This window comes from Patagioenas fasciata, chromosome 5 (assembly GCF_037038585.1).
Source record: "Patagioenas fasciata isolate bPatFas1 chromosome 5, bPatFas1.hap1, whole genome shotgun sequence".
Classification (NCBI taxonomy): domain Eukaryota; kingdom Metazoa; phylum Chordata; class Aves; order Columbiformes; family Columbidae; genus Patagioenas; species Patagioenas fasciata.
The window spans coordinates 54671539-54810033 of record NC_092524.1 but is presented as its reverse complement, the minus strand read 5'-3'; the positions used below and the strand labels follow the sequence as shown (position 1 = coordinate 54810033).

General features: G+C 39.5%; 1 protein-coding gene across 16 annotated transcripts; it reads right to left on the bottom strand.

The window, feature by feature from the left end:
• Positions 1–24786: 24786 nt before the first annotated feature.
• On the bottom strand, positions 24787–135557 carry UNC79 (unc-79 homolog, NALCN channel complex subunit). Of its 16 annotated transcripts, none has more exons than XM_065840026.2 (52): positions 135424–135557; positions 130929–131049; positions 124855–125159; positions 121436–121606; positions 117968–118060; positions 116623–116678; positions 115847–115976; positions 114216–114280; positions 112640–112728; positions 111382–111422; positions 110182–110210; positions 108905–109134; positions 108403–108574; positions 106290–106520; positions 104138–104328; positions 102710–102833; positions 101338–101478; positions 99743–99964; positions 98897–99124; positions 97354–97495; positions 96961–97040; positions 96728–96876; positions 95522–95679; positions 94987–95168; positions 93480–93681; positions 91467–91646; positions 90379–90444; positions 87075–87361; positions 83357–83539; positions 82356–82518; positions 79371–79523; positions 76646–77866; positions 74173–74280; positions 70013–70129; positions 67874–67957; positions 65427–65529; positions 63484–63624; positions 59469–59507; positions 58393–58505; positions 58222–58307; positions 57109–57282; positions 55368–55436; positions 54653–54763; positions 48849–48953; positions 43657–43734; positions 41031–41120; positions 37123–37298; positions 35089–35275; positions 33480–33677; positions 31251–31328; positions 26484–26525; positions 24787–25957 (listed from the first exon to the last, which is right to left on the bottom strand). In XM_065840026.2, exons 1-52 carry the CDS (start codon positions 135443–135445, stop codon positions 25757–25759), a joined length of 8127 nt encoding a protein of 2708 aa, XP_065696098.1. In that variant the 5' UTR covers positions 135446–135557; the 3' UTR covers positions 24787–25756. The 16 variants fall into 16 exon arrangements, with proteins under 16 accessions (XP_065696098.1, XP_071665677.1, XP_071665683.1 ...); XM_071809576.1 differs by having other exon boundaries at positions 79371–79520; XM_071809582.1 differs by having other exon boundaries at positions 124855–125000.
• Positions 135558–138495: the final 2938 nt, after the last annotated feature.

Genomic DNA, 138495 nt, shown 5'->3' with positions numbered 1-138495 from the left:
CGTTCCCTTTAAATGAGTTTTAACTTCCCAAGATGAGTCTTACAATGAAATCCCATTTGGTATTTCTACTGTTCTGGCTGTTGCCTAAATCTGGTAAGAGACCTTCTCTGCCCAGCACCATGTAAACTGGACAGGCTCACCTTCTGCAGTCAGGACCTTAAGGGATATCAATAATACTGCAGTTTCATTTGTCATCTAGGAGAAGAGGTTTATTCTCAACACCTATGATTTATGAAGCCTGACTTTGCAAAGCCACTGAATACCTGAAGCAGGATTCCTCTCACCTAATTGAAATGAAACTAAAAATGTGGGGTTTCATGTATCTAAATTATCAAGAATCTTGTCATCAATTGAGAAAGATGGCACCTCCAGATGGCAACCCATCTTACCCTGACAGAAGTACCTATGTCTGGGGGACTGAACAGCCCCAACCTGTTTGGTTGCACAGGAACAGCTGCTGTAACCTGGGAAGTGGCTCCCAGAGTCTGAATTTACTAATGTAGGTAGAGCAGATGCTGCTGCATGACGGCATTTCATGAAATCCATTGATGTCAGATGCCCATCCTAGTGGGAAATAATGTAAAATTAAGTAATAATAATAATAATAATAATAATAATAATAATAATAATAATAATAATAATAAATCAGAGTGGGAACAGTCCATCCAGAAGTGAACATATTCATATAAACTTGTACAGAAAATCCAACCTCATTCTGGAAAATGGAGTAGATTAATTAATACAAACCAATAATTTAGAAAAGTTGAAGAAAAACATCGTGTACATGTGTGCACAGGCAGGTATGTGCACATATGTATGCAAATTAATTTAGCCTGACAACAGAAATGTTATTCTGAAAATAAGAATTCTTGGGCAGAGAATACCTTTGATGTCACTTGTGCAACCTGGTCAGGCATCCACAGACCAGGCACACCTGAAAAGCCTGCAATGCATCTTCCTGGCACCTGGTTAGCAGCAGAACACGCAGCTTCCGCAGCAGCTATGGGGTCCTGGCAGCTCAGAGGCTCAGCTTCCCTCTCTGGTGATAGAAACCCAAACTGGGGCCTTGTGGGGTCTGGAGAACACAGAGCAGAGCAGCCCAGGGTGCTTTCTGGCAAGGCCACCTCTCCAGTGCGGAAGTGAAAATGAAAATGCAGGTTACAAACATATTAAAATGTGAAGCTCCCTGCCCTACAACTCATTTTCTTTTTTAGATTAACAAAAACTGTGGGAGCCATAGGGCACCTCCTTCAAATCTGTTTTTCCTCCTGGTTTTGAGCAGTTTTTTATATCAGGGAAAACTACTGAGATGCAAAGTGAGGAAGCTAATGCCCTTTGATCTGACTCGCCCCCAGGGCGAGGGGCTGCGTCGGCTGTCCAAGCTGGCTGGTCACACGCCGTCAACAAGAATGACCAGGGGTGCCTGAAAAGCCACGTCATCCTTTCTGATGGCTGCGGTCTGTCACCATCGCCTGCGTTCAGCACGCGCTGCACAGACATGCCCTTTCTCCAAGGGAACCCAGCAGCTGAAAGCAACATGACACTCCATCAGCTTAGGAAAGTTTAAAAACAATCAGCACTGAGTTTGTTTATGGGTTTTCAGGGATTTTCTGCTTTGACTTACATTTAATCAGCAGCAATAAGAAAAAAAAAAAAAAACTGAAAAAAAGATAATCTAAATTATACCAACCACCAACCCACCTTTCCCAAACATTTCAAGTTCTCAAGCCATGTTTACTGCAGGAAAACATGCCTTTATTCCAGGAATGTTCCTGGTGATTTTATTTGTAGCATGAACAGAATTTTTAAAAATAGCTGTTTCGCAATTGTTTTTCAAACCTGGTAACCGCTTTCCTGTTTACACAAACAAATTGTCTATACAGGGCGAGATCTGCTTCAGTACAATTTGTCTCAGTCAGATGATGCATCAGTACCTCTAGGGTTTGTCGGGAAAACTATCATAATTCAAAATTTGCATTACTCTGTATTAATTTTCAACCATAGCTGAATTAAGACAATGACCTCCAAATAATTTGTATGAATGAGACAGATCATCAGCTGAGGCTGCAGACCCTTGATGACAGATTGGAGAAGGGGACCACAGCTACCGAAGGCATTGAAGAGAGCATGGTGCCCAGCAGATGAACCTGGCTACTAATGACTAAAGATCTGCTGATGTTATCAGACCTGAAGAACTGAGGGGAAGCAGAGCTGTGTGGTTAATGTCTTTTATAGGGTGGTGCACGGCATGCACTGATTTCAGTGGGCCTGGCTGGTGTAGGGTCTGGCTGCTGGTGGGTTCGTGTTCAGGCTTTCAAGACCCAAGAGAGTGCTGTTATATTTCATGCGTGGTTCTGGGGGTTGAAGTAGATAAGAGAATGTTTGTTGAAACCAAAGTATAAAAGATTAGTCTGAAATTACCTTTTCCAGAAAGGAACATATTTTAAAATTACACTGGAACTAAAAACAGCTATTCCATATTATGTTCTGCACATTTTTATCCCATGGTTAATGTGGCAGGAGACAGTCAGACTAAGGACATGCACAAGTGACGAGATTCTTATTTGCAGGAGCAGAAAAAAAAAACCTTCAGTAATCAAGACAGAATTCATCCATGTATCATATGATTGCAATAACCAAACTAATATAAATTAGATGTGACATTTAGATGCTAAAGAATAACCTACATTCCATATTTGTTGTGGTGATTCATAGCAATGAACTTGACCCCAAAAAATGCTACATAAGTGTTCAATGTTATTAATAATAATCATTATTCAGAGAATTCCCAGATGGGTTAATTCTACTTCCTTTCTGCAACAGCTCCACTCTCCTTTTATTCAGCAGGTTAATTTTATTCCCTTCTAATTAAATGTGATTTTTCTCAGCAGATGCCATTATATTTTTTATTCCAATATTTGACTCAGCAGAGCTGAGCAATGGGCGTCCCATCCCATTCGCTGCGTTAGCATTCCAGCTCTGCCTCGCAGCGCCGTGCATCACATGCAGTTGTCCTCGGAGGATGTCACAGCTCTGGAAATGCACTGAAGGGAAAAGCTGTCACATTTCAATCAGGCCCATGGTGCAGATCATGTCCTCCTCTCTGGATTGATGTCAAACGATAATCACAAGGCCAGCCTGTGCATTTTTGGTAAAACTTTTAGAGAATCTATCTTATTGGCATAATAAATTAAACAAGTTTGGGGTCCTTGAAAACATGATCTGAAACTATTCTAGAAAAAGATGGGTTTGTTTCTCATTCTTCACCCTCTTGATTCAAAATAATTCAACAAAAAGACAGATTTTTAGCGAAAAGCCATGTTTTCAAGCCAAATTTAAAACCCACCTGCCTTCTTTTACAAATGTAAATGTCCATCAATGGATCCCACCTGCATCCACAAACCAGCTGTGGAGATCGCCCAGTAGGTCCAAGACCATCACCAGCTGTATGGAAAGTGAATTTACAAAATTAGGGACTGTGGCAAGAGCTCTTCCCCGTAACCCTGGCACGCTGGGGGGGCCTGTCTGAGGCTGCTCCTGTACCTTCCTGGTGGCAGAAGAGGCTGTGGACAATGTCAGGCTCTGATGGGGTGCAGCTACCCAGACACCCATCTCCAAGTGCTACTCTGCTAGGAGCATTTGGTGGTTCCTCACTGGTTGCCTACCTAGATCTCATCTCATAGACAGCTTTTTTATTTTAAAAAAAAAAAAAAAAAAAAAAAGGATAAATGCTTTCTTGATTTAGCTTGTACTTTAAAATTTTGGAAAAAAGAAGAAGGAAAGCCTTGGTTTCTCCCTGTACCATGTGGGTGAAAGAGGCAATAGGCAGATGACCCCACACTGAGTTTCTATCAGCCTTCAAGGCTCACAGAGCGTGACTGGTCTCTCTCTTAGCCAGCATCAGGGAACATAGTCTCGAAGTTGATGTAAACCGAGGGAAATAATTTGGAAACATCAAAGCAGGGCCTGCATAAAGCATATGCTAGAATCAGGAGTATATCTTTCCAGTGCCCTGTGGAGATAATTATTTCCATATGCACCCGTCACCTCCCTGAAGGCAAATTTAGTTTCTCAGATAGAGCCCCTTCAACTCCCCAATGGGGACATATACTCTGTGTTTACCAGCAATGGGTGCTGTAGAAGAAGATAAACTAGGCAAAAAGGTTATTCATCTGATCCCATTTCCCAGTCACTAAGTTCAAATTATGGAGGTAACAGAATTGACAGCACTCTTCAAATTTTTTTTCTCTTTTGTTTTCTCTTTTCTCTCTTTTGTTCAATATTTTGACTGTTTACTCATTAATTCTGTTTTCGTGAGTGGGGGTTTTCTCCCCATTACATGATTTTTGCTAATCTCCTGGATACTACCATGATTCATAGCATTTGTTTTTCATCATAAAAACCAAGATACTAAAAGCAATAATTGTTTTATGGGTAAATTATCAATTTCTGATAAAGAAGAGCCACCCAAGAACATACGTTATATACAGTCTTGCCCCACTAATGATCGCATGATGAAGTCTGTCCCTCACATAGAATTACACTTTTTCATGTGAAATAGAGCAGCTGCCATAAATCTGTGTTTTCATAGAAATGGGCTGAGAGCTTCACCCAGTAAATAGTCATGCAGTCTCACTGGAGTCAAGGAACTTCAATTTTACCAAAAGCAAAGATTCATCCCCCTTGTACCTTCACCAAGGTGCCAGGAGAAAAAGGTGGTCCTGTTGTGAGACAACATCTACCTTATTTACTCTCCTCATTTGTGTTGACTGTGGTTGCCCCTGCCTGGGACTGTGCCTTCCACCTGAAGCTCAAGGCTTCCAGCCTCCCAGAGCTTTTCATTACCTTATCTCCAGTATTTAGACAAATGCAGAACACTTCTCCAGACAGGTTGCAGGGCGCCAGTTTATCGGCATTAATATAATCATGAGCCTTTATACACAGTATCCAGACTCTCCTTAAAAATCAATCACTGCCTGATCAATGTTCTGTAAATAGGGGGATCTCCATGCTGCAATACTGGATGTACTGCCCTCCTCACTTGATCCTGCTCAAATGTGTTTCACTACTCTGCTTCTCGTTTTGCTCTTCTGATGTCACTTGGCCGCATGCCTCTTAATGTTTATTGTTAAATAACCAGTTTGAAGAACATTCATGATCTGTTTAATGGAGCCTGTGTCACGCATTCAAAGGAGTTTAGATTTAATGCATTTACCCTGCTTGACAGGGACAAAGGGTAGCCAAGGTGTCCTGAAGCTGTGACACATTTTATCTCTGTCTTTCCCACAAAATCTCACCAGGGTCAAGATGTCCCAGGGCTAAGCATGATATCATGTAATTACATGAAAAGAGTAAGCCTGTAACATTTATTTTATCATGGAAACTATATGAAGCTATACTGTAGCAAACCATGCAAGTGATACAGAGCTTTAGGGGTGACAAACTTATTTTATATGGGTTTTTTTTAGGATCACTTATTTATTTAAATGCCAGATTATTAAAAAAAAAAAAAAAAAAAAAAAAACACCACAAAAAACAAACACTATCAGAAAAAGACAAATCTGTACATTTTCCTCATGTTCTGGCTTCCTATAATTTTATGAATTATAAGAGGGCCTCACAGAAGCATAACCCTATAAACATAGCCATGTGTGCAAATAGCATTTCAAACACTTTCTGGGGGCTCTAGCTGTGCTGCTTCAGACAAAATATACCTTTTACGTGATCTAGAAACCTTGGCAAGAAGTAGAAAAGGACATTGTCTTTAAAAAGTGTGGCAGGTCACCATGTTGCACTTGAAACAGATAAGATATACAAATCTAATATAGATAGTGAAGTAAAATAGAATGGCTTCTTTTGGAGAAAAAGGCAGGGAAGAAGACTTAAAAGAGCCCATCCCAATTTTATGGAAAAGAAGTTTGATTCATTGCAGAAGGATAATTATCTTCTTGTGGTTCCATGTATCAATTTCCATATAAGTGTGGACTCTGCCTCATCACAGGTGGACATATCATGAGAGAGGCCCGGTTATGCTGGGCACTGTGTGTACATATAACGAGACGTATTCCCTCCGAAGAACTGAAGGCGTGGCAAAACCTAGAAGAAACTGAGAAATTTTACTCCCTTTTGAAAGTGGGAGAATTGTGGGACACAGTGACCTGCACGAAAAGGAAAGCTCGCAGGCCCACGCTACTTGGGATACCCGTAGCATCCAATGAGGTGGGGGGGTCTCAGCAAGAGTCCGTGAAGCTGCGTCTGTGTGCAGGGTCTGATCATCTCAGTAACCACCTTTGATGACAGTCACACTCTGTGACACAACAACCCATGTTCTGTCACTGTCTGTAGTGGAAATTACCGTCATTTGATGCTGCTTTTTCCTTGGCGTTTTTCCTTTTGGAAGAAATGCATTTTTCTTTCAATGGAGAAAGCAGCTCAAAGGCAGGGTACCTTTCCCTAACTTTCCTATAGAAAAAAAGGAGGTCACATATGCTGGCATTTTCTCATAACCACTTTTAACATCTGCAGACCTTCATGGTTTGCTTGTCCAAACCAGTTAGGACTGGAAGGTTTCTATTTTTCTTTCTAACTGGGGAGGAAGTTCATAAAACAAAAGGAACAGGCCTCAGAGCAGCATTTCAAACAGAAAATTATCTACCCTGAAGATATGAAAACCCATTTTGCTATATTTATCATTTTCGTAGCAGAGAAAGGTCAAAATGTGAACTTATCCAGCAAAATCTGTAAAGTCTCTTAGGCTTCCACTGTTCTGCTGGCATAACACTAAAACTCTGTCTTGTGGTTGAATGTTGGCAGGTCTTGGTTTTTTGTTGTATATTAAAATATTCTATAGAAGGTTTGGCATATTGAGACAACAGAGGGTCAGAAAAATCAGATTAAAATTCATAGTCCACAACTGTGGAATTAAAAACAAAATAACAACAAAAAACACCACCAAAAATTGTGCAGAACCGCTTCTACTCTAGAGAGAGAGGCAAATCCATTAAGCTAATGAATTAAGCAGCTGATGTTCTGATGTGACATTTTTTCTTCATTTGGGATCTTTCATTCTTCATGTAAGAAGATCTCTCATTATTTCTTATCTAAACAAACCATAATACAGGGGCATTCTTCTGCAAACAGTTTGCTGAGAGAATTTTCCTCTAAACAGTCACAATCTGAAATTTGAACAGTGTGACCTATGTAACCTATTGCATAAATTCTATTTTCTCTTCTCTTGTGAGCCAGTGACCTAGACTTTATAAACAACTCCCTTTATCCCTCAATAATTAGTTTCACTCCAAAATAAGTTTCCTTTTATCATTTTTGTTTTTAAAAAACTACAGGGAGATGGAAGACAGGACACTTTAATGTAAATCCCTGTTCTGTCACGTACTTCTCGTAAGACACGGACGTGACTAACAAAGCCAGATCTCCAGAAGACATCTGACAGAGCAATCCAAAGGCAGGGCTTTGAAGAGCCTCTTCAGCTGCTACCTGGCTTGAGAGGGGCTTAAATTTGCAGGCTGCTGGGATCCCCTCAGCTCCGTTCTGGGCGTGTACATGGTTCCACCCCTCCAAGCAGCACTGAGTGCCAAAACTCGTCAGGAATCACAAACTCGTCATTTCTTCTGCCCTGATCTGACTGGGATGTGCAGGGACACTCTGGCTTTACAGCCTGGGGCCAGGGGACTGACCAGGGAGGAGGGGGTCATAATCAATGCCCTGGTCTGGCCAACATTGGCAAAGTGGGGAGAGAGGGAAGAAAAGAAAGAAGTGCCTTCCCAAAAACACTGGGAAAGGCCACAGACCAGAGGTAAGAGCCAGATTCAAACCTCACTATAAATCAAATCAACAAAGTAGCTGCTTTATCTGCCAGAGAAGAGGGAAACTTTGCATCTCTCCATGCCCCACCATGGTGGCTGTACTGCATGCAAGTAGAACTAAAATGAGTTAGACGTTTAACTAAAATGAGCTAGGTGTTTAAATACAGTTTTCACAAATTTTAACTCTTCACCAAGGAACGCAGACACCTCCAGGAATCATTTAGGCACTGAAACCCCTAAGCCAGACCAGCAGTGACCAGTCATTTCTGTTTTGTGGGCTCCTGTGGAAAGCCCTCTCTAGAAAGGCCTCTCTAGAAATGTCAAACACAAAGATTACTACAGCTATATACAAGCTTGCTCATCTTCATCAACTTCCACAGCTTCCCAAGAAGTGGTCCATAGGCTCCCAGAGGCCTAGTGTGTTGAAAAGCATTAAGTTAGAGACTGAAGACATGTCTGCTCTCTGCAGCAGTATACAGAGGTACCTTAGCTACCACTGAGTGAACCATCATTTTCATGGCAGACTGTGAGTGGGCACACAGGGGAGCTCACGCACCTTGACTCCATTCCCTTGCAATAACTCATTCATGCTTCCATATTTTGTATAAATATCCATATCTTGCAATAGTACATCCATTATCCTTCTTTTCTGTCCCGTATAAAGGGCCATCATTGAAGCCAAAGGATACTAACCCACTTTATATGGCATCAAGGAAACAAATAGCTGTCTGTCGGGGTGGCTCATATTGCAGCAAGCAAGCGAATGAGGCAGGCCCACACTGAGCACCAGGAACACACACCTTCATCCCCAAAAGAATGAAAAGAAAGCTGAGGAACAGGGCAGGCCAGCAGACTGCAGCAGGGTGGCACAATGTCCACCCCTGAGACCATTGCTGTGCCAGACCTTGAAAGGCTTTGCTGCCTCTTCAGTGCATTTCCGCTCCCTCCCCCAGGGAAGTCTCTGAGATTAAAAGCTTTAAAAGTCTTCTAGCCTTGGTAGGAAAAGCTAATGCATTTCACAGCATCCCCTTAGCTTCCATGTCAGAATCAGAGGAAACTGCTCATGTTCATTCCCGAGTTTCCCTCAGATGAAACACAGAGCATCCTCAGCACAGTTTCTGGGATGAGTAAGTAAATTGTTCCAGCACGGGGTCCCACACCTCCTGGGGCCAGTGCAGAGGGAATTCAGCAGGAAACCAGGACCATGACAGGGAGCAGGTCTTCAGAGTCCAGAAAATTTGTTTTCTCATGCTTTTCCTACTGCATCACGTTCTTCAGAAAATGAATGACCAAGCTTGACTTCTAACAATTTAATTTTCTGAGTGTGTTCCATCATCGATCAAGAAGGTGCCTGTGTGGGATTTTAAGTGATTTGTCTCTGAATTGTTACTCTCTATACATGCCTGCAGTGAGGCACCCTGTGACATTTTTGCTAAGCTAATCAGTTCCTGCCACTGAAGCTTAATAAATGTCACTCCTCTGCCATGCAAGGTCTGAGGATGTTTTATTAAGGAAAACAGCGGTAAAAATTGAATCTGAGGAGGAAAAGTTTCCTGCAGGATCAGAATTTGATATAAGCTTTAACCCTTGAATATTTCTTACTAGAATACCTCATCAAAACTAACAAAATGAAAATATCTACTTTTGTAAGCAGCAATTTTTTAAAAATCATTTGCATATATACCTGGAGAAAATGCAGACTGGATTGCTATTCTGTGACAGATTCTGCCATCCCTCCTACCTCGAGCCTACTCTATTACCAACTCAATGTTTTATTGTCATTACTGGTAATTGTAAAAGGATAACACGAGATTTTGGTCAAGTTTTTGGAAACTTCCCTCTTTTCAGTTTTTTGGGGTGTTTGATGACTACATTTCAAGCCTTTGAAGGAAGAGCACATGATCGCCCTACCAGCAAATCGGCACATACTTCTTCTCTGGAGGAAGATGGACTACAGCTCCCTTGCGCAGAAGCAACTATTTACCACTCCTCTTACATCACAGGTAGATGTCCTACATACACCAAGGAGCTACTTTAGGGATATAAATTCCTCTAAAGAGATCAGATGTGTACTGTGTCATGTATGCCTGTTGGCAGCTCAGGCTCCAAAGCTTTAATGCTACAAATCACTGAAGGGATCAGACATTTTGAAAATTAAGAGACATCTCTCTAGAAAAAATACAAACTATTCCAACAGCCTGTCATCCTATTGCTCATCTCTTCCACCTTCTGCCTTTTTATTGAAAAGGCCTTTTTTCCCAGTTTTCCCCTTTGTTTAAATTTAAGAATGTCTCTTTTCTTCATAACAGGAAGAAATATTTCATCCCAGAAATGTTTATGGGTCGCTGACAATGATCCATAATTTGTGTTTTGCTCATTAAGGACTTCCCAGTCAAACTTCAGTCAAACTCTTTCCTGTCTATTGCTTCAATTAATCTTCCATTTGCATTTGCCTGCCTATTTAGCACTAATGAAATATTGTTATTAAAACATATCAAGTTGCCCATCTTAGACTATAATCAGTCTTTCTGGCATGAAGTACAGTCAGGTTCAATCTGGACTTCAAGTTCACTTCAAAATTTCAAAACTTGATGCAATCTGTAAACGTTCAAGAAATCACACTCTCTTTCTGCTCTGTTTGCTTTGTGAGCTAATCTACTTTTTAATTTTGGTATGCTCTCAAAACTAGGTACTACGTTCAGAAAAAAATAGCATCTGAAATGTTTATTGAGTAGGTAATTTCCACTCTATGAGTATCGGAATATGAGAACTATCAAATTAAATTTTGGTTTGGCTTTATGTTTTTGCCTACAGGTCAATTTGGAATTTCCTCCACTGGCCCATTGAGACCCCATAGTTACCACAGATCTGCATCTCTTGGGCCTTTCAAGTTCCTTTTGAAGCTGCTCATCATCTATTGTGCATGGAAGATCTTTACACAGAGACACTGAAGGTAGGCAAGCTCCTTCGGTACTTCTCAGAGGGCTTCACAAATATAAACATGATTTTCATCAAACTGAGGGAGGCCAGTCTTACCTCCCCCGCAGTATGGTGAAGGAATTGAGACACAGATGCTTTGTCTAAGGCTGGCCCCACTCTGGAACCAAGAGGATGGAAGCCAGACCTCTCTTCTTTATGTCCATTCCCAGTGCATTTCTGTACAGGCTCATTTGATGGCTGACAATTACTCATGTCAATGTAATCACTGTATCTCACTTAATGAATGCCACAGAATAAAGAAGAGTTCTTTTTTTTTCTTATATGTATGTTATGTAGCAGATCTATACAAACCCCAGATTTAGTTTGTCTCACAAAAGCACCTGTTTCAGTGCTTAAGGGGCAATTTAAACCCGTATGTGCTAAAATTGAATGTAGTATCAAAGTATATGCATTTGAAAACACAACTCTCGACTCTCCGTGATGGCAAAGAAGATCAGATCATTTGAGGACAGACAAATTTAACTATGTAAATATTATTTATTTTATTCCAAATGTGTTCTTTTTTTTCCTAAACATTAATTTAGAGGGGATTTCAGCTTGGCTAATCCAATAAAGAGCAACGACTTGGAATAAAAACAGCAACAATTACTTCAAGTCCTCTGCTTTCTCTTGTAGCAAGCAGCCTATCCCACCATTAGCTTTTCAGCTTTCAGACACATCCTTTCCCTTTCACCCACTGCTGACACTTCCCAAATGAGCCACTCCATGGACAGCAGTGTTTCAGTAAACAGTCATCCTCTCCTGCCACAGGATACCTTACAGGTGTCTTATCCAGGGAACCTAATCAACCTGCTGGGGAGAGCTGAATTATTACAGATGTAGCACTGATTGAAATTAGTGATTCCCTCCACTTAATCCCAGTGTGAGAAAACAGGCCTTTGCAAGTATAAATTACCAAGTTATCTCAAGCAGGTATGCAGCAATAATGACCCAAAATACCTGTCTTGTTCTGTCAGTACTGCATGAATTACTGGAATATTTGGTAAACCAGTTGAATGCTGTTTCCAAGTTTGTTTCAGATTGTCATCCTGGGTAGAGCTTTCTATATGAATGAGTCATAACAATTACAGCTTATTAGATTTCTTAGGGAAGATCTCAAGGCTTTAGCTTCAACCATCTGCATCTCATAGGAAGAAGTCTTAAATAAGCCTTTGCAGATCTAGCCAAGAGCCTTTTATATCTTTGTGACTGCAGCTGATGCTGAAAGACAAGCTTCCAGGGGCAAAGGCATCACAGATTCCCAGCCTTGGACATGGCACCCTGGATCAGGAAAAGAAAAAGGAAAAGGAAAGTAATCTCAGTTCGAAGTAACCTATAATAATCTAGTCCAACTGCCTAATCACTTCAGGGCTGATCACAAGTTAAAGCATATGTTTGCCATGACAAAAAGAAAAGTACCATGGAAGTCAAGGCAGACTGCTGGACTTGAGAACAAGTCTGACACCATCGTATCAGTCAGGGATGGAAACTGCTCAACCTGTCTGAATGAACAGCTCCAATCTTTGGGGAGGGAGAAATGAGACTTCACCAAAAGGACCTCTTAGTCTAAAATCGTTCTGCTGAAGCAGTACTAGTGCTGACCTCAGGTGCCTCAATGTACAGGTCCCACTATTCACAAAGCTTATTTCCCTTCCCCCATGGGATGAACAACCCCTGTGAATGAGCCCACGCCAGTACAGGTTGGATGTGGCTCGCTGCTGCAGCCTGGCAAGCCCACAGATGTCCATAGGATGTGAGATGATGGTCACAGCCAGTGTCCTAGCCACTACAGAGATGCTACTGTTTACAAGAGCCAAGTCCTCTGGAAGTACTGTGTATATTCAGCACATACCTTTTTTTTTTTTTCATCACAAAGACCTTGCTTTTTTTCCATGGATTCATTCTCAGAAAATACTCCTCCTTATGGTTTCTATCCCCCATAGGCCAGATGGTGAAACTCTGCTTCTGAGAGGGTTTTCTGAATCATGAAACCAGTGGAGGACCATACACCTATCACTCTGTTTGCTCCAAGCAGTGCCTTAGATCACAAGACACTGTAATGAAGTCAGTCATTAGGCCTAGTGAGGGAGAAAAGAGCTATTTAAAGTAGATCTAGCACCAGAACTGGACTGAAGTGGAATTTTCCATTTTATGCATCTGAAAGATAAGACTATGACCATGCCACACTGCTGCAGAATATGCCATGGAACCAGTTATGGCTCTTTTCCCTTCAGATTTGTAAAGCTCTCTTTCTGAATCAGTAGTCAGCAATAAAGCAGTCGGTGTTCATCTAAAATGCTTATAGTGCTTCCCTCTCCCTTGTGCTCTTTTTGTCAGTTTGTCCTTAGACTGCAAGAAAATATATTGGTTATCCATGCTGGATCATTTCCCACATATCTAGGGAAGATCTTCATACGTAGCAGCTGCTGCTTTTAATGAGTGAGGCTTTTAACTTTCATAACTATGTTGTCACTACCAGCAGTGCTATTCGCTGCATGCTGTGTTTAAGGGTAAAAAAACCCAACCAACCAACCACACACATAAAAAAAACCACAACCAAACAAAACCACACACAAAACAAACCAGAAAAACAGAACAAACCAAAGAAAAACACCATAACACTAACAGGAGTGTCAGCTCAGCACACGGCCTCTCCCTTCCCTGGGCTATCACAGAGCATGAGCCCTCTGAAGGTTATTTCTCTGCCAGTTTCAAATATTCACCTTGATGTCTTGTCCTTTACAATATTCTTTAAAATCCATCATCTGCAAACTAAGTTTGAGTCAGAAAACCTAATTAGTAGCAGAGACAATGAATAACAAGCTTAAGGGGAGGGAGAAGAGAACCTCTTGCAGGTGGCCAGCTCTTAAATGAATAATTATCTGTGCAATGGTCATGCTTCAAAAATTTAATTCTCTGTAATTTCATTGAGGATGGGGAAAACAAAATAAAATGAACAAAGTGATACAGGATTTCATTTATATTCTGACAGGTATATTCATCTAAAGTCTACCTATAATACCTGCAGTCTCTGTACCTTTCCTACAAAGCATTTAATGGTGTGAAACAAGTGGCAATAAAACAAAAAAAATACAGGACCTACTTGGCATTGCTATTTGCTATTTTTATACTAAAAAAAGAAGTCTCCCTACTGTCAGGCTGATTGTATTAATCTGAGTCCTTCAGACTTGATTGCTTTTTGATTCTTGCTTAGTAGAAGAGGTAATAAAGAAGCTGAAATCATAATTTCTATTTAGAAGGTAAAGGGGAGACCACTTCAATTCTGTGGTGAGTGGCACATTTTGTTGCTTTAATTAAAAAGTTTTTCTGAGAAGCTTAACTGCTTCTGCAGTATTCAGAGCACAAAAAGGATGGTATTTACAGAGACACTTTGGGGATCACCCTTGCAATTTTTCTGAGCTATGTTGATGTGGTTGCTTAAGCGCACTAAAGTAGAGAAGCAGTCGTTAAATTTGGAATATTAAAAAAAAAAAAAAAAACCAACCAAAAAACAACACCATCAATCTTCTCAATGATAGAAATATATTTTCCTTCATGCACTTCATAGCGTGCTATCCATCTCTACTAAGACTCCTAATGGGAGATTTTGAGCAACAGAACACCCTCTAGAAACAAAAGAGACTAAAGTATCAGGCAGTAATTGAAGGCCCTTAGCCCAGAACTGCAATGATTTTCAAGTGCCAGCTCCCTTTGAGATGAATGCTCAGAAACCTCTGAGGGTCAAGTCTTTATTCCCTGAGAGTGAACCAGAAGTGAGCACCACTGTACAACCCTGAGCTACCATTCTTTTCTGGAGACAGCCATGGCTGATGGATTCACCAGTCTATTACACAATCCTACAAGGTAGGCAGACTCCCTTGAGACTCAATTCACACTTTAAAGAAAAAAAAAAATCTATAAACTTCACTGGTACTTTCAGCTTTCCATATGACAACAGTATCGAGAATTAATGTTTTCCTGAGATTAATAACAGTTGACTAAGGTGGCCAAGTAAGATCTGTATCCACTTTAGAATCACAGGACAGCTCAGATAAGATTCTGTTCCCTTAGAAACATTAAGTTGAATCATATCTAAGTTTTTTATTTGATAATGCTAGGATCCTTCATGTTGTCTGGGACTATAAAATCAACCATTCCTTTTGCACTAGGATTATGACAAAGCCCCTACTAGCTTTAGATGTAAGGTCAACCCAGACTACACAGATGTATTTGAGTTGCCTACTATGGCTTCCTCTGCTCTAGGTACTCACAGAAATATCTCTGCCACATTATACAAAAATCAGCTGCAAAGGTTAACAAAGGATGTAAACATCCCATCATCCAAGGTTCAGTTCCTAACCTCTGAAACTATCCACCAAGTTGCAAGTTAAACTTGTTCTCCCACAAATATTTTGCTACAGGTCAGAGTTACCCAAACCTTGTTTTCACCTGCTGATCAGGGAAGGAAAAACCTCAGCCCCAGTCAGTTCTCCCAGTAAGATCCTCAGGTCCATCTCCTTAAATAAAAGGCCAGGGGGAAGTCAGAATCTGTCCTTCTGTCTGCAGGTGGCACCTGAGAAGAGAGTACAGCTGAAGTGACTTCAGTTACTCAAAGATAATTACCTAACAAGAGAGATAATTGCTTTGTAGAAGTAACACCCTTAGGCCTGGCAAAAATCAACATGCAGCATACGCAGATCTTCCCTGAACAAAGCAGGTGATGCCTTCCAAAGGAAGACCTTCAATTTGAAAGCTCCATCCTTGTTACTTGATAATCTACAAGCTGCATCCTTGTTACTGAAGATGGACCCAGCTCTCAAGCAATCCAGACAGTGTCTTCAGGAGAGACCCAGATGCCCCCATTCTGTCAGGTTTATTTGCTCCCCAGTGTCCAGCAATACCACTAGCTCTGCCCTCTACCTTTACACGGATATTGGTGGTAACTAACAGTGGGTAAATGGGACAGCCTGGGGTCTTCCTGTGAGGGATCTAAGCATCAGCTGCCACAGAGACAGCAAGGACTTGATTCAGGCTGCCTGGAAGTACCACAGAGGCTGTGCCTTGACATGCTCTGGTCTCGGGCCGCTGTGGCCTTGGTTTGGCTGGGACAGAATTAATTTTCACAGGAAGCTGGGACACAGCCAGGACAGCTGACTCAAACTAGCCAAAGGGATATTCAACACCGTATGATGTCATGCTTAGGATATAATTGGGGGAGGCTGGCTGTGAAAGGGCTGTGCTGGGGACCAGGCTAGGCATTGGTTTTCTGGGTTGGTGAGTGATTGTATTGTGTATCCCTTGCTCTGTATGTTCTTTGATTATCTTTTCTTTTTTTATTGTTCTTGTTTTCCTGTTAAACTGGTGTTTATCATAACCCAAGAGTTTTTGTTGTTGTTGGCGTGTGTGTGTGTGTGATTCTCCCCCTATCCCACTAGAAGTGGGGAAGGAGTGAGCAGTGTGTGGTACTGAGTTGTTAGCTGGGCTGAGGCTAAATCCATGACACCATTGGAGAAGTCAGCTCGGACACAACTCAGAGGTGTGCTGCTACTTCCTCCTGCTCACAATACATTACATACAAGGCCAGGCACCTTGGCTGTTGTAAGGATTGGAGCAAACACCTGTGGTGTGAGGCAATGCCCTTCTAGTTATGAACCAAGATTTATTTTGAAGTGTTTCCCAGCCTCCTCAAATGCCGGTTGATCTAGGAAAAGCTGACCTTGTGCTGGTTATATTATGCTGGTTATGTTATCTATGTTGTTTGTCTTTAGCTTTTGCTTTAAAATTCTCTTGTAATACCTCCACTGCTTTTAAATACCCCAAGCTGCTATCACTTCTCTTAAAAATAACCTCTGGCTAAAATTTAAGATTCAGGTTTCTTAATAAACGACCAGTTAGAGAAGTTGCTCAAGGAAGCCTCAAACTGACACAGATCTACCTGCATATCCCAAAGCATGTAGTTGTGACCTCTTACACCTGGAACAGGGCAGGAACTTCCTTGGGTCTCTGAGTCTTCACAGGCCATGCTCCATGCATTCATGAAGAGATAAGGCAAAGCAAAGTCTCACCAAATCCCCTCTTGTTTTGCTGTGTGGTGAGGGAGTAGCGTTATGCCACACCTGGTGTAGATTCATCAATGGATGGCAAAAGGGGAACCAGTCGTCTGTCCCTCTCTCCTTTATACATCCAAACTGGCACAAACTTACTATGAAGCCCAGGAGAGATGCCACAGTACACAGGAAAACACTCATGGGCTGGGACCAAGCAGAGACTTGAAAACCTACTGTAGATTTAACTTCCCAGTCTTGCTCCACTTGTGACACTTGAGGCAATATTATTAATTCCCTACTTCTAATACCCTCATTTGAAGCAAAGGATCTTCATCGACCCTAATGTTTCATTTCAGCCTCCCAGCTGGGGAAAACTAGCAGCCGTTTTGTGATTCAAAAGGAACAGAACAATAACCCACTGAGGCTACTTCTCCTTTATGTGGATGGGTGAGTCAGATGAATAATTGGACAATGCAGATCAGTTACGCCTAATTCAGTTAAGAGAATTAATCTGTAAATTAGCACACATTAGGTGAATCAGCTGCAATTAATTTTTGACAGAAATGTTAAAAAATATTAAAGTAGTTATAGTGAAACAGAGATAAATATTGCTGCTGAAAAGGTTCTGAAAAAGGCAGCCACAATATGGAAGTTTTTGTCTATGAAAGCTGAGGATGCATTTAAGTTTCAGAAAGCCTTGGGGTGTGAAGTATATTTTCTTCCTGGCTTGTATGGCTTTCATCACCCTGACAACTCTCAATGGATCATAAATAATCATTAGAGACTGGCTGAGAAAGTTCTGATTGAGATCCGGGCATAGATTTTGTTGGGACTGAGGTATGGCTGTCTGCTGCAAGCAGAAGGAAGGAAATGGTTTTAAATTTGAAAGCTGGCTTAAGAATATCTGTTGGTAAGATGATCTATCTGGGCCTCTCACACTCCTCCTGAGAAAGCTTGGAAACATGTTGGGGCTATTGTGACTAAGTGACACTTAGAGCAGATGAGCATCAGCTCCATGTCTTCAGGGAAGCAAACACTGGGAGGGAAACACCACTAGTATTTTAGAAGTTACTGGAAGGCTGAACAATGTTTTGCCCAGGTGGAGTTTGCCTTTTCAAGCAATTGCTAGGGGAAATCCCATGGGCAAGACTGCTTGAAGGAAAAGGGGCCCAAGAGAGCTGGATTGCATTCAGAGATTGCTTCTTCCATGCTCAGGGTCAAAGCATCCCCACACGTAGGAAGTCAAGGAAGGGAGCCAGGAGGCCTGTGTGGTTGAATAGGGATCTGTTGGGTATGTTCAAGCAGAAGAGGAGAGTTTACAGGTCATGGAAGCAGGGGCTGGCCACTCGGGAGGAATATAAGGCTGCTGTTAGAGGATGTAAGAAGGCAGCTAGGGTAGCCAAGGCCTCCTTAGAATTACAGCTGGTGAGAGGGGTCAAGGACAGCAAAAAGAACTTTTTCAAATACATAGCAGATAAAACTAATACCAGAGGCAATGTAGGCCCACTGATGAATGGGGTGGGTGCCCTGGTGACAGAAGATACAGAGAAGGCAGAATTACTGAATGCCTTCTTTGTCTCTGTCTACTCTGCTGGAGGCTGTCCTGGGGAGCCCTGTACCCGTGAGACCCTGGATGAAGCCAGGTCAATGGAGGAGTTTGCTTTAGTCGATGAGGACAGGGTTAGGGAGCAATTAAATAGTCTGGATATCCATAAATCCATGGGTTCAGATGGGATGCATCCGCGGGTGCTGAGGGAGCTGGCTGAAGTCATTGCTGGACCGCTCTCCATTGTCTTTGCCAAGTCTTGGGAAACGGGAGAGGTGCCCGAGGATTGGAGGAAAGCAAATGTCACTCCAGTCTTCAAAAGAGCAAGAAGGAGGACCCAGGTAATTATAGACCGGTCAGCCTCACCTCTGTCCCTGGGAAAGTAATGGAACAGCTTATCCTTGGTGCCATCTCAAGGCATATCAAGGATAAGAGGGTAATTAGGGGCAGTCAGCATGGCTTTACCAAGGGTAGGTCATGCTTGACCAACCTCATAGCCTTTTATGAGAATGTAACAAGGTGGATGGATGATGGCAGAGCGGTGGATGTGGTCTACCTTGACTTCAGTAAAGCCTTTGACACAGTCTCCCACAGCATCCTCACAGCTAAATTGAGGAGGTGTGGTCTAGACAATAGAGTAGTGAGGTGGGTTGCAAACTGGCTTAAGGAGAGAAGCCAGAGAGTGGTGGTCAATGGTGTGGAGTCCAGTTGGAGGCCAGTATCTAGTGGAGTGCCTCAGGGGTCAGTACTGGGGCCAGTATTATTCAATATATTCATCAATTACTTGGACGAGGGAATTGAGTGTACTATCAGCAAGTTTGCTGATGACACCAAGCTGGGAGGAGTGGCTGACACGCCAGAAGGCTGTGCTGCCATCCAGCGGGACCTGGACAGGCTGGAGAGTTGGGCGGGGAATAACCTGATGAAATTTAACAAGGGCAAGTGTAGAGTCCTGCATCTGGGCAGGAACAACCCCAGGTTCCAATATAGGTTGGGAAATTACATATTAGAGAGCAGTGTAGGGGAAAGGGACCTGGAGGTCCTGGTGGACAACAGGATGACCATGAGCCAGCACTGTGCCCTTCTGGCCATGAAGCCCAATGGCATCCTTGGGTGTATTAGAAGGGGGGTGGTCAGTAGATCGAGAGAGGTCCTCCTTCCCCTCTACTCTGCCCTGGTGAGACCACACCTGGAATATTGTGTCCAGTTCTGGGCCCCTCAGTTCAAGAAGGACAGGGAACTGCTGGAGAGGGTCCAGCGTAGGGCAACAAAGATGATTAAAGGAGTGGAGCACCTCCCTTATGAAGAAAGGCTGAGGGAGCTGGGTCTCTTTAGTTTGGAGAAGAGGAGACTGAGGGGTGACCTTATGAATGTTTATAAATATATAAAGGGTGAGTGCCACGAGGATGGAGCCAGGCTCTTCTCGGTGGCAAACAATGATAGGACAAGGGGTAATGGGATCAAGCTGGAACACAAGATGTTCCACTTAAATTTGAGAAAAAACTTCTCAGTGAGGATGACAGAGCACTGGAACAGGCTGCCCAGGGAGGTTGTGGAGTCTCCTACTCTGGAGACATTCAAAGCCCGCCTGGGGGATTGGACTAGATGATCTTTTGAGGTCCCTTCCAATCCCAAACATACTGTGATACTGTGAGTTAATAGAATGTCCTGAGCAAAAGTAGAGCTGCAGCTACCAGAGCACTAAGATGATTTAGGAAGATGCTGAGCTCTGAGTTGTGTCTGATCAGAGCAAATTGCAGAGGCAAGATGAACCCATGAGAACAAATGTCACACCAACCCCTGCCATGACAAAGGAGAAAACTGCCATTGTTGGCTTGATTGTGAAATTATGGCAAAATCTGGTGTTAAATAAACATATCTCTAGGAAGAAAATCAAATCATGGCTGCATCAGTTTACCAGTTAAATCTGACACATCCCTGGAACCAACTAGCACCAGAGCCTCATGTTGCTGTGGGGCTCAATTGCTTCACAATATCAATTCTTGTTCCTTCTGAGCTATAGCTATGGGGTTTGATCCTTAACGGGTGTAAGTCGTGCCTCTCTGTAGATTTCAGTACATGTCTGGCAGTTTGCATTTGCTTTGGATCTCACTAATCAGCACCATGTACACAGGATTTCCTCAGTCGTGCAAAATGGGTGACAGTTTTAATGAATTACTTATTTCTTTTAGTGATAGTCCTTTATATTCTGTTTTACTGACACTTTCCTGCATGACAAGGATTCACAGGTTTAGAAAAGCTTTTGTAAAGAACTTTACTGCAATCAATTCAACTTCACATGAAAACCATGGAGCTGCCAGAAAAGCTAACCTGCCTAAAGAAAGGATTACGTATAAAATTTTTATTCTGTTTGTAAAGCTTCACAGACATGCTCTTATGCCTTTCTGAATGGAGTTAAAGTAGTAAAACAGCCATAGCAGTTATGTTGCCCAGCTGCTGAATAATAAATCGAGAAAATTGACCTTGCATTATGTGGTGTCCATCAAATTTGGAGCCTCCCAGCTCACAGTCATGGCTTGTCAGGTTTGATGGGGAGCTGGTTAAGTGCAGTGTCAGAGCAGGTTACCTGGGGTGGTGCACAGAAGGCTGCTTGCCAGTCAGCTGGCAGCTCTGTGGTATCTGTCCAATCCAGCAAAATACTGGAAAGTAATTCATAATGTAGATGTCCAGTGATTGAGTTGTGGGTTCTGCTTTTCCATGTTAATGCTTCATAACTATGAATGAGAAATGAGCCACCCTTCCCAAGCGCTGCCAACTCTTCACAGCCTCCTTGTACACATATTACGATATGCAAACCCCACACGACAGTAGCTGAAAGCCCCCAGTTCCCAGCTGCAGGAGTTGCTGACAGCCCTCATGCAATGAAGATTCAGATCTAGCTAAAATAATATAGGCTTTGGCCTTGATGAAGAATCACGATAAGATGTAACAAGAAAGGCTGTGGATGAAGCTCTTTCAGAGGAGTGTGCAGCAGGGGGAACAGCACAGGAACCTTCACTGCAGAGCTCTTTTCCAGGACACGCCAGCAAAGATTAAACAGCCCTGGGCTCTGGTAATCTTCATCCAGCTTGAAAGGAGACTGTGCAGGCCAGAGTTCAGAGAGATCTTCAGGCCCAGAATGTTCATCAGTCCTAGAGCACATCAAGTCCTGTCACAGCACGAAAAACAGAGCCAGAAAATCAACTGTGTTTTTAGGGCTTTTGACCTGCCATGGGTCTAACAAGCTGTCACAGAAACATTACATATAAGATAAGGCACGTATGTGGATAGTAACCAGTGTGCTGCAAAAACCTTTTGCTTGTGTGATCCTGCATGTAGCTTTCTCGCTAGCTGGCAGGAGGGCACTCTGAGGTGCCCAGTGCAGATGTTAACCTCCCTTTCAGGACACTGAGTTCCATAATTCAGCATCACAACATGCCACGGATGGTGTGGCACTTTAACCATCGATTCAGCCAAAGTGCTACGATCTGTTGAAAATTTCACAGTTCAGCAGACAGCAAATTGATTCTTTTACTAGGTCAGACCTGGTAACAAGCATTGATTTAAGCAGCTTATCACAACAGGTGACTAAATGCTGTTCCTAAATGACACCTCTCTATGATCAGCCAGAGGATGGATTCTGCTCCTGGTGACACATTCCCAGAAAAACAGCCATGCTGGGAGGGTGGCAGAGCAGGAAGATTGGCCTTTGCTATTTGGTAGCATTTTCAGGGAACACCAAATGTTGTTTACTTCCTAATCTTCCTACAGAATATAAAGAATTGCTGCTCTGGGCTATTTCAGAGAGATAATGCGAGTGACTCACTTGAGTTGTATATTGACCTCAGGCACTGTAAAGATAGATTTTACAACACTTTTTAAAACAATTAATGCAGATTTCTGTACTTCTGAAGATGCCTAGAGTGCACTTAGATTTTCATGAGGTGTTAAACCCTGCACATCTGGCCAAGCCCCATGTTATTTGGTGTTATTAGTTAACCTATCCCAAATCATCAGTCACACCGTCTTCCAGGCTGTATTCTCCATGCGAAAGCAGCTTCTCGACTCGTATGTACAGTCTTCATTTGTCTATGTATAACAGCTCTATAAGAACCATAATAATTATGATCAGTTACATCCATACTACACTGTATGTTCAGACATGGAAGTGTGACCAGCTCCCATCTCTAACCCCTGAGCTGAAATCAGACCTAAATTCCCACAATATTTTGAAGTATTAGTTATGGACTTGGATTCAGAAGTTCTGGTTTTGGCTTGTGTTTAATTTTAATAACTTCCCACCACAATATTCGCATTCTTTTTGTGTTTTGGCAGTCTGAATACTAGATGCTTTGAGGCAGAGATTTTGCTGGGCAGGGAAAGCGCTTGTGCCATGTTACCACTGAGTGAGATGCCTGATTATGGTTTCTACTTTCTAGAAGTGACTTTTAAAGATAAACTTTCTCAGGCTCTGCTCTTCACCCCAGATCATCTGTCTGCATCCTTTAAGTTTCCACATTTCCCTTTATAACCATCTGAGTTCACCCACCTCACACACAAGGACCTCATATTCCCTCCCTCTCGTTGCCTTTCTGTTGTTTTTCAGATTCATCAGACCACAGCAGATCAAAACACAGGAACCTCTCACTCCTACATGTCCCACTTTCAGGGGCCCAACAGCACTTCCATTTCTCTGGGATGAGCCCAGACCCCACCATGAGTGAACCTGAGCCTTATTTATGTGGTCACCCAGCAAAGCTATCATCTGATTGCAAACACAAGAGTGAAGAAGACACAGCTCAGGAACAGAAGCAGTCAGTCCCATTGAAAACACAGTCCACAGCTCCTTTTTGCCTGAAGGCCAGAGTTGCCACTGCCTACCACTTAGTTTTGAACTGCAGCACTGTGAGGGTGTGGCAAACAGGTTTGATGAAAAACAGGGCCTGAGGTGATGTGAAGGAAGGGATCACAAAATGGCGCTCAACTGAGATCACCACCAGCATTTTGCATGTGAGCAAGGAAGTGCCTACAGGGCACCATTATTGGGAAATCCTCAAATGCTTTCCGGGAAATCAGTGTGCTGGGAGGCCTCTCTCAAGTACCTGTACATAATGCACACAGTGTGGGGAATGAGTGAGAGATGTGTGTGCAGCTGCAGGACTACAGTCTCATTGGGATCAGACATGTGGTGGGATGGTTCCCATGACTGGAGTGTTGCAACGGAGAGATATGAGCTCTTAAGGAAGGAAAGCCCAATCAGTATCTCTCCACTGAAAACACAGAGAGGGGCATCTTTTAAGCAAGCTAGTACATGCTTCACTGCCTTCTGTTTGGCTTGTTAGGTCTGGGGGGTGTCCTGGCTTTGTTACACTAAAAGATAAACTTTTTTTTTATTTTCCTTTCAGCTAAAGTCGTCTTAGTAACTGCACTTTTCTAAAACAGGATACATGTTTTGGTAGACATACAATGGAATGCAAGGTTGCTGATAAGGAAGCACATCCCGCGAGAGGTGCAACCAGGAGGTGACTAAAACTGACCAACTAAGTATTCCATCCCGTTCACGTGATACATCATATAAAAGTGGGAGATCATGAGGATCTCGTCCCTTTTCCCTGCAGCCAACATTAGGAGAAGACCTTCCGAGTTGTCCCTGCGAACTGAGGCCTAGTGGCAGACTGAATCCAGTTCAGGTTGGCTGCAGAGTCCAGTCCAGGAATTCTGGGTGCAAGCTCTGCTATTGCTGGAGCCGTGCTGATCTCTGCCAGGACTTCCACAGTATCCCAGTATTTCAAGATTGGTTTTGTATATTTTGTATTATTTTCTCTATTTTATCAGTAGCATTAGAAAAACGTTTTTTCCAACTCTCTCTCTCTGTCCTTCTTTGCTTTCAAATCGCCTGTAATTAGTGGGGAGGGGGGGTGCTAAGGGAGGGCTAAAAGGGAGGCTGGGGGGCAGAGGGGGTTAACAAAGTATCTGACGCGGTTTATTGTCACCCTGCAATTAAACCTTGACAGGGGGGTTGGATATTTTTAAGTGTATTTTAATGGCATACCTGCAAACATTTCCACTTTGGTAAATGCACTGAGGTAAGACTGACCATCCACAAAACTGCAGTGTATTCAGGCAGTTCTTTACAGGTATGACCTTCCACTTCCATGCTACCAGGAAGAAAAAATTATTCTGAGAGTAGTAATCAAGACTAGGAATTTAATAGCATTCTAAAACACAACTTAAATGTGTGTTTGTTATTCATCTAATCAGCACGTTTCAGGAATACAACTGCGATTGCACAGATTTAGGTATTAATTACTAGAGGTGGTAAATCATGGTGCTCTCAAGACTTCATGGAAAATCCACTGAATTAATTGAGGCTCCTTAGATTCCCCTGGGGTTTGGCTGAGTCATTTAATGATATTAAAATCCATCTGTTATTAAACATTACGTTTAATACAACAGTATGCAAATATTCAAGTCCAATCATGCTTCTCTAAGTCTGCAAGATAATTTCTGTAGACATCAATAAGAATAGCTTTGGGATATTCATATTTAATTGCACTGTATACAAGTATTGACAGAAAAATACAACACAGTAGTCACAAAATCAAAGAGGCTTCTATGAAACCTACAAAGAAGAGTACCACAGAATCAATGAAGAAGAAGCAGTATTTCAAAAAATAATAAATCAGACTTGGTAGTTTTGGAAAACAGTATTGAAGAAAAAGACAAAACAATTGGCACATTTTAACAACCTAAGTGCACTTTATGATAGCTCTCCTTACAAGCTGCTGTTTTCCCAGAAGATGATGACAAAAAGCCTCATTAGAACATCACTGTTTTATAGTGATGGGTTTTATTGCATTGCCAGCTGTGAATCTAAAAAAAAAAAAAACCAACTCCTATAAAGGTTCCTAAAAACACTGTTTGCTTTTGTTATCATCAAAAAATAGCAACATACCACTTCCATATGTATGTGAATACTCACAATTCTATTTAAAAAAAAAAAAAGTTAAAGAAAAGTGATTTTTGTCTTAGCTTCAAAAACAATGTAAATAAACATTTAAGAACAAGATATTTCAGTGATCAGAGAGATATGTGCAATGTGATAGATTTGAGTCCAAACCTGCAAATACTTGTTCACGAATGCAGACTTGAGAGCCTGTTGATCCTGAGTAAGTGTAATTAAAGACTGGCAGGATCAGGCTATTTGTTTCGCCCATTATTAGCTTTTCCACAATCTGTCCTAGGCTAAAAAGTATAGATAAATTATATACTCTTTATACTGATTTATACAAAAGGTCTTTTACAGCTCTAATCCGGTTATTGCTAGGCTAAAAATGAACATTTGGAACAAATTACATGAATCATAAAGGATAAAATTGAGATGCAGCTTCTGATGACTGTATTTCCACTTGAGCCATTTTAAATTGGGTACATTGTAGCCATTTGCGGAGCACGGACGAGCTGTTGTTCATCTGTCCTGACCCCTGTAACATCCTTAGGCTGTGATGGTTGACATTGCTCTGGATGGCTTGGAGACGTAGCTGGAGTCCAGCAGATAAATGCTGTTGAAATAACATAAAACATTCAGTTTCCTCCCTTTAATACATACATTCATATATATGTATTTCATATGTATATATATGCTAATATATATATAGCGTTGCCTTGAAAGGCCAATGTGATTGCAGAAACAACTCCATACTGAGACCAATTTCAACACTTCCATTCCCACTACCAAAATTCTTTTGACTGGCAAACCACAGTGATCCACTTTGCTCTCTCTTACAAATGGCACCAGCCAGCACAGCTTTACCCAAGTAAGCAGGCCTGCAATATCTGCCATGGAACCAAAAATCCATCTCCTCAGCCAAAAATCCCAATCCTGATTTGTCAGGGGACTCTCTAGCCTAAGACATCAAGAAAACCATAGCTCAGGGAATAACCAACCTCAGTAAACGGGGAGGAAAGGCGCTGCTGCAGAACCTGGTTAGAGGATCTATTTTCAGTGAGTCTAGTGATCTTATTTCCAGAATTTACAGTAATGTATAATACTAAGAATAAAGGGATAAGATACTAGAAAGGACTTACCTTTAGATTTGACTGTATCATTGGCAACCACATTGGTATGAGCTGTAAAAAGAGGGGAATATTTCGTTATTATACAAGTGACAGTAAACATGGTCCGGTTACTATGAGACAGAGAAGGGTGTATCTAACACATTTAGCTGTCCAAATGGACACAGCCTGAACCACAAATCTGAAAATGTTATTTTTAAATGATGCATATATTTTGGGGCAGGTAACTCTCAGAGGCAAAGAAGTCAGCTTCTCTTGTTTGTAGCATGATGAATCACCAGTCACAATTACTGATATCCTGTTTAAGGCAACAATGAGAGTACAGAATAAAAACTTTTTAAAGGAAAATCACTTCTTATGTTCCTTGTGAGGGTGTTTCTGTATGTGCATATGGGTACTACTGGAATAAATACAGCATTCTGCATGGCAAGGTATATGTCAAGAACTGAAAAAACATGCAGCAGAAGTTCCTAATAACAGGCCAGATATTTAAACAGTAAACAGCATTTTATAAGCCACTAGTCACATCAGTGCTTCACTGCAGGATGTGACCTGTAGGCCTGGGAGCAGAGGTAAAAATTCAAACTATCCAGGACAAGGCCAGATCTGTGAATCTGTCACCCATGATTGGATCAATACGTATTTCACTCTCCTGCTCTTCAGAGAACTTTTATTTCTGAGTAAGTACAACATGACAAGCTTATGGAAGACAGAGAGGCATTTCTAGCAAAAGTATTCATGTTCTCCAATATTAATTTAACCACTGAAGATATTATTCTAAAATGTTCCTCCAAATGGCATTAAAATTGCAATTTGCCAATTATGCTACCAAGAGCTGCAAGTTAAACCTAATCACTATTGACAACATTAGATAAAGTGCTGTTTCCCTTGTGCAAGGAATGATAATTGTTTCAATTTCAGTGCTGTTTTGCTGGAGAATCATAGGCAGATCTGTCAGGACTGATTACTTAGTCTACCAGATGAAGAACCATTTTCAAACCTCAGCATTTACCAAGAGATGAACTCTAAAACAGCTGGAATGCAGCCAGATGCAACAGACACGTGAGTTCTTTATATCCTTCCATGGGCTCTCACACTAATTAAGGTCTTAATAAGATCCAGTGACCACAAGTCCTGATGTGTTTTTTGGAGAGGAGGGAACAGGTAAGCACACTGAGAGGCCATGCTCTGTGCCTCACTGCCCACAACAAAATGTCACTGAAAATTTCATCAGCACTAACGAAGTTCCTCCAGAGCTAGCCCGTGGTGACAGGACTACTGTCAGAAGTATGTCAAGCAAGGAGGGAAGCCAGGCAGAAAACTCAGGGTACCCTCTGCATCTGAACCAATTCACTGGACATCATTCACAGTCAGCTCAGAGAATCAAGCACTTCTCACATCCAGTTCATCTCATCCTAAAGCAGGTATCTAAAATAGATCAAGATGAGTCATGTCCAAAAATACCTGTTTATCTCCACTGACTATAAAGGGCAGTCAGTGAAACTGGCTCATGTTGATATCTGTGCTGTAGCGGTCTAAGGTTAGATACAGATCATTGTCCTCCAGCGCCACTTCTGACTTCCAAGGTCTGGACACATTTAGGGAAATGAAACATTCTGCTGCAGGCACAAGCAAGCAAACCCTCCACTCCTACAGCTGCCAGTTAGATAAATGAGACAAGATGACGTTTTTATTGAAGTACTTGAGTTTTATTACCTAATCCCTAGCCAGCCTTTTCTTCACAAAGGAAGAATACATAAAGCTAGTTAGAAAGAACAGCTGGAAGAACAGACTGCTGTCAGGCACTGTGAATTTTTTTGGAGTTTACATTTTCAAAAGAATTATGTTGATTCCAGTGCAAGTTTTGATGGAAACCAGGCTGGAGAACAGGCTGGTCACTGTACTTTTCTGGCTCCTCAACTCTGCTGTCTACCCAGCAGCTGCTGGAGCTGCTTAAAACCCCTGGCTCTCTGGAGAAGACATTGTGGTTTGCTGAGCTGCTCCCTTTGCTTCCCAAACTCCTCAGACATACATCTGATGATCAGACAGAGAGCTGTGATCAGCAGGGAGCTGGTGTCCATCATCAGTGGCTTTCCTTGGAAGGCCAGTTTCCCAGTTCCACTGACACAAAAAAACAGGAGGAAACCTGAACACTGTCATTTCAGCCCTCCTAAAGCAGAATGCTTCCCCTCAGAGCAAAATCTAATGAATTATATATATATGTATGTGTGCATCTTCATATATGTGCATGTATAGATACATATATTTCATCCAACTTAAAAAGAAAAATAAATACACAGGAGTTGGAATGTTTTCGCAGGACAGAAACTTTGTTTTCCTCACCAGATTGGTAAAGATAATCTAACATAAGATCCAAAAAATATCCTCTGAGAATGCAGGGAACGGCTCAAAGACCACAGGAAGCAATCAAGACATGACCCAATGCTGTCAGTGTGAGTTTAATTTAATAGCAAAGGACAACACAACACCAGGAAAAGGAAACCTCACAGCACCAGCACAAGAAGGAGATGAAGGAATGCTTATCTCAGGCATAAATAAAGCTCTTCTTTCAGCGCTGAACCGTTCACATCTTCTCTTTTTGTTTTAGGACATATTTTCTCTTGTCGTACTGACAATGGCCACCTAAGACAGCTATCACATAAATCACCTATATCACATGACATGCACGAATTTTCTCATTGTGGTGCATTAAAAATAAATGTGTTGAATCATGCAATGACCTCATTAACAAATTAAGTTTTTGCAGCACCTGATTCCTTAGATGGAATAAAAGGCACTGCAGTAAATAATACAAATGGATAAATGGTCAGGATTTATCAGTGCTACTATGCTCAGTTCCAAGAGAAAGTCATTGAGATTAATTTTGCTGAATGAATCTCCAAAAGAGCGTTGAGAATGTTCTGTTTAAAAACCCAGGCTCTTTCACTACACTGTGTCCTTTCCTTCAGTGAAAACTAAACCTTGTTTGAAAGGCTTATATCTGAAATAAAAGACAAAAAAAAAAAAAAAGCTTTAAAGCACAAGATAAAATTGTTTCATTATCAAAGGTAGGACAATAAAAGATTGCTAGAATAAAATAAGTTACCAAAAAACGCCCAGTCAACTAATATTCAAAGAATTGTCATCTTTGCCAACTTCTGAAGTTGGAGTAACAAAGTTCAGATCTTCTCCACAGCCTCTGAAAAAGAGACAGTCTCAAAGCTGATATTTTTTTTAAATTATAAAGATGCCACTCACTTCCTGGTCCCCATGTGAATAAGCTCTACACTTCCGCTTCTTTGAAGGAATCCTGACATACAGTAAGTCTTTCCCCAAACCATGACACTTACTTTCAGATCTACAATAAATATTTTTACAATTATTTAATTTTGAAAAAAAATTGATAACCCGGGACTAGGAATCCTACAATACTATTATGTACGTATTTTGTTCCTGCAGGAGTTCACTTTCAGGCTAAGTAAAGGGGGTATGGTCACCCAGACTCTTCCATCTCACATCCACTGAACATGAAAGAAAGCCTAGCACCTTAACTCTGAATTTCACAGGTTTATGAGCTTAATTTTGTAGCACCAACAATGCTCTTCTAATCTGATTTAGCATATTATGGATATATAGTTTCAAATATAACTCCTTGAAAGTATTTATTTGAATTGTGAGATGAATTTGGCCCTATATGCCTCTCTTTTCACAGCTTTAAAGCCAATCTTCATCCTTGTCAAATTCTGGACATCCTGGACTGGCTGGAAGAGGAACCCTTACTTCTTCCAGGGACAGCCATGATCACTTTAACATCCCATAGTGGCAGAGTTTCTCTAGCAAATCAAGTCATTACTGACTATAAATCTGTATTTTCATGCCAGTTGACATCAAGACCTTCAATTTCAGCTACTTTATTTTCAATTCCTGCTTGGCCATTAAAGTATAGAGTAAAACAACAGTCAGAATTTTCCTTTATGGCAACAGAAGAACTACATAAACCAGCATATTTCAGTTAGATTCAGAGTGCATTTAACTACTTGATTTATTGATATTTTATGTGAAAACTCCCTTCAGAATAATGCAATGGGAAAACACGTAAAAAAGGCCAGTAAAATCAATTTATGCTTGTGAGGCTACCCTGGTGCTTCGGGAATCTGTTCTGAAAACAATGTGGTGACCCACATGAGACTGACCACTGATTTCCAAAAAAAAAAGAATTTTACATGAATGAAGCATGCAGGATTTGATTCTCTAACCAATGAATACTCTGTTACACATCCTTGAGGAAGACGGTTCACTATCAAGTAATATTTGACATAGGCATATAAGAACAAGAAAATCACTGTGGGATTAAGTTATTGTTATCAATCTAAAAGAATGTGATGAGCAGAACAGTGACATGATCTGCAAAGGACATAGGATGATTAAAAGCTACAGAACAGCTGAAAATTCAGATGGTACTTACAGGTTCTCAAAGTCAGTGACATCAGTTGAGTTTGTTAGACCATTGCAATAATAGAGGAGGAAACAGATCAGAAGTTCATTTAAAAAAAAAAAAATCAGGAGAACTTGGATTTGAGATTATGGTTTGGCCTTACTTCTTACCAGAGATTTTATTTTTTGTTATGCTCTACTAGTTCTATTTCTGCATTAGCATTCAACCTCAGCTTATTCCACTTTCTTTTTTTGAGTGGGAGGGAAAGCAGAGGACAGTATGTCTAGAAATCACAACAGACAGGCAACATCATTAACTAACTATTCGTGGTGTGGTTTGCCTACCTTTACAAAGATAGTAGAGTTGCATTCCTGTAAAGCCTCCATTAAACTAATCACATGCAGGCACACCATTTCCACCATCTGGAAAAAAAAGAAGCATAAAACCAATTAGAGTCCAGCATAACAGTGTTGTAAACCAACCCAATAGTCTCTAGAAAGAATCTTCCTGTGTTTGCTTGGCAGTTACGCTGAAACACTAGATGTGTATTTATTAACCATTGACACATAAAACTAAATATTACATAGGCACATAAGGGACGTTTTTGTTTATTTAGTTTTCCCCTGATGAGGCAACACCTATCTGTCAAATATTTCAAAGTGCTTGATGGATTTTAATTCATATCCTACATCAAAACAAGTTGCCTTCAGCTTTGTTCTTTTCAGACCTCATAAAACCTTTTACATGCCTTTGCTGTGTAGTTCTCACCAATCAGTGTGTCAGGAATTGATATTGTTATTTACTGAATCTTTGAAAATTAACATACTGACAAAAAAATCTTTTTTTCTCCCCTCTCAAAAGACAATTTATTGTTCCGAACTGGCAGCTGGTCCATAATTCTTCCATTTTGCACCATGAATTATGACAAATGCAAATATCAGTGGTAGACAGCCTTTTATGTTTTATATTGTGTAAATTCACAGGTACAAGACAAATACCCTGAGCCAGCAGTGAGTATTTACAGTGCCTGTCTGAACTATGTGTAAATTCCCATCAATAATAAACTTAGCTTTACTGTAGTGCTTTTTAATCTCCAAAACACTTTACAAACACTAACTAATTAACCTCAGAACACCCCTGTGAGACGGGCAAGTATTAATATCTCCATTTCACAGAGCAATAGCTGAGGCAGAGAGATAATAACTTGCACTAGAGCCACATGGTGAGATATTTTCAGAATAAGGATTGGAACTTGGGACTTCCAGGTCATATTCTTGTCCTAAGGCCTGACAAGAAGCCTCTGTGTCTGATTAAACCACTGGCTAGTTAGAAGTGTTATACACATTTCCCCTTCATTTGAATGGAGCTTCATGAACTACTGTTTGCAATAGTGGTTTGTTGACCACAGAGACCTCACTAGATGTCAAAGGCTAAAATATCATTTAAAGACAGCTGTAGGTGGTCCTTGCCTGATATGAACAAGACACAAGGGAATAGTAACCAGTTCAAAGATATTCAAGTGCAGTCCATGCAATTACAATTGAAAGGGCAAAGGCCCATACCTGCCTGGGATGGAAGATGTTTCACACGAGGAAAGGGGAATTACATAAAATAATTTCCATACAGGTAAGAGATCTCCATTTAAAAAAGAAAAAGCACCAAAAAAACCCAAAGAATTAAAACCCAAAGAATTAAATTAAAGCACCTGACTTAGTAGACTGGGTCATGTATAAAGAATCTTTCTCACTCAAAGCTAATACCAGGTTCTCCAGAGCCAGAGCGACTAATTACCATCTCAGTTAAAAAGTTTTGACAAGTCATGACAGACTTGTCATGACTTTCTGGGAAGTGGGAAACACAATACATCTTGCCCATCAGAAACAAGCTCCAACCCTGCAGGCACAGAGAATCATTAATCAAAGGGAAGCAAAGGTAGCACCTATGAGAAGGCTGCTGGAACCCCTTTGGGTTCTTACTGTACAAAGCTGTTCTAACAGCAGTGAGTAGTTGAGATAAATAAACACTTAAAAGTTTTTCCAAGAAATGGCCTGGATGATTTCTGGACAGAGCAAACATTTCCCTTTCAAACTGTATCTTTAGAGATACCTCCTTCAAGTAATTCATTACTCAAAAATGTTTCCAGAGATATTTATGTAAATTATTTCTGATGAATAACCAATGGGTTATCAGTAGCCAAGTGTCAGCATTTGTGTATTTCTTTACCATCATGTGGTAAAAAATATTCAAATGGATATCTACAAAATTATCCTAAAACACTTAGTTGCTCCTGTAAGGCAGAGTCAGATGAAAGAACAGGATCCCTGTGAAAAGCAGGGAGAATATAAAATGAGACCCGATGCAGGGAGCCGTTAATCCAACAAGCAGTGACTGTGCCTCTTGATTCTGTTCCAGGGAGATCCTGTTTCAGGCCCACTGTGAGGTTAAACCACTACTTTCGCTTTAATTTCTCTAAAGCATCGAAGCTATTTTATGATGTTATCCATAGACTGATGTATTCCATTGAAACAAAGCCAAACCCTCCAAGTTTAATCTGTACAGAGCACCTGACTCACCACTTTGTTATGTGCCATTAGCTGTAGGATGCTTGGTGTCACCCGGCTCCAGAACTCCAGCGCTGTCAGGATTGCTGTAAAGCTAAATTCGTTCTGGTTCTGGACTGTCGGAGCTACTGCTGTTTGTTCACAATACACTGTCCAGAGCTGAGCAAATATAAATGCATGGAACAGGGAACACATGTGCAGAACAGATGTCTGTATAAACAGAAAACGGAGGAAAATATTTATTTAAATAAGTGTATTGGGATACAGTGCAGAGGCTTTCAAAGTACCCCTCTGTCATGCGTCCCACTGTGCAATCTTGGCCCTCACCTTCCCACATTTCCCTCCCATAAGGAACTAGTAAGTCAAGTATGCTTGATAGCATCTCCTTCATGTTTAAAAACTGGTTTTACATTTACAGACTAAAAACTGCATTTGCAAACACACAGTCCCACGCAATCTTGGTGTATAGCATTAAGGTCAATCCCTTTAAAGAGATAATCAGTTCTGCAGAACAGCTACTCAGGACTAGTTCTGAGGCTTTCTTGATGGAAAACTCCACTGCAACCTGTGGAAGGTCTGGAGGCTCCAGCACATATTACTTCATTTCAAAAATGCTGCTGGGGTAAGTCATTCAGATCCTGATCACCTGAAAGGAAGGCTATTGTACAAAATACATCATTTTACATCTGTTCTGTTAACCTGTCATCCATTTCCACCTTGCTGGGGCAGAACTGCTCACAGTTAAGGAAAGAGTTTTGAAAAGCTAACAGAGAATTCATTTGGCATACTCAGGCATGGCTCTTTGCTAATGTGTGTTACATATTACAGTGTCTGAGCTCACAGTAGTGCTGGACATTAACTGTCTCACTATAAGAGGGATGTTTCTGATCAGAGATGCTTTCTCAGCCTGCAAGTGCAACAGTGATTCATGCTCTGTGGCAGCACTACTGCACCAAATATTGCAATGGTTGCTTGGTAACTGGAAAAAGGTATTTGAAAGAGCAAATAAAGGCTAAAGAAATGAATGGAAAGCATCAGTGTCTTTGCCAGGTGAGGGGAAAGAAAGGGGGATTTTACATGCAAGATAAATGTATTCTGCTTCTATTGCTAATAAAAACCTGGTTGGTGTCAAAAAGTGCTGTTATATCTGTGCTAACCTACTGTCACAAATTATTTAGAATTTGCCATAACTCTTTTTGTCCAGAGAACCTTAATAAAAAAAGTTGTACTTAAACCATTGCTGTTTGTAACTAACTTTTGATCATAACATCATGTATAGGCTATCCAATTCTACTATACAGAATAAATAACTTTGTAGAGATTTGCTACAGAGATGGTCATTGCCAAAGCTTCCATTTGGAATTCAGTTCTTCCTTCCTCGCTCCCGTGCTGAGATATTTTGAAAAAGTTGAATCTCGAACTTAACTGTAGTGATTTCATCACCAGTTTTCTACGCATGAAGAGGCAGCTATGCAAGAAAAACTACAGAGATCTATTTCCATAGATCCCAGGTTTTAATAAGGTTTTACCTACCCCTCCTTTTTTCTTACAAATAAATAAATGTTTTCAATACTAAGGCCAATATATAACACATCTCCACCCAAAACACAGAATCCCTTACCTTTGATTGCTCTGGAAACCCAATCAGAATAACAATAAGGTGGTCAGCAATTTGTGAACCCGCATCCAGTGGAATAGGCATGCAAGATGATGGAGAATTTGGACAGACAACATTGTGTGTCAGAGACCCCAGAAGTAGCCAGGACAGCAAACGAATGTGTGAGACACATTCTATGAACTCTTTGGGCCTGTTAAGAAAGAGTGGATTTTACAACAATGCTAATTTTTCTGGTTTCCCCCAAAATATGGAGTCTCCTTATGCACACTAGGCAGAATGCGCGTCAGTGTGCTGGAGGCACAGACCATTGGTACAGCTTATAGGAAGACTAGAACCACACAGAATTTGGTGGGCTTGATGTACCATTAACAACTCCAACAGAACATATTTGGTGGGTCTAAGAAACAGTCTCTATAAAGGGCTAAAACATTCACTGATTCCATATGCAGGGATTTTTTTACACAGCAATCATGAGACAGGAAGGGTTGTTCAAGTGGAAATGTTCCTCTCGGCTCCCCTGGACAGCACAAGGCTGAAGGGGCGATGGCAGGAAATTCTTCATTCCACAGTGAGCTCCAAGGCAGGAGCCATGCCTGACTGCCACTGTGTTCCACTTCTCCGTCAGTAAAGTGGAGTTAATTTCTCTTTTCCTTAGCCTCTCCTTGGACATTTGGACTGCATGACTTTGAGGGCAGCGACTATGCTTTTTTGTGACACTTCAGTGATCATCCACCATCTACTGCAATGTCTAATTGTAAAGCAACCTCCTTATGTAATCTAAAAATGGCTAACACTTTTCTGGTATCCTCTTGTCTGTCCCTTTGCTGCTACGAAGTTCAGATTACATACTCATTTGAATTCATAGGCACAGCGAAAAAAAAATAAAAAGTTTTTCAATCAATAAATTACTACTTATTAGGCCTGGGTTTAATTTCTAACTTGATGTCATTGTCAAGGACTCATAGCACCAAAAAGGCATTCATTAGTGTTTTGTTTTGGTTTTTTTTAATAGACTCTAACAGGATGCTCTTCGAATTCACTACCTTCAACTCAGAACACATACTCCTTTTTTTACGTGTAAGAAACTAAGGCACAAGGAGATGACAACTGCATATTTCCAAAACTAGACATGTTCTACATGAAAGTACATGCAGTCACATCTACAGCTTAGTCCCCAGAATCCTGGGGCAGGTAGTTTGAGAGAAAGCTGGGAGAAGAATACAGGTTTGTTGAAACACAGTCCGATGGTCTACACTCAGAGCATCTTGTTTGCTGTCATTGTAAGGTAAGGGACAGTATATCCCTTCGTTCTGAAAATAACACACTGCAGATTAGGATTTCTCACAATGAAAAGGGATTAAAAAAAAAAAGTCTTGAAGAGCAGGATTTCTCTCATCTAACTTTAACCAGATGAAGTTAGTATTTTTATGATTATATAAATAGCTTTACAGTTCTTGTTCATTTGTACTCCATAATCATAGAATGGTTTGGGTTGGAAGAGACCTTAAAGATCATCTAGTTCCAGTCCTCCAGCCTTGGACAGGGGAACCTTCCACTAGACCAGGTTGCCCAAAGCCCCATCCAACCTGGCCTTGAACACTTCCAGGGATGGGGCAGCCACAGCTTCTCTGGGCAACCTGCTCCTGTGCCTCACCACTCTCATGGGGAAGAATTTCAAAGGACATTTCCCATTGTATTCTCTGTAGTTCCCAAAATGTTTTCTATAATTCTAGGACTGATCAAGTACCCCTGTGTTTTTCACTGTCTGTGTCTAGACTGAGAATCAAGCGATTTCCCAGGTAACTCCAGTCAAGCCAATGAAGTTACATCAACTGTCCTTTTGGCATTGATGATTAAATACTGCATTGATTAACTCCTCAGTTAAGGACCAGGGATCTTCTCACCAGTGGTTTCAATGTCCCATGGTTGCCATGCCCTACTGAGGGTCTTATCTGTGAAATTTGGCAATAAACATGGAATATTGTGAAGATTTCTAACCCATTTTAGTATTCCTTTTTGCGGAAAAAGCATTCTCACCCTTGTTGCATTGCAGAAGGAGGATGGTAAAGCCAAGGCAAGTATCGGATCACAGCTTTGTTGTCTCTGTGGTTTCCTCGTGTGATTTCCATAGCAGCAATCTGAGCTAAACCAACTTTCAGATGTCCACCAAATGTGTCTTCGTGCAGTGGCTGAGAACAAGTCTTCATGTGACTCTGCAAGGCAAAGAACTGATTTCCTACCTGAAAAGAGTATTTCACTTGAACTACATTCTTCCAAGCAATGGCATATTCTATTTCATTTTGCTTGAATTCCTTTCTCAGGGTCTCTAATTGTGTCTACAAAATTACAGAACAAAACTCAGAAATAGATTTTAAAAACCTCTCCAGTCCCTAAGTTAGTGACAGCTTTATGATGCAGATCTTTCCACGGAGGGCCACATTTTCAAGAGCCCACACAAATTATGAATTGTGCAAAATGCATAGACACCTTTTGTATCAGCAAAGTTAACAGCTGATGAATAAAAAACTAATGATTGCACATCTATACAGTTTAAGATGAAAGAATCTAACCATTTAGCAAGACAGCATCTGGGCAGGAAATGTCTTCCCTGTGCAATATTCTATTCACATCTACAGGACTCAGCTGTCACTCATTCACTTGCAATAAGACCATGTCACACCATTCAGCTGCTACAAATGCCTTTTAGTCCTGGAAATAAAAAGGGCTAAACTTTTTACAAGAAACCTGCAAATATTTATGCCTGGAAAGATAATTTATTATCCTGCTTTGTCAGCTCAAAGGAATCTTTCACTGGTGCTTTTTTGAGATATTTCTGTATTTCTAATTAAGCTAACTTTGCATTACCTTCTGTTACTAGACTATCAAAACACATGCTGAGACCATTTGGTTGCTTAAAGGAGAGCCATATGCTTTGCACAAGAAAATCCAGGTCATCAGTTATTAAATAATTATAACAGGATACAAATCGGTGGACCAATAGTATTTTACAACAGATAAGTACCTGACCCCTGCAACATACAGGTTGTGAATTTGTTTAAAGTTCTGACTATTTGTAAACTCAGAAATGCTTACAAGTATTTCCCAACTATGTTGCAACCACAGGATAAGCTTATGTGGCCCAGTTTAATAAGAACTGCCTTTTCATTTTCCAAAGACAGCCAAAGCTTGTTCTTTATGACACCTAAAAATATGGTAATATTTGACTTTCCTTTCATGTTAATCTTGTTCTCAGATTCCTGCATTACATAGCTAAATCAAAACAACATGCCATTTTAGACCATTTCATTCTGATTTAGTTTTAAATTGCCAGAATACACATTTGTTTAGTTTCAAAATATAAAAGAACTGGGTTAAGTTTTAGTTCATGTCCTACCTATATCCATGTATAAAAACGTAATACATAGTCCTACTGAGCATAAGAAATTATCATGTTATCAGACTTAAGCATTGTAAGAGCATTTCTGAAAATCAGAATACAGTGCAAGGGAGAAGGGGCAGAAGGAAAAACTGCAAATGGCAGAGAACTTTCTACAGAAACATTTTATACAGGAGAGAACATATCTGCAAGTATTTATAAATAAATTTTCCCCATTCCTAGTTTCAGGTAAGTTCATGTTTTTCTATGGAACTGGTAAACCAGATGCATCTCTTCCTCATTTATGACTCATTTGCCTACCTATTCTGCAAGCAGTTCTGAACTGTAAGAGAAATGGGTGAATACCTTTAAAGGACAAAATGAGAAGGCAATCCAGCTCAGCTGAAAATGATTAATTAGTTTGTGCTTTGAAGAAAATTTCTGCTCCAGCACAAAAGGCTGCTTCCCTTATTAGAGTATTTTTTTAAACTCAACGGGATTCAAGGCATATGGCCGACAGGGTAAGAACTTAACAGAAGGGAAATTTTGTCCAGTAAAGCAAGGTTTCTGCGAGTTTTAAGAGATGAATTTTAGTTCAGTTTGGATTCCTTTGTGGTAAGTATGACTAATTTGCAATAAGGCAGCCCCTCTGGGGCATAAGGTGGGGCAGAGGAGGCAGGGGGACAGTGAGCAAGTGTGTGTGCTAGAAACTAGTAGGGTAGAATAAACTGCAGTATCCAAAGCCACTACAGGTTATCATTTATTCTGTCTTGCCTGCCACAGAACACTTGCATGAACTTGGGGCATGAAACTTTTCTATTCATTTCCAGTAACTTTCAGCAGAGGTCTGGGGCAACAGTAGACGGGCCCTTACAGTAAACACTATATTGATTTATCAGGAAAACTGGCCATCACCAGCCTTCATTAGCAGATGCACTCTGTGCTATAGAAGCACAGTGGCTCTTGAGGTTAGAAACAAACACAAGAGCTTGGTTTGAAGAACCTCCCTAGAAGACCACATGTGCCACAGCCCAGGCACATAGGTAATGGCAATACAATTCATATCAGCTAGAACAGGACAGCAGTGTTTTTCTGTATCTGTCAACTGAGCTTTAGATCTCATAAAAGCAACTTGGCAGCTACTTGTTTGTGCCCAGTGATGAAACAACCTCTTTCAGTTGTCAAGCTTCCCCTTGGATCACTGAGTTGGAGGTGTACAAGCACTAAAAACACTGCTGCCAGATTTCAGAGTTGACTGCATCTTTGACACCAGAGTCTCTCCTCTGTATCTGTAATGGTCCCTGTGCTGCACTCCCAGACCACCCATTTGTCTTGCCAGCTTTGCAGCATCAAGGCCCAGTCACACCCCTGCCTTCGTTTTACGCACTGAAGGAAATCCACCCTTATGCAGGGTACCAGTACACAGCTCAAAAGATGATGCTCTAACTTTGCCTGATACTGAGAAGTGACAGATGATTCCACTATAAGATCAATGTTTTCACTCTATGAAAATCACCAAAGTTTCACCCCCAGCTCAGTGCTTATTTAGTACTCAGCTTCAGATGGTACAATAAACCTACCTAATGGGATAGTCTTGTGCTAAACTGAATAAATTTTTCCCCCTCCACAGCATGATGACTATTAACGATATATTAGCCGAAATATTAAATTCTTTATTTAAGCTATTAATAAAAGATGCTACTTTGCTAGCAATTCTAACAGCTACAGTTCTATTATTTCCTGAGATACAGCAGCAATGTTACTCAGTCTAGTTCTTCTCTAAAACATCTTAAAGAATTTCCATTTTGTAGGAAATTTCATAGATACTGGCTTCCTCCATAAAATAAGAATTCCAGGTTTTAACCACCTAATTATTACTAGGATGTTTTAAAGAAATTCATTCCTAAATAAAATATTTTATGGTGACAGAAGTATTTCCCTATCACTCCGCTTACAATCTGGCATCAATCTAATGTACAGAAATTAAAAAGCAGTTTGGACTACACTGGTAAGAACTTCTTGGTTTTCCCTCCCTCAACAGAATATAACCTGACAATGAGAACAACGGCATTCATCAGAAAAAGGATCCCCCCCCCACCTGTTGGTTTATTTTTTTAGGTCAATCATTGCATTTCAATAACTTCTGAACTTACAGTAAATCTAAATGTCTTTCTATGTTTACAACAGACACAGGATTCCTCCAGAAGAGCGTAATTAGTTGTACAGGCAAAGAGTTTTATGTTTCCATGGTTCCATCACTTCTCACAGTGATTTTGGTGTGACATTAGCTTACCATCAACATTTCAGAAAAATCAAGCCTGCATTTATAGCGTGTGCCCACTGTATTCGAATCAGCCTCCATTTCAGCACTGCATAAGCTGCTTTTTACTGATCCCACAGAAGTGTCTTATCTATAACAGTACTCATGTTTTTTAAGAAAGAAAGAAAAAGAAACAGTCAGTCATCCTCGAAGACTTCCAACCATTTCTCCAAGGCAGATTCATTACAGAAAACATATTTTTGTTCAAAAAGCACATACACTTTAGATCAATGTATGTCCAGAACCAACCTTTAATTTGGTTAAGGTATGCATATCTGCAATGAAATCCAGCACTTCCCCAACATATTGCCTCATGCATTCCATTGCTGCTGTTCCACACTAGAACATAAAAGAAGTAAGTTTAAGTACCAGGTTTTGAATATGTCCATGTTTCTGTCTTTGTTTCTTGTTCATCAGAATACAACTTCTGTCTTAAATCTTTTACTTTTTAGTTAGATTAATTTCATTAGGAATAGGTATTCTTTGATGTTTTTCTTCTCACTGTAATATGTCCTTTTACCTGATGATAGTATAAAAAGATAGCCCAGTCACTGCAGCTTTTCCATGCATCATAAAATACGCTTATCCATGACAAGCAATAAAAGATTAACTGATAAAACTTTCAAGAATACCCTCCTGAAATTTACAGTGGTCCAGAATCAAAGCCTTAAAAAGTCGAAGAGAGTTTAACAACTCAGCTCTTCAAGCAGCTGAGCATTTCTGCAAGTGGAACCAATCAGGTACAATCCCAGAAAACAAAATTCAATCACAGGCACAGATGCCCTTATGCTCACATTAATCATGATGGAAAAACAGTTTAAACGACTGGCTTCAGGTATTTTATGTGTAAACATCACTAAAATCAATGGCACTGAAATTTGCACTTTTTTTAAAAATAACTTTTTTTGAGCTAACAAATGTTTCAGGGACATTCCTGAAGCAAAATCATTCAAAATACAGCATTCCAATGGCACTTAAGCTCATTGCAGTTTTCAAGAGGGCAGGCAAGGACTGTAAGGGATCAATGAAATCCCTCATGAACTGCTCCAGTTTGACCATAAAGGTGTAAGCATTGAGAAGGGACCCATACCAGCGCAAGAATGACCTGAAAGGGAAAACAAAAGGACTAAATGAGGCGCTTGTTGTATTCCCACTGTACAAATTTTCATAATCCTTTCCTAGAACACAGTGAGCAATGCAAATCTGGCCTTCAGCTAGTACAAGATGTGCTCAAGGTGCACAAAGCAGTCAACAGAACAAAGCTGTCAGATTAGATAAACACTTCAAGCAGACTCCCAAACCCTGGAGAGAAGCTTTCAGAAGGTGATACAACAGAACCACTAGGTATCATATAAACTCCTGTTTACATGTTAATAGTCTGAGGTGAAGATAATGCTAGCTGAATTCAAGGGGAACTATGCATTCATCATTCTCAGGGGCTAAGTAAAAGCAATGCTTAACTTTTCAGGCTAAATGATGAAATTATCAAATCAGGTATCTTTTTGAAGTCACCAAAAACTACTGTATCCAAAATCTTAGGCTCAGGGGAAAAAATTGCAGTGAAATTTACAAGGGAAAACTAGTCTTCTTTGACCTCTGTTTAATTACCTACACTTTGAAGCACAGAAGCTGATTACCCTATTTGGGTATAAAAATGAACCAGATTTAATTTTGATCACAAAATTATTAAGCCATAATTGAGTTTTAGTGGCTGAAATTTGAAAAACTGCTAGCATTCCTTTTTTAAGCAGCTGACCTGGGCACCTCTCAACTTTGCGTGTTAATATCAATCTACATAGTGCTGAACTGTATCACCTTCTGGCTTTCCAAATGCTATGCCTGTCAGTTCCCTTGACAGAATAACAAACAGTAAAATAAGGTCACTGGCAGCCCTGTCAGCATATCCCCCATCCAGTTGATGTGGACTAATGATTCCTCATGGTTTCTAAAATACTGAATAATAGGATTATAAAAGATGCTATACTGAGACCTCTGAAAATAATTCTCAGTTGCAAAAGACTTCTCTCCAATCATCTATTCTGTTTCATTCAAGCAGCAGGCAGCCTGATTCTTTATGATTTCTTCTGAAATGATGGTTTTCCTATCATATCTTGTAATACCAATGTTAGTCTATCTATTTAAAGCAAGTAAAAATTAAAATATTCTGTTGGGAGAAAAGGTGTTATTAAAGATTTGCATTAAAAGAAAAAAAATCACACACTTCAGAAGATATACAGGAAAGATCCTACTAGTTGACAGCAATACACATTTAGAGAAAATAATTTTCCTCAGCCTGTGAAGCAGAGCTGGGCTGACCCTCATCCATCTCTTTGGGTATTCACTCAGTCACATGTGTGACTGACTGAACAGGACCTCCAACTGTGCTACTTCCTCGTGTATTCATCAGCCGCATATTCAGAGCCTAGGCAATTATGAGTACTGGTACTTTAACTATACTCAGCAGCAGGATATAGATGAATGCCTTATACATTACCAGAAAAATACCATTAACTCCCTTTCTGTAACCAGATAACCTTCTGTGAGAATGGAGGCAATGACTCGTAGCTTTCCTCACTGCTACCGTTTTTTAAGGCATTCAGCTGGTCTGTTCCTCACATTGTCCTCTTGAGCACAAGCTCCAGCTAAAGTCAGCTACATGACTAAAGATTATCAGTCAAAGCAAGAGAAGCAACTTGAACTTCAGAACTTTTCCAACATTATTAAAAAGCAAGAAGCTTCTCAGCCTCTGCCTGTGATACACCTTGTCAATCAGAAGATAAATGAAAAGGAAACAACATTAAAATGAAGCAAAATGAGCTGAATAAGATACATTTTTTAAAAAAACAAAAGAGATGGAGTTTGATTCAGTACTTACTCCTGGCATGGAGGCAATCATCTGTTTATGCAAGATTGTTGACTCAGCTAGTTTAGTTCCAGCATCTGCACAAACAAACTAAGAAGAAATAAAGACAAGTTATTTTTTAATTATTTTTGAGGAACCTGAAGACACTAATGACTTTATTAAAATCAGTTCAGATTCTTGCTTTTATTCACAGTAATTTGCCTTTAGACCTCTCTTTCTTTATAAACAATCTAGTCAACTTAATTAACACGTATATGCTGTACAGAACGAATTTGAAGAATATTATATAATAAATCAGACTTTCTGAACAAAAATATGTATCTTTGTCATGCCTTGCATATATTAAATGTTCCACTTTCATTATAGAGTAAATCATGATAGAGAATATAGCAGCATGACACATTCTTCACTGTGATATTAAAACACTTTCACTGAAGTTCTACAATGATGAATTATATGAAAAAAGTTGAAGGTGAGAACATACTGGTATGGTGTGGTATAACTTCTGCATGATACGGGCCACAATACTTCAAGCTATTTCTGAGAGAAGGTCAATATCATTCTGTTATAGCAGAATATCTCTAATTGCTTTTCTTACGCTTATATTTTCCTTGCTTTTTTTTATTCTCTTTATTTCCAGATTCCTTGACCCAAAATCTCTGCTGTCCACATCATTCATACATTAGACCTGATAATACTGTTATGAAATCATAAGCATCAATAACGCATTGGACACCCTGCTTGTTCCTAAAACTTGTCCTAATACTGTATTTGCACTCAAGCAATTTATGTTCATAGTGATTCAATGCAAGTTTCTACAAAAGAGCAGAGAGAAAAGAACTGTCAAACTAAGGCCTAAGCCTTAATTTTCTTTCTTGAAAATGAATACCATGGTACCTTCACAAACTGAGACAATATATTTTACAAATGTCTGATGCCTGTGTGTCAGCGGTATTCTCAATGACTGACTGCTCTTCTTGAAAACATGCCCAAATATCCCTTACAAACCTAGAATTTACTCTTACTCTTCCATGAGCTTTGCCTTTCAGTGATGATTGATAGCTTTAATCTTAACTCAGACTTCCCACCAACACCTGGAAACTACTCCACCTATGTCTTGATGAAGAGTCTGTTATTTGAGATAAATACCAGAAAGACAATCCTGAGTTTAGATTAATAGTCTAATTAGGTAGCCTCAGACACAGGTCAGGCTCCAGTGGACTCTCCTTCTGGTCAGAATTTATTTTACAACAGAATAAACCAAACAGAAATAAAACAACAATCTCACCCACATTTCCGTTGAGAGACAGCCTAGTGCTTTTCTGTACCACAGTTCAAATCATCACATGGGAAGCAAAAAAAAAAGCCTTAGGGTTATGGGCTGTATCAATCCAGCAAAGACAGCTCAGTCTTAGTTCAAACAGCAACCATGACTCTCCCCTTCTCCTTAAAAAGAAGGACCATTAATGGACTTATGCAAATAGACGACAGGTTTTCTCCTAATGCATCCTATCTGAAAAAGAACGATGTTGACGATGGGTCCGCTGGACAACAGCTATGTTGTTTTCCTGTGCAAAGGATTTCTCAGTCAACCATTTGTGTGTAGATTAGGGTTCCCTTGTACTACATCAGCTGCCAAAAAGGACCATAATTCCCTGCAGAATCTGGCTATATTTAGCATCCAACAGTGTGATCAGTGCACTGCTACAGACATTGCACAGCACTCACTTTATAAGTTAACAAAAACCTTTGCCAAAGACAAATGTAATATATTTCAGACAACATTTTCTTTTAAGAACAATAATAAGCAGCAACCAAAGCAACCTCTACTGGTCTCCTGTAAACTTTCTATAGCTTTTGCACAGCAGAGTTTGGGTTAAACAATATATTAATTCATATGTGAAAAATAGCTGGTAAACCTCATTCCATTTCTAATGAATAATTAGGTCTTGTTTAGCTTATCTTTCTCATCATCAGACTGCCAGTCCCAAGAACCCTTCCTAAAGTTGCAATGCAGTCAAAAGAAGATGGGAAAACCAAACTCAAAAGAAAAATTTCTTACATTTCCAGTCCAATTAACTGTCATTTATGTTGTGTCCCTCTATAAATGCTATAAGACATTAAGATGGCATGGCAAGAGATTTAATGCCAGCTATACGTAAAGAAAAAAGGAAAGAAAAATGCTTCCATACTGCAAAAAGATAAGAAATGGGCAAACAATTGCCATGCCTCTTACTAGCATTGTCTGCTGAGATACAGCTGCAGAATAATGTCTAAATGGGAATGTCTGCTGACTGTAGTGAATTATGTATATACTATAGTCTATCTGTATTATGCTTCCATTCACAATCAAGGTTTTAAAAATATATATTCTTATAAATGTATTATATGTAACTTCAAATCCTTACATTCAGTAATTAGTAGCCCAGATCTTCAAAGAAACAAATGAATCACTAGATACAGACCGATTTACCTTAGCTGAAGGTCCAGCTCAAAATAGGCATCATTGAAACAAAACAGATCAGATGGTACACTGAACCTTAGAGCCTGACTGAACAAGCAAATCCTAATGAGACACTAACATAATTTGAAGTCAATGGAAATTCTGAACATGTGTGGTGGTGAAATGTGAGCAGGAGAAAAGTACTGTGAAAAAAAATGCCATGTGGGGACACAGTTCCTATGGAAACCCGTGGAATAGCAGCATGTACATGATAGTTTTCATTTGCTAGGACAAATCCAGGGGACAGACTTTCTGTACCCTTGATTATCCAGGATATCTGTACAATGATTGTGGTGATTTGGTTAAAATTCTCATTCTTTGTGAAGTGCGATAAAGTTAACTCTCATCTTCACACCGACGCCACCAGTGACACTGATGGCATCATGTAATCTGGATGTATGTGGGTGTCAAATGTATGTTCCTAGGAATTCCTTTGTTAATCAGCCCACAACTGATCCATCATTACATTGAAGCGCTCCTAGCTTCCTTGTTATCTCAAAAATTTTGACTGAATCTCCGTAATCTGTCTGCATGTCTGTATAGAATCTTGCATACAGGCTCACATGTCCATGGGGACATGACTATTTTGGAAATTAAAACCATTTTCGTTTGGTGCTGTGTTAACTCTGCTACTAGTTTTATGGATTCAAAACTATGCAATTTGAATTAATGTTGTAGGGGCTTTGTGTGGTAAAGAGGTGAACCAATCCCCTTAATTATATTAATGACACAAAAGTACATTAAAATAATCATATACATACATGTGTATTTACTAGTAGATTTCTTAAATTACAATGGTGCTTAAGATTGGCTTAGTGGTTACGATGGTATTTAAATTGAAGAGGCTGTTGAATGATTCAGACCACATACTACCGAGGGTTGCCAATTTACACAGTCAATGAAGAAGCAGTCATCATGCCTCCAGTAGGCATCTATGGCAGATGGTCTGAATAAACCCCTATTCTTTACCACTGACTGCATAAAAACAGAAGCCGCCTGCTTTGGAGAGCAGGAAATATTAATCACTTCATCAGCCTCTGAAAGAGAGACATCATAAAAGACATTTATATCCACATTGTTGTGTAAGGTATGAATACATCCCAAAGTGAATACAGCATATGGGAACAGCGCTAGGAGGAAAATCCAGGCAATTATCATTTTATCTTTATGAGATGAAAATGCTGTAAGAGAGAGTTTTGCTTACTGTGCCTATCAGGTGATTGACTCAATGCGAAGGCCAAGTGTTTACTAGTGAAATCCCACAGCTAAAACTGACGTGGCACGTTTGCATGCTCAAATGACAAATTCAGGATTGACTAGACTGTGGGATTGCCACCCTGTGGGGTGGCCATAGGACTGAGCTATACAATGGAGCAACACAGAAAAATGGCTTTATTCTATAATATGGGAAAAGTCAGTTCAAGTCAACAAACACCAATGCACAAGGTATCAAGCTGTATCACTGCACTTGTAAGACAGAAAGAGGTTGGTGGTTTTTAAGTTATTTGATTTTGCTGGGACCAAAAGTAGAAGTCAGGGCTTAAAAAAAAAACAAAACAAAACAAAACAAAACAAAACAAAAAAAAAAAAAAAAAACCAAAAAAAAAATGGTACTATCAAAAGAGAAAATCCCAAGTGTTGTTTTTCCCCATCCCAACTTCTTCCCCTAACACCGACGGTATAATAATTGTTTTCAGAGTTATCCTACCTGCTATATAATTTCGCTTGTCAGTATTATTTCTCTGTCAACTAGCAACCAATTACTTACTATGAGTAATGTACCAGTGCTCAAAAGAAACAAGCCCATAGTAAGCTATATGAAGCTTTGACCCTATAATGAGAGGAGAAGGAGTGAATGGAGCTGTGATACTGAGAGCATTATGAATGACCCACATAACTAACATCTTGCTTGAACCTTATGGAGTGCTTTATGCTGGTGTCCTCTCATCTAAAGGTACTGAACACAGATAATGGTTAGCATAAAAAATGAGAGCTCACTATCTGTGGTTAAAATTGATGAGTTTCAGGAAAATGTTTTTGCTGGACAGGCTTGTGGTGCCAAACAGTGTCACGGTTGTCATTTTGGAGGCAGAAAGATTTTTCACGAGTTTGTATCTCACTTCCTCAGATTTTCTTAAGGAAAAGCTATCTTAACTCCTATCTCAGCAATCCACAGAATGAAAGGAACAGAAATATTGCCTAAATATTATTTGCTGGAAAATTACACATCAAAAGAGAGCGGCCTTCAGCGACTGGGGCCAGCTTACTGCCTGCCTGCACAGACAGAACCTAAGTTCTGGCCTGTGATCACCTTGCAGCCCTTCCAACACAAACCGCTCACAGGCTGTGGGGCCACAATATGAAGACAAGGTAGCAGCTAGGGCAGCAGCCCCATTGGGACATGGTATGAAGCTCAATGGACTCAATCCTAAGGTGTCCCTTCCAAACTGAGATGCATTCTGCAATCCTCAACAGATCAGCAATGAGGCACAGGTCAGTATCATCCTGGGAAATGTGGATTCCCAATTTTGTTTCTTAAATTTTAATGTGGCAGTCAAAATGTATGCACCTTTGGTTACTTGCTTCCCCTGACATTACTGGTACTTTCTGTAACTATGCTGGCCTTGCTTCCTCCCCCACCATGCCTGAAATTTAGGCCGAGACAGGATCAGTACGAGAATTAAACAATAATCTCCTGTACCTGCACCAACAGCAGCAGATTCATGTCTGGTAAGGGTGACTTTAACTTGAGGGCCTGAAGTAACTCCAATATGACACTGCGCGTCAAGTAGAATTTGTCCCTTTCCTACAACAGAAAAACACAAAAGAATACCTTCAAATTCAATGACACCCACTAGTAAATTATAAAAATACTTTTTATCTATGTTTGAGAATAAAAAAGCTAAAAAGCATACTAGTTTCTCCTGTCTTACAAAAAAGCAGACATCATTCATCATTTATGTAATTCTGAACACTTGATTGAGTAGACATCAATGAGAGTGATGTTGTATCAGGCACTATATCCAAGATTTTAATATTTCACATGTGAAATATAGATCGATTTCATAAAACAGTTACAAAGCCCAGGCATGCAGTGCAGCTTTCATGAAGTACTTCCATAAAAAGGGAAAAGGCGAAAGCAGTAAGGATTGACAGAGGAGAACAAAATTAGCAATAGTGTTAAGCATTATTCTTTCATTAAACCTGCCAGAAATGGTCTGGATTTTACCATACTTTATTTTTTTTTTTCTGTTGTCATGCCCTTTAAAATAAGGACGCCTGCACTAAGGCAACTTGGACATCTATTTTCATTCATTTGACTAGTGGTACTTTTCCACTTAAACAATAAAAACCATTTTGGCTATGGCTGCTACAACAAATGTTTCAAAACATAGGGGAAAATCAGCCATGGGAGATTAGAACATGGAAGCCTAAGAATAGAGTTGTAGAGCTGAGACAGCAAGGAGGTACAAGAGATAAGATGAGCCTGTTATACACCTTACTTTGACATTCTCTGACTTTGGACGAAAAGATAAAAATGTGGAACAAATCTATAACCTGCTACTGACCACAGCAACTCAAGAATTCTGATCAGCAGGAAGACTTACACTGCTCTCTTTGAAATGACCATTAGAGATGAAATAATGTCTAATAAAGAGAGTATATCCAAAGTATGCTTAAGATTTAAAACCTAGTATCTTCCATCTTGTAAATCTCATGTGGCTGCCTGCTCACTTAAGTTAAATGTGCAGAACTTTTTACTCAGTCAGGGCCTTGGTTCCTCTGTGACATCTGTAAAATGGGATAATCACATTTGTCTCTTCCTCAGAGAAGCATTGCGTGGTTTAGTTAGTGAGGGTCAGCTTGAAGGCCACATCCACCTGCACAGAGTACCAAGTGCAGCTAAAAGAGAAGGAGTTGGAAGAGATGAATATCTGAAAGTGAGAGTGAGCTTTGATTGCAGCAGACCAAGAAGCCAGTCACCAGCATTCCTCCTGGGAAAGCTGAAGTCACCACATTTTATCTGCAAGGCTTACTGCCAAACTGAGCTTACAGCAACAGCGCATGCCTCCCACAGCACCCACATACCTTCTAATGAAAACAGAGTTTAAATATCAGCCCCTGATTTGGGAGAAGGTGCCAAAAAAACAGAATGGCATGTCTTTCATGATGCTAGTCTGTGAATCAAGAGACCTTACTTCAAGCTTGTAGTTTGATCTTCAGTTACATGGAGTGTGCAGACAGATTACACATTTAGATGATGGAATGGGCCCCAAACCGCAGTGGTCCTTGTCTGACCATATTCCTGCACTCTAAGCTGCTAAACTCACAAGAAGCTAACATTCCAAAATAAAAATCAATCCATCAATCAATATTTTTTTAAAAAATCATTCCCTTATGGGAGCAGCAAACACTGGATGAGTTCAGCTGTTTTATGAAACCGTTACTTGAGGGGACAAGTACTCAAAGGTCGCACATCCCACGTGCGTGAGTTGTGCTCTGACAAGAGTAATATAAGAATAACCAGGAGAGGTCAGGCCACAATAAATGTCCTCAGTTACTTATCTCCAACAGGGCCATACACAGATGCAAAAGGAAGAATATAAACAAGTCAAGCACGTATAATTCGCACTACTACTCTCCTAAGCCACCAGCTATTGTCAGCTGAGGGAATTTCTGAGCTCAGTTTGGATTCTGTATAATTCATAACTCTCAGTGGATTTCTCTTCCACATATGTGTCCATTGACCTCTTGGACACATGCCAACTTCTAGCACCGACAGTACTTTGCAAGGAGTCACACACTGTTGAAGAACCACTTCTCTTTACTTGTTTTCACATCGGTTCCTGCAAACTTAATATGTTCTTGTACTGGAAAGTCATGAAATTATCCATCCTTGTCTGGGTCACTTGCGACCTTACAGACCTCTCACATTCCCATCAGTTGTTGCTTTTTCAGGTTGAAGAGCCATTACTCTGTATGTGGAACTGATCGCACTGTTTGATCATTCTTGTTAGCATTATCTGCACTTCCTCTGACTCTACTATATTCTGATTGAAAATGTGGAACCAGAATAATGCACAATACTCCAAGTCCAAATAACCCCTGATAACTTGCTAGAATTCACCAGCAAGAGTGACCCATCCCACCATCACATGTCTTCAGAGCCATGCTCAGACAGCTGGCAATTACATCCCCCAAAACACCAGACGGATGTTCCCATCAGTAACCCAGCCTGCACATTCTGGAAGAGAGGTGAAATTCTTTCAAAAGCATTCAGCTGTTTTAAGACTAACACCTCTGCTACACAGGATATAACTGGGCCACAATGAATCACTTTGTCAAAAGCACAGGCTCCAAGAATCGTGGCTTTCTTTGGCTCTAAGAACAATAAAACAGTGAGTTAGCTCTTTCTCAAGGAAGTTTCATATCACACAGTCTAAACTCGATGCTTGGTAAGCACATGTAGCACAGAGAGATGGAGCAAAACCAAGCAAAATGTGTTTTTTTGACATCTGACCTCTTGCTTCCTGCACTGTAAATCAGGAGTGATGACACTGAAGTCAATAATCCAGAGTACCCTTCCTCTCAAAGCCTACTTACTCCTATCATTCTGCTGGTGATAAATACGCATAAACCATATTTATATTTGAACTTTATATACTGCCACAGAGTTGTAAAAGCGTATTAGTTCCATAAGAATGATGCCCAGGGGAGTCACATGTGTAAACCTGTTATCAGAGTGAAGAACACAATCCTTTTAGTTTCTGTTCAGCCAAATTAACCCTCTCGAATGTCTACGCATCCCTATTAAAAAAAAATCCCTTGCAACCTTCAAACTGTGACTTGCCAGAGGTCTATGTGTGGAATGTGAAACTACTGAAGTTTGCTTCTAACAGTATCTCAGGGCCCAAACTTAGTAATAAGAATAGTAAATCTGGTTCTTTAATGGAGTCGTATGCTATCCTCCAAGTAAGCCTGTATAAAGCAAATTTCTTTATCTCTGTTGCTACTACAGTATTTACAAATACTGAAGATTGGTCACTTTGATATTCTTTAAAAAAATTCAGTAGCAAAATCATGTCACGTCCAATTGAGTCGCATTCTGCATTTACTTAATAAGGGTCAACAGAATGCTAACTAAATGTTAAATTTGAGTTTGAGCTTCTGCAGCTGTAAGAGATAAGAAAGCCAAGAAGTGTCTATTTAGGACCTTAAGATAATTGAAGGGAAAACTAAAGACGAGAAGATTACAATCCACAGAAGAGATACTCAACAGAGTTCCAAAGGCACTGAAAAAATCAAAATGCTGACCTGGAACAGAAACTCAGACAAGGAAATATCAGATTGACATGAGTCTTCAGGCTCCAAGACAAGAGAAACTGAGATATTCTTGCCACAAGGTATCAGGAAAATATTGGAGATAAAAAAAGATTGGGAGAAGTTGTACAGCACTGACCCCTACAAAGTGCACATCAGAATGGCTTGGTCTTTGAAAAAACAAGAAACCTCCATAGCTTAGCTGAAAGTTGGTGTTTTGTTCCAGCCAGCACATTCAAAATGGAAAAACAAGTAATTAAATCTAAATAGTTTTGATGTTCACAATTTATATTCCTTCTGGAATTCGCTTCTATGTGGTATTCTATCTCAAACAACATCCTTACCTGGCTACGGTGATTTCCACTGTAGAGAAACACAGATATTGCAATTCTTTTTGGTTGGTTGGTTGGTTTTGTTGGTTGGTTGGTTGGTTTTGTGTTTTGTTTTGGTTTGTGTTGGGTTTGTTTTGTTTTGTTTTCTCTTTCTCACAGCCGTGAGAAATATTTCTAATATTTCTAATGCAAAACCATGGTAAGCTTTCAGAAATAACAAAGATAATGTAGTATGGAGTTCCACTACATTAAAGAGACCATTCACTAATTACTCCATTTATGGGTCACCAGGTTGCATTAAGCTAAATCAAGAAGGAGATTTTACCAAGCACTATAATCCAAGGTTCCTGTGTGCAATTAAGTACTCAATGTATTAATAGAAGCATGCAGGAAAAGCATGGACTTTTTTAATGCCATGGTTTTAATAAGATATTATTTAAATAACCAAAACTGTTGAGCATGAGAGGAGTGAAATATTTCCTGTATTTCACAATTTGCTTTAGCAGGTACACATGAAATATTCTTATCAAACCACAAATGCAAGAGGAATGTCTGCTTCAGTTTTAAATTGGCCTTTTTTTGTTTCAATGAAAAAAACCCACTGTTGGTCTTCAAGTTAATATTTTTTTCACTTTGCATTGCCCAAAGCCTTAACTACAGAACTAACTCAAATTACTTCCAAAAGCTGGACAGTCTCTCTTCTGTATTCAGGTTTTCTTTCATAAGCTCTTCTCTTTCAAATGAGACAAAAAAGGTAGCATTTGCTTGCTGTAATTAAACATACTGTTAGTTTCTATTTAATGGTTCAAACCATTATATCTGGGAAAAATTATCATTATTTTCTTTTAGTCTAACTTTTCTGTGAGACTTTCATTGCATTTATCATGCCACCTTCACTGTTTGTCCAGTGGTGTTTTTAAGACTTATCAAAACTGAAGCCAAGACTGAAGCAGTGTGTGTCCCAGTTGTAGATTATCAATATAGAAAATCATGTAACTACTTATAAGAGAATGTTTCCTAATGATTAATTACTGTTTTGACAAACCTATCAAGGATGGAAAACTGTGCACCTAGTGCATGAAGCAACATTTTTGCTCAGAACCTTAACAATCTACACAGTGGATCATATAGGGCCTTAGTAAAAGGTTCAATTGGGTTTTGTGGATTTTGTTGCTGTTCAACTTCTCACCAATAGTTACAAAACTGAACTTGAGTAACAACCAAGTGTTGTAACTGGGTGTTATTTGTACACTATAGCTTTCATCCAGGAATCTTAACAACTTTTTAAAGGTGCATACATTATGTTCTCTTTTCTACGTAGCTTTCAGCCATGCATGCCTAAGTGAGATACCAAATACAGAATGAAACAGGATCTAAGTTGGGAAGCTCCTAACTTGGACTCTTCCACTTAACTTAGCTATCCGTTGCCGCCCCTCACAGCTGTGCTCTCAAAAGGCCCTACCAGGAATATTTTTTACTGCACAAGGTACATGACTAAACTTGTGCACCAGGAAAGATGTGATGTCCAGACATTTTAAGTCATGCATCAGATATCACCTCTACAAGAGAAAAAAATTTCCAAGTCATGAAATTACACCAAAATATTTTTTTTGATCAATGCTTTTGGGAAGTTCCCTTTATCTGTGTATACACTGGGAATGTGAAATTCAGTATTATTAAGTCACTGAATCATGATCACTACCTGATTAGCCAAACTACATTAAAGCCATTGACATGTCTGACACTTGACACTGATTTCATCTTTACTTACAAACATACTACTTGAGGGAAGCAGGACTTTATCCTCCTTTAGGAACAACGGAAAATAACACAGACATAATCTCATTGTTACCTTAGTGAAGGCTCGGTAGCACAAACCACACAGTTCCACCAGGTAGGCCAGAGTGAAGACAGCATTCTGAATTACAAAGCTTAGTAATTTTGAAAAAGGCTCCAGAAGACTCTGCAATGACATGATTTAGAGAAATCAATAACTGGTTACTCAGCAAAATAAAAAGCATTCCAACTCTGAAACGCCTGAATGGAACAGCGTTATTTTTAGCTCAGAGGCTATCTTGATGGCATTTACAATGTTTCAGTCGAATGGCTACTCTATCTATCATTTGCCTTCATGCTTGTATGAGAAATAGAAGCAAAAAGTTATAAAATAGTTTCACCTCTGAAACAGTGCTTATGAGATACAAAAGATTCTGTAGTGTTCATGTGGAAAGACCTCACTGGCCTCAGTGGAATTGTACTGCAGAACTTCTAAGGAAGTTCATTACCGTCTCTTTTTTTTTTTTTTTTAGAAAAAAAAAGGCGGGGGGTGGAAGAGAACATCAAATCTTTAAGAAGATATACATTCACACCCACATGGGAATGTAATCTCACCCACTCTTTACTGTAACCTAGATTTGAAAGCTCTTTTCATTCTCTGAAGAGTATCGGACTGCACAATTTTATGCTTATATATAATATTTTTCTAGCTAGGGTATAAGAACACATTCTTGGAATAGCACAGGCTGGCTAAATCCGAGGCAACAGAATTTTGTCCTCTTGGAACTTACCCTGGTGGCACTAGTGGTAGGTATCTTCAACAAGCAAATCATGATTCTTAAACTAGAATCTAAAGAACACTGTGAACATATTTCAAGGCAGGAAAGAAAAAGAAAAAAAAAATATGGTCAGTACTCTTCTGTGCACGTCTTGCTTTTAAACCACAGGTGAAGTCCAAAGAATGATCCCTGATGACTGACCTTACTTACTTTGCCTAAACTGGCTTATTCCTGAACACACAATCATACCCCCTCAGTGGTAACATAGCAGAGCATGGGCCTTGAGATGAGAAAATTTCACTAGAAGGCTAGTTTGGAAGAGTTAACTTTACCCCTTTTATGACAAAAATTCCCTAGAAATATATTTCCACTGTAATAAAAACGGATTGGACAAAAAATAAAAAAGCCTGGGCTAGCAGGAGGTAGGATGCATGCACCATCTACCTCGTGCTATATGTCAGTGGTTGCCCTGGGATATGACATTTTCCCCCATACCCCATAACATCAGAATGTGTCCTGTTGTTCCTTATGGTGTAATTGATTTTTTTTCTGCATAAATCGGAGAGGTTGCAGCAGTGAATGGGACTTTTCAGGGTCTATGCATTGTCTTGCCTCATCCCTGCTGCAAGCATGTACAACTGCAAAGAGTCAGTTACGACCCTAGAGGAGGGAACAGGAGATGGCCAGTTCAGGAACAAGCAATTGTTTCATATATATCACTAAAGATTCCTCCCATGAATATAAGGGAAAACGGAGTAAATACTCTATCTAAATGTTCTGTGAATTGCAGATACGCAGTTGGAACTGTTAGGATCAAATTAATTTCTTTTTATTTATTTCAGTTAGAAAAGATGCAATGGATTGGCATGGCTAGTACACAAAGGAAATGGTTATCACCTGTTTGGCTTAGTAAGTGCTGCAGGATAGCGTCTCATTTACCAAAACCTAAAGAGGTTTCAAGACCTGACTATCGCATCATGGTGTCAAGGAATTTAGTATCATTCATGGAATTTGGTTGTGACACACAGCTTAAAGACATTTTATAAGTCACAAAGTTAGATTTTATATCCCTCAGCTGATACTGAGCAACACTGTGTTGCACATAATTACCACTGGGAAATAAAGTCAGAATAAGGGCATCAGAATCCCATGTTTACTGGAGAGATTCAGAAAAGTGTTTACTGTGTTTACTGAAAATACATCTGGAAACATACACACCAGTAGATAAGTTTCCTCTGTGAGGACTCAGAAATCAGAGCCCAAAGCTTCTAGATTCAGTTGCTGCAGCTATATTCTGATGACAGCCAGAACTACAGCCTGGTCAGCTGAACAGGCTAGGCTCAGTTCCCAGCAGTCTCATTTCTCTCTGCCTGTCTGACTTAGCAAATGAATTAGGTACTGCTGCTCTTCCTGAGAGTTTTACTTTGTTTTAACAGTTAAAATTAGAGGATTTTTTTTCTTTTTTTGCTAAAATGCTGATCCTCTCAATTGCAGGGCATGGAAAACATAGAGGAAAAAAGCCAACAAAGAGGTGAATAGTAGCCTGGTCAGAGTTGTTAGTGTTATCCACAGAAAATATAAATAAAGGGATGGATCAGACATACAATAAATCCAGTCCTCTGGACACATTAGTTGAATCATTAGAAAATATTCACAACAACCCGTTGTGACTTCTCATCCACAGCTTTCCCCCTGTTTCGGTATACTCTGACCAATGGCAATATAGCTAGTTTCCAATGTCCGTATATCATACCTTCAGTGGCAAAACACAAGGGAGTTTTGTAAGGAACGTCTGAAACTGATTACTAATTGTGGTCCAGAGGTTGCTGGGCGAATCCATCGGCAAGGCTTCCATAAATGTAGCAATATTTTCCAAACAGCGTAGCATTGCACCCCCTGCTGGTAGATTCTTTTTGTTGTTTAAACCCTGGGAAATGAAACAAGAATTGTAAACAAATGTACAGGTGCAGAAACAGTATTTGGAACTTAAACAGTATTTGGAAATGCTGTGGTTAGTTCAGACCAAATACTACTTATCTCTTCTATAATGCTAATGATACAATGTTGTGCAGGGAATTTGAAATGTGTATACATGACAGTTAAGTCTAGTTCAGCTCCTAAAGTATTGACCAAAAGATTTTGAGCCACAATGTTATAAGCAGAGTCCTAACTCATGATCTGCTTAGACTGGTATGGCAGTAAAAAAGCAGAACTCAAAGGATTCACCAGTGGATTGCCCATGTTTTCATTTGGAGAGTTTTAAACAAGACATGTTCATTAATGTTCAGTAGACCACATATGCTTTTTTGGCTTCTGTACTAAGGTCAGGCCTGGAAAGACATAAGCAGTTCTAAAGTGATGCCAAAATCTTCATATGAAGCAACTGTCACATTCTTGCAAGAGCAGGATACATGGAAGTGACTAGTGCTAGTGGGAGGGTAAAAGTTACAGCAGAAAAAAGACAAGTGTACAAAGGGTAGACAGTGAAAGGCAGGCAGTAGATGTTCGGACTACTTAGAGAAATGGCCATCAGATACAGAGGAGAGGGAGAAGTGAGATATATGAGCAGAAATGTTCCTGAAAAACAGAAATAGTGCTAGGGGAAGTGATGGCCCACACTACCAATGTGTAGGGCACTTCCAGGAGCTGATGTGGGGAAAACAAACAAACAAAAATCCATGAGAGTAAAAACCAGAAGGCAAATGGTGAGGACAGCCTGATCCTGCATCTAGGGAGGACACAACAAAAATTCTCTTTGCTTTTGGTGATGCAAGTTCGAGCTTTTAGTGAATGAGGAGGAATGATCCAATATGCCTGACAATGCTAATAAAACTAGCAACACTAACAGAGCTGATTGCCAACATACCTCTAACAGCTGGCTCAGAGCAGCAATGGAACTCAGCTCACTGAAGTCCATAAGAGATGTGGCCAAGGTCCGTAAAAAACTTCCATCTGAAATTTGAATGACATTTTTGCACTGGCTGTCCATACAGAGGTAACTGAAAGGTCAGCAAAGCACTCAGATACCTCACAGTACCTTTAATATTGCTCTGGAAGAGCTGGGGAAAGATGCCATTGGGAGCCAGCTGATGGAACACACAACGGAGGAACTGCTTGGCCACACCTGCAGCATTTCCAGGAATCATCATGCTGAAATGAAGGGAAGGAAAGAAGAAAAATTGCATTGCAGAGGAAACGCTTCTCAAGTTGTCAACATGGAGAAAGTAAAGATGATACTATTCTTTTTAATTATGGAAGGTTTCAGTTATGAGTGAGACCGTGAAATCAGAACTGTCCTAATCTCAAAAAACAGTTCAGTATACTGATTTTATGACTTCAGCTTGAGTATGCAGAGCTGAAAAGGTTATGCACACATACCTAAAGTATTCAAGCCTCAATAAATAGTTGCGTTTTTCCTGATTCTTCACAGTTTTATTTGTGAATCATCTGAGTTTGGAATATAATCCTGCTCTCACATTGTGTATTTCAGTGATACACGATGAGGTTCTTGGCTTTACCATAAAACATATGAACAACAGGTAAACACACACATTGTAATATTAATTTGCTTCTTGCAGTTTCCTTCAAGAGATGAAGCATTTCCTAATCACTCATAAAATGAATGGTTTCATTTAAAAGGCTAAACTATTATCTATTTAATCATAAACTGCACAGGCTAACATTTTTTACAGCTTCTCAAAATGAATTTATCCTATTCAGCATCTGATTTACATAATGAGACATCACTACCAGGGGTTCTCCATGGGCAAGGATGATTCATTTCATTTAATGTATGGAGATAGTTTATCAAGACAAATACTGAACACAGAACAAGCTAGAAAAAGCTGCACTGAAATTGTGGAAACCAGAAGGAACCTTTAAGTTACATCTGAATCCGAGTTTTTTCAATTTCAACACATATGAATACAGGTTCCTCTTCATATTCAGAACACACAACACATTTGAAAGAAGTGGGAAAGAACAGGCTTTTCCTCTTACTCAAAACCTTACACAAATTTTTTCAAAGTTAAATTTAGTTGATTTCAGAGCCAGGGAGGACTATGCTTTAGATTATTTGTTTCATTTTGGCCAAGGTATCCTTTGCTACCATACCTTTCTGCTTGATTAGAAAAACTGGTACTTGATGCCAACCTGAAATAAAAATTAAAAAATAAGTGAAGCTCATATAGTTCTTCGTGTTTCATTTTTAAGTAAGCCAATAAAGTAACATTTTATTAAATAATAAACAAGAATTTCAGAGAATATTTAAAATGTCACCAGAAAGGTATTCTGAGGAGCACATAAATTCTGTCAAATCATGTTTGTATGACATGTAACCTCTGTTCAGTCTTGCATTCTCACAAATACATAACAGCTCTAAAGACAATTCTGTTTGCCTCCCTGTGCTAGCATGAAGATAACGAAGTAAAGCTCTTGCCTTACATGCACATCATGAATATTTACTAACCTAGAGGGATGGGAGAAAAAAAGGTTTTCCAGAAGCTGCCTACCAACTGAATTGTTTCTGATTAATACAGCAACATACACTAAGCCAACATTCTCTCATTGGCAGTCTGCAGTGAGGCTTTTAGTTCCAGATTTTGGCATCTAAATACCTGGCCTAATTTCAGAAACACTAAGTACCTACAAGCTCTTACAAAGTCAGATGAGAAATACTTGGTTCTCAAAAATCAGGTCATTTATTTTAGTACCTAAATATAGACTTTGAAGCCAAATATGGGCATTCAGTGATGAAAATACTCCACACAATCTTAAAGCAAAATCATACACTTCAATATCCAGGACATGTAAATAAATAGAATCAAGGCTTATAATATCAAAGCAATACACCCTTAATGCTAAAAGCCACCAAAAAGCAAACATAAACACGCACACTGGAAGAATCTCTTACATACAAAATACTGTGCAATTTTTCCTTTAATCTGATGTGCATCAGTATTTCAGCTGGTATAAGTCGATATGTCTAAACAGAAAGTTCATTGAGCTACGCTAATTTCCATCTGCTGATGACTGGGCCTTCAATGTTTATCTTTGATGCACAGTTCTTTCAGGCTGGATTTAGCTGTTGCTCAATCCTCTGTCAGTCTCTTTTCTGAAGACATTTTCCTCTCTACTCACTACTGCAAAATCCAAAAAGGACCCTAAGGCAGCTCAGTCGAATGCACTAGTGCAAACCAAAATGGATGGTGATTTTCATTAATGTTGCATGACAAGCTGGGAATATGGCATACTTTCAACAGGGCAATAGTCTCAGACTGGATGCTGCAAGGAACTGAAGATTATATTCTCTTCAGCTGTCCCAGCGAAAATCACAAGTAGTCACTGGAGTCCCTGACTCTACTGTTGTTAAGAGGAGTCCACATTAAAATACAACATATTAATACTACTGTACGAAGCTAATTCTGGGTGAAAACGGGTCTGAAGTTCCCCTCAAGCAATACAGACCTTGAATCTGCAATAACTGGAGCATTTGCCTACATTACAGAACATGAGGTTTTCTGCAGAGGGCAACAAGACTAATCACGTGTCCTATGGACATTACACCTATTTTCAATAATCTACTAAAGCATACAAATGCAACAGCGTAAAATACTTCTTCTAAAAGAAATCAAAGTCCTATGCAAAGTCTTTCTCTCCTTTTTAATGCAATAATACAAGTTTGGTTTTTATGATAAACAAAACATTTGGTTTCTAACTTTGGAAAAACTTAATGAGATGAGAACTACACTAAATATTTGGGAACATCTGAAACTTTTTGAAATTTACAGCCTATACGTATTTATCATTACTACTCTAAATATTTGGTTGCACAGAGGCCATGAACCCCCATCATTACCTCCACTTTGCAGACTACAAAGCAGGAACAGTAAATGGACAGTTGACAGTAAACAGATGTGTTCACATTTGTACACATTAAGAGCAGAAGTTAAGCTTTTCAAAGCTCCTCACTACCTCTAGAGCTTAAATGCCATTTTCCAGCAGGCTTTGATGCTTAGAAAGCTAAATCTCACTGGAAATCAATGAAATAAGAATCCACAAATCAAAAGTCTTTATTCAGGAACTAAAGCATCAAGTGCGTGCCAAAATCTTATAAACCTGTCAATCTGTAATTGTCAGTAACTTGAACCTAGACGTTTTTCTCTTCTGAACATCCCAATAGATACCTATCTGTACCTGTGGGTACCCAAATAACTTTTGAAAAATCTCTCTGTATACTGCTTAGGTATTCTGAAAGACCTTGCATTTCTTAACTCCTTGTTTCCTCTTCTACGCATGGAAGTAGTAGGTTTTTTCCTAAGTCTAAATCATTCTCACCTCTGCTGTCGGATGGGTATTTGGAGGTAACAATATAGCACTACTTTATGAAAGACAGTGACTTTGGTTATACACATGAGGCACCTGAATGCCTCTCTGCTTGTTTATGTTACTAATTTTGCGTTTATACAAAATAATTTATTTGTGGGAAGCCTCTTACTAGACTTAGAATTTGTCAGAAATGACAGTCAGTAGGAAGAACACGGGACATTCACCAGGCCTACCCCATGTTGCATGCCATCTGCTGCTTTAAAACAATCAGCTGTCTCACTCCAAAGATGCAGCATTTCTTCCTCAAAGTACAGAAGAAGCCAGCCCACTCAGCCCTCATCCCTTGATAATTTACCTTCCAAATGATTTACTTTCTGTGGCTGTGGTACTGCTGTATTTACAAGAATCACACAGAATGGTTAGCATCTGTCTAGATTAGAAACTTTGCGTCCATCAGAGTTCATTAGCAGTGACAGCAGGGAACTGCAGCCTTGCAATTAATGGGAATGGAGGAGTCGAGTAGCTGTTGTGTTTAAACGGAACTGACAGGCAGTGGAAAGGCAGGGCTGTGAAAAGCCATGCCCCTGTAGAAGTCACAGTCAAGAAATTTCAAATTCAGTCACTGAAAAGAACATGAAGGAGAGTTGCACATCATTTCTGCACTTCAAATGCTGTTTGGACGTTTATTCTGAAACACTCTCAAGACACCCTTCCCACCTGTTGGGAATGAAGTGGTGGAAATGGCAAAGGCAGCAACAACACATCATACAACAGGAATGGTGCACGACTATCCCATGCACACTGAGTAAAAGTCACAAGAGAAATCAATAGACACCACATGTTTAAGACCTTATCAAAGACAACCTCATGCAGCAGCTGGTCAGGAAGCCTTCATAAGGAGATGCAAATCTTTACTTAGTCTTAACTACCACACAAAATATGGTTGAAAAGCCTGAAGAGCTTCAGGGTTCATACTTAGGAGTCAACAGTCCTCCAGGAACAACAAAATTCAGAAAAGCTGACAACATTTGTGCATAACTTCTGAAGCAGGAACTACATAAAAGTGAAAAATCCTGTCAAAGAAGCAAAAAGGGGTAGCCAAGAGAACTCAGTCTTTACAAGAAGCACAGAAGCTGTTTAAGTACATGGGAAGCACAGGGCCAAGGTACCACACTTGTTAAGAGAGATGCCAAGAGAGCAGAAGAAAGGAAAAGTGAGGGAGGTTATAAGAAAAAAAGAAGGCTTCTTTCAAAAAGCTTAAGTCATGTCTCAAATGAAAGGAGAAAAGAGCATAAATTCTGAAAAATCCAATGTAGAAACCGCAAGAAGGCAGGCCAAAAAATGGTTCAAGGAGCAGCTAGCAGAGGGAATAAAAACTAACAGTAAATTTCTATTCAAATAAAAAGGGATCAAGAAGCACACCAGAGAGTATGCTACATCAATTGCTCTGCAGTTAATAAGCAGGGCCCTCAAGGAACATAAGGATGCTGCAGAAAAAACTGAATTAATTTTTTGCATCACTGCTTACAGTGAGACAAGCTGGGCAGATTCCTGAGCTAGAACCTCCCTTTGGGGGCAAAAGAGGAGGACATCAAAGGATCTGCCCAAAGCTGAAGTGATAGTGGAAGAAGTTACGTAAGAAATTGATAAAATTATGAGTAACAAAGAAACAGACAGAACCAGACACTATTCTCTTAAGAGTTCTAAAATATATAACTTCATGCAGCGAAATTTATGTAAACCCAATGCCAGGCACAAAATCCTTTCTATCATATGGGACAGAGGAAAGTCCTGAATTTACCTTCCTACAGACTGCATGATGTCCAACAGCAGAGGAGCAGCCAAGTCTGGGCTAAGGTGAATGAAGGTTGAGAGCACAACTATGGCCAGGCCCAGTGTTTCTTCATCATATTCTTCAAGAATAGCCCCGCAGTCATGGCACCTGCAAAGAACAGTTTTAAAAACAGACCTTAACAAAATTAAAATTAAGTATTACTACATATATACTTCTGTATAATTGTCTTTTTAAAGTACTATTATTTAGTACATTTATTCAAAATCTATTTAGAAAGATAATGTAATTGTGATTTTTCTATAATCAAAGACAGACCGTGGCTTTCAAACATTAATAAAGCTTCTCACTAGCTGCACTGGCTGTTTCTTCACTGACAAATGAAAGAGGGCCCCAGGGCAAGCCTTAGTTTTGGTCCTTCTTTGCTCCCTCACTCTGCATTGGACTGCTTCAGCTTGCACTATCCAAGAGAAATCGGCTGCAGTGAAGAGCCCTCAGCAATGTGAACATCAGGCAGTTTATGCAACTTGGGCTCAGGCAAGAGCTCAGATCCCTGGCACTCTTCTGTTTAGTAGCGTAGACACAAACAATGCCACTCATAGATGATCTTAAAGAGATGGAACAATTTCACATTATCCTTCCTGCCAGTCATGAACTATGAATAAGAAATTATCCAATTGGTTCCCACAGCAATTACAGCTATTAGAAAAATAAATGAAAGGACCTCTGAGGGGCACAGAATGTTAGATTCCAGACAAGTGTCCTTTCTCAGGGCAGATTTGCTGCTGAGTCACTTATCCTTCCTGAGATGCTCAAAGACAACTGATGAAGTTCTGAAAGGGCTACATGTCTAATTATAAAGGGGATGTCAGATTTAGGAGAGGTGAGATAGGCTTTCACAACCTATGGAAAAGGCAAATCAATATGGGAAATGGGCTTATCTCAGCCCAAGTAGGAAGGCTTGCTTAGTTTGATAATTACTCCAATAGATTGTGATATTTTAATTTAATAGAATTGTATGGGCAATATTTTTGCCTTTGTTACTGAACAGAAGGAAAATACGCCAACAAAGCCACGAAAGTCATAGAATCACAGAATGGTTTGGGTTGGAAGGGACATTGAAGATCACCTAGTTCCAACTCTCTCACCATGAGCAGGGACACCTTCCCCTACAGCAGGTTGCTCAAAGCCCCGTCCAGCCTGGCCCTGAACTACCTCAGGCATGAGGTAGCATTAACTTCTGGGATGCTTCACTTTGTCACACAATAGATCCACTTTCAGTCCCAGCCCACACAATGGCCCTGTCTTTCTCCAGTGATCATCCTGGCACGTCTGTCTACTGGACAGAGCACAGAACCACAAGCAAGAACTTTAGTTTTCCTTCATATTTTTGACCAAATCAACACATGGCTCCCTGCTGACTGCTTTACTTCTTCATTAAATGAGCACACTTATTTTTAACTCTTCCTTTAGAAACATTTTAATCAACCAATTAAGGTTTTTGGGATCAGCGAGTATCAGCATTAAAAATGCTATGTCAGAAACTGTTGATGTGTAATCACGCATAATCTATTTCAACAGGATCCCAAAGAAATTTCAAAAAAGAACTTTTTTTTTTTTTAATCCTAAGGCAAAAATGGTTTCTGATGCACCACAAGGAACCCTTGATTTCAAATATGATGGGAAGTGTTCCTCCTGTCCTCCATGCACACACAACAGCCTGAGTCACCATTTCGCCTTGTGCAATCTCACACAAGTCCTACTGAATTAGAAGTTCATCTTGCTAGCAGTGTTTAGAAAATGTTTATCTGGGGGTAAAAAAATTAATTAAGAAACTTGGCATAGAGATAAAGAATAGAATGGACTTTATAATTCTATAAAGTATATCTATATTTTACTTGACCTCTTTGAAGTTCATCTAGTTCTTTGAAAGAAACAGAAAAAGAACTTACTTGTCAGTCATCACAGTGGGCTGGTCATCAGCAAATTCTTCTGGTGCAGGTACAAACATACTGACTATACTGGGTGCTGACAGCAAGCTAGATTTTGTGGCACCTTCATGCAGTTGCGGGGGGGAACAGAAAAAGGAAAGAAAATCACTAAACATAAATGCAAACTGCTTGAAGAGCAGACTTCTAAAGAAGAGCCATAATGATTTTACTGTGCATGGAAAGAAGAAACAAAGTGTGTTTACAAAAGGATATGTATCACATTCCTTGCTTCTGCCAGATCGTTCCAATTACCTAGAACTATAAACTAAAAACAAAACAAAACAAAACAGAATAAAACAAACAAACAAACAAACAAAAAACTTAAAATATCCTTGGGAAAAAACGATAACAAAGAAAAAAAATTCCAGGAAGGCAGATCTAATCGTATCTACTCATTTTTTAGGGAGAGAGGATGATTCTACAGTTGCTATGGGACTGGACACAAGAAGATTTGCAGTCTTTCCAGGTACTCTGGGGAATTGCCTTCCTGTAGTTCTTGGTGACATGAGCGTCTTTTATTCTCTGAAGCTGAGGTGTTCAGTTGGGTGCATAGCCACTGTGATCTTGCCAACATACAGGGTTCCCTTTGCCTTTGGCACTATTTGTGCACCTGATTTTAGATGAATGCTTGTTCTAATAGAAAACGTTATCTATAATGGGAGATCCAAACTCTTGGCTTCTCTGAGTTCTGCTTTCCAGAATTACAGCACTATAGTGTAGTCTGACAGTCTAATATCTCTCCAGTATGGTGGTTTTCCTGCTTTGGCCCCTTTGTTTGCATTGAGCAGACAACAGCAATTGCAGAAAAAACAAACCAAACAAACACACACACACCAAAAAAAAAAAAAAAAGAACAAAAAAACAACCAACCACAACCACACAACACTAAACATATAGAAGAAGCAACTCTCCAGCTAGCCTGGTTGCAAAGAAAACCTCAAGAATAATCAAACTCATTCAGGAGCCATCAGAAACTTGTATCAAAGCTACTGTGATGCACGAGCTATGTCATTCATCTGAGATGCCTTGTGATGATGATTTCAATAATGGCAGCAGTTTCATTCTCCAGGTCACTAAGACAGAGAGAGAGATCCAATTCTTAAAGAAAAATATCTCCTTTGGTTGCCACATGTAACTGACATGATAGAGACAGCATTAATCCTATTCCCACACAGTTCAGCTCCAATAATGTATCCAGGGAGCTCAGCTGGTAGACACTATAATTATGTATATATGACGTCACAAGGATATATCATTCTAAAGACCAATCTATGAAAAGCTCATTTTGTGAACCAATTTTTAGAAAAGTACCAAAGCTCTTTTGATGCCAATTCAACCACAGATTAAATAATCCATTATTGATTTTCTTGCTGGTTGCCTCAATCTGCAGATTCTGATTTAATGTTAACATTAGCCTGTTCTGCCATTAAACTATGGAAACAAGAGGAAGCTTCTCCACCTAAGCTGCATTTTGAGGGAATTTCTGATGAGACAATCCCAGTTACTGCAGGAAAAGCAAATTTAATATCAACCCTCAGGTAAAATAATCTAAGAAGCTCCCACAATTTCTGAACTCAAAATATGTGGAGTGATGAAGGGTTGTTCCACAAGAATAAGACAGGTTTTGAACAACCATTTTATTAAGTATGGAAGGAAATATTTCTTTTACATACAGAGTTCGGTACTTCATAATTGTCCCCTCAGATTTTGTTGGATATGAGCAGACACTCCAGGAAGTCCAGAACACTCTTCAGTATTGTAGGACACCATCCAGAATGCAAGGAATAGGAGTAGATTTTCACACACTTCTAGCCAGTTGTTTGTTTGTTTGTTTGTTTGTTTTTGTCCCCTCACAAATGAATAAAGATCCCTCTACCATTACTTTGGAAATTCCACTGTCATGTCCTCTAGATGTAAGTCCCATTGCAGCACACATGCTAAAAGCTATCATAATGCAGGTTACAATGTTGGAATGAGACTTTACTCCTCAAAATAAAAATTACCACTCTCATGCACTGAACAGTAGGGGAAAAAAAACACATGTTCTAGACAAAGAAGGTAAATCACTGACCCATGGGAAGACTGTAAGAAACTGGATGCATTCCAGCTGTGAGGGAGAAGAGTTCATAAAGAAATAAGATTCAACCGGACTCTGCATACAGAGTCTATTATTTACAGGTTGACAGTTGAAACAAGTACTAGCAGAAAGCCAGTACTTCTCGTCAGTTGTCCCTGTCTTGAATGAAACGTCTTGTCTGATTATTTTTCAATAACCTACATTCTGCAGGACAGTTGAGGGCTTTAATACAGCTGAATGGAACATAAAATTCAGCACCATTTGTTACTAACCAAAAATATTTCCTGGCAGTCTTAGCAGAGAGACCAGGTCAAACAGACACTGAACTAACCTCTGATTCTTAGTGGTGGTCCCTCCAAGTCAGGGTTTAGGCAAACAGGGACATTGCACAGCCGCTTCCCATGCTGTATCTGCTCTGTGAATAAATATAGAACTTCAGTCTCCAGAAATATGAATCCAACATCTGTCACCAGCATCACAAGCCTTAAACCGTTAAAACAAGAGAAGGACAAATAGAACAGATATTGAAAAAAAAAAAAAAAAAAAAAAAAAAAACCACAAACCCCAAAAGAGTTAATTTCTTAAGCAGAGAAAGATGAAAGAGGTCCACAAAGGAAAAAGGATACAGATAAACTAATACCACATAAGGCATTTTAAAACAGTGTCATTAAACAAGAAAGGAAGTACTATCCATAAGGGTTCGACAAGATACGGAATGCATGAGTCACAAAAAGAGAAAGACAGTGCTAAGCAATATCAAGAGATGAGAAATCAAGTATAGTTTGTGCTTTCAGAAGCTAGACACAAAACTATTTTATTTTACAGATAGCTAGCTTGGGAAAAGAGTGAAATAAGAAATGAAAGAGACACATGCTACCCAGCAATGTAAAAAAAATAATAATAATAATAATAATAAAAAAAAAACAATAAAGCATGCATGAATCAAGCACACTTCATATACTTATGTTGACTAAGACTATTTCCTAGTTGTTATACCCGAGTATAATAAGTCTTAAACTCTGGTGTGACATTAAAATGACAACTAGTCACACTGACCATTTGTTCTGATAAAACAAACAAAGAAACAAACTATTGTTTTCTGTCCAAATAATAATTTTACTTTGAAGGTACGCCTTGAAAAAGACATAAGAGATGCAAAACTTTCCAGAAAAGAATATTTTACTTTGTATCTCTGTGCTTGGAGGCCCTTAGCTGGAATGAATGTTGAAGGAAAACGTCATAGATGGAGCGAAGAAAGCTAGTGGACTTGGAACAAGACTAACAAGACAGAGTTCCAAAGTGGTTTTAAGTACTGACTTGTACCTGTTGAATACAGGCTAACTACTTCTTGTAGAATTAAAGCAATAACTTTTTCATCTCTAAACCCCTGCCTGAGAAACTGGCTGATACCAGTTAAGTCTCTTCAGTAAATAAACTTACCTGCTGATAGGAAAACAAAAAACAAAAAAAAAAATACCCACATTGTTATCATTGACAAATTTTGACTTTTATCATTTATCTGATGCTGAGCACGCTACTCAGCAGACTGGAATAGAAAGGATAGTCCTGAACTATAGTCCTGAACTATGCACCGCACCCTCAGCCATTCTTCAGCTACAAGGTTTAGTTTGACAAAACCTGATGCTGAAGACTGAATCAACTAAAAACTTTAACTCAGCTGTCCAGAACTCGTGGCAAGACAAGTATTCAGCATGCGAAGTTCCATGTAACATTTTAAGCATTCCTTTCTCTGGATGCATCTGGATCTGCTGATAAATTCTTAAGTAGTATGACTCCACAATGTCACTAACATCAAGATGGGCAACAAAATATCAACCATTTATGATAAGCTATTGTAGAATGATGTTTAGTGCCATCTGCTATGAATTTGGTTGTGACAGAAAAACCATTATAGCAAAACAAACAAACAAAACACCACACTTGAGTAATGAGGAAATTATGTGCTTAATTCAGTTTTAATTTCTTTGCATTCATATTAAAGGAAGAAAAAATGGGTCTGTGATGAACAAAAAACTTCAGGTGTTCAGCATGAGCTGGGAGAAACTTTAAAGAAAAATAAAACTGGTTGGTATAAGGCACAACTCCTTGGTGTACCAACACCGTTGTAAACACACATGCAAATAAATGATTCCATGCACCAGGGATGAAATCCTATATCTAATGAAATCAACAGTGATACTTCCATTTCATTCAACGAGGCCAGGAAATAATCCAAGTAATATGCAAAACTGTGGGGACACCACTGTACCAGAAGGACTACCTCCCAAATATGGAACTATACCAATTCATACTAGGTGAGAATCTGGTCCTCACTACAAAGTTTTACTTTAGACTTGAGATTGATTACTTATCTGCAGTTGTAGAATAGAAATACTTACTTTTTAAGTGAATTGATACAAAAAGAAATTGGTTTAGGAAACAGAAATAAAGAACAATAAATGCAGCTCACCAGTATCCCAAGTGCTGATATTGTGGGGAGCACTAGACTGGTGTTCCAGCTGCCTCTTCATTAGCTGGTTCATTGTCAGAGCTCCCAAAGAGCCTCTTTTCATTTGTCTGAACTGAGCTGCAAGTCAGAAATGCAAAAGGATTTCAGGGGCTCAGACAACATGTAAAACTACTCTTATTTCCTGAACTTACTAGCCAGCATGAGATAAATACTGACAGGACAATGGCTGCTTGCTCTGAGGATCTTGCTCAAGTCAATGTGCACTTTTCACACAACTGCACAGGGTACAATTCTGGCCTCAAAGACAACAGTCATAACTGACTTGGATTCAGAATCTCCTCCACTGTGTCAACTGTCAGTGCCTTTTTGTCTCCAAATATCATGAAAGTTCTTCAAACGACTTGGTATCTGTGGTGTCAGATACTACCCCAAAATTCCCACGCTGACAGGCAACACTCGAATCTCACTCACATACAATCTACTGAGGAAGGAAACCTCGTCTCCTCCCAGCTAAGTACAGAGCACTGCTATGTCCATGCTCACCACAGGAGAACTAATTCACTGACCCTGAACCACCAGCACCTTTCATGGGTGGCACAACCTGAACAGGCCTCATAAATACTCATCCCTCAGGCACACCACCTGCACATCATGCTGAAGCATGAAGCTACCAAGCCTTTGAAGACTGGTCCCTTTTGTAACTTCACTGTCATTCTTATTACATGGAGCTATTGTTAGGGAATAGACTGCCTCAGTTTATTGAATTATTTGGTATACTGCTTCTTACAGAACCTGTTTGGAAACTGCCTATGGAACTTGCTTAGGATAACTTGCTTAGTATAAGTAACTAAGTTTGCTTAGGTCACAACCTGTGAACTTTCAAACTTTCTGCCTAAAAAGGCCCCAGAATCTGTTCAAGCAAGAAGGTAAGGGAGGTTTTGATGGTCAACAGGAGCTGCATCCCTAGAGATAGGTAAACGAACGAGATGGCGGGTCTAAAAGAAGATGAAAAACAGATTAATGTTTTGGTTATTGCCAAAGACTTATTTTTCTCCCCAGCTGTAGGTGCAAAATAACAACTGATCAACAGGAGCTAGACCTGATGTCTAGTCTGGTCAGTAAAAGACAAACAACTACCCACAGAGATAAGAAACGGCTCATCCGATGAAAATGAAGAGACCCGACGAAGAACACGGACATCCCAGACTAATTTTACAACCGAACCAAGCTGACGTGAATGGGATGGGAAGCTTAGGTTGTAATGGTATAATTGGCCAGGTTTTTCTCTGCTCAGGGTCCCCTTCCCAGAGGCACCCAGCTCAACCTGCTCTCTACACTGTGCTTTACAAATAAATTATTTAAGAAGAATTTCTGGAATCCATGCCCAAGTCTTGGCTTTGGGAAACCTAGGGAAAGGAAACTTCCTTAATACTATCAAGCGACGAGGACTCGATTTTTCCTCATCTGACTATTTACAATACTTCTTTAAGCTGATATTGCTGCTTGCTTTAAGAGATGTCTCTCACTGGATAATGCACCCACACACACACAAAAAAAAAGTGGATTTAAAATTTAAATGGAGAAAGAAACAGATCACATATAACTCACAACTCTATTACTCCTTTCATAAGAAAATGCAAATTGAACAAGCATAATACATTCATTTTGACAGCTGAGTCTGAGCAATGTATTTCCACCACTGAAACCAAAATCACTGTCCACAGTTCGAAGACAGAGTTTTAAGGCCCTGCTTGAACAAGGTGTGTGAGACTGCTGACATGCATCTCCATGCAGGAAAGCTTTTAAAATGCTGCCTTAATGTTTAAGTGCTTTCCTCAACAGGACCTTAAAGAAAGAGCAACAAAGCAAAACCTTCTCCCAATGATTATTTTCATCTGCAACCACATTCAACATTGTAAAAAGAAGTATTAACATAATATCAGGTAGTTCCTTTCTAATATTCCAAACAACACACAGCTAAGATCTGAAAATAAACCCAGCATTTCACATTATTAACTGTGATCAAGAAGTACAGACAAGTGACAAACTACAACTTTCAGAAAGCTGAGGGGTTGAGTGCCTTCTCCTAAACTTGCTCAGTTTCTATCTGAGAGTTTCAAATTCAGAGAAAGTAAGAGTACTCCCTAACAAAACAAATACAGGCCCTGAGTAATAATAAACACAATGATAAATTCTGTGGGAATCTGCACACTGAAGTTATTTTATTAGGTGAAGTATTTTAAGTTTTCCCTCATTATATCCTTTCAATGTATCAGAGTGCATTTAAAATCTATTTTTGGTCCAAGTACAAACTTCTCCATCATTGTTGTAAAACAGTCCTTGTATAACTGAACAGACCAAGAGACCATTCCATGTTTCACTTTTAAAAGTTATATTGCAGCTGCCTTTTACAGCAAATTAGGAGAAAAATAGAATTTCCATCGTTTCCAGGGCAAGGACTTTAAATAGATGCTTTATGACTTTATCAAGCATAGAATTTCCTGATGAAAGAACAGCAATTAACGTTAGAATTGGCAAGACTGCTTGGAGTGCAGATGACTGTCAAAATACAGAAAATTATCTCTTTGAATTTTCTTAACAGCTTTTGCTATTGTAATTAAAAAATTTTCATGCATATTTCACATAATCAGGCTACTGTCGGGCAGATTTGGATTTCTAGGATTATTTACCTGATTTTTCAAGGACCGCCATGATTTCAAATATTGATAAGTATAAAAAACAGAAAACCACCACAGCCCAGAGATCTGCCAGCCTTTGAACAGTGCTGGAGCCAGGCTGATTGCTGTGGAGCAGCACACAACTTTTCATATCCAAAGACAAAATCTTCCTATCACAGCTAGCGATCAATGTTTTCTGTGGTCAGGCACTGGCTGTACAAGTGATGTTATCTACTTGTGTCACTAACGTGCCTTGAGCTTATTATGCAGAGCACTGTAAAAACACACAATAGAAGGTCAAAAATATTTCAGTCTCAAAAGACAAGAGACACGATGGAAGCATTCATGTCCCTTTTGCAGTTGGAAACTGAGGTACATAGAAAGAGGAAAGGAATATTTACAAAGGAATGTAGGCTCAACATAATTTAGATACTATTCCCAATTTCATATATTGGCATTTACAGGAACACCTAGCACTCAGTGAAACAAAACAGAGATAGGTCTTAACTGCTACCTCTTTGGCTGCTTTAGGAAGTGATATCTGTATCATTAGGTGGTCAACAAAAGAACTCTGACTATGAGATACACATGACATGAGATGCTTGTGATAAAACTGGAGAGGAAATCTCTGATTTGGAGTACTCATCTAGCATGTCTAAAATAACATCTTCCAATCCAATCAGCAGATGCTTAATTTCCAGAATTAAAATTTAACTTCTCTACAGTAATCTGAAATTGCAGTTCAGCAACATGGTTGAGCCAACCCAGAAGCTCACTGGTATCAAAACAGGTCATCATTTCCCCTCCATTTTCTACTTATCAAGAATCCTGCCCCATCAACCATCCGAAGGTGTTGCTTAATATTGCCTAGGTGGACACGTCATTCTGGATTTTGTTAGCGTTCTAAGATGCTTTCACTTTCCAATGTTATCTCCCTCTGCTCTCTTAAGCCATGTGTCTATGTCTACTTAAACCAGGCCAGTTCACTTTACAGTAAAATGGGTATGGGAGTCTCAGATGAATAGTTACTGCATTTCAGTGAGCAGCTGAGAAAGTGGCATTTCAAGCATTTTACAAAAATTGCGAGACTTTTTTTCCTAAGGTACAGCAAGAAATGCACGGAAGACCATAGTAACAGCCCTGTGGAGCTCTCATCCTCTGCTTCTGTGCACTGACAGTTGACAATGCTTTCTCTCACTGGAAAATAAACGTTCCACTTCAGTGAAATATTGCTTCTAGCTGCTACCTATTCTAATTCAGGAAAACCACTTCCATCAAACTTGCCATGGTGCAACAGAAAATCTTGCAGTCACTAACGGCTAAAATCCTGCTGACCACCAGAGATTTAACAGATCTGATGATGTCCGACACAACTGTACTTCCAAGAATCAATGAAACTCAGGGGAAGGCATTTACCAGGCATGATATGTATCTGACGCACAAACACAGCACATTCAATCCTCAAGCCAGAGGCAAACTTACTTGCTATGGAAGAGTGACTACTTGTCTCCGGGACACCTGCTTCAAGTGTCGGTGCAGATGATGACTCTCTTGGCATTTCCAGTGTAGAAAGTCCTTTGGCAGCAGGATCTGCATATGAAAACTGTGCTTAATAAATAAATATTTTCCATCTGTTTTCTCCCTGGATACTTTTTTCACTTCTTTCCTGTCATGCATTCACCATCTGGCATTTCCAGCAGTTTTAAAATAATTCAGTGTGTTTGTGTAGTAAGAAAATTTTTATAGACACATAAGGATCTACTGCTTAAAATAACTTTTTAAAGGAAATTTCTACCTGTGCTCTTTAGAGCTCAGAACTAATAAATGCAAACAGAGTTTGATTTCAGTCCCACTCAGAGAGTGATTATAAGAACCACCAACATGGAAATAAAAGAGGTACTACTGATGTAAAGCTAGTTTAAGTAACAGCTTAGCATCTTTTCAAAGTCTTATCTCCAACATGTTATCAGTTTTCTTTCAAAAGGCTGCTGATCTAGCAGCTGATCCTAAAGGTTTGAAGAGTTTAAGATTCTATCATTAAAAAGAAAAATAAGCCATTAAAGCTAATGTATCTATTTTATGATAACTGATGCTATCAATATAGGAAGAATAAAGCAAAGGCATTTTCAAGTGTTGAGGACTGGTTTCAGCATATCCTATAAAGTTGTATCTGTGCTGCAAAAAGTCTCAGGCAGGAAAATGTAGCCCAGCATCATACACTTGAAGAAACAGCCATTTGCATATTTAATTCAGAGATCAGTTTTATCACAAGCCATTCTAAAACATATGGAAATATAATAGGCTGACAAAGCTTGAATAAGACTTTGAAATTATAATCAGCCCATTATGATGGCAATATTAAAACTACTTAAATCAATTACAATACATATGTTCTCAAATAAACTAATCGATAAGGCTAACAAAGCAAAACAGAAGAAATACATTAACCTACCCAAGTCACTAAATTACCCAGTTATCTGAATTGCCTGTATCAACCTGTAATGTAAGTGAGCACTTAGTGAGTTATTGTGAATGTTTTATATTCCCCTTGGATGACATATTTAGATGCATGCAGCCAAATAACCTTTGTATATGCTATAATCCTAGGTTCCACGTGGTGTTTCAGAACAGGGACAGTCCTTCCAAGCAGTTTCAAGGATGATACTACTAGTTACTGCATGAAAACTGGCCCTTACTAATGGTCAGAAAATAATTTGTGTCTAATTGCACAATTCTTTCATGACCATTCTTCTCTAAACTTATTTGAAAGGCTCAAAAGCATTTGGCCCTCTTTTGTTTCTACAAAGGTCTAGTGGTTCTTCAGCAACTGGAACAGTAAATGGGATGACAGGCCTGAAACATTAAGGGAACAGCCTAACTATGATCACACTGAATGATTTATCCTTGTAAAAGCATAATATCGTAATAAGAAATTATACTATGGTTCCTTCTGAAGAAGAAAGAAGTGAGGTCAGGAATCCATAAATATTCCTCCTCACTTCACTGGCAACAAAGAAGTGAGGTCTGAAAGATTCTTTCCTTTTTTAATTAATATTGTAAAAAAAAAAAAAAAAAAAAGGAAGAAAAAAAAGTATTGGTACAATTCTAATAACTGAAAAATCCTGAAAAAAAAAAAAAAAACACAACACCAAAACAACTGCAGAAGTAAAGAGGCAACAGCATACATTTTAAAAAAACACTTGACCCATCCAGTTGGTAATTGAGGAAATTGCTAGAACACACTTTCTCTCCACTTGAAAAACTTGGTAACAAAACCCGGTATTGAAATGACCTGAAAAATCTTGGGATACACAGAAACACTGTATGGCTTTCCCCATGCCTCAATTTCAAATCTTTAATGAACACAAGCCATGTAAACTTTGTCAATACTCAATACATAGAAGGCTACACAAAATTTCTAGTGTATAGGAACAAAATTTATATATGTCTGATCCTAAACACAAACTGTGGTTAATTCCAAGTCCTCTTAGTTCCGAAGTCTACAGCTCATTCAGCTTTACACTTCATGATGCAGTCTGCTTTCCACTGCCTTATGCTTGCAGAAGAAATAAAGGCCAAAACCCACTACACACTAAAGAGAATCAGTGTAGTATGGCCTAGATTAGTAGGATAAAAGGAACTGAATTATGACAATTTTTCTGACTCCTCACATAAAGAGGCCATGGAGTTTCACTCCCTAGGTTGGATATCAGATCCAATATTTTTGTCACTGAGGTCCACTTCCTTTTGAAATCAGCCCTCACACATGCACAATACTGGTATGGTTAGTACATTTCTTGTGAGAAACAAACACCCAAAAGCATTCTTCAACTAACTCAAATGGTGTATTTCCGCATCACTCCCTACACAAATACACATCCCTCCCTACATTGGTCTGTTACTAAAACCTTCACACAGTGATAAACCTTTTGACTGGGTCAGTGATTGAGCTCACCTGTCTCCTTCTGCTCTCCCAGCTTGTCAAGGATGTTAAAAGAAATGTCCAGGTATTCTCTCTGAATAGCACTCACTGCAATCTTTCTCTGCTTCCTCTGACGAGGAACAATCTGAATCTTAAATTCTGACTCTTCGGTCTCCTCTTCTTGTTTCTGCTCCATGTTTTGTTCAGTGTCAGACTCTGTGTTGGTATCAGGTTTATCACCTTCTGTTTGGTTTTCAGAATCTTCGGGGACTTTAATAAGGACTGTCTTTACATTTGGGCTCGGACTTGCTCCACCAGGTCTCATTTCCTCCACATTGAGCTCAGAGTTATCATCAAGGGACATTTCTGGAAGGGCAAATGACTTCTGCAGCAAGTCCCTTTTCTGTTTCAGTGTTAGTGTGTTCCCACAGGACACGTCTTGAAGTTCTTCTGGCTTAACTAACTCTGAAGAGTCCTTTAGATCTTTTGGAGAAGTGGAAAGGATGTCCTCTATTCCTGCTGAAGCATCGTTGCTTGTATCCTGAGAACTGAAGTCTTTGGAGCAATCTTCAATGCTAAACTGGACCAGAGGAGTTGTGCTGAGACCGAGTGCAGAGACATTGATGGGAGTTGAGGGAGACGACACGGCAGTTTTGTCAGGGGCCTCATCATTCAGCTGGTTTGTTGTTTCTTCTTCATCACTCTCCACTATTCTAAGAGGAGGAAGTGGTTCAAAAACTAAAGAGTCACTGTCTGAAGTGGAGAGTACTGAATGTTTTTCAGGACCCGATGTAGAGTCAGAGGACAAATCTATCAGATCTAAATCTTCCTTGGACCCAGCACGTTTAACTGGAGAGTCCACTTTCACTTCGTATGTTTCCATGCAGTTTAACCTAACTTCTGGTATGACAGGTCTTCTTGATTCCTGGAAACTCTCTGTACGAGGAAGATTTTCTTGTGTTTCTATATTTTCAGCTTTAGTAGAAGAATTCTGCCGAGATCGTCCATAATCACTTTGCCTGTGTATGGCATAAGCAGCAGGGACAGGTGGTTTTTCTAAGTCACACCGGTCTATGCAGGACTTCCTGCGATGTTCATCTAATGAAAACAACAGGGAGTCTGCATTTCCTATATCAAGAGATTTTTGTTTTAGAGAGCGCAGTTTTTTTTTCTGAATGCTTTCTTCTCTCACACAGCGTAGAATACTGTCTTGTAAGGCACCCGTTTCTCTATATTCAGCCAGCTCTATTTCACCTGATTAAAACAGAAAGAGCTAATACTACCTCAGTAGGAGACTTCTGGCAGTTACCTTCATCTTTATCTCACAATTCAACACAATTGGCATTTCAAATACAAACCAAATCTTAGTCAAAATTGTCTAAATTTTGTTTTGACCTCAGAGCAATATTACAGATTTTTACAAGGAACAACGACAAGAAAGTCTGCTATTTGAACAGCAGGGTTTATCTAAATTCTATCCAAATCCTACTCATCCTGGACAGGGGTACCCTGAAGATAGACTGTTTAACCTTATGCATTGAACAGAAGATACCACAGGCAAGTAATTTCTACAGACACTTGGGATGGCTGTGTTAGGCACGACAGATGAAAGAAGAAATGAGCCTCATGGACCACTCTGAAGAGATTTCAAAATCAATTTGGACAACAGTACTATGGACATCATTTGGACATGAGTGTACATTAGAGCACATCTAAACATTATTTACTGCAGCTAAGTGGGCTTAAAATGGATGCTTCTGATTGAAGAAGCAAGTGTAGCAATAGCAGTGAGGATGTGGCAGCACAAGCCTGAGATCAGACAGGTGTTGAGAGAATTTTTTCCCTCAGTGACTCTAGAGCCCAGCAGAGTCTGGCAACCATCACACACATAGCCACAGCTCCCTGTTCTAGGCAGGAGTAAAGTGAGCACAGTTACACTCACTGGTACTACCACTGCATTGGAACTTTGCTACGTGAACACATTCATTGAGAACATTTTAAAAGCTTATCATTGTTGTTACTATGAAAGACATATTTTCACATAAAACAGAATATTCTTGATCATTATTATCCTCATATTTCAAAATGTTCCACATATGAATCACCATGCAAAAAAAGCAGTGAGAAAAGCTAAAGCAGGTGCTTGCTCTAGTCAGAATCATTCCCCCTGCCATGCAATCACGTGAAAGGAAAAAAAAAAAGGCAAGTGGGTGGTGGTATAAATATATTTTTCTTTTTTTTTTTTTTCCATTTCAGAAACCTAAATCTGTAAACAAAATCCTCCCTATTTTTTGAAACCACCAAACGACACTTTTTACCAACGGAAAATCGTAATATTTGCAGCAGCAACAACAAATTTGCTTACCCTACTGTCCCACCTCAACAAAAAAACATAAGAAACAAACAAAACAACAACAAAACCAACAAATTCTCGGGAGAAAAATAGAATAAGAAACTTCAGCCCAACGGTGGAAGAAAATTGCAACAAATTCTCTTAAACATTTTTACACTGAAAAGAGCTTAAAGTTTCAGAACACAATTGCTCGTTTCAGGTGTTTTCATTCTGGAGTCCCTACTTCGAGACTCCTATAAGAGAACTCACTCAGTGAAATGAGAAGTACCTGCTCTCATAAGTGAGACAGAGTCCTCATATTCAAATTAGCAGTGAAACAAACTCTACAAAGAAAGGTGGTAGCTTAAAACTATGAGTAGGAAAATTCATTTCTGCATGAGTTTATACCAACAAAACAATTCATACTTCTCTGAGCATTCATCTCAACTGGTTGATATTTCACCATTTTGCTGCCACCAATTCTTTTCAGTCTTGCAAAGAAAGTTTGTGATTCTTTATTGCAAGGTCCAGTTGGTGTATCATGAATATCAGATTCATCAAAAACACTGTCTTCCTCTGCTGGAGAAAGAAAAAACTTTATTACTCTTACGAGACTGCAATTACTTGAATGAAAAGCTGTCTATGTAACAAAACCTCAGCTAGTTTCAATTAAACTTGAATTGGAGAATGAAGAATCACCTCAAGTTTACAAGAAAATTTATGTCCTAGGTATAAGCCTCCCATTCTTGTTAAATCTTGAATTCAGGTAAGAGAGGACAGAGATAAATTAAAAGTGGATTACAATGCAACAAAAGTATATCAGAGCTTTTATTATTCTAAACTGATCTTTCTTACTAATAATAATACAGATTCTTTAGATGGAAGAAACAGAATACATCTGGATGCTGACTTGGGTAAATAACTTCCATAGTGCTCAGTGAGAAATGGTAAACTGAAGAAGATTGAAATTAGTACAAGAACTGCAAGGTCAACAATAAACCAGCAAAACAGGAAAGCAAAAAAAAGTGGATAATTTTGGGAAACTGGTAATACCAATAGAAAATGACCTAAAAGTAAGAATTATGAAATTACTGATGTAAGTAGTAATAGCAAAACATTGTGCTCTAATTTGAGACCTGCTGGATGAAAACAGCAGAAAGTAAGAAAGACCCAAGTCTATTCAAGCCATCAAAAAATAACCACATCACCTATGTGAAATGATTATGGAAAAAAAGAAAAAACAAACAAAACAGCACATATCTATCATGATTCACCTCCAAGGAAATAAGTAACACTACTGGGACAATACAGAAAACAGAGTACTCAGGAGAAGAAACAAAAAAGTTTGCCTTGTTTATTCCAGTGAACAAACATGGAAAGTAAATTAATTTGATGTCTAGGAATGAAGAGGCAAGTAAGCCAAAGATTTAGAATGCCCAAAACCTGAAGACTTAAACTGGACATTAATATCTTAAGCTTTGAAATCAGTGGGAAGTTTCTACTATGTGTGAAGCTATGGAACTGCCACTTAAAAGCATCAGGGATAAGATATGTAACTGACATGGATAGTAAGAATTTCTACAGGGACAGAGCTCAGTAAGTTAGGAGATCACTTTCAACATCATGTCTTACATGTCTAACTTCTTCCCCTTAGGAACAAAGGATTCTTCTCACAACATACCCGCAGCTAAGCGTGGAAGTAAAATTAGGAAATCGGTTCAGCTGTGGGAAATCTGTCTTTACCACAGAGATTCTTGCTGCTTGACAATGAAATTCTCAGCTGTTGATCATCTGAACACCACTTTTGATGATGACAGCTGCACACACACTACCTGACCAGGGACTAAACAAGTATCCTTAGAAACTGTGCAAAAGACTTCAACTTTCCAAGTCCTTATGGATGTATACTGGTTGCTTCTTGCAGGTGAAAGAAAACTTTTATACTTCCTTTTTTTGTGCAACACTTCAGCAACGGAGGAGAATTGGCCCTACAATTAAGTCAGCATTTACAGAGTAAAAGTTGCCCATTTATGGTCCTTTACCTCTGAGCAGCCCAAAGCCCTTCACAACAGCTCTGGAAAGTAGGCAAATGATGTTATTCTCCTTACTTTAAACACAGGGAAACAATGAAGAAGTAAGACACAAGGCCACCCAGAGAATCAGTGTTGGACATGGGACTGGAACACCAAGTTTTCTAAACCTAACTTGAGACTTGCTATGAACAGCAATCTGAATAGTTAAGTATCTCACTTTGTCTTAGAAATGTCTCAGAATCAATACAGAAACTGAATGCATTTTATAAATGTATTACTACTACCCTCAGTATTAAGTCATTATGAATTAAGTCATTAACTCAGCTCAAAACAAAGACAAATTCATAGTAATTCTACAGTTACCCGAACCCTCTTAGCCCTCCTCTAGCAATACAAAATGTCCAAGAGAGTGAGAATATGTGATGCATCACTTATGTCCATTTTAAGGTTGCTTTCATTTGCTAGAGGTGAGTTGTAGGGTGTTCAGGTAAACAACAATTTGTGTCCTTGTTCTGCTGGATATCCTTTTACGAGCGACAAGCAGCAAAAGAGGAAAAGGGACTGAAATGCATAAAAAGAATGTGTCTTGGATTCTTCAGAATAAGAATTTGCTGCACTCTAAGAAGACAGAGAAGGAGGATGTAAAGACCAAATAAGCAGCTAAAAGGCAAAATAACTGAAAAGCAGCTAGAGATTAACATCAAAATAACCTGTTATACTTTCATTATAAATACTTATCGTGTACTAAACTTCACAATTGTAAGTAACTACACTCAGTGACACCACATTATTTCAAGTCCCATCTTATACCAGTTCACACCATCACAGCACCTGTCACAGCTACCAAGCACATACAGAGTTAAAAACACAACGCGGACTCTAAGGATTGAATCATTCTCTTCTGCCTTTAGACATATACATCATCAACATCTTCCTGCAAGCTAGTCAACTTCAGCTTCTTTCACAAAGAAAAGCAAACTGTAGACTGAATTCATCATTTTCTCTTTTCAACATCAAATATTTGCTACCAGGTCATGCTATTATAATTAGCATGTGGTGTCAGGTTGGTTACACATTTTGTGTGTTGGCAGGATCAGTTAATATTGTCATAGAATGGCCAAGTACTATCCAGGAATGATGACTGAACTACTAAGTCTAAGGTACCCTTCCTTCAAGAAAAGTTAAACTGCTGTACTATGCTTAGCCTACAGAGAAATTGTGAATTTCTTTTACTGTAGATGGTTATAGCTGATCAGAGAATTCACACCTGGAGTACTACATTCTAATAATAAGACCATATTTACCCATCTCTACAACATCTGCAAGACTTACTGAATTAAATCAACGAGTATCATACAAATGAGAGTGTTAAAAGTACCTTTTTCCTTTTCACTGTATCGGCTAATGTTACTGTTGTCACTATACAAAGGACCAGCAGTTGCATGGGGCTTGCAGCTGTGATACTGAGCATTGAGGGTATTGACAGTGATGTGGATTAGGTGAAGTACAATCTTGCTGATTTCACAGTCTCTGTAGGGGTACTGGTCAGTGAAAGAGAAAAACTTCAACTTAAAAACTAACTTTTATCCTTGAATAAACATTTAGGCAGTAAAAACAGAAAAATGACAAGAATATTGGCAGCTGAATGCCCTCTGTCTTCCTTTGATCACAAATTTCTAAATACAACATGAGAAACAGGACTGTTCTCAGCTTTCTACACAGAATTACTTGAAAAAAAATCCTATTAGTAAGATTTAATACATTGTTTTGTTGACTTCTATATGACAAAAACAATTATTAATAATAATGCAAAAGATCTCTCATCAGACCTGTTCTCCAAATACTCAATTTCAATCAGCACGTTATCATTCATTACTAGTGCCCCCACTGTCTCGTATTCCCCACAGACCTGCTAGAAACTAGTAAAGCATATCAAAAGTATTCATGGTTCAACTTAGTGCATAAAAACATGTTACATTTTAACATTTCCTAAAAAGCGTTACTTAGCCGAAGAACACAGGTTGTTAAGCTGACCCGCGCCCCATTCAAAGTTACTCAATTTTTTAAAAACTAATTCTAAGTTATTCAAAATACTATACATTTGAACTTCATATACTATTTTTCTATTTTCAAAACCATATTTTCCTTTCTCAGGTAACTGTGTGAAAGACAATATAGACAGCAGAAGTTCTAGGTCAGTTGCACAGATGAAAGCCTAATTACCTCAGATATTGAAATTAAATACAGTAAATGAGCAAATCAAAGAAAGGCGTTCTTTACAGTTCCTTTCTCTTGCAGTGCAGTTAGGTGTTCCCTGTAACAAATTTCAAATTGAAGTGAAAATTTTAAGGCAGACAGTGTCTTTCTGAGACCACTCACCTTATAGAGAATGACAAGCAAAGCCTTTAACCACATCTGCCGAATGTGAGGTTTGAGGGACCAGAGGGAGCAGCGAGGAGGCTGCTGGAAGTAATGCCTTAGCTGAGGACAAGTGCAATATTTCAACACCTGCACCACCAAGGGAAGAAGGTGTTTTCCCAGGTTGATGTTATAGTCCATCACCTGAAAAGAATATCAGCACAAGAGTCAGCTCCCCGAAATCAAATCCACTGATGTTGATAAGCAAAATAACTAATACCTCAACTGTATTAGTTAAGTGAAAAGACATTTTTAAGGATGTCTGACTATCAGTTAGAAACTTTCTGCCAGCTTGCCAAGTTCTCATTTTAGCTAAACAGGCAAAATTAAACAAGAGAAGATGTGTTCTGAAAGCCTTTCATCCTGCACAGTCTACATTTTAACACACATTGGCAAGGTCATAAAATACAGAATGCTGGGACAGCCTTCTTTTATAGTACAAGTTGATCATGCTTCAACAGACAAAACTGTTTTAGGCATATCCCACATTTACACAGATATGATGCAATTGTGGGGCCTGGTAAGCGGGGTTGTGTATTTTGGTTATTGGGGGCAGGGGGTTGGATTAACACCGCATTGTCAGTTTTCCTTATTTTCTCATCAGGCTTGCAATATTAGCTGTTGGGTTTTTTTAAGACCCATGTTCTGGAATCAGGTAATGAGACAAGAATTCCACTCTTCCCTATAGCAAAGGTAAGGCTGTCTGCGATGGTATGCAGAAAGTCTAAACATTCAAATCCTAAAGGATTCAAGAATAAAACTAACAAAAAATATCTTGCTCTGAATAGAATGCTCATCAATTTTAAGTGGAGATGTTGCTGTAGGCAGGTTGCTGGTATTACTGCTAGCCCTAAACTTTGCCTCCACCATGACTTTTGAGGAGTATCATGCTATTTGGAGTCTGTCCTAGAGGTCTGAATCCTGGCAGTCAGATCAGTGTGGGCACATATGCTCACTGCCTTGATAGAACTGTGTTTTCCATTGAAACTGCATTGGTATTTTTCATTATCTTCTCATCAGTCTTGCAAAATATGGCTTTAAATAAAAAGAACTAATGTCCTGAAATCAGCAGCTAAACTAGATCATAAAAAGGATCCACAAAGCCCTTGTCCCTGACACTGACCTATACCAGCTGACACCCAGAAAGGTGTAACAGCAGGTCAAGTAAGCTCCAGCATGTCCCTCAAGATCTAGCACATCCCTACAGTTTCAGTGGACTTAATGCTTTTTCAGGAGTGCTGTACATCTAAAGAGACACAAATATCTGTTTAATCCACATTGCTCATTTCCTTCAGGTCTGTATTTCTTTTTTTGGTTTTGTTTTTATTAGAACAAGGGGATGAACCTACTTTACAAACACAGAACTCATCTCTCAAGTTCCCTCCTGAACAAGCTGGCTAGAGGTTTTTTTTTTCCTGTAAAATTCTCTTCGTTCAATTTGCAGCTGTCTCAAATTTTTGTGCTGCACACATAGAGCTAAACAGATGAATCCCATGTCTATCCATGCAGGGTTAGCCTGTCAAACAGATGATATATAGTCACCAAATACGGTCCTACCCTGCAATGCCTTGTCCCCTCAGGGTGAGGTACAGTTATATAGCATGGTCAGGAAAAACTCATCCATACAAGGAAGACAGAGCCCTGCCTTAACACAGCACACACTGCAATGCAGACATGTCTTAAGCCGAGTAGACCCATTTTTTAAGTTGTCACAGGAAGATCTGGAATAAATGATGCTGCAAATGCTGAGCAGAGCTCAGCCTGGGATGCTGAGCAGAGCCCGGCACTGCTGGCTTCCCCTCTCTGACAGTTCTGTACAACATTGCCACCGTGCGGGCAACACCGCACTCACTGCAACACCACAACTGGCCCACTCCTGCTGCTGGGGAGAGAGAGGCTTTTCAAATACTCAGATTATATGATGCAAAATACCAAGAGACTTTTTTCTTTCTTGAACTGACCATTCCAATCAAGCTTGGAATCAAAACCGGTGAGTCAGACCAAGTCAGCCCAATCCCAACCTTTGTGAAGTTGACTGGGGAATGCAAATGTTTATGACTAAGAGAAGGAGAGTAACTGAAATAGATCTCTTAAGAACTTCATACTGAGTTTTCACTCTGTAAACACATCTTCGGATTGCAAGTAGCATTTCTCTTGCAACAAAGCAGGCTAGCTAAGAAATTAAAGTTTTGATGTCTGCTACATGGAGAAAAATCCTGGCCTATTGAAATTCTCCAACTCCATTTGACATCAGGGGAGTCAGGATTCAGCTATGAAGCTTTTCAAACAGAAATGATGAATTGGGCTGTCCTGAGACAATTTAAAGGCAGAAGATGCAAGGCAGGGGTTGATATTTAGAGTTGCATTTAAGTAGTATTATTGAAGAAACTATTGAGGAACTTGGTAAACATGTAGAAAAATGTGAAAGATACTGCCCTGTGATCTGAACTGTCACTTCAAGTCTCTCAATAGAATGGTAACAGGCCTGAATCTCCTTTTACACACTTCAGCTTAAAACCATACAAGTGAAAGATGCCAACAGCACATAGCAATGGTGCTCCAAGACAATGATCAGGATGCATTTGCAGCCACCAAGTTTGCGTTAACACCTTCTATTTCACCTGCTGAAATAGGCATATCTGACTTCTTCATGACTGTGAAAGTTTATCCAAGTATCTACATTACAATTGACTTCAAAAAAATCACTGATTCCAATGTACGAACCAGAAAATCCTGATAAGAACTGCAGATACAGAATAGCTTTGAGCAATGTGTGAAGGTTACAGTAAGAATTTTAAGAGCTGAGGCAGGGGGAGACCTGAAATCACAGCCCTCTCTCTCCCCTGTGGTAGTCCTTTATGAGAGACTGCAATAACTAAAATGTGTGGAAGTTATGATGATGCTTCATTGCAAATAATAAGAATACTCTGCAAGTGTGAAATGTTTTTCAGCGTAGCAACACCAGCTGCTCTATCAGTAAGAATTAACTGAGCCTTAGAAGAGCCTCGTGAGGTAGAAAATTGCAGTCATCCTTACAAGATGGAGAAGAAGGCACAAGGCAAAGATGTGCTCAGTCATTTATCATGGCAATACAGGCAGGAGCTCACCATGGTGGTACTACTCCCTGGGAAAGGGAAAACAGAAAATCCTGGTGCACTCGAAGGAAGAAGAATGAGTCTCCTGCAAAGTGAAGAATGTCAAAGAGCTTACAGACCATTTATGCAGGAAAACAAGCACGAACACATAGGTATGAGGTCTTCCTGAATGGGAAAGGAGAAAATGACACATGAGGAAAGTAAGGCATTCAAAGGCTACAGAAAGAGGACAAAGAGGCTTGAAGCAGTCTCTAAGTTTTCACACAGTGGTAGTATATTTGTGTGCCTGCACACACACAAAACCGTTACCTCTATGGCAACAACGCGGCAAGTTTAGAGTACTAGTAGGAAGTTATAAATTAGCATACTGCTATTTGATCATTTACTACTTAACTGCAAAGCAAAAATGTACAGAAAACACTTGATTAGGTTACACGGAGCCTTCCAAGAATAAAGAACAAGCAGCCATCCTTGTTCTCAAATTCCCTCACCAGCTGAAAAGGTACAAAGGCAGCTGTGCTACCACCATTGCAACAACAGGCAACGAGAAATAGCTGCAAAAAGTAGTAAGTGCCTTCACCTACTTGTGCTATTCCAGCAATAAAGGCATTAAAGCAGGTTGAAAGACGCATTTTTTGTGGTGCAATCATGAAGCATCCTTCCTGCTGATCGTAACCAAGCAGGACATACAGATGGCGCTTGACTGTGTTGAAAGCTTTAGCACTGCTGATGTCAGACTCGGCGCTGCTCTCATCCTTTGCCATGAACTTCATGAGCACAGTAATCAGCTGGTGGACTGTCTGGTGATCAATCCCAGCATCCTCTGGAAGCAGATCTTTGATTGTATTATCATTCTCCGGAGAGGGTTGTCCTATGGGCACAAGAGACACTAGTATGAAGCACTGGATAAGACTGTAAACAGGGTACAGAATACACCAGAGTTTATTTCCAGAGTTCATTGTTCCGTTTCTGCCCAAAGATACCTGGCAAAGTCCCAGGAGACATTAACACTTATTGTGTACACTGAGCTCCATTTCTCAGCTTTCATGTTTAACTGAGTTGCTTGTCCTTGCATCTCCGTGCATTTCTGCCACACTGAGTGTTCTTATTCTTTCACCTCTATGCATTAAAGGAGAATCAAGTCCCACTGACAGAGTATTCTCATCTGGCATAGTTTTCAGTCTTTCCTCAGCAAAAGTTAGTGGATATTAGTCTTTGTCAGTGGAGGATGTACAAAACAGCAAAGGTAGGAGATGCAGAAAATTCTACTAAATAATGATTAAAGAAAGAATGAAGACTTCCTCTTTTAGCACTCAGTATTCCCCTCAAATAACTTGGGCCAAAATGTAAGCACTATAATTAGTAGGTTTTGGGACACTATGTATTATGCTAAAACTTTGGTGACTTTTTCCCAGAGAGGAAACCTAAGATTTGGGTTTATAAAAACACTGAATGGAAATAATACCTTGTGTGGGAATATGATCATGTGAAAGATGAGAGGCTCCTTCCAAAGTACAAGGAAGTTTGGGTGCTGGCTACCACTATGCAAGCAAAACAGACACACTGCAAATAACATTGCCAATTGGGCAAGTATTTTCATTTTCATAGTTCAATATTTTTTTAAATATAGTATTTCCAGTTACTTTTAAGACCATTTATCATTACTAGAGTTCTCCAGTAATTGCCTTTGCAGTTACCCTATTTCATCCTATTTGTAAGGCTTTTTTTTAGTGCTTAGCAGTTCCTAAAGATGTATGTCATACTAACACTGGCTAATTCATGGCTAAAGCACAGTACAGCATATTATTCCAAAATGTTCTATTTTAAAACGGTAATTTAAATGAAATGCTTCTGTATAAATAAAATGCATTATATATGCATTATCTGCAAAATAAGTAAAAATTATTTCCATTAGGATAATCAAATGGAAAGAAAACATTGACAGCATCAAAAGGGGGCAATACTTGAGAATTAAGTTTTTATTACACCATTAGTTTTAGTTTGTTCTTTAAACACTATAACTGTCAACAATTAAAATTAACTATTACTAAAAAGTATTCTGACGTATTTTTTGATGTGTGGTTAAAAATCTGCCTAACAGCAAATAACTGAGGTAAAGCAAGCTGGTATGAAGTACAATTATAAAAATTCTAAATGTTTTCATTTCAAGGCTAAATCCTTTGAACTATTGGAAATAGTCCTTACTTTTGCAAGAACAGTTTGCAGGACAGACCTTACAAGGAAGATTAGCTCAAAGTTTAAGATGAAAATTGTTCCTGCATGCCTGTGTTAGGGTTACTAGCCAGTGACTTATATCCACTTAGTCTGTTAGAGTTACTTACATGTCCTAGGGTTTATGTAAATTCATAGCTATATATTTATAGTAAATACTAAAAAAAAAAAAAAAATTCATTTTCTAATTTACCCATATTCTCAATGCAATATGCTATTCAGACAAGAGATTCCTTTGCTGGTACAACTGCATCTGTCTTCGGTTCTTCACCAGCAAAACTGCAGTGTCTCTAATTTTTAAAATAATTTAAAATATTTTATGTTTCCTTGGTATGTGAGCAAAGGTTTTGTTTGATTGGCTGTTTTGCTGAGCATAGTCAAGGTTGCTATTTCTACGACAGCTGAAAATGAAAACTAGGAGGGGAAATTTTCAGAATCACTTCTATTATCTTTCCTTTGCTGGTCTCATTTTTGTCAAAAGAAATCATAAACTTCATATTATATAATATTTTTTATTCCAAACAATTTTTCACTGGGATGTTTTATTTTTCAAAGTGAAAATTCTCTATCCAAACTTTTGCTGGACCAAGATTTGCAGATGCAAAAAAGAAAACAACAAATTCTTAAATATTTAGAAAAAAAAAATGTTTTTCTACAGCAGATGTACAGTCTACGTTAAGATTCAGGTAGTTCCTTAGACAAATCAGATGTCTCCTAGTTTCCAAAGAATGTGTGGTAATTTTAAATCTTATTATCAGACTTTTCTTTGTATCACTGGTTACTAGCTACATGCAACTTCTTATACATACACATTTTTGGTGTAACCTGAATTTGCAGCTTAGGTGATTAATAACCTGAGCCTAGAAAACTGAAGCTCTGAAATACCAAAATACATCTAATAAAATCACAATGGCTAACAATGCCTGCTGTGAGACTGACACTTCTTAGGTGACAGGTTTCTCTAAGCCCAGCATACAGCCAGTGAATGGCGTCATTAAATGAAGAACAATCATCTACTGACGCGTCTGTTCATTGCATCATTATTTCACTTGCTCTTTCTATGAGCCTGCAACAACCTGCACATATGTTCTGTAAGGAACTGGTTGATTTCCAGCTGTCAGTAGTCACAACTATTTAGAGATTACTTGGACTCTGCTGAGCTAGCTGTTCTACTGATGCTTGACAGAGGTGGCGTCTCCATAAAATGTCAGTAAATATAAAATAAGGGACTTAAGACGCCTATAAGCATACAGAGAAGAGAAGGGTAACTTACAGTAGTGACAATCAAAAGCATTCTGTCTGCTGTTCCTAAAACTGGAAGGTCAAAGATCAGGTTGACCATAGGTGACCCATGGGGCCAGCTTACTAAAGATTTACTTGTTCCTGTAGGCAATGAAACGCAGGAAGGGCATGGCTGACTGCCTCTGAATAACCTCCTCCTAGCCCTGAAGTACTGTTTACAGCTGGGGACAGTTTTCAGTACAGATTGAGACTAAAACTTCAATTTACACCTTTTGGAACCATGCTGAGATGTGATTCTCTGTACCTTTTAGACAACTTGCATCTTGCGTAAGTTTATCTCATGAGTCAGCAAGAAAGCCAGCATCAGTGCCTCCTTTTTTGTTCCATCAAAATATCCCACCTTGTCAAACCCACCTGGTGTTTGCTCTGGTGTTCCTCCAAGTGCTGGAGCAGATTGCTCATGTCTGGTCAAGCTCAGAGCTTTAAAAAAAAAAAAAATAAATAAACAAAAGCAACTCTGTTTAAAAAGGCAGCACTGGTATTTTATACTTCAGTATATATCCAGTGCTAGTATATTTATATTAATTTACTCATGTACTGTTGGCAGGCAGTGACTGTAACCAAAACACGTAACTTCTGTGCCCGACAGATTTTTTGCATTATGTTCTATAACTCTAGTTTTCTCCATTGTACGGCTCTGCTGATACAAGTGTCATCACACAGGAGACATTATACGGGATCTGAAATTGGTCAAGGATTACCTAAGAGTCCCAAAATATGGTGGTGTTTATTTTGGAGAAAATAAATTACCTTTTAACTTAACAGTTCACCAGCACTCAGGTTTGAACATTTTTATCAGTTCCCATTATACAGGTAGGAGCAAGGCAAGAGGCCCAATTTGAATATAAAGACTAACCTTTGTAAATTTCTCTAAACGAGAATATGTAAGCTTTACTTGTGCTTGGAAAGATATCTGTACAGCACTCCATATAGCACCTGGGTCCTCCTATACAAGCTGGCACAAAGGATGTGTTGCATGGACCTTGTGGTCTTAACAAAGGAACGTTGAAGATACCCGAAAGCTCATTTGAGACATTAACAGTTGTTTTTAGGATGTCTAGCATATGCTACATACACTGATTAATAATTGCAATTAATAAATAAACTGGTAAAAGAGGAACTTTTCTGTAAACACGGTATCTATTTTAGACAAAACTACTGTGTCTCAGCACAAATAAAAATTAAAATCTATCCACAAACTAGTCTTGGAGCATTTTGTTTTGGCATTTTAACCAAACACAGCATAGATATACTGTTTGTCTATGTTCTTTGTCAAACTCACTAACTTGTCATTATCTGAATAAAGCCCAAATCAGTCAGAAACCTAAATTTGCTATCCCAATTGGACAAATATTGACAATTCTGATGTGTACCCAGCAATAGGATATGATCCTAAGGGAGAAGATACAGGTGTGCCACAAAAATATAAACAGATACTCAACGAATTTTGGTGGTTAAGGTTTCTGGAAGGGAGAGCGCTCTCTTTGACTCCACTGGTCCCTTCACACTGTCCCTCAGGGAACGCACACTCTTCTGACGATTACGTGCGAAACGAGCCCTCTTGATCTTCCACATTGCTGCATCACTGAGGTTGGCGACATTTGTCCGGACAGCAGTGATAGCTTTGCAAATGCAAGTGACCAAGTTAGGATTCATTCCACAGCATGGTGAGGTCCTAACGCTGCCAAGTGCCAAATGCAACTGGGCCCCAGGTCCCACTCAAGTCAAGAAAGCTTCATTTGGGCTCAAGGGGTCCACCTGCAAGGTACTCATTTGCATGCTCTCATTCTGAAATCCATAAAACCCCATGTGGCATAACTGTGTTTAAAAAATCACGCTGTTACTTCTTTCTTTAGAGATTGGACAAGAACAGGTTCTTGAAACAAAAACCTGAATTTCAGACTAAGGGAATATGAGACATCCTCTGTTTAAAATGGCAGAAATCTCACGAGTATGGATCACGTTTAATGCACTCATACCCAAATGTGGTTTCTAGTTTTGCCTCACTGACCTCCTGTCCTGCCAACAGCTACCATCCTGGATTTGAACAGCAGCTCCAGAACTCAGAGTGTGATTATGCATTTACAGTGGTATTACCAGCAGCATCACTGCAGGTCTTAATGGAGTCACCAACACTTTTCTACATTCATGTCTACAGTGCACTCAAACCCTTCGAGTTTAACTATCTGAGCAGCTAAAGCTGGTGAGCCCATCTTTTGCACCATTTATGTCTTTGAAAAGGCAAAGAGGTCAAAGAGAAATTTGAAAAATATCTTTTGCATATTTTAAATCACTCCTAAATATTCCTATGCAAAGATTTGACCCTACATTTGCAGCCAGAAGTACTAGAAACCAGTGCTGACATTCCCTCCTCAGGTCACAGCAGCAGTTTCCAGCTTTGGGTAAAGTTACTCACATATCAAGAAGAAAATGTTTGCAGTTCCACCCACCTCCTGTATGGATGCAGCAGCAGGGCCTGGGCTTTTTTAGGCACTGGGCTCCATGCAAATGTAGGTGGAGGCATTAGGCTGCTGAGGGAGCACAAGCTGTCCAAACAGCTGTCCCCACCTCCTCCAAGCAAATCAGATGGAAATAGATTCGCCTCATGGGCCATCATTTGGGTAAGGAAGTTTTCAATTACTCAGAATGTTAAACAATCACGCACAAACAATTTTTTAGTCCCTGCTTAGTGAATGGAAGGAGACATGATATCTCATCAAGGAACCAAATATGAACATGACAAACATTTACAAACATTTGTCACTGGAGGAATAGTTAACTGGAGCACCAGCTCTAAGAATCCGTGTACCTCTTGTGCTGTGCCCCATACAATTGTTTGTTTTTCAAGGGTCATACAGCTCCTAGAGATGTCTTTGTACAGACCACTACAGAACAGGGTGAGACATGATGTAGGCCAGGGCTGTCAAACTCATTGTCACCCAGAGCCACGTTGGTCTCACAGTTGCCTTCAAAGGGCAGAATGTAATTTTAGGACTGTATAAATGTAGGAGTAGTCACACTTATATAGTCCTAAAATTACATTCGACCCTTTGAAGGCAACTGCAAGGCTGATGCAGCTCCCAGTGAAAATGAGTTTGACACCCCTGACCTAGGCCTTTGAGAACAGCAATGCTGACAGGATAAGAACAACTACAGAAGAACAAGTGGGTTAACGCAGGTTGCAGCTGATCATAGAACCAGACCACTTTTCAACCAAGGCTGGCAATCCCATCCTGGAGAGAATAAAACATGATGCTCAAGGTGTGACAGAATATAGCTTCATCTGCATTTGGGCAATCCAAAATTGCTCACTTAGACTTATTGTCTTTTGGCCTGAAAGATTACCTAATTTCAGAGAATTTATACAAGTGAGACCCACATCTCCCTCGGACCCCTGAAGGCAGCTGAAATTCCAGAAGCTGATAAAAGGTGGTTAGATTGATTTGGACTCTTACTTGTTGGGAAAGGGAATTCTTTGTTGCAGTCCAGATGAAGCTGTGCTTCCAGAGACAAGGTCTCAAAGCGATTCACAAAGAACTCCCAGCTCAAAGCTGGAATATCCGCTTTTAGAAAATGAAGTAGCAAAAGCTTACTAAGAATTGTGGGCCTGTCCTTGACAACTGTGTCAAACTGGAAATCAAGGCAGAGACAGAGACCCTATAGATGAGGGGAAGAAAAAAAAGAAAAACAACACAGAACTGAGATGTGAAAACATTTTTTAAAGCAAAGGGAGGTCAAAGCTCACAACTTCTCCTGTTAATTAGTATAGGATAAAGGTTTAGCTCCTTTTTTCTACCAAGTCAGAACTGATAGCAATGAAAACATAAAGTAAGTAAGGAAATAAAAGAACATCATATTTAGAATGTAGAATTTGCTAGATTTTTGACAAATACAAAGGTACAGGCAAAGTTCTGTCCTACTGCACATTTGGTACATGCTATCAAAGTATTCTCTTCACACACCCCTGCTTGAGAAAAAAAAAAAAAAACAACTTATATTTAGGTAACTGAATCAAAATTTAATTATAAAAAGAATGAACCTGTGAGCCCAAATAGAGGAAGAAAGATTATGGGTGAAGTGTTTCAGAAGCACTTTGCTTCAATCCTTCTGTACACAAACTCTTCTGTATTTTATTTGCACTAGAATTTTCGGTTTAGCGTCAAGACATCTTTGAGGAGAAAACACACACATTAAATATGAAAGTGCAATGTACTGGTAATAGTCTCGGTGAACTCAGTGAATTCAACTTCTCTGCAAACTATTTTGAAAAGCACTATATGAAATAAAACTAGCAAGTATTAACACCTTTTTATAGACAGTAACAGTGAACTTTCTAAAATACATATCCATTCTGTTCTCCAGAGAACTAGAACTGAATTGTACACTATGAGATTTTTTTTTTTTTTGTATCTTGCTTGTATACATAGGGTCTGATCCACTTTCATATTTGCTTAGTTTCAATCATGAGGTTCTGACTGGCAGGATCTCTCATGTGCTTAAAATTACACGCCTAAGTAAGTCTAAGGCATCAAGACCAGGTTTGATGTTGCTTGAATACATTTTCTCACCGTCAGCTCAGTAGGTTATCATAAGACTTATACATTTATTTGTTTTTAAATTGAAAAATGTCAATAAATTTTAAAATTATAAAAAACATTTACAGCTTTCTACAAGAGCAGTTCAAATGCAATAGTAATCTTTTGCAGTCAATATTTTTACAGTGGGACTCAATGATCTTAAAGGTTTTTTTCCGATCTAAATGATTCTATGACTCTAAGTCAGGGCTAGAGCAGTGTCATTTCCCCTGCCTATTCTGTGCATACGTCAATCACCATGACCCATAAGGTTTGCCTAAAAAGGTATTAGCAGTGACCATGATGCTGTACACCTGAACCGCTTTGAACTTTGGGTGATAATCCAGATTCCTGTTTGAACATATTTTTTCCCACATAACAAACTTACCTGCAAAGCTGGTCTCTTTATGGTGTCAAGTAACAGCCCAGCTCTTGTAGCTACTGCTGGATTGACATCTTCCACAGCAGTCAGGAAACAGCAGAATGCATGAGCCAAAGAGTACTTCAGTAGGTGGTTTTTTGTCACAGAGTGAATATCCAAAAACCTGCATAGCACAGCCACCTTCTCCACTGGAGCAGCCATGCCCCCCAGACAAAGAAAATACATATATTAATTTAGGCAATGGCTTCTTTATGTCCTGATGAATATGCCTCTCCTAGAAATAGGCACATCTGAGAAAGTAACAAAAAAAATCTGGCAAGTTGTTGTAATTTTGATTTTACTTCAATAATCCAAAATGTATCACCTTTTCTTCTATTTTACTGCATTGTTGTGCCATAGTTTTGCACTGGACTGTCTCCAAAATTTCTCAAAGCAGCAAAAAGATAATTATCTATTATAGGTCCCCTCAGTTACAACACAGAGAGCTCTATCTCTTCAGTGAAGCAAAAAAGAGCAAACAGCATACATTTCTCAGGCCTACCTGCTTCAAATCTCATCTTCCAATCTTTGCTGTTGAAATTGCTGTTTATGATTGTCCAGAAAATGTCGGCTCCATGGGGAAGAGAAAGTGCATGAAGAAGTAGTGGGACTGCCAGGGAAGAAAGCTGAGAGAACTCAGATTTTACAACTCCCCATAAGCTGGAAAGACCAAAAAGAGCAAGCCTGCTTATAAAAACACTCCCTTAACATTCTTTCTTCTAAATGTCTACAGTGTATTGTTGGTGGGAATGTACTTTTAACGAAAATCTCTACAAGCCATTCAGGGCATTTATGTGAATGCTAGGGAGTTGTTGGTAGGAGAATAGAGCTACTTGCAAACTCTCAACTACAGTTTTTCTTGAAAATCCAGGTACAAATATTCCTTACAACAAAACACTTCAGATTTGACAACAGTTTGCCTAATTCAAATCACAAGTGCCACGGAACATAATCTATGCTATTAATTAGCAGTTTCAATCTGATCAGCTTCTGTGCATAAACCATATGAACTTTCTTGACATAATGAATCATGTGCATCCACAAATGACTAAGATATTGGGTGGTCACAATTTGCTGGTATTTAGATTCAGGACAGATTCTCGAGTCTGCTAAAACCCTACAGTCTCAGGAGGTGCTCAGTGGAATTGATACAGAGCAGCTCTAAGCGCTGATGAACACACTCTATTTTGGAACATCCTATGCTGACATTTATTCAGTGAGTTTTCTGCAAAAGTCAGTTTCTCCAAAGAGAGTCTTAAAATACACAGATTTCAAACCCATTCACTCTGATGAAATGAGAAAGCTTCCTTTACCTCTTAAAAATCAGGTGCAATACTGCTGTCCTCCCAGCTTTAATGCTAAAGCCCTATAAACTGTCTCTATATCATCATTTATTTTGTAGAGTCAGGGATGATACCTGCATGTCAGACAATGCTTTTATCCAATATGAGAAACTCTGACTCACTGCAAAACAAGTGGTACATGACAGAGAAGCCATGACTGACAACACAGGGCACCTTAGTTTCATTTGCAACTTCTTACTCAGCCTGTGCAATGTGCTCTTATACAGTTTCTCAATCTTTGCACACTTCCCTGCCACCCCTTGTTAATTTTTCATACTAAATCTACAAATTCTTTGATTCCAACAGCAAATGTACAGTTGGAGAACCAACAAAGCATGAAGACAAAATGTGCAATAAAATTCTACCTTGCAATCAGCATGTGATCTTGAATATAGGCAAGAAATTGTGGATGGTCCTTTCTTGCTATATACAGGCATTCCCCATGAAGACACAGGATCTTCAGACAGTTCAGCATGTTAAAAAGAATGTCGGGTTCATCAAACCTTGACATTTCCTGTGTAAGCAGACGAACTACTCTCAACACAATGACACCACTTAACCAAAAATTCAAACTAAACAAACAAGTAATTGATGTTACCTGTAATATAGTGTATATGAGCTTCAAGGTAACTGGAAGCTGCTGATAACAAAATTTTCTTTCTGTGTCATTCTTTATCGCTGTTAAAAATGTAAGTTACATAAAATGTTGTTAAAGTTCTCTCATCTGTAACGTTATTGCTGCTTTATATGTTCAAAAAGCCAAGATTTCTTCTAACACGTTTTTGAGAGACAGTCACTCTTGCTGTCAACATCAATATAGCCTTCCTATTTAATTAATACATTGAAAGAATTAAATCCATGAGAAAAAAAGTGACTGGGCATTGTTGGACTTGAAAGACTGCTTCAGAACCTTGCATTATATTAATATATGAGCAGAAGCACGTCATTTAAAGCCCTCCTGAAATACTCAACCTTCTCAACCCTCACCTACCAGCATTTTCTTTGGTCTCTCTGTGATTTCCTGGGTTTTCTCCATGTTTTGGTGCCAATTTGTCGTCTTCTTCTCCTTCAGTTCCTATAATAAACTCAGGTCTAGTATACAGAAGACTATCCTCGAGGTTATCTGTGGGCTCCTTTAAGAACATAATAAGTTAAATTTGGTTTTTTATGTTATCTAAACATATGACGCCATATTCTGCTGTTTAAGTTACATTTGGTGTGATAAGCTGAGCTCAATGAGGCAGACATTGTCTAGTTCCATGTACACTTGTGCATTCAAATCACCTGCACATCTAAAATTCAGCATCAGTAAAAGCAGACTGACAAGATGACTACATTTCAAACACAAGCTTAAGTGATACAACTCAACAGAAACTGTAGATCCATATTGGAGCCGAGGTGAATTCAATCATGGGGATGGGGTTTCACCAAACTTGTCTTCCTCGCCTCAGAGGAGTGGCAGACAGGAGCAGAGCCCATTTCCTACACAACTGTGGAGTTACAGGCTTAGAGGCAAGAGCTGCTGCAATCCCTTCTAGACTGAATAAAGGAGCAGACTGGAATTACCTCTGTCTGTGGCCAGGAGCTCGAGATTACAGGTTGCCACTGTGATCTTCATGTTATAAAATTGCAAGGTGGATCCTAGAAATGGCACCAAGCCCCAGCACTAAAAAGACTTCACCACTTACTACTTTTTGGTTGAGGTGAGAAGCTGAACTGAAAGATGATTCTTCCAGTACAAGTTACTGAATACTACATGCACAATACCTACTACTAGCATACACATCCAAATGGGATTTCAAAACTTTTACACATCAAAAGGCATCACTATGTTCACCGCTGAAAAAAAAATTACTAATAAACATCCTGCCACTACGATGCCACAGCAAATGAGCACTCAGATTAAAGGGAACAATGCCATCTTCTGAACTACCAGATGGAACAGTTACGTATAATAGATATACAGCTTAAAATAAATTCATCACACCACAGGTAATGCTTCAATTCTGCAAAGCTACAAAGGACTTTAATGATGACTAGCAACTGGAGAGTACCTATCTGTGTCTGCTAAAGTTGGATACTCAATCTGAAGTATATTCTGTTATTCAACGGTGCTCAGCATTTTCAACAATCAAGCACCAACTAAGGCTTATTCACTTGACAAGTGACTCACTCAAAATCATTAACCATTTCTAAATATCCACTCTTAGCTCTTAGAAGATGAAAAGCAGTAGTTATTAATATTTCACATTTTATTTCAGACACAGTATCATAAGAGTCTCCTTCCAAAGTGAGACAGCACTTCAGTGTTGACAGGGGAAGAGTTCATACTGGATGAATACTGTCATCTTCACCAGGTTCTTCAAATCAACGGAAACTTACAAAATTTTACAATTCAACTGCATTTTGCTATAACCTCCTAAATCCCCCATGCCATAGGTCAGCATGGCTTTGTTCCCTTGTGCACAGTGTAACGAGAACATTGGAGGAGTTTCAGCACACCAGTAATATAGGCCTTTTCTTGGTCTACTTACCACAAGCCTGATTTCTTCTTTTGGAGCAAGCTGTTCCAGCAGCTCAAAACCCAGCTGGTAACACAGAATGCTGGACTGACACAAACCACATTCAACTGCTTTTTCATCTTTCTGACAGGTGTGAGAACCACCCCAGGGTGCCTGGAACACATTGTTTATGATGGATATTATATCTTTCGAAATGCTGTTCTCTAAGCCCAAAGTGACACCATCATCTTGGAGTTCCATCTGAAAGAGAATGAAAAGAGTAAGGATTTATTACGTATTTAAAAGCCAGAGCACTAACTGTTCTGCCTATTCCTACATTTCTGCCAGTGTTATATTACAGTATTGGGAAGAGTTTGAGATAAACTGCAACTCACAATTTTAAATTGCCACTGGTGTTGAGGTCCAAGCTCAAACAGCTAGAGTAAGGTTTTGAAGTTAAATAGACAATTTCAAGCACAGGATCCATGAATTTTACCTGGAGACAGTTATTCAAAACACTTGGCCTTCAATTCACAATGTAAACATTTAGCTATCCGAAAATTATGCATCTAATTTAAGACTATCAACAAGCCTATGCTTCTAGTATGTAGAAATAAACATATCTCCAAGGAGAAGTTCCTTTCATTCATATGAGCTATCCAACATAAATATGGAGGTATGTAAATTCTCTTCATTGACCATGAACCTATAACTCCTATATGGGTAAAGGCAGATGGCAGCTGTAGAGAGATTTAAATGTCTTATACTTCATGCCAGTCCCCTAGCAGAAAGGACCTCAATCCAGGATTAAAGGAGAGCCAGAAGTGACTACAGAACTTCAGTGTTCCCTCAATGTGGGTGTTTTCCTTCTGTAAGTACCTGCTTCAAGATGAGATCAAACATCAGAATGAAGCAATTAAGATTCATTTCATCATCTTCACAGTCAAAATCAATTGTCTTTCCACTGGGGTGCCCAAAGTTCTTGAAAGGGCTGTGGAAAGGACTGCGCATTGGACTCCGAAACGGGCTCTGGAAGGGGCTTGGAAATGGACTCAGCATGTTGTGCTGAACTCTGCGCCCAGGGTCAGAAGCAATGCTTACCTGAAGACATAAAGAATCAACATGTCCCAAAGACTGTTAAGCATTTAAGCACTCTCATTTCTATACAAAACTGCATAAAATGGAAGAAACTTTGACAGCCTTTCCCTTCTGTACTCTCTTTGCAAAATCTACATATGGCCCTTAATGCCATTAAACGATAAAATGTCATGGAAGTACAGGAATCATATTCTGCACAGATGTATACATTCACTGAAGCTAAGTGGCTGAGATCCAATATCTCATTTCTACTAAGCAGGAATTTTAACATCATAAACCAAACAGAAAATTGTTGCAGGCAGTAAAGTGTTACAATCGTACAGGTTACAATGTTATAACGTACAGGTTACAATGACCTGCTCCATGATCCAGGGACACAAACTTCAGTAGCAGGAGGCTAATAAAGGAGACTATCTCATGAGAACAGTGTAACTATGGTTACACCAAAGGTAGATGGAAATGAACTAGACACATAAGTAACAAGATGTGTATGTCTGCACTGATAAATGGCCACAGCACCTAAAACACCCTGAGAACCTCGAAGTGTTGCAGGGAGATACACAGCTAGATGACTCACGACGTCCATTTTTAGGTCAGCTATGGTCTGAAAGACCAGACAGTAAGTTTGTCTGGTTTTTCTGCCTATTTTAGAAGTAGTGATGGGCTAGCTGTGGGAGTGCTCTCTGCTGATCTACACCAGAAGAAGGGTATACCACTCATAAGGCATCATCAGCTGCCTAGATCCTGTAGTTCCTTAAATCTAAAAATCTGGCCTTTCAAGCACCTGCTGTCCTTAAAGGACTGTCCAAGGCTACTGGGAAGTTAGTCACATCCATCCAAGTACAGGTAGCACCTACAGATCTGTACATATTTTCTTCCAGACTGTAAGTCTTTGACAGACAACTTTAGATCAAGTTTTGCATCGCCTGGATGGTGGAAAAAAATGCAAGGAAACAGAAATAAATTCTGCTCTGTCACCCTCTCAAAACATATCTAGGCCCCCAAATTTGTACTAGAGCACAAAAGCTCACTCTGGGTGACCAGCTGTCCATAATAACTTGTTGACAGTTATTTAAAGAGGGTGCAGAGAATGATAATGGTTGGAAAAGATGCCAAGAACACTCCAAACGTATCCCAAAAAAACCATTTCACTTAGGTAAAACTGCAAAGTTTTTCTGCAGTTCCTCTCTGTATTATCTTTACACTGACCATGTGATACAGTGAAGAAGTCATTCCAACTTCCTCCCATTCTCACAATTTATAGTGTTTCTATTCAAATGCTGCCATACTGAAAGATCACTTTTTAAATCTTCACATGTATTCTATTAAGAAAACTGCTCTAAGAAAAAAAAATAAGCAGTATAAATAATAGTTACCCTCCGAGCTGCAAGATTTCCTGCCAGTTCACTGACTCTTGATTTTCTTTGATTTGCCAACTCTTTTACAGAATTAACTCCATCAGAAAACATGCTGATTAGTAACTGAAGAGGAACAACAATGTCCAGTTCAGATAACACCTAAGGAAAGACCATAAATAAAAAAGCATAAGTTACAAGTTTGATCAAAAATGTCATTTTATAAGCACCTTTATAATTTGATCCTCAGTTCAGCAAGTTCCATGCATTTAATTTTGGGATTCAGTAAGGTGAGCTGCAAGCTCAGATTTCTTTTATGGCAAAAGAGAACTGGCAAAGAAAAGGAGTCTTTTCAATATATTTGTTGGCACCCACTTGGTGTGCCTTGAGGTAAGTTTTATGCACAAACAGACAGGGATGTGAGGTTGTTCCACAAAAGTATTTCTGTATACCAAAAGTCTTACCAATACTTGGATTAATAACTATTTACTATATTTATTATTACTTAAAACTGAATTCCTGTATTTATTCTAAGAATATAGTCAGAATTGTTGCCTGCAGGTGTCAACATAATGACAGGATGATTATCTGTAAATCACTGAGGAAACATTCATCATCTGTTTTGTGACCAACACTCAGATAAATGTGAGCTCTTCATACTTGTCATTAATCAATATTAGGTCAAGAAAAAACTAAAAAAATTATACCTTATTTGAAAGCTCTGTACGCATGAAAATTGCTATACTCATCAGGTAAGATGGTCTTTGCTGAGGCTTAACTAAAATAACCCTCAGCAGAAAATAAGTGATAATTAAGAATTCAGGCATTATTCTGAGGTGTTGCAGAAAATCTTATGTCGTTTTGAATTAACTGCCCCCCACTGACATGATTGTCCCCATAACTTTTGAATATGAACACTACGTGAACACCAGCTTTGTGGGCAAATATAGCATTAAAGGGCCAGAGCAGTAGAAAGCTTGATGGGTACAGAGTTAGTTTAATCCAGAGCTTCGTATGTGGGAACAAATCCAGCTGCTTTTGGAGTCTGGAATTAATTTTAGAATCTACAGATCAAATTCTGCAGAGACTAACAACTACTGCTGGAAAGCGGTCAGAGAGCTCAATGGCCCCAAAGACACAACTGACATTCAGAGGTAAAAGGAATTTCCAGGCTCCCATTATATTGCCCATGATGGGCTAGCAACATAAAGTTTCCTGAGGTCTGTCTACCTACCATCCTTATGCTGTGACTAAGCAAAGGGTGGAAAGGCTCCATGATGCTTGGAAAAGTGGTTTCTTTCCCCCTCCTCACGTTTTATTTTCTTTTTTTTTTTTTTTTCTTTTACAAAATCATGAAGTGCTTCAGCATGACTCGTCAAGAGGGGACACTTACATGCAGCCAAAGCAATGCTTGCTCTTGCACTGAGGATGGATACCCTGTGAATCGACAGCTAATGAAGCCAAACATCTCCTCCATGGAGAAAGGGAGAGGGCAAAGTTCAATGTCAAACATTTTGCTGAAAAGCAGAATAAAAATATAGCATCACTGTGTTACCATGGCAAACACTTTGTGAGATACAACAGAAAATTTGCAGAAAGGCAATTTCACTACCAGCATTGACAATGCTTTTGTAATCTTACTTGCATCCTCACCCTCCACAGGAGCTGGGGTTGCTGATACCACCTGTCCTGACTGCACAAGGTCATCCCTGAATTCAGTGATGCACCTTAAGGATTTAGATCACATCTCATGTCATCCCAGTTTCATTTGATAGCAATATCTTTTTCAACACCAAGAGTAAAATGGGAAAATTTCTTATCTCACCAGTCCTCCACTATTTCATGTTTACAATGAAACAGTTTACACCAATATCTACAAACATAGGAAGGTTATGAAGATGATTAGGGGTCTGGAGCATCTTTTTTATGGAAGTCTGGAAGAGCTGGGTCTGTTCAGCCTGGAGAAGAGAAAACTGAGAAGGGACCTTATTTATGCTTATAAATATCTCAAGGGTGGGTGTCAAGAGGATGGGTGTCCAATGATAGGGGATGAGGGGCAATGGGCACAGAAAGGAGCACAGGAGCTTCCATCTGAATATGAAGAGAAACTTCTTTACTTTGAGGGTGACAGAACACTGGAACAGGCTGCCCAGAGAGGTTATGGAGTCTCCTCTGGAGACATTCAAGACCTGCCTGGACACATTCTCGTGCAATCTGCTCTGGGTGAACCTGCATTAGCAGGTGGGTTGGATCAGATGATCTCCTGAGGTCCCTTCCAACCCAACCATTCTGTGATTCTGTGATAAACTTACAGTCAGTTTCAGAGTCTCTTCATCAGTTAAAACAAAATTAATTGTCAACGGCATACATGAAATTCTGACTCAGACAGCCACCATTCTTAATCTAGTGTTTTCTTTGTTCAATGGAGGAAGATATTAACTAAATCAATATAAATCATTGCTCTTTATGTGCCAGCTCCACTAATCCCCACCTTTTCTCATCAACAGCTGGCCAGGAGGAGAAAGATGCTTTTTCCACCATGCTGCAGGAAGGCACTGAAAATGTGCCTTGCTGACGGCAAAAAAGCATCTACGCAGTTGGCTCTTGATACAGATTTAATGATATCAGGAGCAATAAAAGCAAACTTTCCCAAAGCTTAAGCACTTTAGTGTAAATGTAAGTCATACAAAATTCAGAAGCATTCACTCACTACTGTCTATTGCACACAGCCATTTTTATTTGTTGTCACCTTCTTACTGTGCTAAAACTCTCAACAATCAGTATGTGCAATGATTGAATGGTTCCACATATGTCTACATACCTCAACACTTCCCGGAACTCTTTCAGTTGATTATCGGGCACTTCTGTCCTTATAGCTTCCAGCCACTCTGGCATGATACATTCCCACACTGGCTGGTTTATCACATTGTACGGAATCAAGCAAAGAATTCGATTCAGCCCTTCCTTTAATTGGGTCACAGCACTACACGATTTGTCCCAGTATCCACCAACCTGTGGGTATTTCCAGGAATTAGACTGATGAGTGATACTTCTAGTCCCTGTAACTTTCCCAGAACCATAAACTTGCTCAGTGTGTTGCAGCCAAGAAATTGTGGGGGGTGATCATTAGCACCCTCCAGGCTGAATTTATAATTCAGCCACGGGGATTGCACTGTTTTTTTTCCTCTCTCATTTGACCCACAGTACACAAATGCACTCTCCAAGATTTAGAGGAATTTTGCTCATTTCAAGGCCATGATGTAGAGTAACCTCTCATTGTTTACAGTTCTCAACAAGAGACAGATTTGTTTGGTCAAACTTACACCTTCAATTTTTTGCTCTGGGCAACTTGTTACAGTTTTGAAAAACTTGGTCCATATCAGGTGTTCTTTTGTGTTTGTTTGTTTTGTTAGGTTTTTCTGTTTGGGTTTTTTGTTTTGTGTCTTTTTTTGTGGGTTTTTTTGAGAGAAGGTTCTAAGGGATAGAAGCCAAAAAATATACTTCTAAGTAAGTAAGTACTAGCCTACAGGGATTAATTATTCTAACTGACCTCAGCTCACATCTGCTGTTCCTAACTACTAGCTCTTGAGATGCCTGCTGTTTTGGCAGAAACTACTGGTAATCTCGGCCAACAAACTATTTTTTCTCCATTCATCACAGCTAATTTCATGGCTGTTTGTCTTCACGTTCTAGTGAACCCTCACAAATCTGGCAAGTTGTCAGTCTAGTCTTACATACTGCAGTGGGGGTAATAAATCTAGGTTAATGGATCCAAGACAAGAAAAAGATTCAGTACAGATTACAACATGAGGTTCAGTTCTTTCTTTCCCCTTTAGCCTCAAAGCCCTGATGTCTTTTCTTCAGTTCTAACACTCAATTCATCCATTTGCCTCTCAGCTGTGCCCCAGTCCTCCCACAACCAGGGGTATCTTCAGAGCAATGGTTCAGAGTGAGACACATATACATGCTGGTCTGCACACGTAAAGTAAATCCCATATATTAAGTCATGAATTATCCATGAATGCACACTTCATCCCTGATGATGTAATATATCACATCAAGTCTTTATGGCCCTTCCTAGTCTAGCCACCTAATTTTAGGAAACAAAACCAACATGTCCCCTGGGCATTTTACATAAGAGAGTCACAAAATGAAAGTCTTCTTACAAAAGTAGATGTGGTACAGTTGGCAGCGATAAATGGCGAAAAAGTCTTAAACCCCTCACAAATATAAAGTTCCTATTTTAAAGTTGATGTTTCATTTTCTATAGAGGAATATTCATGTGCCTGGCTTTGTTGCCCGTCTTCACTATCCAGGTGAGTTCTGCTTCATAATTAATGGACAGAAAGAAAGACTCTTTCTAGAAGTGATTCCAGCAACAGTCTCACTTTAGGCAGCCTGAATGACCTTTCAGACAAGTCTCTTTCTCTCCATCTGCAATATGGCGAACCACAGTAGACGTAGACTAGTCTCTTAACTGAATCACTTAAATTAGGTACCTGAAGCTACAGGGCATCAGTATGCCCAGAGCTCCTATCAGTTACAGCTGTGTGATTTCATGAACCTTAATTCACAGCTGCAGAGATGAAGTATGCAAAGAACAGAGAAACATTAGTAAAGCACACTAGTAAAGTACAGGCTTATATCTGGGAGCAGTCAAATGACACCTTTTACTAAAGACAAGTTTGGGTGCTTCAGCAGCATAATGGAAATGTGCAACTATTAAAAATCTATGTTATCTTTCAATACCTACAATATTCTTCCAACCTGTCTTCATATTACTATAAATAATCCCTTCTCTCTAACACAGTAGAATTAAAAATGCTATGAAAATGAAAAACTCCTGAACTCCACTGTTCCCTCAACCACCGAGATTTCTTTTGCCGTGACAGAACTGGGGGAGAAATTGTGTTTATACTTAAGACTTTAATCCCCGTGGCAAATAAAGGAACCTTCAGATAAGTTATTCTTACCTTGGCAAACTCCATTGGTTTAGGAAGAAGGCACATAACCATGACATCAAACCGGACATCACAAACAGTCTTCAACCACTTAGTAACAAACTGGGGTTTGAGCTTTTCAACTAGGCTGCCAACTTCATCATCCATCATGTAAGCTGTGGAGTGAAACCACTGGAACACCATGCTAACCAGCCTTGCCAGACTCTCTGTGGGGGTGTTCTCACTGGGAGTGCAAAGGCTCACCTGGAAGACAGAAACACAAATCAAGTTTCATTTCTAGAATTGAAGGTGACAAATTGTCTACTATGTTTTGCATGTTCTCAGCAATACATGAATGCAGATTACATAGAAGACAAATGAGCGGATCAGTTTTAAGTAGAGTTTGGCACAGGACAATTGACAAAAATTTCCAAACCAGAAAATAACGATAAGAGGGGAAAAAAACAAGCACTCATTTTTTTTTTCTTAGTTTCAACATTGGCAATATCAATACAGAACAGTTTGACAAACCGAAACATTTTCTTTTGAACTTTAAAATGACTCCTCATTTTAAAAGGTAATGTAATACCTGGTAAAATATAAGATACACATACACACATATATAAAAAATGTACAAGATAGAAAGACAAACCAAAGACTCTGAAAAAAGATGTGTACTTAATATAGTAAGTGATCTTTGTTTTGCAAAAATATTCAGATTTTGATTTTTTTTGTCCTCATTTGGGACAGGAATATGAGTTCTAAGTTGTCAAAAAATTCTCACATAATTAATATTTTTCTCTCCTTCTCCAAATTCTCTCTTTCTAAAATGACATCTGCACTGTAAAACTGTCCCAAATCTGAGATCAAGTCTGTACCTCAGTTCACAGACCAGACACACTGCTAAGCCCTTAACTACCTGCTGTTTGAGCTCTTCATGTCTTCTGGGGACAGGAGACAAAGTTTCAAATCAGGTTGCTGCACTGAATCCAAAGAATGGAAAATAACAGATGACAGGAGACTTAGGAAGCTCCTTTAACCACCTGTCAGCTGTTTGTTGCCACATCCTAGCGAAAGCTGCACACTCAGCACCTGGCAACCTGAAACCAGTGACTGCTGCCTTGCAGCAAGTCAACAAAGGAAAAACATTCACATGATTTCCGGGGAAATAGCAGACAGCACTACTTCCCACAGAAGACCAGACTCCATCTTACAAGTATTTTTCCTCCATGTTTTTTCTTGGGATAAGGCAGCTAACAACAGCCTTGACAGTTCAAACTACAGTCTTCATTGTTCTGCTTCATTGCAGGTTGAAGTTAAGGTGTTTGCTTTCTGGCATTTGTCTCAGTTGAGCATTAACTCAAAGGCAGTATCAGCTGGCAGCCTTTTTAATAGGAACTCTGTCTAGTTTCCAGCTGAAAGGTATTCATTTTATGAAACAAAACAGTGACCCACTATGGCTCACAATCTGTGCTGTCATCTCTGCCAACACTCACTACAGAGAGATCAAGAGATTTTATAAGATTAGAATGAAGTCAGTGAGCTCCCCCTCCCTAACATAGAAAGATAAACTCTCAATGTCAAGGATGAGGTACGTACAGTGTAACAAAACCTGTTCTCTCTCACTTCATTTCACTCTGTCAGCCCCTATTGGGTGAATTAACTGGAGTAGAATGACTGGGACTGATCCAACTAGACCAATCTAAAGGCAGTAAGTAAAAGCAGCCCACTAAGACTCTTCCAGCCTATTTAGAGGTAACAGAGAAAGCTGAACTTCCAGAGAGTGATGTTGAAAGATGGAAGGTGAAAGACATGTCTTTAGGGGATTGCCTTCTGAGGTTAAAATAATGGCACTCAGCAGGAAGCATCCGTGAGCCGAACATGATGGAACAAAGGAAGTCCATAAAAAAATCGAGAGGATGAATAATTCTGTTATAAACTCCATGCAGGACTCAGAAGGCAGTGAGCAGCTTCACCCAAACTAGTTCTGAAATCTCCAAGTCTGGCAGCTTCACAGAATTTCTTTTTGCTTACGAATCAGGAAAGTATCCAACTAAAGCCATGAAGTGGGGAAAAAAGGATACAAAATTGAGGGTTCAGAAAGAAAAGGAGGAAGAAGTGAGAGAAGAGAGCAAGAACTTCTTACCAAGAACCAGATTCCAAACTGGCTCAGAAGGCGTTGGTCATGCTTGTCATCATCTTTATTATCAAACTCCGTGTTGTCCAGGGAGTGATGGGAAGAAGAGAGGCCCATCTGTCTCCTGCGGTTGAGTTCATACTCCCTCTGCTCAGCATGAAACTCTGCTTCCTTCAGCAAGCTATAAAACAAGCTTGTGGTCAGTGAATGCAGCTTTCCTGTACCGGATACAGGTATCTGGTCAATAACAACTAGAGGTTAAGGCATCTGGTGTCACTGTTTTCCTCAGAGCAGTAACAAAATAACATCAAACCCTAGGATTCAAGGCTGGCTTCTTCCACAAGGACAACACTCACAGCTGATCAGTACTTTGCTAAAGCGGCAAAGTTCAGAGCACCCTGCTCTGAGCTTGCGCTGGTGAAACTAAAATCAATTTGCACAAGATCTGCAGGCAATATTTATGTGAAAGCCTGGTCAAACTTTACACCGTGATGATAAGCTGCCATGTTACCTGATCACAGCCTCCACCGTACACACAAGTTCCTCTGCCCCGCACTCCCGGGTATTGATAGGGGGTGGTGAGGTCTGATAGAGATGGGTTTCTGCAGCTGCCCCGACTTCACTGCTGTGATGATTTGAATGGCACCTTTTGCAGTAGCGCACTGGCCTGTTGCCATGGCGGCCACAGCAGCCTGCTGAGAAGCACGTGACAACAGCTCTTCTGACATGCGAACTACAGTTCTGCAAAATAAAAATACACTTTATTAATATTAGGCCACAAGTATCAGGAAGTGGAACTGAAAACAGGGATGAGAGCCAGCACTGAGGAACTGGCTCAAGTGTTGGTTGTTTCCAAAATCACTACACATAAGCACAGCTGTGTGCAAACTCCTGATGCCAAGTGTCACTAAACTCCCAGAAAGATGAGCTCAGGCCTAATTGCTGGGCTTGGATTTGAATATCACAGTTGTTCTTCTTTTGGAGCAGGCCAAACCAACATTTAAGTCATCAGCCTCAACTTTCTGGCTTGAAACAATCTCTAAAGTTTCCAGTAGTTCTCTTAACCCCTGCTAATACTTCAGAATGTCTTTTTAAGTTACATGTAGCAACAGGCAGATCGTTAGGAATGTAATCAATGGTGCCACATCAGTTTCATGCTGCCTTGGCATAGGCAACTATCCAAGCCTCCAAAATATGTACTACCTTTATTTTTGCAATCTGGTAATCAAGCCCAACATAAATGCTTTCTTTGTCACACAAGACCTGGAATATGTTATTAGCTGTATCCCTTATTATTAAAATGTTACTAAAACACACTGGTTGGTATGTATTGCAAGCAGATTCTTTTTGTCAGCAATCTTTTCAGAGCCAAGCACTGAAGACTTTCAGTCCACATGTTTTTTATAATATACAGTTTACGGTAGGTTTTTTGTTCAATTTATGATTAATCCAAGACTTCAATGATAAGAAGATACAAACTATTAGATTTAAAATTAATATCTTGCTCTATCCTCTTCATAAACAGAGTTATAGTACAAAAACAGAGTTCAACTGCACAATTGTTCTACTAATTGCCACTTCAATAGAAACCTACAACTCAAATCAAGCATCAGCAGTTTTAACAAAAAGAAACCTTGCTGCTGAATCATTCCCATCCACCAACAAATGCATCCATGGATAAACTGTGAAAATTTGGAATGGCACAAAAAAGAACGCACCACATAGTAATGGAATGACGTTACACACAACATCAAATCATGCCCCATCACACAAATGACTGAATCTTACCTTCTTCTGACATATAGCAGAAATTTCAGCTGTAAGGGGAAGGCATACAAAAAACATCAACACAGAATGACGATCCTTCTGTTTTACTGTGGCAGCCATGGGAAAATGGATTTGCTGCAAGGAAGTGTCTGAGGCTAAATTTGCATTAGCAGATATTATTGAAATCTCTAAGCCTGTTGGCCTGTATGAGGTAGGGCATGATATACTTAGGTCTGCTGGCTATTGCTACAGTGACATGAAAGAACAGCCTCGTGTGGAGGCTGCATCGTGTGGTGTGCCCTGTATCCCATTCACCTTCCTCCTACGCTTCTGCCTCACGAGCAGTCTAAGTGCACTCACAGGAACACTGCGAAAGCTCACAGTATGAAAGATTAGTGAATATGGATGAAAAACGTAGAAGCAGCCACTGCGTCTGTGGCCCATGACTCCATAGCAAATCGTTTGCAGATAAAACCTGTGAGCAGTAGGTATTCAGTTTGCTGCCCGGGCAACATCTGATTTGGTAAATATAGGTGGCTAGGTAAAAATAAGTGTTTCCCTTATGTAAACAACACATTCTTAATCTGGATTAGATTTCAACTAAAAGGAGACAGCAAAAAATCTTCACTGCCTAAGAATTTTCAGTTTGCAGAACAAAGAGAGAGGGAGTGTCCTTGTTCTGTCCTTGAAAGGGTTATTTTAGAGAACATGTGACCATTCTTGTAAACCCAGGAAATTCTGACTAGTCTGTCAACAAGCTTTGTCTGCATTCTGGTAGAAAATAGAATATCAGGCTCTCTCACTGGCCAAAGGGCAATGAATGGATCAATGACTGGATCATAGCAAAATATTTTATGTTATTTTCTGATACACTTAACAGTCTCCTGTTCATAGAACAGATATTCAGAAGCTTTAAGAGCTTTCAAATCAGATATATGTTACTGGAAGAACTAGCTCCCTTTTCTCCACTCCAAATGTAAATGCTTCAATTGTCTGTTTCCTCACATATAAGGAGTTGCATACTATTACAAGATGAGTCAATTTTTCAGAGTACTTTGAAGACATTAAGTAGTATTAACTACAAGCTACTTAAAATCTTTGTTTTAAATCCCTTTAGAATAGAATGCAGCATTTCAACTAATACATTATGCAGAAATATCAGTAAGCATAGGGTTGCATAATTATGATTAGTTTGTACCTACCCTTAAAAATTCCTCTTACCTTGTGGTAGAAGAACATCTATCAACCATTCACTGTGATCCCTATAAAAATTGCATATCTGATTAGCTTCCATTTTTTATTTATCTATGCATTTATTTTTGCACAGAGGAAATTTACCAAAATTAACGTGGTAGGACATACATTATTCTGAAGTTGTTTTATAGAAATGTAGTTTTATAAATTGCAGGCTGCTTTACATTACTCACTTTCTTGTGCCTCACTTATTGTAAATTGCTACTTTGATTATGTTGGTCCACCATGTTCAGAGCTTTCAAAAAATTACTTCTAAGGCATAAATTTATCAAATTAAAATAGTGTGTGCTCTGAAAGTCTGAGGGCTAAGAAATTATAGTCAAGAATCTCAGATGAAGACAGAATATAATGTAGAAGTACCGTTTTCCGTGAGTCTCCTTAGAAGCTATGCTTCTGCCAAATTCCATTACTACTTCCTGCAGCTTTAAATCAATGATGACTTAAAAACCTAAGATGAGACGTAATGGATTTTCCTACAACTGGTGTGACATAAAGGTGTCTTAAATTGGGTATTAAAAAAAACATATGGAGCTTCAGGACTACCTGTAACCTCATCCATTTGGACTAATGATTGGAACTCCCCATAAATATTAGTAGATCTTTTAAAGTAATGCAAATCAAATTTAAAATTACAAAATAATAATAATAGTAGTAGTAATAGTAGTAACAGTAATAACAAAAACAACAATAACAACAATAATAATAATAATAATAAAAATAAAGTGAGGTTAATTAATCTCAGGCTATATTCTTTCCAGGTACTGGACAAGCCTGGACCAATTTCAATTCTTTACTCTGCTGCTTCACAGCATACCCTAGAGAATAATCTGAAACATGTTACAGAAAAGTAATGAAGTCTTTGTGAAAGAGCTTTCATTGTAATGCCCTGGTTTTAATGACAACTAAAGCATGAGGAGAAAAAACGTTTCACGAGCAAAAGCCTGTACATTAACAAGGTTCCCCTACCATAGTCAATGCATCCCAATGCATCCATTCAAAAATATTAAGTTTAAAACTCTCTGCTGTTCAAGCTAGATGACAATGCTGATCATGTAGGGTAAATTTCTGTAATTCTCATTCATAATGAGTGGCAGTGTGCTCCATGTGTTTCAACAGGGTTATCTATATAAATTATAGCCTAACAATAAAAAAAAGCATAACTCCGGAGTTCTGTACTCTGGAGTCTGGCTGTACCTGATCATGTTCCAGTTCTTGGTTTACGTACCCTGCAATTCTCTGGCTGCATTCTTCACAAAGATATAGAGGAGGAGGCTTATCACCCAAAGCCACAGACAAAGATGGATCAATGCACATCTGAAACACAGAGAAGGAAAAGAATTAATGCATCTGTTCATTGAAGTTCACTGAGGACGTTCAACACAGGACATATGACATAACACAGCTTTCAGTATTCTGAAAGATGGTACTCAGCACCTGGCAGTACAGGATCTCAAATGATTTCTAACAAAGACAGGGATGAAACTGAAAGTGAGAGCCTGTGGGAAGAGAACAGGACATATTTCAAACCAATATTATCACTCTCTGAGAGACAAGTATATTTTATGTTACACATTGACACTGCATAGTCATGACAGACTTGTTTTTTATTTTTTTCCAATGAGATGGTCACTTAGAGGATCCATTACTTAGGACCAGGTAAAGCGAAAGTCTAGATTTTTCTCTCTCAGTAATACCTCTTCCAGCAAAATCTAATTTTCAGTCATCATAGTTGTTAACTATACAGCACAATTCCAATGACAGAATGAAGGCTATGGACCCACAGTTCCCTTGGCAGTGTAGGTCCAAACTTTGTCTTACATTACCTTTATCCTTCCAGATCAGCCAGTTACAGAAAACACAGTTAGCAGCCAATTACATAGACGTTTTTAAGTGTTTTGTACTATTTAAGGAAAAGCTGAACAGCAGTATGCATATGCAATATCTTAACCACTTAAATCAAAAGTTTCTTACTCCAAGTGTAAAATCTTATTTATAAAGACAAATGCTGCTTTGAATGTTTTTTATCTTTGTTAACCCAATTTACTTTTATCTATCTAAGAGACAACAGACCGCATTTTTCTAAGTGATGGCTGGTCAAGACTGGTTCTGTCAAAGTTAAGCTAAGAGATCATTCAAAAATATTCAGGTATCTAATCTGCAAATATTGGAACTGTAAGTTGCATTGATATTTTGCTCTGGCCTTGGAAGGCTGTTCTTACCTCTGCCATCGAATTGCACTATTATCCTGGCTTAGCAACTTTACTTTTTCTTACACTGTGCATAAACAGGAAATGATATCACTTACCTCCCTCCAAGAGGGCTGCAGTGAGGTAAGTAAAGCTTTGTTGCTGTTTGCTTTAGGACATATTCCAAGCAAAGAATCACAGAATAGGTAAATTTTATGACCCTAGTCAAGATACCAAGGTGAACAGATACCTACATAATCCACATAATCTTTCCTGTATATAGTAATATTGGTGCACATATTAACACACACATATGTGTGTTCAGGAAAATATTTACACAGATTAGCCAGGAGTCAGATTAGATTTTTATAAAGTGCTCTCCAACCATCATCATCTTTAATATCAAGACTTGGCCCACAGTAGTTTGCCATCTTGCTTTAGGCAGTCAAAGAACACTTTTGCGAAGTTCTGGCGCCCTTGGTCTCGACAGACTTTGCTGTTCCCTTAGCTCCTGCCCTTAGTCACCTGCACACAACCAGAACATATGGTTGGGGCCAAAGTACAACCTCCCATCCCCCAGACAGTTGGGTTTGACCCCTGAAGAAACAGCAGTACCTTCACAGCTGGTTTGTTAATCGCATTATGGCATTCGATGTGCTGGCAATGAATAGGATTCCAGGCTGCAAAACCAAAACACAGCTGATTAATAAATGGAAAAAATACATTTATATTCTTTGTATTTAGCAATATCAATTACGAACAAGATCCTCTTGTATTAAGTACTCTACAAATATGAGAGAAGACCTAGCCATTCCTCAGGAAGCCTACTCATTACAATGAACAACCTAGAAAATACTTGTTTGGGACATAATTATTAAATGAACCATGATCTCAGTGAAGAAATGGAAAAACTAAGACACAGACATCCCTGTTGTAGACCCTTCCTGATCTCACCAACACCCTGAATTAATTAATTGTCCTTCCTTTCCAGGAGCAGGATGGTAGAAGTAGCTGAGTAAATTAAGTAATATTCCCAGGCAAAATAAAAACACAGCTATGATAAAGGAAAAAAACTCCAGGCACATTAGGAGCTTTAGCTTTGTAATGATAAGAAGTAAACAACAAAGGTATGTTCAAGTAGCATCACCTGGATGCTACACAGAATGCTCCCAGGCCAAAATGACATACAACTGCAGATAATACTCATCCTTTTCTAGGACGCATTAACAAAAAATTTTTATACAGGAAAATTATTCCAGTCTACCCAGTGCTAGTAACAGCTCAGACGGAACGTCATGCTTAGTTTACAGCCCTGCCTGCATGAAATAAGTGATGCAGAGCAGTACAAGAAGAATGATTGAAAAAAAAAAAGTCAAGAAAAATCTAACAACCTTTCAAGGGAAGGCTTTAGAACATATCAGACAAACATGTAACAGGATGTACTTGTAACATATAACTCAGGATGCACTTGAGTTGTTCTAGAGGGTCTTCTAAAGTTTCTTTCAATCTTTCGTTTTTATTATTTAAAATGTTGCACTCTGGTCCACAAATTTTAAAAGTCAGTAAAACATATCCCATACAACATGGATTATTTGAAATTGGTTGAGATAGGCAAACAGAAAAAGCAAGTCGGGGATTGCTGCTGGACAGCCCCCACCATAGAAGCACAATCCCACCAGTTTCACTGGGGAGTTTCGTGAACAGAGGACTTTGTACCATCCACCTGCTCAGCTCCAGATGTCTTGCTGACTTGGCTCTCCCTTTCAATCTATAGTCAGCCTTGAGAACTTACCCATTATATTGACTGCTCCTGACATCGCCTGACTTTTTTTTGACAGTAACAGCCAAGATAAGGAGCCTCAGCAGCAGCAGCAGCAGTGGCAGCAGCTGGCACAACAAAAGCAACCAAAGCAATAATTGAAAGGAATATAAACCAGAACCCTTGTGAGGCCAAGCAGGCAGTTTCACAGACCATTTGTAATGCCGTATTTATTTCTTCTCCTGTTCTGGTTTCATTGGGATTGGGAGTAACACAATATATTTACTAGCCACAATCACCATTTTTATTTTTCCCAGCATCTTTTGAAAATATAGAGAAATTGATATTGTATATACTTATGAAAGTACCAACACATAGAATAAAACATTTCAAAATACACTGTAGAACTGTAAACATGTGACATTAACACATTTCCGATAATTTCCTTTATATCTATTTTGGCTTATACAAAAACAGCTGCACTGACCTGTGTACTGCAGTCCTCTGTACTCACTGATTGCCCCAGGGGGCTTTAAATTGGGCCAATAGTGAAATAACATTTGTACCGCTGGAGGTTTAACTTGAGATGGTCCATAGGCTATCACATATAGCAAATCCTAAAGAAAGACAGGTACAAAATGTTTATTTTGCAAGATAACAAAACACAATTCAATACATATTACTTACATTCACAAAGATACCTGAGCACACAAAAGATATACATTTCATGCCCTACCAAACGTCCTTTGTATGTTCTTACAAGTAGATTAGATGAATAATTTCAACAATCTGTTCACAATTGGCTTCTGAGTTTGATCAGAGCATCCAACAGCTACAAACCACCCCATACAGTATGCTAATACATAGCACATGAAGCCTCTCTGTAACCACAGAGCAAAGAGGTGTGATATAGATAACTAAGTGATCCAGATGAGATTCAGGCTAAGACAATACTCACAAATAATCCTTGTAAAAGCTCAGTCCCACATAAACTGAGAAGATTGGTAGTTATTACAATTTCTGCTGATGGGAGCCACAACCACAGAGTATTTAGGAAACTGAGATCTGTTCTACCAAACATAGAGCTGCTTCTGTAAACTAAAAATCAGAGGGAACTTCCTCTCCATAATCCAGAAGTAGAACCAGATATAAAGATCATTTAAAGCTTCTTGGCACACAGTCACTTCCATTTTCAAGCCACCTGGTTTTCATTACTACCTAAATACGGTCATTCCCACAAAATATATATGATCACAAACTTACTTTCCATACTTCTTGCTTATATTTCATGAGGCATTCCAATAATTGGCAGTGATACACTGAGAGAAAAAAGACAGTATAGACACTGAAATGGAAACTCAAGTTACAGAAGTGATGTAATTAGCTGCTTGGCTTGTTCTGTCCATCCAAAACTCTAAGCCTCATTTAATTACTTTTTATTTTAAAGGGTTTGCTGAAGAATCATTGCCCTGAGAGTCATCAAAAAAGATTAGAAATTAAATATTAGTAACTTCATCATGTCAGTGCAGTTAGACAACAAGTATTATGGGTGTACAGCTTTTTACACAGCAATGGAGATCTTTTTCAAACACATTTAGTTTAAGAATACCTGCTAATTCATTTAAACTTTGTCCCTCTGGCACAATGTAAAGCTGTAAATGAGTACATTGTCATTCATCTTGAGGCAGCAATGGAGGGAACATGTAACAATACGTTACTCCCATGTATACCACAGGCTACAGGAGCCACTCTGCATCAAACAGGAGAGTCAAATGAACTACTTTACACGTTTGACTTCCTAAAAATCACAGGCCAGAATTTCCTTCAGATGGCTGGAACATGGAATTTACAAACAAAATTAGAACCGCTAGTGAAAAAATACTAACTTGTACGAGTAGCTCTTAAAATTGGTGTGTTGTTATTAATTATCACTGGGAACAATGTTAGCATGACATGATGATACTTCTCACACACATACTGCAGTGTGGGGTTCCTTCCCCCACACAGCATCTACATAAAATGGGAAATAGCTGACTATCATGCGATATAACAACTCCCTCAGGTTACATTTTGTTTGAATTTGGTTATGTGATCCCACTGATTTAATTGGGACTGTGCCATCGTGAGAGAGAATAGCCTTGTGTTTAGATACTTATGATTATATTTAAATCCATTCTAGTTCTGTGCGCCTGCAGCCAGCATTACCTGCCTTCTTTAAAAAACAACATCAATTGTGAACTTGGTGGGATATCAATCAGAGTATAAGATAAACTGTTACTATTAATTTCTATAGTCAAAGTAAGTGGTGATAACATGGATGTTATAAATCAACATTATTTTCTGATGTCAAGCAAGAATAGATCAGAGCCTCCAATCCTGGGCCAAATCCTATATCTTCATCACAACAAGTTCTCGTGTCTACATAGTCTTACTTCAAGTATGATGCTCAGAAATTCCAGTTTTGACTAAAATATCTTCTTTTTCATCCTGTATTGGATGGTGAGACTGATTTCTCCCAACATCTGAACTTTTCTGATCACATTTGACATAGTACTTCATGACTCATAGTTTTAGAGAGAATGATACCATGTCACATGTTTACACATACCTGGGTTTGATGTGTACTGCATTGCAATCATTAGCATTGATGATGCAGATAGATTGACATGTGCTGGAACACCTTCTCTTTTTGAGGATCCCACTTAAAAGAAAGGAATAAAAGAAAACATTGTTTACTGTATAACAAGGAATATTAAGTGAGAACAGCATATTAAATAATTCCAACCGATGCAAATAAAATTCCCAAGGTACTATGTCAGTAAAAAACAAACAAACAAAACTAGAAACATTCTGAATTGGAGAGGGTGAAACCCCCTTTTCTGCTGGAAGAGAAAGATGACTAAGAATATGGTATTGCTTCACAGAGCACACACCTGGTTTTCCAGATCAGCAAGATTTCATTGTCAGAGCTGCACGAATCAAAGAGAGGGATCTTCTCAGGTACTCTCCTTCAGACCCCACAGACTGGTCAAAACAATGTCACTTGTGTAGCCAAGTGCCCCTAGGACTTGGATTGTAGAAAAGTAAGGTGGAAGTGGAGAGTAAAGAAACAAGAAAAAACAGAAAGCCCACTGCTGAGGTACACTGATGAAGGGCTGGGGCTGGTAGTACCTGCTGGCTGTTGGTGTATGGCAAACATGACTCCTCAGAGATCACAGGGTACAAGTTCAAGTTATAGATATATTCCAGAAAAATTAGTCCCCCTTGTTATGTTAACTGTGCTAAGATAATAAACAGTAGCACTGAAGTGTAGCTACGCTGTTGCAACTTTGACCTCACACACAAAGTCGCCGGAGTTCCTTCTGGTCTTCTACTAATTAGTTGCTATTAAATGGTATACTTGGAAAAAGCCCACAGAGTGTAGGTGTTTGCTTTCTGAAATGCAACACGGCAATATGGCTTTGAAGGCAACCTCCCACACAGAGATGTGGCATGTATCTTCCCCATCCTCGCTCACAGCACTTTCCCAAGCCTGGCTGCCAGGACCCAAATACCAAGCATTTGGGACAAAAGCACAGAACTGCAGTTCCCAGTTCAGTGAGCTGCTTTCATTCTTCCCATTTGGCTCTCCAGCTGCTCGCACAATCGCTTGCATCCTCCCTTCCAGTTTGATTCAGAGCTCAACACCAGGGGAAGGAAAGGTTCTGCACTCGACTTGTGAAGGGGCAGATCATTCCTGGTGGGGAAAGACCAGCTACTAACTAAAAGGGCACCCACTGGAAAAGAAGGAGGGAAGGAAAAATAGAGAATTTCTCTCTTCTATCTGGTACTTTTCCGCATGATCCAGCATTACTATGGCTCTCTTCACTGCACTTCATTCATTCTCTTTTGAGTCTCATCCATACATGTAAGAGCCCACAAATTATCACAGCAAGGTCTATTTGTATGGATTTAACTTACAAAACACTCAGCAGCTCTAACCTGGCAATTAAAATGTGGTCATCATCTGAAAAGTAAGACACAGTACAAGAAGCCAAATTTAAAGAGTAGCAGATTGGTTTCATACAGAGATCTAACCAAAACCATTTGAGGAAAAAGGCAGCAGGACAAAGGCTGGTCCCATGCTCTACATGGATGCAGTCTCTGCCAAAGGGAGTTGGGGAATAGTATCTATTTAAGGAAACCAAGGATTTGGCTCAATCAGATGTTTTGGAGAACAGTTTTACAGATCTGAAGATAGGACAGGATAAGTCACCTACATCAGCTGTTCTTTAACACATAACAGTAACGGATGAAAAAGGAGTTTAATGCAACATTCTGGCTTATTCCAGAGAGGACCTATTGCACCTATGTATAAAATACGTCTTAGGAATTTTCGTTTGCACACTACTACTAGAACTGTCAAAAGCAACAGAGAAAAAACATCATTGCAATGTCTTACAAGGGAATATTTTACATAAGGAAACTGAGGTACAGAAGAGCTAAGGGATTTCTCCCAGATCACTGACTGGTAGAGCAAAAACATGTAGGTAATAAATTTCCATTACACTAAACCTCAAAACACCAAACCATGCTTCTGTCTATGTTCTAACAGTATCTTCCACATGCTTAAATGACAACAGTGTTACCTCTGTAAAAAAGTCACTCATGTTTTTCCACAAAGGTCTGGAATATAGAAAAGGAGGAGACATTCTCACAGAATCACAAGATGGTTGAAGTTAGAAGGGACCTCTGGAGATTGCCTTGTCCAGCCCCCCCGCTGAAAGAAAGGTCATCTAGAGCAGGTATTCAGGACCTTGTCCAGCTGCATTTCGAGCATCTGCTAGGAGGGAGAATCTGCAGCCTCTCTGGCAAACTGTTCCAGCATTTGATCACCCACACAGCTAAAGGCTTGTTGGTTAAAACTGTCTTTTAATATTGATCCTAATGCTTCCATCTGAAGTACACCGTTAAATTTCTCCCTGCTACTGAAATCCCATTAAGCCTTTTACCAGGTACAGAGACAAGTATTCAGAACACACCTCAGGATTCACATTCTGCAGGGATTATAAAATTATGTATCATGTGACACCCTCAGTGGGGTAGAAAAAAGAAAGAGGAAAAAAGGAGGCACTGTCGGGTTCAGTCTTAACACTTACAGAGAGGAGACATTACAGACACAGCTATTTAGTACCGAACTTAAACAGAAAATGCCGAGAAGAGAGGTAGGGAGAAAAATCAGAAATTCATCACATCATTACATTGAGAACAGTCATTCTTGTACATCCAGATTTTGGCCAGCTAAAAAAATTACACGTTGCTACTGTACCTATTGTTTCAGGAGCAGTCTGCCCATTGATTCTGTATTTAAAACTCCCACTGCTGGCACTGAAAGTTCTATGAGTCTGAAAGCAATGTATTTCTTAATAAGCTAAACTTCAACCTTTAAATGAATCACAGAATCACAGAATCGACTGGGTTGGAAAAGAGCTCAGAGATCATCAAGTCCAACCCTTGGTCCAACTTCAGCCCATTTACTAGATCATGGCACTAACTGCTATGTCCAATCTCAGTTTAAAAACTTCCAGGGACAGTGAGTCCACCACCTCCCTGGGCAGGCCATTCCAACACCTGACCACTCTCTCTGTAAAGAATTTCTTTCTAATATCCAGCCTAAATTTCCCCTGGTAGAGTTTAAGCCCATGCCCCCTTGTCCTATTGCTAACTGCCTGGGAGAAGAGACCAATCCCCACCTGGCTATAACTTCCCTTCAGGTAGTTATAGAGAGTGATGAGGTCACCTCTAAGCCTCCTCTTCTCCAGACTAAACAACCCCAGCTCCCTCAGCCTCTCCCCATAGGTCTTGTGTTCAAGGAAAAATGCACACAGTAACACAGCATAACAAATAAATAAAAACCATAGAATTATTTTCTTTGAAAAGCACTCACACAGAATTATTTTACAAATGTACATACACTAGACTGGTATCCCATTACAATACTATTAGAGATCAAACTTTGACTCCTACGGTCTAATACTATTATAGCAGTGCATCATGTTTTCTGAGACATAACAACACTCACATGAGTTCTACTTACATATAGCCATAGGCAGAAAAGATGTGCTGAGATACTCTATAATATCCTTGTGCAGAAATGGAGGAAAGGTAGCTAGTGTTGAAATCATTGTATAGGGTAAAGTACTCAAAATATCATCATTGAGAAAAGGAAGTAAGCATGTAGTTGTGTAAAAAATCGATTGCCCAAGATCTGTTGAATAAAATGAAATAAATACAGAATCATTATAATGGAAAAATAATTATGACTACGTACTTTTTAGTTTAGAAAACTATTAAAAAAAAAACACTTAAATTCAAGTTTTCCCCTCAAAGTAATTTGGGAAGTTAATCACTATAGACAAGAGATTTCATCCATCTTTTTGAATCCCTCCTAAAATAGAGGAAAACAACTGTTTAACAGTACTCAGAAGAGTTTGGAGGGCATAGGAATACTACAGCCAGTAAAACCATTGTTCAAAATCAATGTTGATTTTAATCATGTAGCAATTAACACACAATGGCCTCCATTTAAGCAGAGATATTACTAGAATCAGAATTTGATACGCACTTTCGTATCGAAAGGCCTGCTTTTGCAAAAAGCGTTCTAGTCTTTATCAGCCATAGAAAAATAAGATTTTCATCTTAATTACCCTCAAGATTGCTGCAAAGTACCCACCACATAGAGACTACAGGAAGCGCCACTGTATTTTTCAAACATGTGATTAAACAACGGATCTTGTTTTCCTGGCAAGCCATAAAGGCCAAAAACGGCCAAGGCTTAAAAGGAAAGGAATATTTATCAGAATATTCATACTTATTTTAATTAATTTTACTATAATCCTTTGGTACATTTCAAGATCCAAAGGGAAGGGATAGGTTATTGTGTATCTGGGCACTGTGGCATCTTTATAACCTCTTCCGAATAAGGAACTGAGCTGGGGCAAATAACCCTCCGAGAAACATTACAGCACTCAGTGAGCCCCAAGTTTGAACCTGTATGATGATCCCAGTACCTCATAAGGTCTTTTCCCTGCATGAGAGGGATTCCTTTTATTACTCACTCTCTAACCTTAAGTATGATACACAGGCCTCCAGTTCCATCTGTACAACTAGGTTGATTTAAAACTCTGTAAAGTGCTCAGAGATCTGTAGCTGTAAACATCATAAGTCACAGTAAGAATGAAAATTAGCACTCAACTTCGGTGGTTCTGGCAGGTCTTCAATGCAAGGGTCCAGTCAGACCCTCAGTGCTAGAGAGCGCTCCTCTCTTGCAATACGTATTTGCCAGCAAAGCACTGAGAGTTTTGTATCATCTGATTTGACCAAAAGTCAAGACAGCCCAGTGCACCAGTTGTACTTACCCAAACAACACGGCTTGTTCTGATTAAAAAATATATATTTCTTTTAGTGACATGCTTAACTGAGGGAAAAATAAATAACAAGTTGTATTGCAAAGTTTAATTCTCCATACACAGAACTATAGAAAATAACAAGTGATCTCCCCTTGCTGCAAGCATGAGTCAATCAAATTATTCCTGGCAGACAATTGTGCAAACTCTTTTAAAAATGTGTAAGGCAGTTCACTCCTTCTCCTGGCAATTCATCCCAGTGCTTAACCATCTTTATCATAAAAAGGCCTTTTTTTTTTTTTTTTTAATTTCTATTGCTGCTGTTTAAGCCTACAACTTCTTATCTTGATTCACTGTAGCCACAAATTGTTTTATTTAGTTTATTTCTCCTCTCAGCAATCTTTACATATTCGTAAATATAATCATATCTCCCTTCTATTTTTCTCCAAGCTGGACAAACCAAGTTATTTCCATTTTTCCTCACTGTTCACATTTTCTACACCTCAAATCATTCTTGTTTCTTTTTCCTGGACTCCTCCCAAATGGCCCATGTCTTTCTTAAAGCCAGATAGACACATCTGAAAATTTTACTCCAGCAGAGGCCTTGCTAGGGCTGTTAGAATATTACACAAAATGCTTTGGGTGTCTCCTACACAAAACACATGTTTACATATTGCTAGAATAATATATTAGTGACTTATGGTCTGCCTCTGATCTACTGCAACATCCAGATCTCTGCAGTAGGGCTTTCAAGATAGTATTTCCCCTACTTCATTTCTGCTTTTGATTTCTCGTGCTTAAGCATAGTATTTTAGATTTCTTCCTTGAAAATGTTTTAAAACAGAATGCAAATTGCCAGGACAGTTTTGAATCAGGTATCTTTCACACATAGGACATGCTATTCGCCATCTTGATAACCCCTGCAAATCAAAGTGCTCTCTCATGTCTATCAGCCATGTAAAAAAAATAAAGTATTTAATAATACTAGACCCAGTACAGACCCCTAAAAGATTCCCACTTGATATACCCTTCCAGCTGACAAGAGCCACTGGTAATTTCTTCTGGAGTGTTTTCCTCACTCAAGTGGGGTCCACATGCCCCAGATTGCCATTAGGATGTCAAGTGACACAGCAACACAAGGCTGACTAAGGACAGGAAAACCCTGCCAAGAGCCACTGTGCTGCTATAAAAGGAAATTGTGTTTGCTCAGTGTTGTTTGTTCTTTACAAGTCTCCATTGGTTGTTGATTATCACTGTGTTATCTATCTCGAAAAAGATTGTTTTGATAATTAGATCCACCATTTCTAGAAAGTGAAGTGGACAAGTCTGTAATTTGCTGGGAGCAAATTACACCCTGAAACCATGATGAAAATTAATATTTGGCTTACGTAACATAGGGAGAACACTGGGCTCCTGAATCCCAGTATGGAAAGCCACAGACTAACAAGCCAGATACATGCAGAACTTGAGGGAAAACAATTGAAATACAACACAGTCACAAAAACATCTTGTGATTCACTAATTCAAAATATAAGCAAACACAGCTTTTCTGTAAGTCAGAGAGAGAGAGTCAGAGGGTCTTTTTACCCAGGAATATGTTAAAGCCATATCAAATCACCATTGCCATGGTTTTTCTTCAATTAAATGTATACTATGTTCTATTTAGAGACGGACCTTCACCAAAGCACTCAATCTGTATATTCATTATAGGCCATACATACATTTGCAAGCAATTTGTGCCTTTCTAAGAGAGCCACCCCAAAAAGACCTGTCTGAAGATAGCCCAGCAGATTCAAATTCAAAATCCAGATATTTTTTTTTAAACCATCTGTATTATTTTTGTTACATACCATTCTATTTTAGTTACATATCACCAGCATATCACTAAAAATCAGACAATCTCAGAATTCAAACCCAAATCCACAGTTAGCAAAAAACCATCTTTTATTTAAGAAATTCAAACCAAACACTTGGATATAAACGCATCCCAGAAGACTGAATTCCAGATCCAGGTCAGTTTAGGCCCATCTCTTCTACGGCATTTATGCACCATTCATGGATTCACAGCACTGAAGTTAAGCGTACTGGAAGGGTTGAAGGGCCTGCTTACCATGTTGACCATGTTGTAGCAAGGGAACTAGATCCAGCAGTGTCACCAGTGTCACGTAAAGTCCTTGATAGTCCAAAGATGGGTAGTCTGATAACTGAGCATCACGACTTTGCTGGCCACGTTCAGATGGAGCATCTCGCAGGACGCTGTAAAGGAGGGAGCGAGTAACAGTAGGGTTGATGGAACTGACCTGTGGTCTTAGAGATGGGGTGAGTGGGAATGGCACAGGAAAAAGACACATGGTCATGGGCACTGTCAAATTGGAGGCATCTTGATTCTCCTTCTTCCCTGTGCGGGACAAAATGCTGTTGGGGGGACAAAGAAAAAAAAGAGACAACAAAGACACAAAGAACAGCACATTACATTGAAATGACACTATAAAACAAATAATAAAACACCAGATACATCCCACATAAGATGCAATCCCTACTGAAACCAGTGTGTTTACAAATCTAGCAACCATTCACTTTCGTGGTTCAAGGAAAGATAATTAAAAATTGACATCTAGGAAAATTTTATTGCATCTCATGTGTTATCTGGTTCATAAGGAGCAAAAATATAAAAATGCATGTTTCAGTGCCCTACCCATGTTTCACAGTTAAGAAAAATTCTGAGAATTAAAAGTGTTTGCTATGGTAAAATAGCTGTGTCACAATAGGCTGGTACTTTGCTCTGAGATTTTAAGAGATTTCATTTTTTTTTTCCCCTATAATCTTTTGAACCAACTGACTGAAAACATGCAAAATATAGGTGTGGCACTTGCAGAAACATGTTTTAGCAAAGAATAAACATGTGTGTTTGTTAAGATAGTCTTAAAAATCACATGTTTATTGCATTAAAATAATGTCTGTATGTATTTTATGATACTGTTTCATGACCACTCACTCAGTATCATTTGAGATAATGAAGTTTAAACAGGCACATGGATTTAGAAATAATATAATATTTCTAAAATGTTAACTAAACTACATTTGGAAAAGTTATAAAATAATATATAGTAGATGGTCTTTAGCATATGTTTGTGAGCTAATGATAATGGTTGTTTATGTGTGGTTTTAATTTTGCCCATGTTTAAGGAGGAAACATTTTACTTTATGAATACAAACACTCCTTGGGTAAAGAGTTACCTTCAAAAATCTAAGGGCTAAGCAAGCAAGACCAATTATGTAACTGCAGATCAGACAGTATGTTACCATACATTCCTGCTGTTACTTACGTTATTATTCAACAAAACTCACTATAAACTAAAGGAGAGATAATTTCAAAAAATAAAAAGGATTTAGTGGGAATCAAAATAGAGGCTATATGTCAATCAGCGTGTTATGTCATTTTAAGAATGTCGTAAACATTTTAATCTAATTTATTAAAAAAAAAAATAAACCCCATTATTTTAAATAGAAATAAATTGTCACTTAAGCAGTGTTATAGTTTAGTTATCAGGCAATTATAGAGTTAGTTCATAGACTTCATATGTGCCTATAAAAATATAATACACCTTTTAAATATATTAAACCACACACAATGCTTTTTATTTTTTAAAGTACATTTTGCTCCTCTCAGTGGTTGGGATTTCCAAAAGCAGTTGCTGTTGGTTTAATTCTGCTCCAAAAGTCAGGGTTAAACCAAGTCAGTGGCATTAAAATTTCCACTGACTAATGAAGAGCTTAGTTATGTCAAAAGGGAGCACTTCTGGAAACCTCAGTCCTCTTTAACAGTACAGAGATCCCTATTATATAATCACCTTAGCACAGATATATCTTACCTCACAAGTCAATTCAACAATTTACACGTGTAAGCTAAACTCTTGCTAAGGTGCTTATAAGAGAAGGTGTCATTCATTTGCCATATAGATAAAACACTTCTACAAGTACAGTTCTATGGCAAGTGGCTACTATCACATCACTCTTGCAGAGATGACAGACATATTGTCTGTTTTAAGAAACTACATACTTGTTTTTTCCTTTTTTATTGTGCCTTACATATTTGGCAGATTATTTTCGTTTCTGTTACCCAATGTCCAGTACAAGAATCATGGTGACTGTTAAGACAGTTTATTCAGAAAATCATCTAAGATGTAGCATGACTTTATAAACAGATCATCAGAGTGCTGATTCTTTTTAATTTGCTTGATGTTCATTTGCCATATTTTGCAGCTTATGTTTAGGGGTATGAAAGTACCAAGTTCTATTCTTTCCCTGTCTACCAACAGATAATACCAATTACCCATCCTTTTACTCATCAACACATCACTTCAAGCACACTTCTTCCAGAAAGGACATTACTGTATTAATTAATCCTTGCTTTGGAACGTGTAAGGCAGTGATAGAGAGCTCACACTATAGACTTCCTTTCCTCTTAACATGGAGTTATGGCCCACCTACAGATTAGAGGCCAAAGTGCACCATCTTGTATCTTGATCAGGGCACCCTCCTGCTCACGAACAGCAATGAGATCATATCTAAATTCCAGCTGTAACCGCACCAAATTTAAAAGGAAAACAAACAAACACACACACACCACTTTCAGATCCAGGCTTTTGCCTGACCCATATGTTTTTAAAGCAATAAACAGAAGAGTCAAAATTTAAAATCTAGGAAGTGCCCTAAGACCAAGATACGATGATTGCGGTTTGTTCCTGTTTCTGTTCAAACCATGTCCTGAGAACCTGAAGTGTCTGCAGATCATAACTCCACACTGAACGTGTTCTCTGACAAATGACGAAGTTACCAGGGCTTGTTTCAAGATTTGTAAATCTTTGCTACAAATTTATCCCAAAATTACTGCCTTCCAGGAAAGGCTTTCTAAAATGCCTAGAAGAGAATTGCATCTCACCAAGGCAGCAAAACAAGTCTGACCATTAAGTAGCCACTGAGCATTTATAACTATTCTTTATGTAAAACATTTTACTTAGACATAAATATGGAGATTTTTCTCCAAGAAAATGTGAAAGAATGAGCTATTATGCAAGATGTTTATTAAGTCTTAGATAACTCCTCAAATGAGGGAGAAAATACTGAAAATGAGCAGGGCATGAAACAAATTCATGCTGTAATGCAAAGAAATGCTGTTGCCCAAAGAGAAAAATCAAGGAAGAACTAAATGAATAAATGTGCTATGTATTGTGTATGGTGATTTTATGTGATGTTTGTTCATAGAAATAAGGATTTAATTTTTTTAGCCATTCCACATCTGTTCCCCCCACCCTTGAGCTTCTGATTTATTGAGGCTATGTACAGAGCAAAGGAGCAAATTATTCCCTGGTGCAACAGACCTATAGCTAGCAGAATGACACCAGATATGAATGTGATTCAAAAGAGCAGGCATGTCCCACTGAAAGGAACACAGGCAATGTGTCCATAACATGGAAAGGTAAAAGTATAATAAACTGTAAAAGCTACACCTGTAAAAATCATCATATGGAATTTCTCTGACTAACTACTCCTCCATTATTCTTAGACTACAAATGTTCATAAATAAATGTTTGGCCTAAAAAGATCAGCTGCAAAGAGAGTACATATCAAACTGGGAAATATTGTTTGAAGTTATCTTAAAACAGTAGATGGTCACAAGCAACGTATTCTGAAGCCCAGACTCAAAATCTCTAGAAATCAATGGGCATTTTTGCTACAGTTGGTCAGTATTCTCTTAGCAGCCCAAATTCATTGCATTAGCTCTGTCTCAGGCTCCAAAGATCATTCTCTACCATGTACTTCTATCATTGATGTTAAACCTCACACAATGGAGTCTCAGTGTAGGAGGCAGAAAGAAGACTCAGCATGCAGAATATTCAAAGAAATTTCTGCACACGCTCTTCAGAAAGGTTCTTAGGCAGTCTGCTTAGTTTTAAGGTAAATCTTGCAGAGATCTGCACACAGTGGGTGGGAGTTTCCTTCTTTCCATCTGCCACACTAAATACAGGGTGTGTTTTGTTTTGCTTTTTTATCCAGCTCCTCTCTTAGCATCAGCAAGTATATAAATTTATATTGGTTCAACCACAGGACTCAAGCTTTGACCCACAGTTCAAATTCCCCAGTTACAGGAATTCAGAATGTGGAGTTGACCTTGCTCAGTATCAGGATTCAGTCCACTTTAGTTTAGATCCAAGTTCTGGCTTCAGCTCGTGGTACCCTTTTAGCTCTGAGGCTGAGCAGATCCTAGATCATAAGGACAAAGCCATTTGTATAGAGCTGCTGCACATCAGATATAAGGATCACTTCTGCCCCATGAGATTCAGCATTATCAGCTACAGGATTTTGGTTCAGTCCCATTCTGAACACAAAATAAAGAAATGGAGTTGGTCAGTTGTGCAATTTCTGACCTGATTTCTGTTCTGCTCTCATAGTCACCTAGTATAAAGCTTTTCTAGTAAGTCCAGACACATCACTGCTCATGGAGTGTGACAAATTTGTCACATAGGACATGTCAGTTGTACTACTTAGAAAGATGAAGAAAACCAGGTGGTATAGAGACACTTTCTTTAAGCCGCAGACTCTATATCCACCCTGTCCCAACGGACTTCTGCCCAAAAAGAAACAGATCTCATTATAGTACTTGGTAGTTACAGCTAAGAGAGAAAAGCATTCGTACTAAGTCCAACTTTCTTGCTTTAACAGCTGAAAGGCCAACAGCATTTACGCAGAGGTTGTTTTGTCATATGTGACTTTACTTACATGTGATTTAACTGTGTGTGTTGTGCAAATAATCCATCAAAACAGCCTGATGTGGGAAAAGAGCCACATTTCAGAAGTATCTTTAGCAACTCTCCAAAACAATTTTCCCCACTATTGCAAGATAAAGAGACAAAATTTAGTTTCTTAATCTTAAAAAAAAAAATAGGCCCTACTGTTTGCCATAAGTTTCCTCAACACTGTAAACAATGAAGGAAACAAATTTCTCAGTGATTAAATTCTACTCTTGAAGTTTTCAAAAGTAAACAGGAGGTTTTTAAGTTTGTGGTGAACATTTGTTCCACTGAGTATTTCTGTCTATGTACCTTTCCTTCTTGACCCTGTTTAAGGGTCAAGAATTTTGATACATCCAATGCACTTCAAATTAATGTTAAAATGAACTGCTGTCAAGTTTAAACTCTTGCTTCTCAACTTGTACACATCATAAGATTATGTGTACAAATGTATCGGTTAATTGTTTTTTGTTAATGTTTCCTCATCAGATAGGGCAAATATCTGCATTTCCAAACCAGTTTATGACAGCAGAGACTTGATCTTTTCAGATATAAATCAGGAAGTTATGCACAGAAATACAGCTTTAACTGTATTTTTCAGGATGTAAAAACTAGTACCAGCCAAAACCTGGGCAGACAAAAATAACCTCTTCACTGTTAAAAAACATTTTTAAAACAATTTGAAAATATGAGTCCACCAGGTAGCACAATGGAATGTATATCATTCCTAATTAAGTCTCGCAATTTTTGCTATCTTTTTTGCAAGACAAAAGGTAGTATTTCCTATATGAAATGTATTCTGCAGCCATATGGTATTTATTACTATGTATTATCAGTAAATATTGGACTAAATCAAAGCCCTGGGTCAGAGCAATTCTGACCTGTTGTTGCCATTCGAATCCAGATCCATACACAAACTTCGTGTCTCCTTCTATTGTTGTAAGGGACTGAACCAGAACCCAAGCCTGACATGCAGCTGAACTATGTCAGCATAAGAACCTAGTTCTGCTCATCTGGCTCATCACTCCAGGATCCTGAGGCACCAGCACTGTTACGGAGTTGATGGGCATACACATCCAAAACTATCAGTCACAAACGCCTTACTTCACAAGTTCAGCATGTTTGTACATTCCGCTAAGTCTTAGGAGGGCCAAGCAAATGTGTAATCAACCAAGTTTATTTTAGAATCAGCCACTCAGTCAGCAGCTCAACTGGGCAAATTGGGCAACAGCCACTGAAGAAATTAATTCATACCATTATTTTCTTAAATTATGCTCTGACTCTTTTTGGCTGAGCATTGACCCATTATAGCTTGCAATCAATTCAAAGTCAATCAATATCCCCTACAATTCTTTAGCTCTTTTTTTCTTCAAGAGCATTAGTTAAAACTTACCTCAATAACGTCTGAGAAAAGTATTTCAGAGTATTTGCAATGTCAGTTCCAGAGGGCACAGGGTAAATGTTGTGGAGAACCCGGTTGTGGTATTCCTGAAGGTAACGGATTTTGGAAGCAACTACACAAAAGACAAAAAACAAACAAAAACTTTCATTTAGGCTTTTTGCAGGCTTTGACAGAATCACATCTGTTCCCATCATTTCTGATTATTTTCTGATTTAAGAAATAAACAGTAAAAAACAGAAAACTCTCTACATTCCTTCTAATTTGACTGAATAAAATGAACACTCCAGTGCAAGAGTGTCAATGGGAAGGAACAGAAGTGAATATCTGCACCTGTATTAGACCAACTTAGTGCTAGCAAATTAAAAAAATATATATAAACAAAACCAAACAAACAAAAAAACCAGACCTGCACTACTTCTCTGTCTCCAAGATCTCAAGATTCATTTATAATGAATGAGTCATTAAATCACAGGGGATTCATGTGAGACAGATAAATATTTCTAACGCCAAAGCAGAGATATAAGCTAAAACAGAGAGAGCTTATGTGATTTACTTTAGGCCATACATTTACTTCATGCAATGAGCTGAAGATACATAAAGACCTGTGCTGTTTATTTAAGTGTTTCAGGAAGTTTGATGATGCAGGTGAGGAGATTTAAAATAGTAGGAGCTCTACACATTTACTGAAACCATGTTTTTGTTATTTTAGAAATAGAACAATAATGGGTTTATTGTCTACGAGATCCTTGTTCAGTATTGGAAAAAGTGTTTACTGACCATACAAGCAATGCCTCACATTGCCTACATGGCACAAGACAGCCTCATGCAGAAACACCTGAGAACACAATTCTGTTTTGCTCTGCTCAGACTAATACGCTCTGCTGAGAAGCCGAGTGCTCTGGCTGTGGCACAGGGCTGTGCCAGCTCAGCTGCACTTTCAGCTCTGCTCTGCAGTTGTTCACAGCATCACCTTGAACAGACACAGCCTCAGTGAAACCAGAGCTCACTGGGAACTCCTAATCACATTAAAAGTGCGCCAAGACTGTGTAAAAGGCAGTTCAAAGGGGAGATGCTTCCAAATGACTTCAGCCCTTGAACATATGGATTATGACAGTCTTTTACTACACCAAGCTACACCTTGTTCTCCTGCAGGGCTCCTGCTCTGTGGAAGATAAATTGTGTTTCCTAAAGGAGCAATTAGTCAGTCCTTGGTTTTATTCTTTTTGCCAAATGGCATTTAAAGAATGAATACCATTAAGTCCTCCACTGGACAGAAGGGCACTAACTTGCTGTCCCTATGCCTCTCACTGCTGTTGTACATTAACATTTCATGAGCATTCCATTTTTTTTCTTCTATCACTGACAAGCTGAATGAGAAGGAGTGACTGAGTATGAAGCCACGCATATTTGCAAAGAAAACAGACCACATTTCACAGTACCCCTGCAAAGAACAATTCACAGCAAGACACACAGTTTACTGTGGCTGCTATGGTTTGCTGTCAGAAATCTGTAAGTGAGTTAGATTAATAAAATGCTAAAGATGATGTCAGAATTCAGGTCTAGATGTATTTCAAAGAACTGTCTACCTCTCCACAGCTACTTAGTTTCAAAAAAGGGTATGAGGTATCTAGAATAACTGGCTTTTTATAAAGAAGGAAATCTACATATTTTTATTCATCAGCATTGTCACACAATTGTATCAGGCAAAATACCAAAACAGAAAATTTATTTATAAAGCCTAAATATTAACACTAGCTTTAGGCTAAAGGTTTTAACCTCGCCTCTGGGTTATGCTTCCCAGAACACTGACAATTTCAGCACATCCTCCCAGAACACAAAGAACCTTTGGAAGGAATGTACCAGATGAAAATGTTGCCAGCTTTCAAGATACAGAAGTGTGTGAATGACCCAGTTTTCTGAGTTTCTGAGCACCCAGAGATATACTTCAGTGATGTCACTCTGTGGAGGTACTTAGCCATTGTCATAAGGTCATCACAAAGAACTATTTTTAAAAAGAACAAAAAAAAGGTATTCCACAATACAATGCTGGGTATCTCTCTAGGATCTACACAGACCTAACTAAACTCTCTGGGCCCCTTGTAAGCATTGACTGAATCAGGGGTAAAACCATTAGGAGTCTTGAAAGACGGTGTTGGTTGCTCCACTGTCTTGGAGAAGAATAGAGGTATTCCCAGACAATACTTACCACAACTAAACACCAGTTACTGCTATTTAAGGCGAAAAGGAACTAATTTCTTTTTAATACAACAGAACAACATAGGCATGTCATGATTAGTCAGATGATGAAAGTCGCTGCCAATATCACTGGTATGGGAGATGAGATGCACATTGTGACAGAAAAGGGAGGCTTTGAGACGATTTCCAGATTGCCATCATTTTACCTGTTATTCATACAACCTGCCAAAGAGCTGTGGGGTGGCCACAGATTCATATTTAGACCAGCAATTCTTCCGTTCTGATCCACCTGTTTCCTCATTTGTAGTGTTTTGCTGCTGTTCTTGGTAAACTGAGATTCATTATGACTTGACTCCTTCCCAAAACATTCCAGTTCTTGCCTCAATCAATGAGGGCAGAAGCAACAACAGCAACAGTTGGGGTTTGAAGGTTTGCCTGATAGTGATGTATGCACATCAACATAGTCCTTGTCGGAGTCTATCATCATCTGTCAAAAACTGCAGGTGAAGGAATCTTGAAGATATGTTGAGACACAGACATCTGGTAACACTGTAATACTAGTCAGGAGAACAGCCTTGGTAAACAAAATACACTCAGTAGGTTAGAATGCGCAGGATGTGTTCATTAACCAAATACCTTCCCTGGAGCATCATGAAAAAGAGCATTAGGAGGCAGGAAGATCTGAAACCTGGACTCCAAGTAAATCTTAAAATAGAGAGCAACAGGACATGACAAGGCAAGACACAGTGTCTTGAACAGTACAAGGGGATGAAAAAACAGCCAAGAAGAAAATATGAAAGAGAAGCTCAAACAGAGCAGATCAAAAGCATTAGGAATGGAAGAACAGAGAAGGCAGAAGAGAAAAGAAAAAAAATGCCAAAGGCAGTGTTGGGACAAAAGGTGGCAGAAATTCTTCCACATGCCAGTGTAAAATAAGCATAATTAATGTATAAAAATCACAGGAAAGAAGAAACAATTACAGAACTCAGGTGGGGGATGGGGAAGGCAGAAATTGAACAGATCCGAACATTGCACACTTCAGGGTTGTTGCATGGTCAGAACATTATGTCTCTATTTATGACGCCAGAATCATATCCCTAAAGCAATAAATTAGCATCCACATAATATTTTAATAGCAACATCATCCATCACTGTTAATAAGCTGTAAACCCTAAAGGAAAATAAATACAAGTATTCTTTTCCTTAGATCAATTCATCACAGGCACACACAAATATAAGGATCCTTCCCAGGTACCCGAAGGACAGAGACAGCAAGTCTCAACACATGAAGTGTTAGATCACACTGTGTCATCATGACAAACATCAGTCCAACCTACAGACTGCCTGGCTCACAACCATGACCCTTGTATCAGGAGAGAAAGTAGCTTTGATACGGGAGACAAGCTTGATGGCCCTGGTTATTTTTCTTCAAGCCTCCCACCAGGGCTCTTGCAGATGCACCGGTTGCTATCAGCAGTAACAATGGTGGGGAACAGAACGGTCCAGCTGTCGATGTCTCATCCACCACATTATCTGACCTTACTCTGACCAGCTCCAGACAACAGGGTGGTTAAAACACCGGTGGCTGTGCAGACACAGCAGGCTCGGGCAGGGGGTGTCAGCACCGGGGGCTCTTGCTGGGAGGCTCTGAGGGTGCAGCAGGTGGGCAAGAGACTAACACCCAGCCTACATTCACCCAAAAGGTGAACAGCACAGGCAACACCGACAGCACACCTCCCTTCTCGCTCTACCTCACGGCAAGATCACCTTCAAGATGGAAACACACGGGTCACCTCTGGTCTCCACAGTCGGATCTCCAGTCTCTCAGGGGGGCACCTCCTTTGGGACAGGGCACAGCACCAGCAGACCAGGCAGGCTGGACTCCTCCCGCCACGGGGCCGAGGGCCAAGCCGGCGGTCTCGATCTTAATTCTCATCTCCTCATCTCTCCCTCCTAGGTCCCCGCCGCTGCCTGCGTACAAACACGCGGCCTCCCGAGCGGGGTCGGCCGAGATGGGAGATGCTCGGGGGCCGCCACACCAACCACCCGGCAGCGGCTGAGATGGAAAGAGCCAGAATGAACGCAGCGCCCCCACACACACATCTCACCTCCTTACACTGGCTGCGACGGGGACGCCACATAAGGTGGGAGGAGAGCGGGCAGAGCTAGCCCCGGGGCACTGACAGCCGGCAACGGGGCAGCGCCATCGGCGGGAAGGCGCCCCCGGCCGCCCACCCCCCCGCTCCCCTCGGACAGGCCCCAGCCCGCGCCGCCCGGCCCCACCACTCACACTGCTCCGCCTTGGTGGACATGCTGCCGCCCCGCTCTGCCCCTCAGCCACCGAGGAGCACCTGCCCCCAGCCGCGGTGAAGGCGACGGCGACCGCTTCGCCTCAGCAGCCGGGCAGCTGCCGCAGGGCTGCGGGCCGGGGACGGCGGGCGGGGCGGGAACGCGCTCTTAAAGGGACAGAGCGTCTGGCAGCCGCGGCTGACGGTGGCTTCGCAAGCAGCGGGCGCAAGGGGGTCTGTCCGCCCGCTCGCCTCAGGGGGAGGTTACCGCGCCGGAGCGCCGGGCTCGCTGGGCTCGCTGAGCCCGCTGAGCCGGGAGCTGCCGAGCTGGAAGGTCTTGACGAGCTCCCCCGGGCCTCGGCGGTGCCCTTCGGGGATAGGAGGGTGTTTGGGGCTGCGGAGGGGGGCTGGTGGTGTGCACCTCCCGGCCCGACGCCCTGTTCTTCGGGAGCTTGCAAGAAAGGAAGCGCTGAGGTAGCCGAGGGGTTGGTGGCACTATTGTCAGGCGTTGTTCATGGGACTGTGTCTGTGTTCTCCGTTTTATACTTTGCTTGAAACAAGGATGTTGTTGCTTTCACCACTTCTCCCCTCAAGCTTCTGAGCTCCTGCTGTGTCCCTCAGCAGGGCACACAGTCAAGTGATGAGATCCCCTGCTTGATACCCCACTTGTCCCCATAGTGTGCCAAGGCATTTCAGGACTGTCATGCCTTCCCTAAAGAGACCAGAGCTGAGCTCAGCCCAGCTGTGTTCCCTTTCTGTCACCAGTTCCCAGCTACGATTACCACCTCAGGCATCATCAGTACAGGATGAAGATGGGATGGAAAGACGTGGTGGGAGTACAACAATAACAATGTAATTTGCTTGCTCCCAGAGAAATTATTTCATTGATGTGTGTTCTGTCACATTCCCCAGCATCCTGACATGGCCTTACCAGGTCTCAGAAACAAACAGCTACCTGTGGTTTTCATCTCTGAAACTTTCCAAAACAGTTATTCAGGTCATCACACTTCTGAGAAAGGCATGTGGAAGCAGAGGTATTTCATCAGCCAGGGCACGGGAGCTTTGATGTGCACAGATAAAAAGCCGGCTGCAACATACTCTCCTCAAAACACTGGGCTGCATAAGATGACTGGGCCTGTGGCAGCCAAAGAGAGCTGTGCTGTGGAGGTGGAGGAAAACAGGTACTTTTTATTATTCATCATGCAAAGTAGTGCCTCCAAACTACTGCTGCCCTGACTGGGGGACGATGCACATTCTGTGCCAGGAGCTGCAGTGAAGGAGCAGATGCCGTTCACTGGCATTTAACATGTTGGCTTTTTTTCTCAAAGTGATTTTCTAAAAATACTGTATGTGCAATGTTTTTTCAACACCACTTAATTGTATGCAAAATAGAGCCTGTATTGCATTTACTTGAGGTCATAGTTATTTCCACACTCCCTGCAGCTTGTGATCCCCAAAGACAGAGAGAAGCCAACTTAAACTACTGCCACTGGGTAGTATGAACAAACTGCAGGGACTATACTGGGACTGATCAGCAACTGAAAGGCATTAATTAATTGGGAGAAAAATCACCTCTATTTCCTTGATCAGTACTTCACAAAAGCAAAGAGCACTGGCCCATTCCCATATGTGGTTTTCTCCTTCTTCCTGTTGGGCTTGCTGCAAGATTCCCTAGGTTGCTACCTGAACATTTAAGTTTACTCTTTCACATTTAAACATTTAGGGGTAAATATTTAAGTTTGGTTGAGTTTTTTTCTTATTAGAAACTGACATGTGAGATCCAATTCTACGGAAGTCAGTGAGAGATTTTCTATTTATTTAATTTAATGAAGTGCCCAGGGAGGTCACGTGTTGCTGCAAGCCCCGCTTCCCCCAACCTTAGGTCTCACAACACAGAACACAAGTGACAAAAATATAGATAAATGGCTTTCAGACCTCACTGAAATAAGCTCTTGAAGGCAGGTCTCATCTTTATCTTGGATTTCTGCCTCTTGATGCAACAAATCAATCTGAACAGCTTTATTGCTCAATACAGAATAAGAGGGAACTATGCACTGAGAGGAACTGAGCTCCCACAGGTATGCTTTAAAATACACCAAGTGTTCACATACTGCAGTGGTGAGCCTACTGAAAACACTCAGGTTGATAAAGCAGGAATACACTGTGAAAATATGAACTCAATTTTTCCTCAGGTTTAAGTGCCTTAAAATTGCAGCTATGCCTGCATTTACAAGAAGAGGTCCTATACTGTCACGATTGAGACAGACAAACGACATGGACCAAGTTCTTCCAGGATGAAAGTAGTAGATGCCATGTATTGCTACAAGTGCATTTTTATACAGTTTTACCAATTCATGTGTCTCTTCACGATTGCTTACAAGTTACAGCAGTAACATCTCATTGGCTAATTTTGCTGTCATCCATGTTACTCTTCTACTTCCTTCTCTCACACAGGTACATCCCTTCTCTCTCAAGGGTAACACTTAATATCTCCTGATACTCCTTTCCTCCCATCCTTCTCAAGGGTAAACCTTAATATCTTCAAGGCTGATCTCTATTCCCATACTCTCTGTCAAGGATTCCACAGACCTGCTGTAGTTTCCCACACTGTACAGTTCAGCGTGTAACTCAGGCATATGGAAAATGATTTACTGCTTAGGATTCCTTCTGCATTCCTAAACAATGCCTAAGCCCCAGATAAGTACTGATACAAGTCATCTGTTATTTGGTCAATTTGATAGATTTGCCTAGTTTGCTAATACATAGAGACTTATGCTTTGAATTGTGAACAAATGTCATAAAGGAGCACATACAGGAACATGGCACTCTCGGAACTGATTTCTCAAGTCTCTGTGTTGAACAGAAGTCACCATTTCTCAGCAAAATGCTCATTAGTCTGCCTAATAAAATGGATACAGTGATCCACTGGAAACATTTTTAAGCAGCTAATGTTTATGTCCATTTGCTTTTTACCTCTGCATGCGCTCAGTTAAGAGAACACATAAAAGCTGCAGGCATCTGAAAGTCCACTAGTCATTAAGGCAAGAACGTATTTTAAACAATAAATAAATGGG

What these genes read in the sequence shown, in the direction of transcription:
- UNC79 (XM_065840026.2), bottom strand. Translation starts at nt 135,445, where the DNA reads ATGTCCACCAAGGCGGAGCAGT. An exon ending in CTCTGAGCCAGCTGTTAGAG is followed by an intron (nt 57,283 to 58,221) that starts GTATGTTGGCAA and finishes TTCATTTCCCAG; the next exon opens with GGTTTAAACAACAAAAAGAA. An exon ending in CCTTCTGCAATGCAACAAGG is followed by an intron (nt 35,276 to 37,122) that starts GTGAGAATGCTT and finishes CTTTCTTAACAG; the next exon opens with GCCCAAAGAGTTCATAGAAT.